Raw genomic sequence first — 144,179 nt, 5'->3', positions numbered from 1 at the left:
CCCCAGACCCCTAAGAAGAGTCTTTGGGATATTCCTTCTTAAACATTTTATCCCAAAGTTAACATTTGTTATAAACAAAGGGTCAGTGTAATAAATTGGAAGAAAGATGAAGAGGTCAGACATAATTAAATCATTTAAACAAAAATAATTACTGAAAACATTTAAGTAATTACTGGAAACATTTAAGAGACCAATTTGAAGGATATCTTGGTTTGTCTGAGACTGAGTGTTTTCCCAGGATGCAGGATTTTCAGTGATAAAACCAGAAATGTCCCAGGCAAAGCAGGATGGTCAGTCACCTAAAATCGGTAAACTAGCTTGAGGAGATAACATGGGAAATGTCATTAAGCAAATTATCTGTTTGAGAAAGTTACTTAATGTCTTTGGGGCTCACTTCACCTGTCTGTAAAATAGGGCTGATAAAGATGGTTACCTTCTATGGTGCTTGTAAAGATTCAACTAACTGATATATGGAAGTGCTTAGAAATAGTATAAATTACTCAATAAGTGCCAGTTCCTATCATTATTATCCTTGCTATTATTTTATGAGGTACTCATGAATGTGTGTTTCATGAAAATGTCATGAGACTACTACAACTAATTCTATGATTTTTTGTTCTAAAAATATATACTCACTGTTAGGTCCCCCAATAATGGGTCCGTGATTAAAGGAGCAAGACTGATACAAAGCGAAGGTCAAGCAAAGCTTTATTTCACACCAAGCATCAAGAATCAGACCAAACGTTCAGGGCTGCACCTCTTACAAGAGAGGGCAACCTCTCTCTGTTTCAAAGACTAGCTTCTAAGGGCAAAGGCCATGTGGTTGGGCCTGGCCACACACAGGTGGCCAATGAAATTGTGGTCAGCATTTGGCACCCAAAAGGTGCCCAGAGAGTGGGGCCCATACTCCTTGGTAACTAGGGAGACAGTATGCATCCCCCCACTGATCGAATGTCTCTACCTGGCCTGACCCACCCTTGTATTTGGGCTTTGTTACCTGGGGCTGGTTTCCAGAACTTGTTTTTTTTTTTTTTTAAAGATTTTATTTATTTATTTGACAGAGAGAGATCACAAGTAGGCAGAGAGGCAGGCAGAGAGAGAGAGAGGAGGAAACAGGCTCCCTGCTGAGCAGAGAGCCCGATATGGGACTCGATCCCAGGACCCTGAGATCATGACCTGAGCTGAAGGCAGAGGCTTAACCCACTGAGCCACCCAGGTGCCCCAGAACTTGTTTTTGAGTAAGTCCCCTGGGGGAAGGGGAGCAGGGACAGTTTAAGAGTTAAACAACAAGGCTATCATTTAACAAATGGATGGAAGTGCTCTGGCTAAATAGGTCCTTACACTCACCATAATTTTCACTATTCATCTTAGCTGTCCATTACTTTCTACTGGACATGGACATACTTTAATGAAAATCTCTTGATTGTGATTATTAAAAATAAAATAAAATCTAACCATTGAAAAATTAAGTACTCTGTGGCCTGTAGACTGTCATTTAATACAGACCCCAACAAAGTCTCTACTGTCAGACTATAAATGTAAAGAATTAAAGGCCCCAATGATAGTCCATCTTAAGATCAAATGAATGGAAAATTAATTGTCCCCAGAAAGAGACTTTGAGGTAGAAATAAATTACCTAATACCAATTTGGAAATCATCAAAAGGCCAGCATCCTGCTACTGCATGAGTCTAGAAAATGCCATTCCTTTTTGGTAATTCCTACACAGTGACTCTGAGCATAGATAGCATGACAGATCATGTCTGATCATATTTATGTACTGATTGATTATTATCAATCCCCTATAATATAAAATATAAGTCAGGGGCCCCGTCTATCTTATTCTCCACTGTGTTACAGTGCCTATATTCATGCCTACCGCATAGTAAGTACTCAATTAAAGAAGATACCAATGTAAGCTTGGTTTAACACCAGATTTTTTTTTTCAAAGCCACATATTAAAAAGTATAATATCAGCCAAAAAGAAGACATTAAACAAACTTTTATATCGTCTCTACCACAGATGCCAGGTTTTAACATCACTTTCTCATTTTATTTATTTTTTTTTTAAGATTTTATTTATTTATCAGAGAGAGAGAGCGAGCACAGGCAGACAGAGGCAGAGGGAGAAGCAGGCTCCCCGCCGAGCAAGGAGCCCGATGCGGGACTCGATCCCAGGATGCTGGGACCATGACCCGCGCCGAAGGCAGCTGCCCAACCAACTGAGCCACCCAGGCGTCCCCACTTTCTCATTTTAATAAGCCATTTTTTAAATAGTGCTTCAAATGCCCTAAAGGCAAGTTCAAAACAAGCAAAATTCAAGCATTTTCTTCTCAAAACAATTTTAACTTCAGAAGTATATTTTGGATTTATTCAACAGCTGAGCTCTTCCTCTTCAACATTGTCCCTCTATGCTTAATTGGGAATATTTTTCCAGTGTGTAGATATAAGCACTAGCAGGAATCTAGATTTACATACAGATGGAATCATCTTATACTACTGATCTATAATTTTTTTCTTTATGCTTATAATGATATATATCATGAACATTCTTCACTTTCAGTACATGTTGATCTTTCTTGTCTTATTTTTGTCCAAGCATTTTCTGAGTAAGGGAAATTACAGATCATAGACAGATCATGACATTGTTGACTAAAATTTGAGAACTCTCTTCACAACTACCCAACCTCTCATGCCCAACCCTCTACAAAAAGGAAAAGATATACCAATCTAGAGACAATAAATATCAATTTTGCTAGACTCTCCCATTCTATCTCAAAGCAGCCATTTGAGACCTTATATTAATTTGGTAGGAACACCATAGCAAGTACCACAAACTGTGTGGCTTAAACAATAATAATTTGTTTTATACAGTTCTGGAGTCTACAAATTCAAGACCACAGTGTTAGCAGAGTTGTTTCTTCTGATACCTCTTTCCCTGGCTTACAGATGGACATCTTTTCAGTGTAATTTCACATCATTTTTGCTCTGTGCATATCCACGTCCTAATCATCTTTTCTTCTTTTTTTAAGTCTTTTTTTTTTTTTAGAGGGGTAGAGAGAGAGAAAGAGAAAGAGAGAGAGAGAGGCAGAGGGAGAATCCCAAGCACGCTCCACCCTCCCAGCACAGCGCTCAATGCAGGACCCAGTCCCACAACCCTGAGGTCAGTGACCTGAGCAGAAATCAAGAATCAGATACCTAACCAACTGAGCCACCCAGGTTCCTCCTAATCTCCTCTTCTTATAATGATACAGTCATATTGGATCAGGGCCCACCTTAATGACCTCATTTTACCATTTTAAAGATCCTTTTTTCAAGGGCCCATCAGTGGCTCAGTCAGTTATGCATCTGCCTTCGGCTCAGGTCATGATCCTAGGGTCCTGGAATCCAGCCAGCATCAGGCTCCCGCATCAGGCTCCCTGCTCAGCAGGGAGTCTGCTTGTCTCTCTTTCTCTGAGCCACCTCCCCCATGTTCTGTTGCACTCACTCTTTCTTTCAAATAAATAAAATCTTTTTAAAAAAAAATCCTATATTCAAATACAGTCACATCGAAGGAACTGGAGGTCAAGACTTTAATACATGAATTTTGGGGGACACAGTTCAGCCTGTAACAGACCTGTGTCTAAGAATATATTCATGTTTCCATAACATATACATTCAAACATTAATTTTAACAATAGGAACTATGAGACTACAGTATTTTTTTTTAAGATTTTATTTATTTATTTGACAGAGAGAGATCACAAGTAGGCAGAGAGGTAGGCAGAGAGCGGAGGAAGCAGGCTCCCTGCTGTGCAGAGAGCCCGATGCGGGACTCGATCCCAGGACCCTGAGATCATGACCTGAGCAGAAGGCAGCGGCCTAACCTACCGAGCCACCCAGGCGCCCCAAGACTACAGTATTTTATCAAAATTCTAAATTAAGTAGTATGTACAAGGGAACTACAACTTTGATTACAGATTCCAATTATTGGCAGGAATAGAGATGGTTTTGTTAATTATCATTTATCATTTTTTTAATTTGGATTTGCTGCCCATCTATGCTTGTATTTATCAGAACAGATGCTTACTGGAAAACTTATCTTTCTTTTTTTTTTAAGATTTTATTTATTTGACAGAGAAAGACACAGCAAGAGAGGGAATACATACAGGGGAGTGGGAGAGAGAGAAGCAGGCTTCCCACTAAGCAGAGACCCAGGTGCAGGGCTCTATCCCAGGACCCTGGGATCATGACCTGAGCCCAAGGCCGATGCTTAATAGCTAAGCCACCCAAGCACCCCCAAAAAACTTATCTTACATGTGAAATCTTCGTCAGAAAACAATGGTATCAATGGCAGCCAGTTGCAGTTGAGGAGACATTGTCTAGCTTACTGCTCTTGGTAAAAATGAAGTATTTAAAATGCTTAATCTAATCACTTATCATTCTGTCATCCAGGCATTTCCATTTCCCAGTGAGACCTAAGCCTCAATTTCATCTTAAATTTATGCAGTATCTATTACCAATGCCATGTGATATGGCACAACCTTTTCACAAAGTACCTTCTGGGGAATAATTTCTTCTTGCATAATTTCTACATTGATTTCCAAGACACCAATGGCCTGAATAAAAATCAAGGTGCATATTAATCTCCTGCTTACTTGAATCCTTTTATTCAGGAATTATTTTCCTATATTAGCCTTGGTGTGAATAATTTTCAGCACCTAACCTACAAAAAAGCAATTACAGAGCCAGAGCTCACAGGCAGGTTTGAGCTAGTAGGAACCTCACTCATTTAAGGTCACAATGGGGTCAATGGACCACTTGTTTCAGCCTTTTCATGTGAGCTCAAAGAAAAAGTGGAGATTCTCTACTTATTCTAGCTTAGAAATAGACTCTCATCCTTGATAAGGGAGATACAACCCTCTAGTCTACAGTAGTTGTTTTTTAATTTCCTGTGTGTATGTGTGATAAACATAATTGAGGCTTAGAGTAAAGAACATAGTGGAAGAAAAAGTCCTGAGAAAATTTCTTTTTCATATGAGAAGTGGTAGTCTGGTGGTGCCTGGGTGGCTCAGTGAGTTAAAGCCTCTGCCTTCAGCTCAGGTCATGATCCCAGGGTCCTGGAATCGAGCCCCGCATCGGGCTGTCTGCTCTGCAGGGAGCCTGCTTCCTCCCCTGTCTCTCTCTGCTTGCTTCTCTGCCTACTTGTGATTTCTCTCTCTCTGTCAAATAAATAAAATCTTTAAAAACAAAAAAAGAAGAAAAAGTGGTAGTCTGCACAGAGAAAGATTTCATTTCTTCATTTATTTTAGAGAAAAAGAGCGCACAAAAGACAGTTGGGGTAGGGGGGAGGGAGAGGGACAAGCAGATCTTTCACACTAAGCAAACCTGAGATGATGACCTGAGCTGAAATCAGGAGTTGGACGCTAACCACCTCAGCCACCCGGGCATCCACCATCTGTCTTAACACATTGATTCAAGATCTCCAGTCCTTGAACCTGGGATTAGAGTAAAAAAGACTTTTCCTCCCTGCAATATCCAGACACACACATATACATGCTGTTATAAACACACACACACACACACACACACCCTACTCAAGTAGACACAAATATTTATATAAGCAGACATACACACACAAACACAGGTGAACAGACCCAGACTTACACAAAGACGCATGCATATGCAATAAAATCCTTACAAACACACTTAACCACATTTTTTCAATCTATACAAAATGCCTACACACTATATTCTCTCTTAGAGATGTATAACTTGCTTTAAGGGATTTTATATAAAGAAACTAGCTCAAATTTGTTTTCCAAAGCACCTTACAAAATTATTTGAACAGAACTGTCTTAAAGTACAGTCTTCTGTGGGACGCCAGCTTGGGAAATACTGAGCAGATCTTCCCATGAAGTAAGTACATCAGATTATTTTAGCCCAGAGGGTATCCATATCACTTGGAGAGACTTTTCAAAATTCAGAATCTCAGAATCCATCCCAGATGTATTAAATTGAATATATGCTCTAACCCATTGTGTGTTGATCTCAGCACTAAAATTTCAGAAAACTATGCACTTCTCTAATTCCCATTTCTCAGCTGGCCTCTCACTATTAATTCCACACACATACAAAACTCTGGAATGTCTTTTATGCGATGCTCAACTATCTGTTTCTTTTTTCTTTCTTTTTTTCTTTTTTTTTTTTAGATTTTATTTATTTATTTGGCAGACAGAGATCACAAGTAGACAGAGAGGCAGAGAGCGGAGCAGAGAGCCCGATGCGGGGCTCAATCCCAGGACTCTGGGATCATGACCCGAGCGGAAGGCAGAGGCTTTAACCCACTGAGCCACCCAGGCGCCCCTCAACTATCTGTTTCTGAGTTCAAATGTCACCATCCCTCTGAAGCCCTACACCTGCCTATACAGTTGGTCAATCTGATTCTTTTTTCCTATGATGTGGTGTCACTTTACCTTGTAATTTTTTTTTCTATTCCTATGTCTGCTATCCTTCATCATAATTATTTGTTTACATGTTTCTTTTATCAGACTGCTGTTCTTTGCAGATAAGCTGTCAAATTTATATCTATATATTCCTAGTGACTTTCAGTGTGTTTAACAAAATATTAAGTAATTTTGTTGTTGGCTTTGGTTTGTTTAAATTAAAATGAATTGAAATCTACTCATCTTATTTGATTTTGAGGTATTTTCTCAGTTATTTACACCTTACATCCACCTAAATTGAATCCTCTATGTAGCACATATCACACTTAACATATTTATATGTCTCATAGAAATCAGCTCATGCCTATGTTAGGAACACATTGTTATGGCCCATCCTACACAATTGTGTCAAAATGTATACAGGTATATGACCACAAAGATAATGTTGAATAAGATGTCCACAGTAAGTAAGCATTCAGAACACTATGTTAGTATTTGAATCAGATCTTTGACTCCCAGCTCACTGATCTGCCAATGGCTACCCCCTCCTGACTGAGATATATTAGCCATTAGAGAGTTAAGAAGAGTCCAGGTACCAAAAAGGCAACACCAAAGGTTAAAATAATACTAATGCAATAATATAAAAAGACTAAAATAATAATAATAATAATAATAATTATCACTTATCAACTCTTACTACTTGGTTGAATGCTCTCTATATATTAATCTCTCCTTAATCCCTACAATAATCTTACAAGGTAGTTATTAGTGTCAGGGCAGAAGAATTCCCTCTGCCATTCCAAGGTCCTTCAAGCTGGAAGAAGATTCAAATTGGCATGAGACAGAGTAATTGGAGGAAATAAAATTTAATAGCATAAGTATGGGGAATCCACACAAACATGGAAATTCCAAAGATAGTTAGGCAAGCTGATGCTTATATGAGCTAAGGAGAAAGGGTCTGAGAATACAATGGGGAGAGAGACCCATTGTCTCTAGCAGGAAGGTGAAAGGAGATGTTTGGAAAACAAAGGTTTTCCTATTAAGTTTCCCAGGTAAAGAATCTCTGTTAATAGCTCTCTTCCTCATACAATCAGGCAGTTGACAGGGAAGTGAAGAGTTCTTCCTGAATCTGCTGAGTATCGATTACTTATAACTCAAAATAATGTTTATCCCAGGGAACCTGGATGGCTCAGTCAGTTAAGCATCCAACTCTTGATTTCAGCTGAGGTCAGGATCCCAGAGTCCTGAGATCAAGCCCTGTGTCAAGCTTCGTGCTCTGCATGGAGTCTGCTTGAGATTCTCTCTCTCCCTCTCCTTCTGTTCCTCCCCCTGTTCACATTACCCCTCTCTAAAATAAATAAATAAAATCTTTAAAAAATAATAATAATACTCTTCATGCCATAGTGGCCCATGTTGGGGTGGCCTGCCCTTGGCCCCTACATTAGATTCCTCTTTTTACAGATGAGAAAATCAAAGCCTAAAGAGTGCTATGGACTGAATGTTTCCATTCTTCAAATTTCATATGTTGAAGCCCTAGCCTCTGTTGTGAAGGTATTTGGAGGTAGGGCCTTTGGAAGGTAATTAAGCTTGGGTGAACTCTTGAAAGTGGGGCCCACTGATGGGATTACTATCCCTGTAAGAAGATTCCTTAAAATGCATTTCATCCTGACCTTTGTCCTCCTGGCCTCTGACTTTCCTTACCCTTATCACATATGCTACATTTTACAATGAGCACCATCATTTTTGCAATATTTAATAAGTATTTATTGTGATCTTCCATTCCAGATGTTGGCCAGATTTGGGGGGCATTCTCTGTATCTCCTTACTCTTAGCCCCCAATAATTATTCTTTCTCAGATGTACTATTTACACTTTCCTTAGCAAACAATCTCTCTGAATTAATTCAGCTTTAGAACTTTCTCCTACCTAGCTACACTGTCTTCACAGTCAGGGCTTCTGTCAGACCTTCTACTAGGATACTTTCAGATACAAGTATGAACAACAACAACAAAAAAACTGATTAATGGAGGCTTAAAACAAAAAGATATAACTCATAGTCAAGAAAAAGTCTAAGTGTAAGTGGAACCAAGCAGTTTAGTGACTCAAAGCTGTCAGTGTTCTAGGTTAAAATCTGAGATTCTCTTGGCTTTTATGGTAAAGTAACAAAATGGCTATTATTATTTCCATTAGTACTTCTTCCCACTGGTCTGCTGAGCAAAATAGACCCTAGTACCTTCTCACCAAGTAGTCTCTCTGTTAACAAGGAAGAACATATTTCTCACATATTTTCAGATTGTTTTCCTTATATTCCTTTACCATATGTAGAACTAAGCTCATCTTCCCACCAGCAAAGAAGAGTGATTGGCTTAGTGAGTTATGAGTCACCTCTCTCAGCAATGGGTGGGCCCCACTTCCCTGAGCCCATTGCTACCTGTCCAATACCACAACAAAAGCAAGGTTCAATCAGCAGGAAGGAAGAGAGACAATGATTGTTGGGGAGATAAACAGTTGCATTGGCCACAAAACCACTCAAGCCTCCAGGAGCAGGAACCAACAACAGGGCAGCCAGACTGTATCTACATCACATTTTATCTATCACTTCAGCCCCTTAGGTACTTAGGAATGTTTTGAGTGGATGAAAGCCTTACGATTGACTTGAAGAGGATGGCAAAAAACAAAAATAGTATTTTATTTCCTGTACATGTGGAGTGTGTCTTTATGTAGCAAGAGGTATTAGGATTGGATACAAGAAATATGAGTTACACTGATTTCTGAAAGACTAAATTTTTTAAAATTGAACAAAAACATGTAATACATGCAAAAGTATATAACAATGCTTATAACTTTTAAAAGTCACATATGAGTATGGAGTGGTACATTATGTGATGATTATTTTTAGGAAAAGCTTCCTAAAGAAAATGAATTTTCTAAGGGAGTCCAGAGGAAGGAAAAAACAGAAAGGAAATGAGTGAGAAGAGCACCCAGGGAAGAGACTGAACAAGAATCAGAAATGCCAGTAAAGACTGTTTTTACCCCCTTTATTTTTTCCTTAATGTTGTTATTTTCCTCTCCTAGCAACCTCTTGTCATTCTCTGCCAAACTTCTTTTATAAAGAATCAACCCACGCTGCTCCACACTCACCTCCTAGTAACTGCTCAACTCTGGGCAATTCAGCTTTTAGCATTATCGCTGTGGTACGCAAGCATAGAAAGGAAATACTCTTGTTACCTAGTCTAACACCATCTCTCCTCCTCTTGCTCATCTACCCCAAGACCTCAAATCTTAGGCCAGTGATAAGATGCACAGAGGAGTCCTCCTTTGGATGAAAGTAGGTACTGGAAGAAATTTTGGGTTTTCCTTTAAAAAATGTAGAAAATCCTTAGTCTAGCCCATGCTGTCAGTAATAGTTTTCATCCCCAGTGCCAGTTTTACTTACCAAAATTTGCCCATTAGCCTTTCACATTTCCTAAATTGAAGTAATTAGGAGGGGCACCTGGGTGACTCAGTCATTAAGCATCTGTTTTCAGCTCAGATCATGATCCCGGGCTTCTGGGACCGAGCCCCGCACTGGGGCTCTCTGCTCAGTTGGAAAACTGTTTCTCCCTTTCCCACTCCTCCTGCTTCTGTTTCCTGCTCCTGCTGTCTCTCTCTCTGTCAAGTAAATAAATAAGATCTTTTAAAAAAAATTTTTTTAATGAAGTAATTAGGAAAGAGTATTAGCTCAGCATATTTTTAATGGAAAACAATCATGAAGATAGAAAAATACAAGTCACAAGCCCAAGACCAAAAGAAGTATAGAGTATTAAATAGCATTCCAACAGAATGAATGAGACCCTCAAATTCTTGGTCTCAGTTTTCCCGTATTTAAAACAGGAAGGAAAAAGGAGTTAAAAAATATCTCTATAGGATTTTTCAGCCCAAAGGTTTCTAATTGTATCAAAGTTCTGTCTCAATATATTACCAATAACTCTTCTAACTGTTACATCTAGTATTCTTTGATCTTTTCTGGTTTTGCTTTGCCTCTGCAGCAGTTGGTACTCTTGACCACATTTTCTTCTTTCCCTTGATGTAAGTGAAATGTTGTGATTTCCTTAAGAACAAGCAACACTTCAGAGCACTGCATATGGTGGTGTATGGTGGGTATTTCCCAACCCACTACATCCAAAGGGCATTATTCCAATCAAAGACATTGCATCTATGCATATATTATAAAATGTTTCCACTGATGACAGTAAATGTTCTTGTCAAAAAAAATACAAGTGTATTATGATGATTTTCTTTAAAGATAACCTTTTCTAATTCATGTGAAGGGTCTTGTAGGCTGGCAGGACATGGGTAGCAATGTTGATGGAACAGAATGAGTTCAGTCTCAGCCCAGCTATTCGGACTTGAAACTTTACTGTCATCTCTGACTATTTCCTTTCCTCAACAAATGACCAGCATATATTCAATTAACTTTTTTGAGCATTCACACGTTCTAAATTTTAAAAATAAATAAATAAATAAAAGCAGTAGATCACACAAGCCAACTCTATTAATTCTACCTTCCTCTTCATCTCTCCAGCCACAGTATTTTTCTGTCTCCCTGCCTTTGGTCTCGTCTTCCATGCATATGTCTTCCATACCACTACCAGTTATATCTCCCCAAGACATAGACCTGATCATGTCTTTATTTTCTTGACAACAACCACTTATTGCTGAAGAAATGGTAAGAGTCATCCATGATCTGGCCCCACTCTACTCTTCCAGCTTTATTTCATGCTTAGTGGATCCTTAATATATCCTTATCAGCAGAAAGAAGTATGGAATGACTTGGGAAAAGGACAATTATTATTGATGTATTGATGTATTAATGTATTAATGTAAATGTTTATGGCCTAAACAGACAGAGTTTTGCTCAAGCCATTTTAAGATCCAATTAGGTAAAATAAGTGAAAACTCAATCTTCCTATTTGGAGTCTTTAGATAATTTCACAGAGATTTATAAAGTTTCCAGTATTTCAACCCAGGGACATGTTCTGTTTAAGGCAAAGCAACCTATTAGTTCTCATTTTGGAATTATTTATTACTGAGAGACTGAAGAAAACTACTCATCAAACTCTCCCTATTATTCACCTATGAATGGGAAATGTAGAGAATGCCTCATCACTTAGTCATTCACAGATTTTAGAACATTTAACTCAAAAATAGATCCTAACTCATATAAGTTCTCTCCCTGTTATTTCTGATCATTAAATTGTCTGTGGCAATAAATCCGTGACCCACCATATCAGCTGACAGCTGTATTTAGTTTTCATATAAATTTTCCTTCTGCCAATTGTCTAAATATATCAGGTTTCTACTTATGACTTAAAATGAGTAAGCATTAAGGAGCTAAACTGAGGACTGGTTCTTGTCCCTCCTTAGAAGGTAGCTAAATCTAGAATTTGAAAATGCAATATATTCCTTTTTGTTTTCAGAATTTAAAAGCCTAGGATAGACATAATGAATAAAAAATAAGAAAATAACATCTGAGAGACACTGGAAGATAAGTAAAGAGCACTTCCCTGCGAGTGGTGGTTTTGTTGTGTGGTTTTCACCTCAGCATGGGTAGCCCGAGAACAGTGGCTAATAGAGAGGTGCACGCAGATGGTCTTCAACCACAGCAGCTGGTTTCCCATTCAGAATGATGGTCCCTGGGACCAAAGATAATCCTATTTTTTTTCTATTTTTCTTTTTTTACAATTGGGTGTTCTTTCTCTTCCAGTCTGTTGAAGCACCACAGTCCAAGTAACTAAATACACTTCTCTTGTCCACTTGCCAATTAGTTGCCCAACTTCCTCTTCTTTTGTTTGTAATTTGGGTGTGTCGCATTCTGCTTAGCAAATCCATTTCTTTAAACTGTGTGTATCAAATTTTTATAAACCCAGTCATAGTATAAATATACTGGTAAGGCCACCATTTAAAGAAAACCTTTGATGAATGCTATTATTCAGTAAAAATCCCAAAAGCCACCGCTTAATTCCCTTTACTATAAAATCCGATTTCCACTTACTGAGTTGCATGAAGCAGGGTAGATCAATAAACATTTTTGGTCGTTGGAGTAAGAAAGCTTTCAAATCTACTTTTACTTTGTTTTTAATCAAGACTTTTTGAAAGTTCTTATCCTTTAGATAGATACCTAAGTGTCAGCTCACTACAGATGTTTATGAAAAGGAGCGTTCACCTTCCTCTTGGTCTCATGAGTTTACCTGGCACGCACCCAAGGTATTCTCATTTCAGTCAAGTTTATAGTGGTTCCTCGTTTCATGAGTCATATTGTTTTAAGACATTCAGTCTTTGCTTTTGTTTTTCTTTAAGATTTCATTTATTTAGAGAAAGAGAGAGAGAGAAAGCAGGAACAGAGGAGGAGGGGCAAAGGGAAAACACACTCTCCACTGAGCAGGGAGCCCTACTGGGGACTTGATCCCAGGGTGCTGGGATCATGACCTGAGAGGAAGGCAGATGCCCAACCAGCTGGGCCACCCAGGCGCCCTGAGTCACATTGTTTTAAATATACGGATAGTTTCATCAGCATTATCATAGTTTCTGCATGTAGAGTTGAGTTTAGACTTTTTTTACTTCATGGAAACCACCTGGTTCTAGCAATAACTAAGCAAAGGTGTATGTATTGGATAGCACTCAAAGGATTACATGTCAGGATCAAGTTTTATTTGTTGTTTTTTCATTCTTTCAGCATTTCTGGTGAATGAGGTATGCAGAAACTAAAGAACAAATTGTCTAACTGGTGAGGTGGCGGGGAGGGAGTAAGAAAACAACCCCGTTTAAGTTAATTCATTTAAATATCAAAGTCCCAAATAAAAAGGAAGATACCCTATAACAACCACATGATGTCACTGCTGTATCTTATCTCCAGCTTCAGAGGCGGCTAGAAGTTGGCTCCTCTGTAAGTAACCAGAAAAGAAAAAGGAGACAAATGGACTTTTAATCTTTTTTCATGGACATTTTTTAAAAGCTGATGTTTGTTTCAGTTTTTTTTTTTTAAAGATTTTATTTATTTATTGGACAGACAGAGATCACAGTAGGCAGAGAGGCAGGTAGAGAGAGAGGAGGAAGCAGGCTCCCTGCTGAGCAGAGAGCCCAAGGTGGTGCTCGATCCCAGGACCCTGGGATCATGACCTGAGCCGAAGGCAGAGGCTTTAACCTCTGAGCCACCCAGGTGCCCCTGTTTCAGTTTTAAATTGGGTTATTCCACCATGCTTTTTTCTTTTCTTGCTCTGCAGAGAAAAGGGAATTCTGTGTAGGGACTGAGCAGATACTAATGGACAAAGACAAATACGTCATTCTCATGTCTACTGTTCTCAAATTAACCATGTATCAAAATTCATCTAGAGATCTTTGTAAAAACACAGCTCACTGGACTCTACCCAACAATTATAAAATCAGAATCTTTGGAGCAAAGCATAGGCATTTACATTTTTATAAGTCTCTAAAGTAATCCGAATATCAGCGAGGTTTGGGAATTTCTGTTCCACTTTGTGCTACACTTCTGATTTATAATATTAGGGAATGTAAGCTGACCTGGTTTTCTATATAACTAAAACAGTTCACATTTTCACATCCTTATATGCCACTTAGAACCAACTTTTGGGATATACCCTATCCCTCATTCAAACCTCTCTTTCATCTCTTTACCTTGATATCACCTCTTTATATTTCTCTTCCTTAAGTGTTACACAGTATATATTCTCATAATTGCAATAATTATATATTTTGCTTTACTTACATGTCTGTTTTTCAACTGAAGGAAAGCTGAGCTATGTTCCTTTGCTGTTTTATCCTCCCTTTTATGACAAGCGCTATACTAGTTCCAGCATTATTCTTAAAAATAAAAACAAACTCCATTATTACATTTATACGTTATTACATGTCAAATGTATTTTTTAGAAAAATAACTCCCTTTTCTGGCCAGTTTTATGCTTGATCCTATGTAAAAATTTCACACATATTTGTACATTCTCTCATAAAACCCTATGTGACTAGTGCCATTAACAGATCTTTACAAATGAAGAAATTGAGGCCAGAATTTTGTCTCCCACCCACACACCCCAAGCTTAAAGTCAGAAATTCTAACGCAAATACCTTCTTTGGGTTTTGCTCTCTTTTATTTATTTATTTTTTAGATATTTGTTTGTTTGTTTGTTTATGTGTGAGGCAGACAGAAAGAGCACAAGCAGGGGCCACAGCAGAGGCAGAGGGAGAAGCAGGCTCCCCTCTGCACAGGGAGCTGCACGTGGGGCTCCATCCCAGGACCCTGAGATCATGACCTGAGCCAAAGGCAGACACTTAACCGACTGAGCCACCCAGGCGCTTCGATCTGTTTTGTCTTATCAGATATATGTTCACCGTACTGCTGCCCGATTTATTAAATACTTACTTTGCCAACTTCAAGGAAAATTAGACTACAAGTTAAATATAAGAGCCCTGCATAATGATGTAATATGTAATCTTCTTGATGAGACATATCATTTCTGGTTAGTAGAAAAGACGAGTCAATGACAACCTCCAGAACTGTGAGTCAACTGCTGTATGACAATCCAACACATTTAGGACATTTCCTAAAATTTTGCAGAGTGAGGGACAGAAAAACCCATACCTTGGACAAAGAACCCAGTTAGTGGCCCTGCCATGAGCTGATAAATTGAAGATTGTGATGCCTTCTCGTGTTCTTTCAACAACTCAGTGGCCTTTCAACTCTTCTGTAGAACACTTCAACAATCTCAAGTTTTTTCTTTGCTTCTAGACTTCAAAGGATATTTGTGACTGAAAACAGATCATTTATGTAAGTAATACTGATTCAATTTTAGCATACTGCCTAATTCTGCCTTTTTCCTGACATAACAACTGGGAAGAATATCAAAGCAAAAATTGCATTGCTAAGTCTGCGAATAGCCAAAACAATGATTATACTAGTACCAGATACTTGAAGCACTGCCAACAGAAAGAAAACAGATATCATTCATTTTGCTAACTAGACTAAAATTGAAAAAGAAATTCTGAATCTATGCTAGATACCAGGTCCTGTATCTGGTAATCACCCAGCTATGATTTTTTTTTTTTTTAAGTTTAAGTGAAATTCATGTAACATAAAACTGATTTAAAGTGAGTAATTCAGTTGCAAAAGTTACATTCATTCACAATACTGTACAATCACCATTTCTAACTAAATTTCAATTTTTTTTTCCAGTTTCAACATTTTTATCACTCCAAAGAGAAACTTTGTACTCATTAATAAAATTCTCCTCTTACCCATCTCCCAGCTCCTGGCAACAAACAATCTGCTTTCTGTCTCTACATATTGACATATTTCCGATATTTCATACAAATGGAATCATACAATATGTGACATTTTGTGTCTGACTTCTTTCAGGTAGCAGGCTGTTTCAAGGTCCATCCATGTTGTAGCATATATCTGTGCTTCATGCCTCTTTATGGCCGAATAACATTTTATTCTATGTGTACAAAATGACTTGTTTTTCGTTCATCTGTTGATGAGCATTTGGGGTGTTTCCATCTTTGGCTAATTTGATTAGTGCAGCTATGAACATATATGTATTTGTTTGAATAGCAGGGTTTCCTTTTTTTTTTTTTTTGAAGTATAGTTGACACACAATGTTATATTAGTTTCAGGTGTACAACATAGTGATTGAACAGCAGTATACATTATGCTATATTCATAACAAGTGGAGCTACTACCTGCGTTGTACGACAATAATACAATGACATTGACTATATTCTCCATGCTGTATGATTAATCCCCATGATTGATTCATTCCCAGGCCATTCCAGAGATTATAAAGAGATCAGAATCTCAGATTCATACCTCAGAGCACAAAACTTTCTAGGGACGACTCTTCACTGACTTCTACAGTTTTCTCATAGGGTCCCCAGAGACACTTTTCCTTAAAAAAAAAATACATTATTTAAGTTTGAGATGTGGTGTTTGTTGTATAAGGCACAAAATCTACTCCCAACATTAAGGCCTTTGTGAATTCAGACCTCAACTAAATTTCTCAGTTTATGGTCTGCTAATCCTCTTTATCTGTGGTTTCCAAACTTTGCTGTTGGTCAGAATCTCCTTGAAAGCTCTTTCATGCCCACAGATTCTGATTTAATTGGTCTGCACTGGAGCTCAGGAATATGTACAATTTTTTTTTAAAGATTTTATTTATTTATTTGACAGAGAGAGAGCAAACATGAGCAGGGGGAGAAAGAGAAGCAGGCTCCCCGCTGTGAGGCTTAATCCCAGAATCCCAGGATCCTGACCTGAGCCAAAGGCAGACATTCAACCCACTGAGCCACCTAGGCACCCCAATCCATACAATATTGAAATTTCCTCCTTGAGAATGTCCAATGGAAAAAAGACAGTCTCTTCAACAAATGGTATTGAGAAAACTGGTCAGGAACATGCAGAAGAATGAAACCGGACCATTTCCTTACACCACACACAAAAATAGACTCAAAATGGATGAAAGACCTCAGTGTGAGACAGGAATCCATCAAAATCCTTGAGGAGAACACAGGCAACAACCTCTTCGACCTCACCCACAGAAACTTCTTCCTAGAAACATCACCAAAGGCAAGGGAAAGCAAGGGCAAAAATGAACTATTGGGACTTCTTCAAGATCAAAAGCTTTTGCACAGCAAAGGGAACAGTCAACAAAACCAATAGACAACTGAGAGAATGTGAGAAGATATTTGCAAATGACATATCAGATAAAGGGCTAGTATCCAAAATCTATAAAGAACTTATCAAGCTCAATACCCAAAGAATAAATAATCCACTCAAGAAATGGGCAGAAGACAGGAAGACATTTCTGCAAAGAAAACATCCAAATGGCCAACAGACACATGAAAAAGTGCTTCACATCACTCGGCATCAGGGAAATACAAATCAAAACCACAATGAGATAACCACCTCACACCAGTCAGAATGGCTAAAATTAACAAGTCAGGAAACAAGTGTTGGTGAGGATGCAGAAAAAGGGGAACCCTACTACACTGTTGCTGGGAATTCAAGCTAGTGTTCCCACTCTGGAAAACAGCATGGAGGTTCCTCAAAAAGTTGAGAATAGAACTATCCTACAACTCAGCAATTGCATTACTGGATATGTACCCTAAAGATACAAATGTAGTAATCCAAAGGGGCAAGTGCACCCGAATGTTTATAGCAACAATGTTCACAATAGCCAAACTATGGAAAGAGCCTAGATGTCCATCAACAGATGATTGGATAAAGAAGATGTGGTTTATATATACAATGGAATATTATACAGCCATCGAAAACCATAAAGTCTTGCCATTTGCAACAACGTGGATGAAACTAGAGGCTGTTATGCTAAGCGAAATAAGTCAAACAGAAAAAGACAATTATCATATGATCTCACTGATATGAAGAATTTGAGAAACAAGACAGAGGATCATAGGGGAAGAGAGGGGAAAATGAAACAAAATAAAACCAGAGAGGCAAGCCATGAAAGACTCTTAATCTCAGGAAACAAACTGAGGGTTGCTAGAGGGAAGGGGATGGTTGGGATGGGGTAGCTGAGTGATGGACATTGGGGAGGGTATGTGCTATGGTGAGTACTGTGAATTGTGTTTAAGACTGATCAATCACAGACCTGTATACCTGAAACAAATAATACATTATATGCTAATAAAAAAAGTTTCCTCTTTGATTCTATTTTTTTAGATTATATTTTTATTATTTATTTACTTGAGAAAGAGAGAGTGAGTGAGAGAAAAAGAAGGAGCTGGGGAAGAGGGGGAAAGAGTTGGGGAGAAGCAGACTCCCCACTGAGCAGGGAGCCAAACTGGCGGCTTGATCCCAGGACTCCAGGATCATGAACTAAGTGGAAGATAGACACTTAACTGCTTACCCAACTGAGCAACTCAGGCACCCCTTCTCTTTGATTCTAACGTTCAACTGGTTTGGGAACACTAGCCAGATTTATTCTAGTCAGACTAGTTTATCAGTCTTCCAACAATCACACTTTTCCATCTCCACACTTCTGCCCACCTTCTTAAAACGCTCTGCCGCTTTCCACGTAATTAAACCCTACCTACCCTTAAGATCCAGCTCAATGAATACCTTACCATAATCTCTATACTTCTTGCACAAACTAGGAAGCAATCTCTTATGCCTGGGACTTCAGGAATACTGTTTATCTTTCCAATTTATTTGGCAGACCATCCTTTACCACCTACTTTATTGTTGCTTTGAGTAATTTTTGACATGCTATTCATGCTATTGTTATTTAACTTTTAACATGGTTTTGTTTTATCTCCCTATCTATGATGGAAGGGCCTCTAGGGCAAGAATGTGCCTTATTCTTTTTGCATACCAAGTTCCTAGCTACTATCTTGCATACTGCTGGTTTTACAAAACAATGTTACTTTGATGGCATGTATCTAATAGTTCTAAAATATGCAAGATAATATTTAATATTCACATAGTGCTTTACAGTTTATAAAGAATTCTCCTGTTCCTTCGCTTGTCACATTAACCCTAATAAATATGGTAATATTTATTACCCCCTTCTTCAAGGCAGAAACTAAGGCTTAGAGAAGTCTAGTAACCTAACTAAGGTTAAATAAATATTTATTTCTAATTTAATTCTCATGAGGTAAAACCAAATGATTCTAAGGAGTCTGGGAGGTGAGGCATAGGAAAACCCATAAGAGATGAAGTCAGCCTTGTTATAGAGAGGTAACATTAATTGGACCTTAAAAGACAGGATAGACATAAACTACACAGTCACTGAAGATAGGAGGAAATGAACACCAACAACTTAGGGAGTGAAAAGAATTTTAGCCTGCCTGCTTTAGAATGTTTGTTCTAGAGTTCCATACTGTCAGATAAAGTCAACTTGGTAGTGTGAGGCTGATGAGAAAGATCTTGAATGCCAGGATAATTAATGCTGGCTTGATTCTTCATGCAACTGATTGCTGATGGGGTCACTTTCCCACTTAAGTACTTTCCTGATAATGTCTTTAAAATTTGACTTACTGAGTCAATAATTGCATTGTTATTTGTGGTCTCAAAGCTTGATGTTTCTGCTGAAATATATGACATTAAAATATCAGCAAGGCCATTCAAAATACAGAGCAAAACATTCTAAACATTTTCATGGAAGCTCTTACGCGGTCATTATTTTAAAGGGACTTGCTTTCTTACCTCCTCTTCTGTAACACAGGACAATCACTAGGATTACTAGTTGACTTTGGTTCTATGTCCAGAATATTTCTTCAAAAAGTTTCCTGCTATCTGAGCTATAACACTTTAAGCTTAAAAAGAGCAGAACTATGGGGCGCGTGGGTGGTTCAGCCAGGTAAGTGACGGACTCTTGATTTTCGTCTGGTCTGGGGTATGATCTCACAGTTGTGAAATTGAGCCCCCAGTCAGGCTCCACACCGAGCATGGAACTGGCTTAAAATTCTCTTTCTCTCTCTCTCTCCCTCTGCCCCTATCCACCTCCCCACCCCAGTGGTCCCATGCTGTCTATTAAAAAAAAAAAAAAAAAAAAAAAAAGAGCAGAACTGGACAGGTTCCAAATTTGAACTAGTTTAGTTCAACTAAGTAGATGATATTAAGGAATTTTAGTTGCTGCAAGAAACCTTGGGTTGTAAAAATGAAACAAGGGACCTCAGACATGCAGAAGTATGTGTTCTGTCTAGACCTGTTCCTGAAACCATGGAAATCCAGAGCTTTCCAAAAGGCCTTTGCCCTTTACAAAATTGCCACATGATCCCTCACCAAAAGGGGGTAGCTCTAGGAGATTTGCAGTAAGCTCTGGGTTTCAGGTTCCAGGAGCAAAACAAATTGTGAAAACAGATGATTGCTTAATCTTACCTTCATTTAACACATCATTACTCAAACTTTAAGTTAAAAAAAAAAAAAAATGAATGGCGATTCACAGACCTGTACCCCTGGGGCTAATAATACATTATATGTTTATTAAAAAAATACAAAAGTTTTTTTAAAAATGAAATAAATAAATCAGATTCCCATCTTTCATTATAAGCTTTTTTTTTTTTCACAAAAAAAAGATAAAGAATTTGTCCTCACAACTAAACTATATTAAAGGGGGTGCCTGGGTGGCTCAGTCAGTTAAGTATCTGCCTTCAGCTCAGGTCAAGATACCAGGGTCCTGAAATCGAGTCCAGAGGCAGGCTCCCTGCTCAGTGGGGAGCCCGCTTCTACCTCTCCTGCTGCCACTCCCCCTTCTGTGCTCTCTCTTTCTCTGTCAAATAAATAAATAAATAAATTTTTTAAAAAATAAATAAATAAACTGTATTTAAGAAAACTAAAATTAAAATGTATTTCTATTATGCATTCATTTAACAAATCCTGTGAGCTTACTATACATATAGATTCTCAGAATTACAGAAGAATTGGTGAACAAAAAGTTTATAAACCTATAGAACTCTCAAGTCAACTACCAGATCATGAGAAAGAAATCATTGTTGTTTTAAACTCTAAAATATTGGATTTGCAGCTGTGGATAACTGAACTGAGTGTGGACTAGGAGATCTAAGTGTTTTATATTTAGTATCTTGATGAATCTTCTTAACAACCCTGAGAGACCAATACTATTAATGACAGGACATCCCAGATAAATAACCTGAAGCTCAGTGAATTTAAGTAATTTGCCTAAGGTCTCCCAGTAAAGCAACAAATCAAATCCAGTACTGTCTGGCCTCAAGAACACATTACATTCCCCTACTGTTCTATGAGGATGTTTAAAATGTCATTCTATGATGATGTTTGCAAAAGAAAAATAGTAGAGGGGAGATGGGCTTTCAAAATCCAAGCCAAATTATTAGTATTATTTTTTAACACAGAATGTAATATTTCCATTTATAGAATTTCAAGGAAATAATAACATATATGGAAAAAGGACACAAATTAAAAATGAAGATAATTTATGAATGAAAATAAACATGTATGAATCAATATCTTATAGTCAAATAATTTCCAAAGAATCCAAAAAATATATAATGCGGTAATTTTTAAAAATTTAAATAATGCATGACATTGTTAGATCCATGTGATGTTAGATCTTCTACAAAGTTATAGAAAATCATTTTTTCTGAATTTATCTGATACCTTCATAAAGTTAAAAGTCACTAAATGTGGGGACGCCTGGGTGGCTCAGTGGGTTAAAGCCTCTGCCTTCAGCTCAGGTCATGATCCCAGGGTCCTGTGATGGAGCCCCGCATGCGGCTCTCTACTCGGCGGGGATCCTGCTTCCCCTTCTCTCTCTGCCTCTCTGCCTACTTACTACCTCTATCTGTCAGATAAATAAATAAAATCTTAAAAAAAAAAAAATCACTAAATGTTGTTCCCGACAATCCCAGTTACAACTGCACCCAAAACCATAAGACACCTAGGAATAAACCTAAGCAAAGAGGTAAAAGAAATCTATACTCTGAAAACTATAAAACACTTATGAAAGAAATTGAAGAGGACACAAAGAAATGGAAAAACATTCTATGCTCGGCCTCTCTGGCCATCAGATGAAAGTAGTGACAGCCATTAATGTAGCAGCTGTAGTCATCCCCCCATGAGGCACTGAGCTCATACATGTCCATGAGTCATGATTTAAAGAAACTGTTTCTTTTTTTAGGTAAACTCTACATCCAGTGTGGCACTTGAGCTCACAACCTTCAGATCAAGAGTCTCAAGCTCTACTGACTGAACCCACCAATCGGCCCTAAACAAACGGTCTTGAAAGCCTCAATAACTACGAACAAATCACTCGTTGCCAGCCCTTATGGTTGCTCACCTGATTTCCACCTCTCACATCACATTTGGGGTCTTTAAAAAGGATAATTTCAGCCTACATACTGACAATGTACCCCAAATAGCAGACAAGATGAACATCTGCATTAAAGATAAACATCTTAACCCTCACTGGCATTAAAAGTCTCCATCCCAGAGTGGTGTTCCACATGTACATGTTCAGAGCTTCCTTTTACACTCCTAATTCAGGTTCATTGTATGTGGCTAATGAGAAAACTGTTACCCATTGCCTTGGCAACATATCTGTTTGCTGAAAGGAGAAATAAAACCTGAGGTTTATTTTAAATTTTCTATCTGTCAGGTCGCTTACAATAAATTAGGAAATATTTTTTTAAAAACAGTAGATATGGGGCGCCTGGGTGGCTCAGTGGGTTAAGCCGCTGCCTTCGGCTCAGGTCATGATCTCAGGGTCCTGGGATCGAGTCCCACATCAGGCTCTCTGCTCAGCAGGGAGCCTGCTTCCCGCTCTCTCTCTCTCTCTGCCAGTCTCTCTACCTACCTGTGATCTCTCTCTGTCAAATAAATAAATAAAATCTTAAAAAAAAAATAAAAAATAAAAACAGTAGATATTAGGGCACCTGGGTGGCTCAGTCAGTTGAGCATCTGACCTGACTCAGGTCATGATCTTGGAGTCCTGGGATCAAGCTATGAGTCAGGCTCCACACTCAGCAACGAGTTTGCTTCTCCCTCTGCCCCTGCCCTTGCTCTCTCTCTCAAATAAATAAATAAATAAAATCTTTAAAAATAAATAAATAAAATAATAGATATTAATAGGCTACAAATAGTAACAGGAAATTGTTTCATTCATGAAAATGTGTTAAAGCTTTTTTTAAAAAAATATGAATCAAAGAGTTTTGATGCCATTAATATTTTAATGAAGAACATTAAAGAATATTTCTGTTCTAAAATTTATACTATAGTCTTCTAGTAACTTCCAGAATTTTACAGGGAATATTACAGGGAATTTTACAGGGAATATTACACAGCTAATTGGTAGGATACCTAGAATATATAATGATATCTAAGTCACTTTTTAAAAGATAACAAGTTACCAAAAGAGTTTGAAAGCCTAAATAATTATTGGTGACTAACAGTTGTGGCGTACTCATTACATACCGTGAATATTGGAATTTCCCATATTGGAATTTATAAATGGTAAAAGAAAATAAAGGTTACTGTGAGGACACCCTAACTGTAGATTTGAAAACAATAAAAGATTAGTGCTTTAAGGCTATAATGTATAAATCAGATAAAAATACAAATTTAAACTCAAGAATTCTTTGAGTCCTTATTGCAGATTTTTCAACAGAAGTAACCTAATAATTCAGTTATCTATTAGTTATAATCCACTTAACATCTCTATGGTTTTACTTTTTTTCCCTTTGATTAATAAGTTTCTATTGATAAATGAAAAACAACAGAAATGGAAGCATTTTCAAAACAACCAAAATACTAAAAAGTAGCAGATTGCAGATCCCGAGCCAAATACCACAAAAATATTCACAGGACTTTATTTCCATGCCATAATTTGTTGGCCAGAAGCCATCCTTAGCATTTAATCTTAGGGCTTACTCTCAATTTAGGAAGTCAAGTAGGCAGTATTCCCAAAGAATATGACAGGACTTGCACTCTGTTGGAGAAGAAACACATCTATTCTGTGTTTTGGGGGCACAATATCACTTCCTTACCCTGTAGTTAACTATTGCTATTACAATAGGATTCTCACGTCCAAAGAGATCCTTTTAGTGAGTTTATATATTTATCTTAATTTCAAAGAGGTTGTTATACTGAACCATTGAATTATGAAAGTATTCTAAAATTATTTCAATTTAGTTTGTTTTTTATTTACAGGGAATATTACACAGCTAATTGGTAGGATACCTAGAATATATAATGATATCTAAGTGACTTTTTAAAAAATAACAAGTTACCAAAAGAGTTTGAAAGCCTAAATAATTATTGCTGAGTAACAGTTGTGGCGTACTCATTACATACCGTGTAAAATACTAAGTGCTTTTAGGCAAGATTCATTCATTCATTCACTCAACATATATCTGTTGTCTCTTGTGTGCATTATTCTAGGCCTGGAGAACAGCAGTGAACAAAACAACATTCCTGCTTTCCTGAAGTTTATATTCTAGTAGGAAAAAATCAACAATTAGGTAAGTAAGACATAAAGCATGTTCAATGGAATAAGTACTATGGGAAAATAAGCAGCAAAGGGAGACAGTGAGTGATTCTGTGTGTTTGTGTGTATAATCTCATTGAGATAAGTTGACATATGAGCAAAGACCTGAAGGAGGTGAGGAAATCCAAATGTGGATCCCAAAAGATATTTGTTAAAGAACATTAAATAAATACTTATTAAGTACTCTTATGAACCTCTTATTTAATCCTCACAGCTGCACTTCATGGTAGGTACTTTTATTGCTCCCATTTTATAGGTAAGAGAATTGAGGCTCAATAAATATAAGGAAACCTGTTGAAGGCTGCACTATTCACAAAGGCAAGATCAGATCTGAACCCAGATCTGCCTCCCCCACAAAGAGTGAGTGAGGCTTTTTAGCCGTCTTCCTCCTGTCGAATCACCTGTGTATCCCATAACAAGATTTCTACAAGTTCAATATCGGTACCTACCTAAGAAGATAGTGAATTACAACATCAACTTAAAAAAGAAAAAAACCAACTTGAGAGGAAAAAAGTAAATGAAGTTTGGTTCAGTCAAATAAATAAATTTTTAAAAATTCCTCTCTAGTCCCCTGGTGAGGGGTCTAGATAAAGTGGGTACATTATGGCTCTCCAGGCACAAAATCAAGGATACCTCAGTGGGTCTTATGAAGGCTGGTACTGAAATGTCTTTCAGTGCAGCACTATCAGGGCTGCAAGAAGAGGCCATGAGTAGGGAGAGGGGGAGAAAAAAAGGAGAGGACAGGAACTGAGTCTGATGTTGGAAGTTTCTATCACCACTTTCCCTTCAGTTCACTGGTCTTTTCAATTGAATCTCAGCACCAGGGTTGAATGTTTACATCTGGCTGTGGAACTGAGCCCTTCACAAGGTATCATCTACTTCAGGGCGGTCCTGCTGTGAGGAATTGAGATCATCCACAGGACTTCACTAAAGCATTACATTGCCCAAGGCCTTAGACTTGTGGCCAGCTGAGAAAGACAGACAGAACTATCATCACTCTACTGTCTAGTCTTTGGGCCCCTTGATTCCCTCTTCACTCCCTGGAAGCACGTGTACCTATGCATGAAGTGTGTGTGTAAGGGTAGAAATGTATGCACAGGAGAAGGGGGAGGCTGTGTTCTCCAACCACTCCAGACCTGAACAAATGGAGTTTTGCAGTAATTGAGTGATTTGAGGGAAAGTGAACATACAAACCCAAGCAATTAAAGGGAAGATTATCTTACTTAATACCAGGGATAGATGTTTTTCTTTCTGCCTCTCAAGTCCAAAGAGGAAAATCAGGACGAGTGACTTGCTGTAAACTTTAAGGTCAAGGACCCTTTCTGTTGAGCTTGGCTCTCAAGTTCTCAGTAGCCAACCGCGCGTGAAACATAATTAATAGCAAGATAAATATAAGTTGTGGAAGATACAATGGAAAGTCAGAGGCCACTTCCATGGGCCCTCTACAAAAACCCCATCATAAACAGACTTAATCAACGTTAGCAGGGCTGTGAAACAGTATCACCTTCTAAAAGCATGCTCTTCTCTAGAGCTCTTATTGGAGTTTCTCTCTGTGGGCGTGTTCGTAAGGGAGTGGGTGAGCAAGAGTGTACTGGGTACAATTTGTGTATTTACAAGAGAAAACAGAAGCTCTGAATGAGGAAGAACATATGTTTCTGGGACTGCATCTGTGCAAAAAGTACAGAGCCCCTGAAGTTGTACGGAGGGGGAAAAAAACCTTTAAAACGTCTTTTATTTCACACACATCATCTTCTTGGCACCTTTCCCTCCTACTGCCCTTCCTGCCTGACCTTTCTCACCCTCAGGTCCAGGAAAACCATGAAATGTTGAACAGTCTGGCAGAGGCTGCCTAACCAGATAAACTGCTCACTTGGGGATCCCACAAGCAAATCTTAGCCCAGGATCATAAGTGACTCTCCAGGGCGCACCTGCCTAGAGGGCGGCTGCTTCTGCAATTAAGCGGAAATCACATCCTCTGCCAGAGCGGCGCGGACGCGGAGTGCTGCAACCAGAGCCGGGCGCGGCCCCGGCGGGCGGAATCCGAGGTGACTCGGTGGGTTTGCGCGGCCCCGGGCGGACCGCGCCTCGCACCCATCTTCCCCGCAGGGCGTCCAACCCGCCAGGTGTCTGCGCGCGGCCGGCCTCGCCTCCGCTCCCAGGCCGAGTGCGCGTGCCTGGCCGGAGCCGCGCCCCCTGCCCGGGTGGGTAGAGGTGAGGTTGGGGGGAAATCTGGGCCTCTGCTCTCGAGGCCGCGCTCTCCCCGGCCCGGGCCTCTTACCAAGCGTGGGGGAGGCGGGGCTGGAGGCGGGGCCTGGGCGGCGGGGCGGGGCTCGCGCCAGTGCCCCGGGCTCCGCGGCAGCTTCGTCCGCAGGTCTCCCAGCAGGCAGGCGGCTTCGTCGCCCCCTCCGGCCCCATGGCAGCCCCCGGCTCCCCGGCTGAGTGCGGCTACATCCGGACAGTCCTGGGCCAGCAGATCCTGGGGCAGCTGGACAGCTCCAGCCTGGCTCTGCCCTCTGAGGCCAAGCTGAAGCTGGCGGGGAGCAGCAGCCGCAGCGGCCAGGCGGCCAAGAGCCTGCGGATCCAGGAGCAGGTGCAGCAGACCCTGGCCCGGAAGGGCCGCAGCTTGGTGGGCAACGGTGAGTAGAGCCCAGCCACACCCCGCAACGCCCCATCCCACCCTTATCCCTTCCCCTTCCTCGTTCTCAGCGCCCTGTTGCTTCGACTCGCTGCTTTCTGAGGGCGCGGGACCTGGTGTTCTGCCCACCTGTTGCTCGCAGTCCCTTTGTATGACCTGCCGCGCCTCCAGACTCAGACCCACTTACTTCGGGAAAGCACTCTTCTAAAATAACCTCTTTCTCAGCTTCTTCGTATACGCATCTACATATATTTATATAAATATGAAAGATTTCAATACAAGATTTTCACCCCCTCCTTAACACTCTCCTTCCCCAACCCCCACCACTAGAGTCGTGGACTTAATCTGGAGGCTCTGGGAGTCTATAAACACTTTGAGATTCTGTGCAGAAAACTGGTGTGCTCATTTTTTTTTTTTCTGGAGGAGAATGCTCCTAGCTTTTATTAGATTTTTAAGAATCCATACCTCTCTATGAATTTTTTGAAAGAGAAAACCTGAAAGTACTGGCCCTCCCTTTTACAACCTGTAAATTGCGATTGTGGTGCCTCGCCCAGGTATTTCAGGGCGCTCCACCCTGTGTACGGAGAGAGTGGTTGGTCTAGGAAGTGAAAAAAATTGAGAGGAGGCTCTGGGCCAGGGAACAACTACACCATCCTGCGGAGGAGGAAGGGGACTTTGACCACGCCAGCAGCAGCCTTGGCCGCCTTGCTAAGGCGAGCGACGTCCTCTTGGGCACAGCCCTGGTCTCTCCAAAAAAATTAAACTTGGAAGTAAAAGGGGTTCAAAAAACAATAGCACTATATTAGTCATTTATAGGGGAGGTGGAAGGGAAGATGGTAAACCAGCTGCGAAAATTAGAGAACATGATATTATCACTTTCTCCATTGCTAAAAGTCAGATAATCAAAGTAGTAACTCTTTTATTAGTAGTTTGATTTATTTTCTTTATTATAAAAACATTATAGGCTTATTACAGAAAAGAGAAGAGAAAACTAATTGAACGATTAAGTTGGGATATCTGTTTCTTGCCTTGTTGAACTCTTTCTTGAGGACCTAACTTGGGCAATGGCAAATGTAGAACCCATTAGGGAAAAAACCCAGCATACCCTGGGAGGCTATATTGTTTTCAGTTTGTGAAAGAATCAGGCAGTCAATATTTACATACTTGAAAGGTAAAGAGAAGATATTTAGTAATCGCAGTTAATACAATCACTACTGCGTGCCAAGAATTGGACTATGTAGTTTGCATTCATTGTATCAGTAAGTTCTCAAAAAAAAAAAAAAAAACTTTTGTCTTAGGTGTTTTAATCTCCATTTTACAGACGGGGAAACTAAGCAGTTAACACTCAAGTAAGTAGAAGAATTGGTATTAAAACCACCGAGCCTGAGTTTTTAAACCACTTATCAGTTATATTGTTAAGCTTTTTGGTTATTAATACAAAGTGGGATTATTATTACACCCTGAGGTCTCCCTGGTCTCTTCTCACTTTCCTCTAAGTAAAATTGAGGTAGTTCTGTGAGTAGGGAGGTCTAGACAACACCACACTGCCACAGTACAAGGAAAAAAAAGAACCTAAATTTGCATTTGAGAGTGTGACAACTGAGGCTAATTTTTGATGAGTGGCGTCATTGCACCCTGTTAATCTTTGCAGATTCAGTGTTAAGCTGAAATCAAACGAGGGCGTTGTGCTTGGGGGACACGGGATGCACATTAAATGTTATTTCTTACCCTCTGAAAATGGCTAACCAGAAGAGCAACTGGACAGCCACTATTCAATGAGTGGGGAAAATCAACAAAAGGATAGGGATCATCTTGCTGAACATCCACTGTGTGCTTAACACTGTTCTAAAATCTTCATATGTTTGCATTTCATTAAATCCTTAAAACAGTTGCATAAAAAGAAGGCATCACTCTCTCAGTATTTATTGGTTTCTTTGCCCCAGACACACCATGATCTGTCCTCCCTATTACATGGCAAATTCATATTACTTGATGACTTCAAGAAATATCCAATGAGTCTGGTCTTCATGTAGGGCACTGTGCAGGGGCTGCATTAAAGACTTGTACTTGCTTGTAGGCAAGAAGTTTAAAGTCTAAGAAGGAAATCTCTAAAAAACAGTGTTCTCACATAAAAAATAGCAAGCAACCCAAAGACGAGCAGCTAACACATTATGGAGTTTAGAAGTACGAGTTAGACTACTAGCGGAAGGGAATTTTGAAAAGCTTCTTAGAGGAACTGGATTTTAAATCTCGAAAATTCAGTAGGACTGGAGAGGGGTTGGTGGCTGAAGGAAGACCGACCATTCTAGGAAGAGAGCAGCGGGAATATTCCCTAGTTCAGAGAATGGTGTGGTAGGGACAAACGATGTCTTGGTGCTTCTGCTCGAATGTTTAGGGCAACTTCTTGAATGGTTTTGCCTACTAAGAAACAAAGTGTTTGAAATATTTTGATTACAGCAGGAGCTTCCCGCAAGCCGAAATACACTCAGCAGCCTACACAGAAGTGCAAGTCAGGCAGAGAGATAAGGCCTCTAACAACACCTACTTACTCCAAAGCCTCAGCTTTCTGAGACTTAAAAAGGAAATCGGCTTCAAAGGAATTTAACATTAACATGCCATGAAACAATTACCGAGGGTGGTTCGTGTTTGTTAATTAAAGTTCTTTGGAAAGGCCTGGGGGCTTGTGATGGTTGTGAGTATTGTTTTTATTATTTCTGTATTACTATCATTTTTCTAAAGTTGGAACAGACCAGCAGTTGTGGAGTAGGGCTAGTCTGGAAAGAGTCCTGTATCAACACAAGAAAAGTCTGGGAAGAAAGGGCCCCGGTGTTAACTGCTGTTAGTCCCAGAGCCCTGGAGAATTCTGAATTGTTGACATACCTGCAAGATTGGGGCAACAGATAATCTGCTGAAAACAGAGATGTGATAAATGAGGCTGATTTGTTGATAAATATCCTGCTAGGGCCTTGAATGCCTCAGTGTATGGGTGGGTGGTTTTCATTGTAAATCATTCTAACCTTTGTTGCTGTTTTAAACTGTGCAGAGCATTTTAAAGTTGGCTGTAACTCTTGGAAGTGCCTTGTGTGAGGGGGGGTGGGTTAGAGGACAGTGGGGTCAGAGGTATGTAGCAGCATTGTGAAATGAGTGAGTATATTGTAGGTAATTTAAAAAAATTACTTTATAAACAAAACTGAGAGATATTTAAGAACTGCAAGTATTAGCAAATGAAAAAATTTAAAGTGTCCATATCCTATTTATTACACTTACTTTGAAAGTACTACTATACTTAACACACAGTCCCCCCAGGTGCTTGAATGGGGAAGAAAGTTCTGTTTTAAATTGTTTTATGTAATACTTGTAAAACACAGTGAACAATATCCTAATAAAATTTGCAACTTCTTTGGAAATCCACCATAAAAACTTGAAGCACGTCATTTACTTCGTTTCCCTGGCCGAGATGTTTTGAGTATCTGTGAACAGAGGAAATTCTGGAGAAGGAACTGAAAATTGGTTAAGGAAGCAAGAAAGGTTATTGTTAATAGGTGTTATTGGGGAGAGCGGAGTGAGGGGTAGGGAAGCTGTTCGAATCCTGTATGCATTATTTGTTGGCCAAAAAGGAATTCCAGGAATGAAGCAGTTCTGGGAGCAAGGTGGCTAGTCCTTCAGAAAGTGGGAGGGATCAGGAGTCGCCGTGGGGTCGGGGGGGCAAAAGAGCCAGATGGTGGGGTGGCAGAGATGTGCCCAGGCTGCTCTGAATGTAGTTATGAATGTAGTCACTAGCGCTACCTGATTTAATGTACCTCCATGTCTGCCTAATATTGCCCATGGGCTACTTTTTGTTTAATGTCTAGCAGATCAATTACAGTGAGTACAGAAAAAATATAGGTTTTTAGTTTAGTTTTGTGTGTTTTTTTTTTAAAGATTTTATTTATTAATTTGACAGAGAGAGATCATAAGTATGCAGAGAGAGAGGGGGGAAAGCAGCCTCCCCGCTGAGCAGAGAACCCGATGCGGGGCTCTATCCCACCACCCTGAGACCATGACCTGAGCTGACGGCAGAGGCTCAACCCATTGAGCCACCCAGGCGCCCCGATTTTTTTTTTTTTAATAAAGATTTTATTTATTTGAGAGAGAGCGTGAGCATGCACAAGCAGGGGGAGCAGCAGAGGGAGAGGGAGAAGCAGGCTCTCCACTAAGCAGGGAGCCCCATCCGTCCCAGGACCTTGGGATTATGACCTGAGCCAAAGGCAGAAGCTTAACCAACTAAGCCACCCAGGTGTCCTTTGTTTTGTTTTTTAGAAATTCTTCTGATTATACTTAATAAAAAGAAATAGAGTGTTAGCAAAATATGGTTACAAAAACTATATTCCACACACCCTTAGAAAGAGTGAGAACACATCCTTTATGCATAAGGTCTTGAGTGAGAGTGTAGTAGAAATCTTTCAGAATTAGTGAAACTATAACAATATTTGATTTTGATTATAAAAATTTAATGCTCTGTGTGCCACAAATAAAATGCAAGACATTCCTTTCAAGAGAAGACTGTTATTTAGGTTTTTTAAGAGGCTCCTTTAATGTTATCTATGCCCTGTGCTAGGGGTTCCAGTGATGGGAACAGAGGGGAATTCATCTGACTTACGTATTCGTGGTATTGTTCACATTGGCTCATTCTTCTAAAGTGTTGTTTTGGTTACTGGCTTTAAAACTTATGTTCTCATGTATTAAAATAAGGATATATACATTTATGCATTATTTTATCTTCAGATATAGTTAACTGATTTTATACTAAAATTGAATTTCTGGTCTGGTCAATAAAAGCTTTCTTTTTTCTTCTTTTAAAGATTTTATTTATTTGAGAGGGAGAGATAGAGAGAGAGAGAGAGAGAGACCTGATGAAGTGGAGGGTCAGAGGGAGAAGCAGACTCCCTGCTGACCAGGGTGCCTGATGCGGGACTGGATCCTGGGATTCCAGGATCATGACCTGAGACAAAGGCAATCACTTAACCAACTGAGCCACCCAGGCGCCCTATTTTTTCTTTTCTAAGAAAATAAACATGTTATTGGCAACCTACCTATGACTATAATGAAATATAACAAATATGTTGCTAGAACTTCTGGAGTATATAAACCAGACTTGATTAATAAGTCCCGTAAATGATCATTTGTTTCCATCTCAGATGATATCCAAGAATTTAAAATTATACAGTTCTTAGACACATGCTGGACTCTGACTATTTTGTGCATGTACACAAATGTGTGAAGATGTAAACCATACTTCTCCTAGGGAAATAAACAGTAGAAGGCAGCGTTGCAAGTGGGAGTAAAAAACAAAATGAGGAGAAAATCTTTGTATTAGGGTGAACCATCTTGCTTTCTTGACTTCTTATGGTAGGAATAACAGAATTTCAGATCCTGTTACAATAGAAATATTTAAAAATCTATTTTATAACTTTTGTGTAATGTCATTAGTGGTGATTGGATATTGAACATAAAAAGAGTTGTTATGTTCTTAAGTGCTTAAAATGAGGTAGGGAACCCAATATGTTGACTTAGATAGAAATGCATATTTTGAAGAAAAAAAAGCCTTGAGCATTTGAAAACGCAATTTGCCATTACTATTAGAAGAATCCGCATACTTGGGGCGCCTGGGTGGCTTAGTCATTAAGCATCTGCCTTCCTCTCAAGTCATGATCCCAGGGTTCTGGGATTGAGCCCCATGGGCTGCTTGCTCAGCGGGAAACCTGCTTCTCCCTCTCCCACTCCCCTTGCTTGTGTTCCCTCTCTTGCTGTGTCTGTCTCTGTCAAATAAATATAATTTTAAAAATCTTTAAGGAAAAAAGAAGAGGAATCCATTTACTTATATTCTTAAAATAATCAGATTTAGGCTTAGCACTGTTAATCCCATGATCAAAGTACTGAAATCTCTTGATTTCCAAGAGAAAACATTGCTTATTGGAAGCTTAATGATTTATTCCCACTAAATCTTGAATCTCCCTAATACATCCATAGAGTGGGCATAAGGAGGACCACATCAGAATTATTGTACTGTTACCTTTGTCTCTGATGGAGGAAAACAAATGGGAACTTTTATTGACAGATAATAGGAACTTATAAACCACCAAAATATTACAAGTTCATACTTAAGGCATACAGATAAGAGAATAACAATAAATATTCAGCATCCAGATGTAGAATCAACCTTGCTAAAAGGAACATATCCTGTCTACTCACTCAAGAAGAGAGAGTCTGCCTACATGAGAGGGAAGGAAATTTTTTCTCTATTCCCAGAAATTTTTTCTATATTCCCAGAATGACAGACACAGGAGAAAATATTTGAACACCTTCCAGCCACACCAAGGCAAGAGCAAAGTGTAGGACTGCCGTCCTCCCATTTTGACTCCACTGTGGTGATCCACGGGATGGATGTGGGCCCGAAGCGCTCCATGCACACTGAATTGGTGTAACTGGGTTATTTCAAATGGATAAGGACATATGCCTACTTAACAATAAACTTGTGAAGTGCTGATGCAGGGCTCTGCTAGAAGCAGTAGTACAAATATGATTCTTTATGTCAGGATGCCTAGAAGATAAGACAAACTCTTCCTGCTTGAATCTGGCCTCACTCCGACTCATTCCTCGCCTTACTACTGGAGTCAACTTTCTGAAGTCTCACTGCATCATTTCTTGATTTGAATTCCTTCAGTTCCTTGCTGCTATCGACGTAGCTATTCCACTACGAGTAAAATTCTCATTCAGCATGACATTCCAAGTTCTCCATGGTGTGATGCCTGCAACTTCTCAAACTTCGTCTTATCACCCCTACTCCTACGCCCCCACCAAACAAACATGTGGGACTTATCTTACTTGGTGTTCCTATTCCTGCCACCCTCATTCCTCCCTTCTCCTGGCCTGCTTAACCTCTTCTCCGCCCCCTCAAAACTCAGTAAAGTGGTGTTGGATAGACACTATCTCAGAGGGTAGAGAGAGATCTTGAATGCAAGTTAAAGATTGGAGATTTGCAAGTCGCAGAAGATGTTTTAGTAAGAGAGAAATGTGAAAAATGCAGGGGATTTCTGAAAATACATCTGGAAGACTTGGTGCAAGGAGGATTTTAAAGGAGAAGGGACAGCAGCTCTGAGTGAGTTGGGAGGGAAGAGATTAGTCCTGGTACGTGAGAGGGAGGAGGAGGAAATAATGACTTGAGACTCATTACAAAAACCTGTAGTGAAATTTTAAAAGAAAAATAATTAAGTTTGTGAGTTCTGTAAATTCATCTTTTTTGACCATTGTGAGTATAATGTGATATTTGTCATTGCAGTTCTAAAGTCCTTATCAGATATCTCAGCAAATGAATTGGCAGGAATGCCAAAGTAAGGAGACACGTGGCAGGAATGGATAGATATAGAAATTTCCAGGATGGATCAACATAGGACTTCGTCAGTGTGCTTAAAATCACATATTCTATGACGACATATTCTGGCTACTCAAATGAAATGCATGCTATAGACACCTGCAGTATTTGAGTCCTTTTTAATATGTATTTTTGTGGTTATCTTGAGCAGTAATTTGAGGATTATCTCCCACATGCCATAAACGGATCTATCGGAGGATAACTTGAAGCTGCTTGGGGAGGCTTCTGAAAAATAAGGCCTTCCTTGGGGCACCTGGGTGGCTCAGTGGTTTAATATCTACCTTTGGCTGGGGCCATGATTCTGGGGTCCTGGGATCGAGTCCCACATTGGGCTCCCTGCTCACCTGGGAGCCTGCTTTCTCCCTTTCCTTCTGGTGCTCCCCCTGCTTATGCTCTCTCTGTGTCTGTCTCTCTCTGTGTAAAAAATAAAATCTATTTTAAAAAATTGGGGGAAAAAATGAAAATAAGGCCTTCCAGTAGCTGACTGGTATCTGGTGTGAGGGAGAGTAGCCCCAGACTAGTTGCACAGTGGTACATGGCACGTGTGGCCCATTGTGTGAGGACAGTGGTTCTGTCCCTGGCATATTCACCTTCCCACTATTTCCTCAGTTCCGATTCCTGGAATATCAGCTTTGTAAGAAAGTCCCAGCTCAGCCTTTCCAACCGTATACCCAATATACCACTTGTTTCTCATAGTCAATGACGTAAGTTGTGTTACCTGGTCTCAATAAGCAGCATTGCACAGTTTTTGTTAATTTTTCAATCAGCAGGAGCATGAATAGACTTCGACCTACTTTGAAATTTATCTTTGCCATGGTCTTTAAACCAAATTTCATTCATTTTCCAGCCTCAGCAAGTACCTACCTGAGTTCTACACCTATACATGCTGTAGAATTGTGGTTTCCACAAATATCTGGTCATTTTTCTTAGAAAGTAAGAACAGAAGTTAAAAGATAAAAGAAGTTGTTATTGTTGCTGTTTTTAATGTAAATCCAGGGAAATAAACCTTGTGTCGTAGGCACACACAGGCAAAGAAAAATCCTTCACTCATTCCTGAGTCCTGTTGTACGGTTCTTGATGGGTCCTAACGTACGGTTCTTGATGGGTCCTAATGTAATTCATGTTTTAAGCTCCTACTTTTGTTACTAAATGACTTTAAGGAGCCATTTAAATATGAATTTCCCTATACAGATTTCTTCCAGTAGGTTTCAGGATGCCCTTTCTCACCTGTAATAACATACCCCCAATTTTACTCTTAAGGAAGGAGTTAAATCTTCTTAAGGTATGTGAAGAAAGAGAACTACTATTCCCAGAGGTTGCTGCAGAAAGGCCAAGTAAAAGAAGATGATAGCTCTTAGACTTCTGGGCTCTCTTCCCACAAAAAGACCATTGTCAGCCTACACTGTGAAGGCAACATCTTGTGACCGGCAGCACAATTAAGTGTAGCATTTAAATGAATATCAGCAGTGAATGCCTGCTGATGTCTATGTATACATCTAACCATACCTGTTTTCATGGGAATTTCTTCTCTTTCCAGCTCTACAAATTCTCATCTTAGAGCTTAGGGTGAACCAAATCAGTTTTTTAACCATTCGCAGAAAGTACTAGAAGCTTGAGAGAAATTATGTTTTTTTTCTTTTTTTAATTCGAATGCTATTCTAATAGAAGCAAGTTATATAAAGGTTTTGTTTGCTTGTTTAGCCATTCTCAATCATCTGTTTACTATAAGGGCAGCTGTAGTTGATTTTTTAAAACATGCTCAGATATAGCTAAGAGTCACAGAGGCTTGTCAGTTTGATTTTATAAGTGTATTAAATTTAACCATTTAGGTAATAAATCTGCTCACAAAACGCCCAAACAAAAAACTGATTATGGAAGTCAGTTTATTTTTAATCCTAACAATAATCCATTTTTTTGGACAAGACTGGCATACATAACCAGAAACCAAGATATTTTTCCCCTCACAGCTACTTAGCGAGTCCTATCATTCAGATTCACGTTTGGACCAGGAAAGAGAGAAAATTACATTATCCTGAAAGTTCTACACCTTTGCAGTCTTCTGAGCAGTTTGGAATCCTTCCACCATAACAATCAACCCCCATCACCCCACCCCTACTCTATCATTGCTTTGACCGTAATTGCTTTTTATTTGAGAAGGTGGAGTTTAAAGTTGTTCTGTAAATACAGTCTTCCTTTCTCTTATAAAATGTCTCTAGCATTCTTAGACGGAAAGGTATGGGTAATGTTGCCCAATTAATATTAATTTGAAATAGTTCCTATAAATCATCACCTTCTTTAGGAGACACAAGAAGCACATTTGCACACTGTGTAAATGAAATGAATGGCTGGAAAAACCACAGTACTGCCATTGTGATCCTCAGTAGCTGGGTCAATCACAAATAACCAGAGAAAGTTAAATTCAAGATCACTGGTAAATTTACCAGAATAAAAATTCTGCAGTAAAACACAGTGTAAATTAAAGCATGCGCTCTATCCCTCTTTTTTGAACAGATTACTTCATGAGAAAGGGTAAAAAACGAATTTTCATAACCCAAATTCTAAAAAACAGTATCTCATTTTTGCATATAGCATTACAATTTTGAAAGCATTTGAATATAGGCTTTCTCAGGTAAACCTCTCGCAGCAACTTTGTTAGTAACTAGAATTATGGGAAACTGAGGCATATAAGTGATTTGTCTGGGCACACAGAAAGTAGTGTAGTAGAGGCTCCAGGCCAAGTCCACAGATTTTTTCTGTTTAGGAGGAAACCTGCCTCATTTTGTGATGAGAACAACTTCTTTGAAATATAATGATACCCTAATTTTCCATGTTAGAAAGTCTGAATTTTCATGTTAGTTTATTTAAAGCAGGCTGTGCCTGTAAGTATGCTATGCTTACTTTTGTTTGCTTTCTTTTTCTGTTTTTGAAGAAGGGCATGGCTGAGTTATTACATATGTTTAGTTATTATTTATTTATTCCTCTGAACAGAAAATGACTTGTCTTAAAGATATGTTTCCATCCTGATATATATATAATTTAATTAAGTTAATTATTATTAATTATATAATATATAAAATTATATTATTAAATAGATATATGATTAATATATATGTATATATATATATATATTTTTTTTTTTTTAATTCCACCCAGTTCAAAATTTCTTTAAAATCTTAGAATACAAAGGCACCTGGATGGCTCAGTCAGTTAAGTGTCTCACTTTGGCTTAGGTCATGATCTCAGGGTCCTGGGATCAAGGCCCACATCAGGCTCTCTGCTCAGTGGGGAGTCAGCTTCTCCTTCTCCCTCTGTCCTCTCCCCCTGACCAAATAAATAAAATCTTTAAAAACATAAAATCTTAGAATACAGCTGCTAAGAATAAGCTGCTTAGAATAAACCTGCTAATTCATCTTTAAGCCACTGTACTGATGGCAAATTCATGACTGCCTAGGCAAATCAGTATGCATTGCTTGTTGTTTGAGCCTGGCCTTTTAACCAGTGAAACCTGCAAGCTAAGTACCAGGAGGTACAGGCTTTGCCGCACAGGAAGAGAGTCTGTGATTTAAAGATCCAAGCTTATTTTATTCCTTGTTCCCAACTGTGTTGTAGTTATTTTGGGAACCAGTAAACTGGTCTCAATTCATTCATCTGAAAACTGAGGGATAAATTTCCTTATAAGGACTTATGTCAGCAAATAAAAAATTAATAGTTACAGAGTATTTGGAGTTGCCCAGATGAAGATTCTAGAGGAAAGAGAATGATTGCTTTTGGTTTTCCAATCAAAACCTGTGATAATGATCCCACCAGAGCTTTGGTAAATGGCAGTTCCAGAAAGACTACAATGCAGTCAAACAGCAGAGACCAGTGGAAATGAGGAACCCAGAGTTCAAACGCGATACAAAATTGCTTTGCAATCTAAAGCAAGTAATTAAGTTTCCCTGTTTATAAAGGAGATGATAGGAGCTGGCTCTGCATCACAGAATATTGGAAAGAAACATATAAAATAATTGAACTCCTTAAAGAAAAGTAATATTGAGATACAAGGAGTTCATGTAAGTTGCTTTAAAAAGCCTTACAGCCCCCAGCAACAATGTGAGTTAAACATTTTACTTCAATAAGCCTGATTATAAAACTCACTGATGAGCTATTTTGATAAGATACGTTGTTTAGCTGGATCTTTTCCAAAGATTCTTGCACATTTAGAAAATCCTTGCAGGAATCTCAGCTTCAAAATGGAAGTAGTCCCCTATTAACTGTCCCTGAATGTTTGCGATGAAAGTAGGGGAGGGGTAGTCCTTAATACTGCTGCTGCTGATGCGCTAGAGTGGCCCAGGGAAAAAATTTGCATGGTTTTTAAAACTGTGCCCTTACATCATCAGCCCTGAAACCGGAATTAATAGTTCTAGCTACTGTCCACATATGTTATTAATATTTTCCCATTCTAGATTGTCCCTGACTTATATATTCAGTTTTCATATAATCTAAAATTCTAAAATGACTTTTTTGAGTTACGGTAATTTGATTTCTACACCTCCAGTGCTGAGAGCACCCTAGTCCCCAGACCCTTCAGTATGAGAGCCAGGATGTCCCCTAGCTCTGCCCAGCTGGCCTCATTTTCTCCACCAGGAGGCGTGGCCTGCTGCCCTCTGTTCTGATAGCCTGGGGTGAGGAGTCTGGGTGACGAAAGGATGGGAAGCATGGCTGAGAGCAGAGTTGGGGCCTAGGACAGCCTCAGCCGGCTAAAGGCCGGAGCCCCAGGTGGATATGGAGATTTGAATCTTTAAGGCATTGCAGCCTTTGTTCCGAGGTTGTCAAGAATTCCTTTCCCTCATTCCGTTTGGAGGTTCTCTCTCATTGAGGTTAAAACATAGGGCTACCTGACATTTTTGCCTGCCCTTATGGAGAAATCAGGCCCCTGTTAAAACAGGAGGTACCTGGCTTACCTCAACTTCCCTGGTCTATAGAAAGGTTACAGTTACAAGCCTACCTACCCCCAGGATCCTTTGAGGCCCGAAGCTGTTTACCAGCCATGTTGTTTGGCTTCAGGAAATAAGACACATGTACAAACATAATTTCGGTGGATTCATACTTTTTAGTCCTCTGGCAACAGTCATCCCCCCTCCCCCTCAAAATATGTGATTCTGTAAAAAAAAAATGTGACTCTATTGTTAGCCTTTGAAATTTTGACTTTATAGCAGTCTTGCTGGGAGAGTATGTTGGTATATTCCAATTGTGTTGGAAAGGGACACCTGTGTTGTTCAATTCTCCACATCCTTCACCAGTCTGAAACCTAGGAGAGTTCATTGAGTATTTTTCCCTCTGATTTTTAAGAGAAAAAGAAATTTTGATTAAAATCAGGGAACCAGAAATTACCTAGGTTTTGGAAATCTGTGATTCTTCTTATTATTTTTTTAAGGTTTCATTTATCTACCTGAGAGAGAGAGAGAGAGAGCCTAAGCGGGGATGGGGAGCAGAGGGAGAGGGAAAAGCACACACCCCCCTGAGCAGGGAGCCGGGTGTGCTCAATCCCAAGACTCCAGGATCATGACCTGAGCCAAAGGCAGACACCCAACTGACTAAGCCACCCAGGTACCCTGAGATCTGTGATTATTTTGATTAGGTTTTGTTTTGTTTTTGGTAAGGCGGTGGGAGATTATAAAAGGAGAACAAACAGAAAGCTGAGAGAAGGGTAAAAAAGTCGAAGAGGGTCACAACACTGTCTCCTACCACCCCTCTCCTCAAAAAGGACTGTTTTAAGAGACATGTATCCATTGAGAGTCCCTGTAGACCCACAGAGCTGAGCAGGAAACACTGCCTCCTACTCAGTGTTTGTAGGGGAGTGGGCTGGATTAGACCACCAGAATAAGATCGAGCCTGGTAATTCCACACAAGCACTCATTCGTAGTGGAGAGAATGGTTTCATGCTCTGCCTAACTCACGGTGCCAAGAACCTCAACCCCAGGCTTGGCCCCTTTCAAGTGGATGTTTTCTTTGACTGCACTGAACCACCTTGCTGTTTTTACAGGCTATCTTATCTACTAGTATTGAGTCACGATTCTGTTTGTCCCTATTATATTAATGCACCTACACCCTTCTCAGGAAACTTCAGAATTTCCACCCCAGAAATAGAGTTCTCTTTCCTCCGACTTAAGAAACGGAATGTTTCTTGTTTTTTGCTTTTTTAAGGATTTTTATTTATTTATTTGACAGACAGAGATCACAAGTAGACAGAGAGGCAAGCAGAGAGAGGGGTAAGCAGGCTCCCTGCTGAGCAGAGAGCCGGCCCGCAGACCCTGGGATCACGACCTGAGCAGAAGGCAGAGAGGCTTTAACCCACTGAGCCATCCTGGTGTCCCAAGAAATGGAATGTTTATGCAATGGACCACCTGAGCCAATAAATGACTCCCAAATTCATCAGTTTCATAACAAACATTTTTGGATCTTTGGGGTTTGTTGTTGTTGTTGTTGTTTTTAAAAGATTTTATTTATTTATTTGAGAGAGAGAGAGAGAGACAGAGATAGCCAGAGACGAAAGAGCAGGGAGGAGAGGGAGAACCAGGCTGTCTGCTGAGCAGGGAACTGGGTGTGGGACTCAAGCTCAGAACCCTGGGATCATGACCTGAGCTAAAGGCAGGTGCTTAACCCACTGAGCCACCCAGGTGCCCCCATTTTTGGATCTTTGTGAAAACTGTCTCTCCTCATTCTTCCTTTCTCTTACAAAAAAAATTTAACTAGTATTTTTAAAAATACGTTTTTATTCTTAATTCAACTTTTATTTTGAAATCTCATAAAGAATGTTGTGATAACATTTGGTCCTTTCCCCTATCCAAGGGTGATATTAAGCATTTAAAAACACTAATATAAACCTGATACTTGTTATTGGTCTTAATTACTTAAATCCATTATGTAATCTTTAACTACTGATTGGCCCACTTAATATTTTACTATATGCTTGATTGCAGGAAATCTTCACCGAACCAGCAGTGTTCCTGAGTATGTCTATAACCTACACTTGGTTGAAAGTGACTATGCTGGTGGGCGTTCACCTGGTATTAAAACCTATGACATGCTAAAGGTAGGATACCAAGGAATAACCCTAGTTATCAGATTACCATGAAAACATTTTTTTTTAAAGATTTTATTTATTTTATTTGACAGAGAGAGAGATCACAAGTAGGCAGAGAGGCAGGCGGAGACAGAGGGGGAAGCAGGCTCCCTGCTGAGCAGAGAGCCTGCGGGGCTTGATCCCAGGACACTGAGATGGTGACCTGAGCCGAAGGCAGCGGCCTAATCCACTGAGCCACCCAGGTGCCCCACCATGAAAACATTTTTAAACTTTCATAGTTTTTTAAAAAATTTTGTAGATCTTAATTTTTTTACCTTTTTTTTTTTTTTAAGTAAGCTCTGTGTCAAACGTGGGGCTTGAACTCATGACCCTGAGATCAAGAGTCACGTGCTCCACCAACTGAGTGAGCCAGGCGCCCCTTCCATAGATTATTTTTTAATGTTTACCTTTCTCAAATATTGCCATTCCCTAAACTGATTATATGAAGATTGATGTTGTGTGGACACCAGGGAAAACTTGGCACTTTATTTTTTTAAAATATTCATTTATTGAGAGAGAGATGAAGAGGAAACACAAATATGGGAGGGAAGGAAGAGGGAAAGAGAAGCAGGCTCCTCGATGAGCAAAGATCCTGATGTGGGGCTCAATTCCAGGACCCTGGCATCATGACCTGAGCTGAAGGCAGATGCTTAACTGACTGAACCACCCAGGCACTCCAAAACTGGGAACTTTAAATAGTATCAAATCCTAGTACAAACAACTAGTCAACCCTTTTTTTTTTTTTTTTTTTTTTAAAAAAAAAAGTAGCCAACATCTTCATGTGAGACAGAGAAATGGACACCTTATATAATAGTCCTGGATCCTTGGTCTTTAACAAAGATGAAAACTGACTTATGCCACATTTAAACTTTGTTTCTCTGCAGACAGGCACCCCTGCCACTTACGAAAGTCGCTGGGGGAGAGGAACAGCACAGTACAGTTCACAGAAGTCAGTAGAAGAAAGATCCTTGAGGCAGCCTCTGAGGAGACTTGAGATTTCTCCAGACAGCAGCCCTGAGAGGATTCATTACTCACACAGTGATTACCAGTATGGTCAGAGAAGCCAGGCTGGGCACACTTTGCGGCACCAAGACAGCAGGAGATCCACCCTCCTTCTGCCACCTCGATATGCTCGCTCAGAAATCGTTGGTTTCAATCACTCCGGGGCCATGAGCAGACATCGCCACTATGACACCTACCACAGACAGCACCAGTATGGGTCTGTGAGTGACACCATGTTCGACAATGCCCCTGTCAACTCAGTGATGCTCACGTACCCCAGGCCCGGGACCAGTCACAGCATGGGAAACCTCTTGGAGAAAGAGAACTATCTGACTTCGGGGCCTGTCCCTGGGCACCTCCGGCCACTGGCCCCCCTGCAGGTGGTCAATCAGAACAGGGCCTCTCACTCCTGGCACCAGAGCTCCTTCCGCAGCACCCGCATGGTGAGGGAAGCCGGGCCCAGTGTCACTGTGGATGCAGGCGGGAGGAGGACGCACATGACGGCCGGCCAAGTGGCAGCCGCTGGGAGTGGGAACCTGCTCCTGGACAGAAGCACTTTCACCGACTCCCAGCTCGGGTGAGTCCCCTCGCGGTTGACAGGACGGCCTGTGCCAGCACATTCTGTTCCCACAGCCCTTCAGGGTGAGCTGGCACTTCTGGGGCTGCCGAAAAAGGCTTCCAGAGTGAAGCGATGAAAACAATGACTTCTCAGGCAGCTGCATAATTAACAGATTAGCCTATTTACCTCAGGGACAGGAGCCAAGCTACCTGTTCCTGTGGCAGCTTTGCGGGGAAATGTGACATTGAGTCCATCTGTTCCAAATTAGATCCTGGCTGAAGGCATGGCCACCCCTTGGCTGTGTGAGAATCTGCTCTGAATGAGCGCTTACTCGAATGTAGACCAAGAAATGGTTAATTGCATGCCTTGTCTCAATCATTCCTCGAACTAAAGGAAGGTAAAAAAGAAAAAATGCATATTGCTGGTGCTAAGAGTGAACTTTACTTGCTATTTTGATAACTATTGTAAAACGATGGAGAGCTGGAGACCTAAGTAAGTAAAGGCAGCTTAATCCCCAGGTGTCGCTTTCCTTCCTTTGATGCCTGATGCTTTTACTTTTTGATGCTAGCAGCAGTGATGTGGAGAGAATTTTTTTGGCAGTACTGAATAATTAAAGTAACCAGATTCTTGAAGTCCTTCTTTTGCCTCTCATACTTGACTTTCTGGCACGACCAATCTGATCTTTAGAACCTAAGTTTTACTCAGGTTTTTTGGTTGTTTTTTTTTTTTTTAAGATTTTATTTATTTATTTGACAGAGAGATCACGAGTAGGCAGAGAGAGAGAGAAGGAAGCAGGCTCCCTGCTGAGCAGAGAGCCCAATGCAGGGCTCGAACCCAGGACCCTGAGATCATGACCTGAGCCATAGGCAGAGGCTTTAACCCACTGAGCCACCCAGGTGCCCCAGTCTTACTCAGGTATAATGCTGGAGTACAAATTTCATGAACTGAGGAAGTTACTACGAGAAAGGTTGAGAAATTGATTATTAAATCAGTAACTCCAGAAATAATGATGTAGTATTGTTATGGTAAAACATTAAATACATGACTTCTGTTTTATTTCTAAAGTTGCTTAATGGAAGTTGTTACTGCTTATCATCCCTTTAAGTGACTTTGTGCTGTCTGCTCATTGATTGCTCAGACACTGGTGATAAAAGATGTTAGGATCATCTAATCCTGAAGCAGGAAATTTTTAAAGATTTGTTTATTTGAGAGAGAAAGAGGGGGCATCCAGGCGGTGTGAGGGAGGATGGGGGCAGAGGGAGAGGGAGAGAGAGAATCTCAAACAGACTTCCTGGTGAGCACAGAGCCTGATTGGGATGGGAGGGCGGTGGGATAGGGCTTGACCTCACAAACCTGAGGTCATGACCTGAGCTGATATCAGGAGTCAGCTGCTTAACTGACTGAGCCACTGAGGTACTCCAGGAAATAGTGTTCAATAACAAAACTGAGCCTGAGACTTCTCACATTTCTTACAGAATGCAGATCTTTGTCACTGTGGACATACTTATAAAGAAGAAAATGTATGAGGTCATTATTTATGGAAGAAGGCCTTTAAGTGGATAATTTAAAATTTATTAAACGCCTGCTACATTCTAGGATTTGTGCTTGGCACGATTTTCACAAAGTGATTTTAGGGGGAACGGAACTCCGATGCCACATCCTCTGACAACTGGCATTCTTCTCTTCCTCCATCTCCGTGCCCCCGTGCTTCTTGAGGCACCCTCCCACTCCCCAGTCTCTCATCACTCTGCCATACTTTGGCTTCCATCCCCACCATTTTGTGGAAGTGTTGTCCTCACAAAGGGACCGAAGACTGCCTTTTTGCTACATCCGAAGCAGATATTTATTCCGTCCTCATGTTACTGAGCCTTTGGACAGATTTGACAGCACTCTCTGTGAAGTTCTCCCTTCTCTCGGTTTCCAGGGCACCAGCCTCTTCCGGTTCTCCACTCCCCTCTCAAGCTGTCTCAGTCTTCTCCGTGTGCTCCTTTTCTGCATGCTCAGACAGGTCGCCTTCGGTAACCCTTCTCCAAGCCTGGGCACTCTTTCAAGGAGGCCCGTTTACTACACTCATATCTTCGTGATTCCCCAAGTTTTTTCTTCAGAACTGTCCTCTATCCTGAACTCTATCGAGATCTGCACATATTTCTAGCAACCTCTTGGGCATCCCAAACTCTTCTCAAAACCTAATGTATTAGCTCCCCCCCTACTGTCTACTCCTGACCATCTCCTCGAACCGAAGTCCTGCCCCTTACAAACCTGTAAGTTGTGCTTATTTTCAACCCCCACCCCCGAGTCCCACATTGTATTGCAACTTCCCCAACGGGCCTTAACTTTTTACCCCTCTGTCCGTCTCCATTGCACACATCTCTGTACCTCTGGTCTTGCTCAGTCAGAACTGTCCTCTGACCATTAAAATGATCTTACCAAATCTGATTGTTTCTCTGCCTCGATTGTAACCTTTCCATAATTCCACCAAGTTTTTATACTTTCTAGGATGGCACACATGGCTTAGTCCCGCGTTTTCACCTCTGCTTATCACTCCAATCCTACTCCCCTCCACCCTTTCTCACCACCGTCCCCCCACACCCCTACACAAACAGACCACTTGGAACCTCTTCACTTAATAATAGATATTCATTCGTGTATTTCCTTTCTCCCTTTCTCCCTTCCTTTTTTCCATCTATCTATATCCATCTGTCTCTGTCTGTCTCTCATTATCCCCACTAGCTCTGGTTTTGCCTGGCTCCATGGTTCTGGATGTAACTCAGATCCTGCCTATTTCCTGATCACTCCCCTTGTAATCTGGGTGCCCCAGATAGCAGCACTCTGTGGGTGCGGAATAATACATTGTGGTTATTCATTTCATACAGCTTTTCCTCTAGACTTTGAACTTCTTGAGAATGTCTTATATTTGTATTCTTAGTACCCTAAAACAGAGGCAGACCCATTATAGGCACTATGAAAGAAGGAAGGAATGAAACATAAAATCTGTGTTTTTTTGCCATCTAAGTTCTTTTGTTGCTCAGATTCTAGAAGAAGTATAAACTATGCTATTTTTGGGTTATTGTTTTAATGGACAGGGCAGATTTTATTAGACTAAATTATCAAAGAATAGAAGGAACATCTGAGGGTAAAGAAACTTGCAATAAAGGGTAAGAAATCTATTCTTGACGATTCCCAAAGTTGCTATACTGAAGACCAGAATTCATAAAAATGAACTCTTCTTGAAAATTTTCTGTGTAAAAGGAAAAGAGGGTATATCCAATAATAGGAAAGTAAGTCCTCAAGGTGGCATCTCTGCCTGATGCCTTTGTCTGTGGTGTCTGCGTCTCTTCCTTCTGAGGTGTGCCCCGTGGCAGTTTGGCTCCCAGGGCCATCTCCTGAGAGTCCTGGCTCTAGGACCCCATGTTCTCCTTTGCCCTGCATTCTCTCCCATATCAAACCTTTCAAACCTATCTAGTCCCTGTTTTTGGAATCTTTTTTTTTTTTTTTTTTAATGTCTGGTAAAAGTCCTACATGTAAAGAAGAGTTCTTTCATGTATGTAGAACATTCCTACAGAGTAGGCAGGTACAATTATAAACCTACATAATAACATAGGTATTAAATAATGGATCTTTCTTTCCAAAAGAAGAATGGCTGGTCAGACAGTTACTAAAGCAGCTGAAAACCAAGCCATTGGAGTGAAAAGAGATTCAATATCTGATCTAAATCAGACTGGTGAAAAAGGTTAAGAAATTACCAAGTGAAATGTTCCAGATCTGTTTTTCTAAAAATACGATTTTTGTACCTGTTGGGGAGTGGTGGTTCAGCAAATGCATGTCAGACTCCTCCAGCATACCTAGCACTGCCAGAGATAGAAAATGGAATGGACTATATGAAGGTTTAGGACAGGATCAGTGCAAAAGAAAGTAAGAGACATCATCAGGTGCTAGCTTATGGGAATTCGGAGAACAAAAGAGCATTGTACTCTAAGATTAGTAGATGGAGCCTGTGGAGAGAGGTTGGATCCCTAGTAAGATTACCAGTCAAGTTCATGACATAGAGCAGCACAGAGCAGAAAAAAAACCTTCCATATCCTCTTAATTACCAACGTCTTTAAGTTCTTTGATTCTTCAGGTATCTCTCAACTATATCTTATTTTCCATTTCCATTTTTAATGGCCCAGTTCAAGGCTTTATTGTCTCAGCTAAGACTCTTCTATTCCCCTCAAAACAGTCTCGAGGAACACATACCCACACCAGAGGCACATTCCCAAAGCAGTACTTTCAGCACACTTAAACCTTTGTGATGGGGTGGAATTTGTATTTCCTGAGCATCTGACATCACCCAGGAGCTTTCCATTCATCATGTCATATTGGTTAGGCCCTCTGAGGTGTAGCCCTATTAATGTATGTAATATCTTGGAACCAGCCTGGGGTAGGGCTGCATTGTTAGTCAGCAAGAATGCTGGTTGCTGAAGGATTGCACAGACAAAAAAGTACCATGTTGGTTTTTTTCTTTTCCTATATCATCTCCTATTCTGACCAAAGATATTTTTACACTGCTTCCCCTTGAATTTTTCACTTACATTGAAATCATTTTATATTATCTAAAATGGTTAAAAAAGACTCCGTTCTGGAGAATGTGTTCGGGCAATAATGGGGCCCAGAGCAGAGTCTCCCCCTACTCTCCACCCCCACCCACCTCCCAGCGCCATCTCACAAGCCACATTTCCACAGGCTTCAAGAAGTGTTTTGTGATTGAGTGGAAAGGGAAGTAGGAAAGAGGGAGGAAGAGAAAGAGAGAGGGAAGGAGGGGAGGAATGAGTATTGAGGAGGAAATTCAGAAAAGATTTAGCCGGGGATGGGGACACAGGAAAGATTTCAGAGCTGTGGATATTGGAACTGAGTCATGAAGAATGGATAAGAACGAGGTAGAACGATGGGCTTTCTAGAAAAATCAGAGCAGCTTGTGAGGAGGCACACAGTGTTTAGAGAAGGAAGAAAGCTCGATGTGGTTGCCGGATGGGGTAGGCAGACAGAGCAGGGAAGGGAGGGGTGAAGGTGGCGCGGAGATGGAGCCAGACGGGGATCAGAATGTAGGACGTGTTACAGAGCTGGACTCCACAGACGGCGAACACAGAATCGACACCCTCATGGCTGTAGCGGACCTTCTTAAAGAGGAAGTCTTCCTTCGGTGTGAGAGTTGTTTTTAATGATAAAGTGAAGTAGCACTGGGTTGACGAGCTGTGGATGCAGAGCTCTATTTGAATCATGTTCAGGAGAATAAAGGATTAGGGTAATGGAATTATTTGTGGCCATTACAGTGTTGGGAAATGCAAACTTCCCTGGGGAAATGCAAACTTCCCTGAGACGTGTGTGACTTATGAAGTGGATTAGAGGCTTACTCTTAAAAAAACAAAACAAAACAAACCAAAACTACCTGCATCGAATAGAAGGCTATTATTCTCATAAGTGATACTTCATCAGTTAAAACACGTGTAGCGTTCGAGGGTGTAAACACTTAAAATTCCCACGAGATGGAAAGTGTTAGAGTTTTGACGTTTCTGTAAAGGCATTGGAGTCCATGCATGTAGAATATTTCCATCTCTTTTTTATTTATTTTTTAAAAAACAATTAATATATTTGAGAGAGAGAGAGCACGCGCAAGTGCGGGGGAAGAGGGAGGAGCAGACTCCCTGCTGAACCAGGAGCCCAACACGTGACTTGTGACTTGTCCCAAGAACCTGAGATCATGACCTGAGCTGAAAGCAGACCCTTAACCGCTTAACCGACTGAGCCACCCAGGCACCCCTTCATCTCTTTTAAAAGCTGTGTTTATACTAGATAAAAATAGTAATAGCCTACATTTTTTACCCATTAAGTTGATTCCTGAGGCACAACTTTAAAACAGGAGATCATTATATAATTCTCAGTACAGATGCCCCAACTGTTCTGCTTCATTCTTAATACCTTCATACTCATGAGGGGACACTGGTATGTTTGAACATGTGTATCGGAAGCACTGGGTATTGGTTTTTAGTCCTGGGTCCCATTACTCTTACCTTCTCACCTGTGTCACATCCACCACACACAAACACACCATAAAGCACTACACATACATAAACTCATATCTACACATGGATTAGTGAGTTAGCCTGCTATAAGAGGGAATTTATAAGCATACGTCAAAGGTATGGTGGGTTAGTTTCCAGACGGCCAAGGTAGAATAAATATTGTTGTAAAGTGGGTCCAATATGGATGTTTTGTTTTCCCAGTGGACATAAAAGTTCTGCTTACACTGTAATCTATTAAATATGCAATAGCATTATGTCTAAAACAACAATGTACATACCTTAATTTAAAAATACTTTATTGCTAAAAAATGCTAGCCATCATCTGAGCATTCCGAGAGCGGTTATCTTTGTGGTGGAGGGTCTTACCTTATTGTTCGTGGCTTCTGACTGATCAGAGTGGTGGTTGCTGAAGGTTGGGGTGTGGCAGTTTCTTAAAATAAGACAATGAAGTTTGCCCTTTTGATTAACTTTTCCTTTCATGATTGATTTCAGTTTAGCATGTGACGCTGTTTGATAGCATTTTACTCACAGGAGAACTTCTTTCAGGTTTGGAAGCAATTCTCCCAAACCCTGCGGCTTCTTTATCAACCAAGTTGATACAATATTCCAACCCCTTTGTTGTCATTTTTGCAATCTTCACAGCCTCTTCACCAGCAATAGATTCCATCTCAAGGAACCATTTTCTTTGCTCATCCATATGAAGCAACTGCTCTTGCATTAAAGTTTTATCAGGAGACTGCAGCAATTCAGTCCCAACTTCAGGCTCCCTTTCTAATTCTAGTTCTCTGGCTGTTTCCACCACAGCTGCAGCTGCTTCCTCTACTGAAGTCCTGAATCCCTCAAAGTCACCATGAGGGTTAAAATCAACTTTTTGCTACCTTCTGTTAATGTTGATATTTGACCTCTTCCTGTCAATCAGGATGCTCTTTATTTTATTTTAGTTTAGTTCAGTTTAGTTTAGTTTTATTAATTCACATAATCTCTACACCCAGTGTGAGGCTCAAACTCATGATCCCGAGATCAAGAATCGCTTGCTCTTTCAACTGAGCTAGCCAGGCACGTTGAATCAGGACTGCTATTGTGTGGCACCCAGAATGGTGAATCCTTTCTAGAAGTTTTTCAATTCACTTTGCCCAAATCCATCAGAGGAATTACTATCTAAGGAAGGTATAGCCTTGTGCAATGTATTTTTTTTTTAATTTTTTTAAAATTGACTGTGTGTAGTCGATGCACAATGTTACCTTATTTTCAGGTATATAACATTGATTCCACAAGTTTACACATTATGCTATGCTCATCACAAGTGTAGCTGCCATCTGTCACCAGACAACGCTATTACAGTATCATCGACTATACTTCTGCTGGGCCTTTTATTACCGACTTATAAAAACTGTAAATTGCTTCATGAATTTGCGTGTCGTCCTTGCACAGAGGCCATGCTAATCTCTGTGTGGTTCCAATTTTAGTACATGTACTGCCAAAGCGATGTATTTCTTAAATAGTAAGACTTGAAAGTCAGAATTACTCGTTGATCCATGGGCTGTAGGATGGATATTGTGATAGTAAGCCTAAGAACAACTTTGATTTCGTCGTATGTCTGCGTCTGATTTCTTGGTGACCAGGTGCACTGTCAACAAACAGTAATATTTTGATAGGTATCTTTTTCTTCCGAGGAGTGGGTCTCAACACTGGGCTAAATAATTCTGTAAACCATGTTGCAAACAAATGTGCTGTCATCCAGGGTTTGTTGTTCCCTCGATAGAGCACAGGCAAAGTAGATTTAGCATAATTCTTAAGAGCCCTAGGGTTTTGGAAATGGTCAGTGAGCATTGGCTTCAACTTAGAGTCCCAGCTGCAATAGCCCCTAAAAAAAGAGCTTGTTTTTTGAGGCCAGGCATTGGCTTCTCCTCTCTACTTGTGAGAGTCCTAGATGGCATCTTCTTCTAATATAAAGGGGCTTGGTCTACATTGCAAATCTGTTGTTTAGTGTAGCCACCTTCATTAATGATCTTAGCAAGACCTTCTAGATAACTTGCTGTAGCTTCTACAAAGTACTTCACCTAGGGGTGCGTGGGTGGCTCAGTCGGTTGAGCACCTGACTCCGGATTTTGGCTCATGTCACTATCTCAGGGTCATAAGATCAAACCCTGTATCATGCTTCACGCTAGGTGTGCAGTCTACTTGAGATTCACTCTCTCTCTCTTCCCCCTCCTTCCCAACTTGCATGCACTCTCTCTAATAAAAATAAAACAAATTAAAAAATATATAGATATATATGTATATATGTATATTTCTATAGATAGATGTGTAGATATGTAGATATATAGATAGATATGTAGATCTATCTATAGATATGTAGATATATATCTATAGATATATAGATATCTTTAAAAGTGCTTCACCTTGAGGGACGCCTGAGTGGTGCAGTCAGTTAAACATCCCACTCTTGATTTCGGCTCAGGTCCTGATTGCAGGGTTGGGGGATTAAGCCCACTTGGGCTCTGCCCTCAGTGAGCGGTCTGTTGAAGACTTTCTCTCCCCCTCTTTGCCCTTCCACCCCACCCTGCATGCACTTTCTCTCTCAAATAAATTTTTTTTTTTTTAAAGGTGCTTCACCTTGCACTTCTATGTTATGGAAACAGCTTCTTTCCTTAAACATTATGAACTGCTACTTTCACAATTTTCTTCTGCAGCTTCCTCACTTCTCTCAGACTTCACATGGTTGAGGAGAGTCTGGGCCCTGCTTGGCTTAAGGGAATATTATAGCTGGTTTGATCATCTTTCCAAACCACTGAAACATCCTCCATATCAGTAATAAGGTTGTTTCACTTTTTTTTTTTAAGATTTTATTTATTTACTTGAGAGAGAGAGCAAGCTAGAGATCAAGCACGAGCAGGAGGCGGTGAGGGGGTGGGAGCTGGCTGGGGAGAAGGACAGAGAGCGAGGGAACAGCAGACTCCCCGTTGAGTATGGAGCCCCATTCTGTGGACTCAACCCCAGGACCCCAGGATCATGATCAGACACTTAACCCAGGGAGTCACCCAGGCGTCCTGGCTGTTTCACTCTTACCATTGTGTGTTCACTAGAGTGTACTTTCTATTTCCTTAGAAACTTTTCCTTTGCATTCACAATTGGGCCAACTGTTTGGTGCAAGAGGCCTGGCTATCAGCCTTTCTTGGCTTTTAACGTGCCTCCCTCACTGAACTTAATAATTTCTAGTTTTTGATTTAAAGTGAGAGACGTGCAAATCTTCCTTTCACTCAAACACTTAGAGATCATTGTAGGGTTATTAACTGAAATTACTAACTAATTTCAATCTGTGTATCAGGGAATATGGAGGCCCTAAAGAGAAGGAGAGAGATGGGTAAACAGCCAGTTAGTGGAACAGTCAGAACACACGCATTTATTAGTCAATTTCACCATCTTATGTGGGTGTGGTTCATGGCGTCCCCACCCAAATAAATAAAGTAGTAACATCAAAGATCATTGATCACCAATCATCATAGCAAAAATTTGAAACATTATGAGAATTACAAAATGTGACACAGAGACATCAGGTTAGAAAATGCTGTGGGAAAATGGCACTGATAGGCATGCTTGACGCAGGGTTGCCTTCAAATTTAAAAAAAAAAAAAAGCAGTATTACAAAGCTTCATAGAGTAAGGTACCAGGTACAATAAGACATGGTATGCCTGTACTCTTTGTGCTTGTTAGCAAATCCTGGAAAACGCCCTGCCAAAGCTATCCTTTTGTTCTCTGTTACCAGGAACAAATCAGGTGTAACTCTTTGAAGCCAAAGTCCTAGGATACCTTTAAGGCACGTCTTTAGCTGCAATTCTAAGATGTTGACATCCTGAGTCTGCTTTCTCTGAGTCAGTGCTTGAGGAAGCATTAATGTGTTAACATCCACAATGGTAACAGGTTGCCTAACGTAGTTCCCCTCCAGGCAGAAATAAAAGGGGAGAAAAAACCAGTTTGATGAGGCATTTGGGAATTATTGTTTTACAAACGGCAATTTTATTTGTCCTCTATCAATTATTCTCTCTTGTGTCAAACTACATCAGATTTCATCATCACTATAAATACCTGCAATTAGTAAAGGACAAAAGTATCTTACTAGATAGACATACACCAAATGTCATGGCAATGGCAAAGCAAAGGTGACAGAAATTGTTTTCTTTAAGAAAAAGCACATGATAATTATGTTTAATCATTACTTTTCCTAATGATTCGGTCACATCAGCATGACTTATTTGAACAAAACAGACTCAGTATTCCTGGTACTGTTTACATACTGTTTCATTTGTTAGAAAACTTATTGAATGTTCATTTTAAAACTCATTTTCAGGTAAAATAACTGATTCTGAACAGATCTAAGAAAAATCTAATGATTATTGAGGGAAGGTGTTTCCTCCACAAGTATAACATTACCATGGTAGAAATATTTTTAATTTTTAAGATCAAATTTATTTTAAATTCCATGTGCCTTTATTTTATTAAGTGGCTCCACTGACTGAGCCACCCGGGTACCCCTTATTTTGCCTTTAAAGTGGCCTTTTAACATGCGATTATCATACTACATATTACTTATTTTATTTATTTATTTATTTATTAAAAGATTTTATTTATTTATTTGACAGACAAAGATCACATGTAGGCAGAGAGGCAGGTAGAGAGGGGAGGAAGCAGGCTCCCTGAGGAGTTGAGAGCCTGATGCAGGGCTCGATCCCAGGACCCTGGGATCATGACCCGAGCCGAAGGCAGAGGCTTTAACCCACTGAGCCACCCAGGCGCCCCCATATTGCTTATTTTAAACAGAGTTCAGTTTCTTTCTTTTCAGAGGTTAGTCTGACCGGGAATATTTCTACTGCTAGCTTCTTGTACCTTCTGATCTCAGGTGCTGATCTTTCCTTTGGGTGAAGAGAAGCCAAGGCTCAGATGTTCTATGTGCTTTTGGATATAAGCCAAATCACTTCTGGATATCAGGCTGGAGGCAGGAGGGAGCAGGTCTGGAATTCCGCTGACTCTGTGACTGTTTGTCTAGGAATGCAGACATGGAGATGACTCTGGAGCGAGCAGTGAGTATGCTCGACGCAGACCACACACTGCCACCCAGAATTTCTGCTGCAGCTACTTTCATACAGCACGAGTGCTTCCAGAAATCTGAAGCCCGGAAAAGGGTGAGTGTCATCTTAATTTCAGTTTAAAAGTGCCATGCTTTTATATCTATTACAGGGGCCATGCAAACTGAAACCAATCGTTTATTTAAATTTTAAAAAATCTTGGGACATCTAGTTGGGTCAGTTGGTTAAGTGTCCGCCTGTGGCTCAGAACATGATCACGGAGGTCGTGGGATCGAGCCTCACATTGGGCTCCCTGCTCAGTGGAAGTCTGCGTCTCTCTCTCTCTCTCCCTCCGTGATCTCTTTCACTCTTGCCTTCTCTCAAATAAATAAATAAAATCTTTCAATAAATAAATTTTTAAAAATCTTTACTGAGTTATACATCAATTATAGGTCCATTTTAAGTAATAAATTAATAAAATCAAAGTCTTGGGACTTTTTTAAAGAAGATTTTATTTATTTTAGAGGGAGAAAGAGAGAGTGTATGCATGCGAATGGGGGAAGGGACAGAGGGGAAGGGAGAGGGAAGGAGAGCGAATCTCAGGCAGACTCTGCACTGAGCATGGAGCCCGATACCGGGCTCAGTCTCACCACCTAAGGTCATGACCTGAGCCCAGATCAGAAGCCAGACACTTAACTGACTGAGCCACCCAGGCACCCTGGCTTAAGTGTTCTATAGGACAGAACTCACAAAGATAGAATCAACAGGTCATTTTGTGTTTGTTGAAAAGTGGTACATTTGTGTAGGAAAAAAATCGTAGTTCGAAAAAGTATGTAGTGAAAACTGTTTCCCTTCCACACCAAAGGGAAGCAGTTTTCACTACATACTTTTCTCATCACTTTTTGGGTCTCTTTCCAGAGATATTCTATGCATATAGAAACAATTATTGGATGGGTTGGTTGGGTATCCTTTTTTGTTTAAAACAAAGTTGCAAAAGGTAGCAGATTATGTATAGTACCCTGCACTTTGTTTTTCTTTAACCCTGTATCTTGGAAATGTTTGGCATCTATTAACCCTACTTCGTTCTTTAAGATTTTCGATACATGATTTGAGAATACTTTCTCCCAGTTGTATTTTATTCTTTTCATTCTTTTAACAGTTTTTAATTTTGATGGAGTCTAATTATGACTTTTTTCCTTTATGGATTGTGCTTTCCGTGGTATATCCAAGAGATCTTTCTGGTCACTCTCTCTAAGGTCACAAAGATAGTCTATTCTTCTAGAAGTTTTGTAAGTGTCAGATTTCATAGTTGGTCTAAGATCCATTTGGCATGAATTTTTGTATACATTGCAAGATGTGGACTAAAGTTTCTTTTAAAAGATATAAATATATTTATACATATAAATATACATATGGATATATATATATATATGCACAATTGCGTAGGCACCATTTGTTGAAAAGACTATTATTTTGGGTCCAAGCTGTATTTGTGCCTTTGTTGAAAAGGGATTGATCACATATATGTGAGTCCATTTCTGCGCTGTGTGTTCTATTTCATTGATCTATTATTGGTCTATCTTTTTTTTTTTTTTAAAGATTTTATTTATTTATTTGCCAGAGAGAGAGAGAGAGAGAGAGCGAGCGCACAGGCAGACAGAGTGGCAGCAGAGGCGGAGGGAGAAAGAAGCAGGCTCCCCACCAAGCAAGGAGCCCGATGTGGGACTCGATCCCAGGACGCTGGGATCATGACCTGCGCCGAAGGCAGCTGCTTAACCAACTGAGCCACCCAGGCGTCCCTTATTGGTCTATCTTCATGCTAATCTCATGCTGTCTTGATTACTCTAGTTTTATATATTACTATAGTATTATATAGTAATACAGTTTTATATTGAAGATTGCTAGTGTTAGTCCTCTGACTTTATTCTTTTTCAAGTGATTATGGCTATTCTAGGTCTTTTGCCATTCCATGAATTTTAGAATCTATATATTTTTTTAACATTTTATTTATTTATTTGACAGAGAGAGATCACAAGTGGGCAGAGAGGCAGAAAGAGAGGGGGAAGCAGGCTGTCTGCCAAGCAGAGAACCCAGTGTGGGGCTTGATCCAGGACCCTGAGACCATGACCTGAGCTGAAGACAGAGGCTCAACACACTGAGCCACCCAGGCACCCCTAGAATCTATTTCTTTATGAAAAAAACTGCTGGGATTTGGTTTGAGACTGCATTGAATCCATAGATTAATATATGGAGAATTTTCATCTAAACAATATTGAGTCTTCTGACCCATGACTATGGTATATTTCACCATTTATTTCGGTCTTCTTTAATTGCTGTCAGCTGTATTTTATAGTTTTACTGCAGTATTACTAAATTCACTCTCAGCTGTAGTAGAATATTTGTAGACTCATCAGATTTTCTACATAGAACATGCCATCTGCTAATAAAGAGAGTTTTGTTTCTTCCTTTTCAATCTGGATAACTTATATTTCTTTTTATTTTCTTGTTGTATTGGCTAGAGCCTCTAAAGCTATATTAAAAAAAAAAAAAGGAGTGGATATATCCTGTTCTTGATCATAGGGGGAAGCATTTGGTTGTTCTTTCACTATTCAGTATGGTGCAACCTGTAAGTTTTTTTTTTTGTTTTTGTTTGCGTTTAGGAATTTAATCTGGGGATGTTTATATAGTTCTTTTTGGAAGGAAAGAAGAAGTTTTATATTCTAGTATTTTTAACACCTTTTTCCTGCTTTTTTAGAGTTACAATTGAGTTATATTCATAATAATATAGATAAACCTTATTTTCAAGTGTACAACATGATATTTATATATATATATAATGCAATATATATATATATATAAAATGCAATGATTACAAGTCTAACTACCATCCATACCAGTCATAAATTCTTTTTCTTATTATGAGAACTTTTAAGTTCTACTCTTTTAGCAATTTGAAATATACAGTACAGTATTAATAACTATCATCATGATGAGCATTACATCTTCTTAACTTGTTTTATAACTGGAACTATGTACCTTTTGACGACCCTCATCCATTTCACCAATGCCAAACCCCCCATCTCTGGCAACCACCAGTCTGTTCTCTGTATCTTTGATTTTGGTTTTTGTGGGTTTGTTGTTTTTAGATTCCACATATAAGTGAGATTGTATAGTATTTTCTCACTGTCTTTTTCACTCAGCATAATGCTCTCAAGAGCCATCCATGTTGCTGCAAATAACAGGATTTCCTTCTGATTTATGCCGGCATAGTAGTCTGTTGTGTATATATACCACATTTTACTTATCCATTCATCCATCAGTGGATATTTAGGTTGCTTCCATGTCTTGGGTCTTGTAAATAATGCTGTAGTAAACATGGGAGTTTATCTTTTTGAGTTAGTGTTTTCATTTCCTTCTGATAAATACCCAGAAGTAGAATTACTGAGTCCTAAGGTAGTTCTGTTTTTAACGTTTTGAGGAAGCTCCATAATGTTTTCAGAGTGCTTGTACCAATTTACATTACCACCACCAATACAAAAGAGTTCCCTTTTTGCCACATCCTTGCCAATACTTGTTATTTCTTGTCTTTTTGGTAATAGTCATTCTGACAGGTGTGATATGAGATCTCACTGTGGTTTTGATTTACATTTCCCTGATGATTAGGAATGCTGAACACCTTCTCTGTATGTCAGCCATCTGTATGTCTTCTTTGGAAAAATACCTGTTCAAATCCTTTTCCCACTTTTAATTGGATTGTTGTTGTGTTTGCTATTGAGTCATCTGAGTTCTTTATATATTTTGATTATTAACCCTTTATCATGTATGATTTGCAAATATTTTCTCCCATTCTGTAGGTTCCCCTTTTCATTTTGTGCTAGTTTCCTTTGGTATTTGATCTAATCCCACTTGTTTATTTTTGCTTTTGTTGCCTTTTCTTTTGGTGTCATATCCAAACTCATTGGAAAGACTGCTAGCAAAGAGCTTACTGCCTATGTTTTCTTCTAGGAGTTTTATGGTTTCAGGTCTCATATTAAAGATTTAATCCATTTTGAATTAATTTTTGTGTATGGTGAAAGGTAGTGGTCCAGTTAGTTTCTTTCTTTCTTTCTTTCTTTATTTCTTTTTTTGCATGTGGCTGTCCTGTTTTCCCAACACCATTTGTTGAAGAGACTCTCCTTTCCCCATTGTGTATTCTCAGCTTTTTTGTTCTAAATTAATTGACCATATATGCGTGGGTTTTTTTTTCCTAGAGTGTTTATTCTGTTCCATTGATCTGTGCATCTTTTTATGCCAATATACTCTTTTTTACTACTATGGCTTTTTAATATAGTTTTGAAATCAGGAAACATGATGCCTCCAGTTTTATTCTTCTGATGATCAATTTGGCTAGTCAGGGTCTTTTTGTGGTTCTATATACATTTTAGTATTGTATGTTCTATTTTTGTGAAAAATACCATTGGAATTTTGATACGAATTACATGGAATCTATAGATTGCTTTGGGTAGTGTGGGCATTTTAACTATTAATTTTTCTAATCAATAAGCATGGAATATCTTGCCATATATTTGTGTCTTCAGTTTCTTTCATCAGTATCCTATAATTTTTAGGATACAGATCTTTCTTCTCCTTGGTTAAATTTATTCCTAGGTATTTTTTTATGCAATTGTAAATGGGTTCCTTTTCTGATCCAGAAAAGGATAGTTTATTATTGGTATACAGAAATGTGACGGATTTTTGCATATTGTACCTTACAACTTTACCGGATTCATTGATTAGTTCTAGTAGAGATTTTGGAGCCTTTAAGGCTTTCTGTATAATATGTCATCTGAAAATAGTGACAGTTTTACTTTTTCCTTGCTAATTTGGATGCCGCTTATTTCTTTTTCTTACCTAATTGCACCGGCTAGGACTTCAATACTATTTAGGATAAAAGTGTTCAGAATGGACATCCTTCTTTTGTTCCTGATCTTCAGAAGAAAAGCTTTTAGCTTTTAATCATTGAGTATGATGTTAGCTATAGGGTTTTCATAAATCACCATTTAAGTTGAAGAATACCTTTATCCCTGATTTTACAGAGTTTGTGTTTTAGTTTTTTACTCAGGAATGGTTGGTGGAATTTGTCAAATGTTTTATTTGCCTATTACAATATTTCCGTGTTTTTATCTTAATTTTGCTGCTATTGTAAATTATTTTGATTTTTAAATGTTATCCCATTTCTGGGATAAATCCCACTTGGTCATGATGTACTGTTACTTTTTAAAATTAGATTTGCTAAAATTCTATTAAAGCAATTATGCAGCTATATTTATATTTATTATAAAATGAGATTTGCTAAAATTCTATTAGAGCAATTATGCAGCTATATTATAAAGTTCTGTAATTTTCTTTTCTTGCAATGCCTTAGTCCAGTTTTGGATTGAGAATAATACTAGCTTCACATTGGAAAGTGTTCTCTCCTCTTCAATTTTCTGAAAGTTTGATGGTAATTGGTATTATTTCTATCTTAAGTAGTTGGTAGAATTCACCAGTGAAGCTAGCTGGATCTGAAATTTTCTTGTGAAACATTTCCGACTGTACCCAGGGCCTTCAGGTCATGAGACCAACACACCGCCTACTGCACTAAGGAGGCTAGCTAGATTCTTAACTGTGAGTTCAGATTCTTTATGATACAGGGCCTTTCGGGCTATGTGTTCTTCCTACTGAACTTTGGTGGTTTGTGTCTTTGTCCATTTCATCTAAGTTGTTCCAGTGCTCTTTAATTCTTTGTGCAGACGTTATCTGTTATTTCTCATTGCCCGAAAAATTTTCTTTAACATTTATTCTAGTGCAGGTCTCCTGGTGATTAACTGTTTCAGCTTTTGTAGGTCTGAAAAGGAATTCCGTCTTTGTTTCTGAGAGATTTTCACTAGCAGTAGAATCCTAGGTTGACGGTTTTTTATTCCAGGACTTGAAAGTTGTTGCTTCACTGTCTTCTCACTTGCTGTTGCTTCAGACAAGAAATGATGTGTCCTTTTTATTGTTCCTCTGTACATACTGTCTCTCTCTCCACCCACGCACGACGCTTTTAAGATTTTCTCTTTATCACTACTTTTGAGCAGTTTGGTCATAATATGCTTTGGTGTAGTTTTCCTTAAGTTTCTTGTGCTTGAGAGTTCATGGAGTTTCTTAAATTTGTAGATTTTTACTTTTCGTCCAGTTATGGAGTTTTCGTTGGATTTTTCAACCATTAATACTTGAAACTTCCTTTGGGAACTTGTTACATACTTATTTGGCTGCTCAAAGTTGTCTCATAGCTAATCCATATTCTAGTTTTTTTATCTGAATGTTTCCTTTTAGATAGGTTTAGTTTCTATGCTCTAAAGTCACTAATCATTTCTTCTGCGGTGTTTAATATGCCATTATTTTCACTTGGGTTTGTTTTTTTAATGTACATCTTCTTTCTCTGGATGGAACCTGACATGTTCCATCCTTCCTCGAGATTTCCAAACATACGAAAGACTGTTAAAATAGCTGCTTGAGGGGTACCTGGGTGGCTCAGTGGGTTAAGCCTCTGCCTTTGGCTCAGGTCATGATCTCAGGGTCCTGGGATCGAGCCCCGTATTGGGCTTTCTGCTCCACAGGAAACCTATTTCCTCCTCCCCCTCCCTCTGCCTGCCTCTCTGCCTACTTGTGATCTCTCTCTCTCTCTCTCTCTCTTTCTCTCTCTGTCAAATAAATAAAATAAAATAAAATAAAGCTGCTTGAATGACTTTGTCCGCTAATTCTAATATCTGTGCCCATTTCTTGTTTGCATACCTGGAGATTTTTCATTGAATTCCAGGTATTATGCATTTTACCTTGTTGGATGCTGGGTATTTTTTTATTTCTGTAAATATTCTTGAACCTTGTTCTGGGATGTAGTTATTTGAAAACAGTTTGATCCTTCCACATCTTGCTTTTGAGATTTGTTAGGTGGGACCAGAGCAGCATTTATTCTAGGACTTATTAAACCCCTCTTCTGCACTTTGTCTCAGCTCTGCTTTTTGAATTTCAGTTGGGTTTTCTCTCACCACACTATAGCCTGAGAACTCTCTCAAGACTGATCTGTGATAGCACTGGGGCTGACCTTGCCTGTTTTCCATCCCTGAGGGATCACTGTTCGTCATTGCTTCGTGTCCAGTTCTTGAAATCATTGCATGTTTTATCTGTTTTAAAAATTGTTTCGGGGGGGGGGGCGCCTGGGTGGCTCAATGAGTTGGGGCCTCTGCCTTCAACTCGGGTCATGATCCCAGGGTCCTGGGATCAAGCCCCACATCGGGCTCTCTGCTCAGCAGGGAGCCTGCTTCCTCCTTTCTCTGACTGCCTCTCTGCCTACTTGTGATCTCTGTCTGTCAAATAAATAAATGGAATCTTTAAAAAAAAAAAAAATTTTGTTTCGGTGGGGGCGTCTGGGTGGCTCAGTGGGTTAAAGCCTCTGCCTTCGGCTCAGGTCATGATCTCAGGGTCCTGGGATCGAGCCCCACTTTGGGCTCTCTGCTCAGCAGGGACCCTGCTTCCTCCTCTCTTTCTCTCTCTGTCTGCCTCTCTGCCTACTTGTGATCTCTGTGTGTCAAATAAATAAAAGTCTTAAAAACAAAACAAAACAAAACTGTTAGTATTCATCGAAACTTTAAAAAAAATTAAAAATAAAAATTGTTTCAGGAGGTAGGCAAATCTAGTCCTTTTCACTGTTGAGTCATTATCAGTTTTGATAAATAATCCCTAATAAATTCTCCCTGAAACTGTGTAAACTTACACCCTGGTAACATTGTGTCCCAGTGCCCATTTACATGCACCATCACGAGTTTATACTTTATTGTTTGGTTTTGTTAATCTAATAAGCAAAAAAAAAACCAAAAAAAACTCTTTATGGTAGAAACTTTCCTAATTTTTTGAAATCAAGACTAATAGTCATTTAATCAAAGCTACAGAGAAAAAAAAATTAATTATACACACATACCACACACAGTTACACAGTTTGTCATAATCTTTCATACACTATGCCAGTTATGTATCATCTGCAATTTCTAGTTTTTTAAAGTGAAATGAGAACTTAATGGCCTAATTCATCTGAGTTCAAATCCTTGTGGATTTTTATATTTTCCCTAGTCTTTTACATTAATTTTGTCGAAAAATCATTGCAGAGCTTTTTAAAGCTGTTTACCTTTACCTAGTCTTTCCAAAGTGTAGAGATCAATTTTCAGAGAGACAGAACTCTTTTCACACTTACATTTCATTCATTTTTAGAACAGATAGATAAATTACATGATTGTAGTAATAAGTATAGTTGGCCCAAATACATTGGGAAGCACACCTAAGCTAGCCTTGGAAAATATGTGACTCAACTAATAGAAATAGAAGTACAATGCCCAACATACAGTAACCTACCAGCTTCATTAGTACTCGGGGAATCCATAGGGTTCACAGAGGGAATAATGAGAATGTAGGTAGTCTGGCAGGTCAGTTAAGTAGAGTCAGACAAGAAGGTTCTATTGACTTTTTTTAATAAGATCTGTATTTCCTTAATGATTTGTAGGAGTTCTTTACCTGTTATGCATAATATAATATATAATCCAGTGTTATGCATATCATGGTATCTTTCATCATGCAGGATTTAAAAATTCTTTTGAAGTCAAATCTGTAAATATTTCTATTCATGGCATCTACATTTTAGGTGTTTCTTTAAAAAATCTACCTCCATATCTAGAATATTTTTGGTTTTATCTTTTTTTTTTTTTTTTAAGATTTTGTTTATTTATTTAAGAGAGAGCAATAGCTAGAGAAATCACAGAGGGAGAAGGAGAAGCAACTCTCTGTTGAGCAGGGAGCCTGACATGGGGTTCAATCCCAGAGTCCTGAGATCCTGAGCTGAGCAGAAGGCATACACTTAACTGACTGAGCTACGGTGCCCCAATATTTTGGTTTTAAAAGTCACATAATTATGAGGTATTTCTCACTGCTCTTTTGCGTATATGTTTGTTCCACAGGAAGAATAAGTAAGGATTTTTTTAAAACAATATATTTAAATAGCAATGAACTTTCTTTATACATACAGGTGAAGAGAATTAAAGAGAATTAGGCTAAAAATTAGACCTTTCTATGACTAAATCAGATAAATATTTAAATCTTTATTTCCACTTTTAAAAAGCTGGACATTGTTGGGGCGCCTGGGTGGCTCAGTCATTAAGCTCCTGCCTTTGGCTCAGGTCATGATCCCAGGGTTCTGGGGTCAAGCCCCACATCGGGCTCCCTGCTTAGCGGGAAGCCTGCTTCTCCCTCTCACACTCCTCCCGCTTGTGTTCCCTCTCTCACTGTGTCTTTCTCTGTCAAATAAATAAATAATATCTTTAAAAAAAAAAAAAAAGCTGGACATTGTTATGCATGTTTTCATTTTCTAATATAGAAATACTTGAAATTTTCTTTTGCTACTCAAGTTGGACTAGATTTCCTCTATCTCTTAATTTACTAGTTTGATTATAAATATCATTTCACTTACATACAGGATTAATGCTGTGCTTGCCTTCTTGGCACTTATTCTAAAGCTAGGACAAACACTGGTTTTGAGAATAATGAAACACGAAAATCACACTGAAACCTAAAAATATATATGCATAGTAGAAAAATTTAAGAATTATGTTATAACCCAAGGACATAAACAAAAATTCTGCTAATATTAAGCACAGTGCTGTAGTATTTGAATCTATGTATAAAAGACAATTAGAGGGGCACCTGCCTGGCTCAATTGGTAGAGCATACAACTCTTGATCTCGGGATTGTGGGTTTGAGCCCTATGTTGTGTATAGAAAATCCTAGGGGCACCTGGGTGGCTCAGTTAAGCAACTGACTCTTGGTCTCAGCTCAGATCATGATCTCAAGGATCTTGAGATCAAGCCCCACCTTGGGCTCCGCATGCTTAGCAGGGAATCTGCTTGATAGTCTCCCCTCTGCCCCTCCTCCCATATGCATGTGTGCACATGCTCTCTCTTTCTAAAAAATAAAATAATTCTTAAAAAAATAATTACATTGTGCACATAAAGATCAAAAGTTTTTTTTTAAGATTTTATTTATTTATTTGACAGAGAGAAATCACAAGTAGATGGAGAGGCAGGCAGAGAGAGAGGGAAGCAGGCTCCCTGCTGAGCAGAGAGCCCGACGCGGGACTCGATCCCAGGACCCTGAGATCATGACCCGAGCCGAAGGCAGCGGCTTAACCCACTGAGCCACCCAGGTGCCCCAAAGATCAAAATTTTAAATCATAAATGTTTAAAACCAGTGGCAACTTTTTAATCCTTTTTTTATTTGATTAGGACTCAACCCATTTAGCATGGTTGATCTCTTTCTTCGTTTTGAAACTTTCTTCTTTGGGCCCAGAGTCTTCTGATTCTTTTTCCACATCTGTGGCACCTTTGGGTTTCTTCTGTGAAAAATTTATCTTCAGGGATGCCTGGGTGGCTCAGTTGGTTGGACGACTGCCTTCGGCTCGGGTCATGATCCCGGAGTCCCAGGATCGAGTCCCGCGTCGGGCTCCCAGCTCCATGGGGAGTCTGCTTCTCCCTCTGACCTTCTCCTCGCTCACGCTCTCTCTCACTGTCTCTCTCTCTCAAATAAATAAATAAAATCTTAAAAAAAAAATTTATCTTCAGCCTGTCCCTTAAATGATGCCTTCCTGGGACTTTTCTCCCTCCACACTATCATCTGACCTGTTTCATCCACTCCTGTGACTTCCATTCCCATGTGTTAAAGATCATTTAACCGCATCTTTAGCCTCTGTCTCTACCCCGGTCTCCAAACTATGTGTCCATCATTTGCTGGACATCCCACCGAACTCAACATCAGCATTTTAAGAAATGAACACAGTATCTTCTTTCGCTTTTCTTCTCTAGTATAAAACCCTGCTTTTGAATTTGTTTTTCCTTCTGGGTTGGAAGGCAGGACCCTTGGCGGTTTGAGCGTTAACTCTCAAGAGTCTCCCGGGGCAGGGTGAACCGAGCACCCTAATTACCTCAGTGACCTTGGGCAAGATATTTAACCTCTCCAAGTCTCGGCATTCCTACCTTTAAAGTTGAAATAATAGTCCTGCTAGAAGGAATTGTGAGAATGCAGTCAGTGCAGTCAGATAATAGTACAATGCCTGCCCTGAAGTAATGAATCAGAACATATTATTTCCTATGTAAGTGAGTGGTAATTCACCCAAGTGGTGTGACACAAAAACTTGAACACAGACTTTGAACTCTCTTTTATCCTTACCTCTCAACATTACTCATATTCACGCAGTTTTAAAGACCTATTAGTACTGCTAAAGTGTCTTGAATCTACCCACATCTTTCCCTCCCCGCTCAGTGCTACTGTGCTAATCCCTTTCTGAGATGTTTTCTGTTAATCCAGCTGCTTCATGCTTAATTTCCCTTCCATCCTCCCCCTCCTCCGCCTCCTCCTCCTCCTCCTCCTCCTCCTCTTCTTCTTCTTCTTCTTCTTCTTTTGTTTAAGATTTTATTTATTTAATTGACAGACAGAGATCACAAGTGGGCAGAGAGGCAGGCAGAGAGAGAGGGAGAGAGAGGAGGAAGTAGGCTCCCTGCTAAGCAGAGAGCCCATTGCGGGGCGCAATCCCAAGATCCTGGGATCATGACCTGAGTGGAAGACAGAGGCTTAACCCCTTCTGATACAGTTGCCTCACAGCATGGAGGGAGACATTTCCAATAGCAGCCCCGCTTGCCAGTAGGAGAAAGGACAAACCCTTTAATTTAATCTGCCAGTCCCTTCTAAAACTGGCTCTATTTCCATGCCTGTTTCAGATTTCATCACTAGAGTATTGACTGCCTTAGCTGTCTTGCAGAATCTTATTATAAACTCATAGGAATTCATTACTTAGAATTTGAGAAAGTAAGACACAAAAAAAGAAAAAAAAATACCCACAATTCCCACTCTGGTTATCATTTTGGTTTTGTCCTCTAACTTTTAAAATCTGTATATGTACATAGCTGTGATCAAATTGAATATGTAGCTTTGTTTGTATGGATTTTTTTGGCTTGATTTTTTTTTAATGTGCAAATGTATGCTTGTTTAAAAAAATAAAAAATAATAAGCTGCTTTCATAACTTATACCACCATCATTTCTACCAAACACCCTGATTTCATTTCTTTTTTTATGTATATGTTTAAATGGAAATATATAGATATTGTATGGTTTTTTCAGTAACACTGTATCATAAGCATTTTGTTTTAACATTAGCAGTATTTTGCATACCTCCTATTAATGGTGGCATATTAGTGGTGATAGTAGTAGCTACCATGTGTTGAGTGACTACTGTATACCTAGCATGCAGATTGCTTATCTTAGATAATCTCCCTTTGACTGGTGAGGGAACTGTAATGACTAATAAAATACTGGACAATTCTAACATTGCTCTGCCTCTCCCATGGAAAGCTCAACATAAGGATATGTGACAGTCATTAACCAGTCTTCCCCTGTTGTTGGACATTTATGGTTTCAAATTTTTCACTATTATAAATAATGTAGTTACAACTATGTGTGTATACATTTCAAATTTTTTCCTAGTGAAGGTTATTGGAAGAGAATATTTTTACAGTTTTTGATACATACTTCCAATTGCCTTCCTGAAAGGTTATACCAATTTACAGGGAGTGATTAATGCTAATGGGAAAGAAAATAGAGAAGGGGGGGTGACATTTCACAGAGGTGACATTTGAGCCAGCTCATGCAAAATGAGTAGGGCTTTGCCGGAAGTTAGGCATAGTGGTCAGAGCATTTCAGACAGGAAAGAAAGAGAAAGCAAAGGCACCAGAACACAAGAGAGCCGTTGCCCCAGAGGAGTCAGTCCATTCCCCCCTGCTTATTTGCCACCGGAAATCCTCATCATTTATTTTATAGTTGGCAGGAAAGAGAATCAGAATAGAGTCCTTCCATATATTTAGAAACCATTTCAAATGAAAGCTCTTTTGAAGTTCTGAGACATTCATGTTCATCTGTTTCTTTTTTCCTTTCCCCAAAAGAGAACAAATCCCCTGAGGATTCGGTACAACTGGGAAAGACATGCAGCCTCTCTGGTCCCTTCTGCTTCCCTGAATTTAAAGGGGACAAGGGCAATACATTTGACATTGGCCCTAATGTATATAGGATCCATCACCAACCGTTCTTCTAGTTATGCGCAATAAGGAGAATGTCATCAACTTCCTGCATTTGATACTGATTTTGTATCAATCTGCTTGATAAAATGTATAAAAGTAACTAAAGGCTATTTTTAAGTTTAGGCTAGGTGTTAGACACTAGGGAGTCAAATTCTCCAGTAACTAGAGCTGTTGGAGATTTCAGCCTTTATCTGAGCATGGTGTGTCTGCAATGCCTTCTTTACGGGCTGGAGCAAGCGCTGAAAGCCAAAGGGATAGAGGTGACAGGGTAAGGGAAGCTTACCCTGCCTCCCCTGCCGCCTGGTCAGGGCAATGGACGCTTCCCCATGCCACTTCTCACTAGTTCTATAATCACATCTGGAAGTGAAATATGGCCAGTAAGCCACTTCGCATCATATTTTGAAGAAGGCAACTTAATAAATTATAAATTAGTTAATAGAATATTTCTAAAGTTTGCAAAGTACTTAGGACAAAGAGGATTTTCTTTTCACATCTGATGGTTATACTGCTGGTGTGAAGATTTAGTATAGGTGGCATTTATTAAGTTTACAGAGTGTCAATTCAACCACCTTAAAACCTAACTATGAAATAGGAATTGATGGAATTAGGGAACCATGTGAGTTACAGACTGTTTTAAAATAAATTGTGCCTTTCTGCTTTTAAGGAAGTATAATAATGGGAATAGATGAAGTGATCAAATAGATGATCTGTTGGATGAGAATTAATTGATAGCTAAGAAATCTTTCTCATTCGCATTCTCACACAAATATATTATAATGGCTCTAGACATAGCCCAACAAAACTGCTGTGACCAGTCTACCAGTTGGATCCTGTTTACCAGAAGACGACTTCTCTCCTCTCTCTCTCTCTTAAGACAAGAAGGGGGCAGGAGGTTGGGCAGAAGGAGAAAAAAAGAGAGAATCTTAATCGGGCTCACTGCCCATGTGGAGCTGATGGGGGGCAGGATCCCACAACCCTGAGATCACGACTGAGCCGAAATCAAGATTCGGATGCTTACCTTACTGAGTCACCCAGGTGCCCCAAGAGTACTTAATCTTGTAAGATTCTTAACAAGCTATTAAGTAGATAACATATATGAAATCTAACACTGTGCCAACACCTGGAAGTAGGTGGAGGAGTCATTATCTTTGTTTTATTAATATTATCATGGTTATTATTTTTAAACCTCAACTTTTGTTCGTGCCTTGCCTGTCTTCTTCCCAATCCTAACAAAAGAAGATGTCCAATTGGAAGATTATGTCTTAAATACCATTTATCTATGACAGGGACCCTGGAATTTGATGATACAGAGAAAATATGCAAAGGTGTTATGATGCCCAGAGCATGAACTGTTGTGCAGTGATGAACTTGATGATGGTGATGAACTTGATCTGAAAGGGAAACTCCTGCTGATTCACAACAATAGTTAATATCCTAAAAATTTTTGCATTAAGATGGTGAAAATGACTGGGATCTTTATCAAAAGTTCTTACTAAAAATTTCTGGGGGTGCCTGCGTGGCTCAGTCAGTTAAGCCTCAGACTCTTGATTTGGGCTCAAGTCATGATCTCAGGGTCATACAGTCGAGCCCTGCGTCAGGCTCTATGCTCAGCTTGCTTGGGATTTCTCTTTCTTTCTCCCTCTGTTCCTTCCTGCTCACGCTCTGTCTTGCTCTCTCTAAAACAAACAGATTTTTCTGCATCAGATTTTAGTGGAAGTCTATGAGAAGGAAAACCCTCAGTCTGCAACTTGACATTTTTCTTCAGCAACCCCCTGTCCACCTCTTGATTTTTTTAGTTAATACTTGTAGCCTGAGATACAAAATCACTTTACTCAGATTGCCATTATTTGACCTCTTCTTGGACAACCATCCATTTCAGAATCTAAACTATTTTTCTATTCCTCATTCTGGCCCTGCCTGTAACAGATAGCACATTCTTTCCTGCATATTTGGATTGGAGAAATGTTTTTAAAATAGCATCTCAAGAAGTATAAAATTGCATTATTTACTTAAAATGCTTGCATAATTTTTATATAAACCTTTTTTAAATACCCAAAGCAATTGACCGTAAAAATAGCTGGCATTTAGGATTAGTTTGCATTGCTGCTACCATTGCTGTGGTATGTGAATCTTTATTTCTACCATTAATGAAGATGAGCTGTATTTGTTTATGTTGACCCTAAAATTGTGTCCCAGGAAAAAACCTCATGTGATGTACTGTTCTCCCATAAAGTTCCTCGTCCCCTGCATTCCCATCCTTCTTCATTATGTTCAAGGCTTTTATAACTTAACTCTTTCTATCCATTTCGCTATCACTTACCCAGCTTCTATCACTTTACCTTCCTCTTCAATTATCTCATAGGCTCCAGTCTTCTCAAATTTATTGTTAGCTTCTGGATGAGAGTTACTGCCTTATAGCAGGTATATATTGTATCCTGTGAGTTTCAGATTGTTGCTCCATTGGTGTTTGATGGGAGTTCTCATACACACTAGTGAACTTCATCTGTTGATTCGTATTACAACCAGTGTCTTTAATGCCACATCAGAATAAATACACATCCATTTCCTCCCCAGGTTAATCAGCTTCGTGGCATCCCCAAGCTGCTGCAGCTCCTAAAAGTTCAGAATGAAGATGTTCAGCGAGCCGTGTGTGGGGCCTTGAGAAACTTAGTGTTCGAAGATAATGACAACAAGTTGGAGGTGGCTGAACTCAATGGGGTACCTCGGCTGCTCCAGGTGCTGAAGCAAACCAGAGACTTGGAGACTAAAAAGCAAATAACAGGTAGTGCTTACAGAATATTAAAGGATGTAGAACAGGGTACCCCAGCTGGTTATGTTATGCCATCTGTTTTTTCTTAAGCTTTCTGAAACCAGTGGTTGATGGGCTCATCATTATCCAAGAGGTGGATTTCAAGGGACACTGTCACCCTGCTGAGTTAGACCCCAGATTCAGGTCAGGTTTGAACTCTTTTTTACCTGAAGGGTAAATTATTTTGAGCCTTTTGCTCAATATTTTTCATTAAAAACTGTGACTTTGACTACATGTTTTTAAAACAACTTTGCAAGTCTCACTGCCTGGAAACCTTGCATCAGCTTACTAACGGCCAACTGTGTAGTTTGAGTATGTGTGAGCTTTCAGTATTGTCTTGGGTGCCCAAGGCATTCATTCTGAAGAGAACCAATAGGAACCACACCCAGTTATTTTTATTATATACTCCACAATCCACTCGCTGGATCTATGCAAAGAAAGCACATCAGGGCATGCCCAAGTGTAGAGGGTCAATTTAATCAAAGAGTCAAAATGCAAGAAATATTGTTTCCCAATCCTTCCATTGTCTGGACCCCTCAAAATACCCGCTCCCTAGCCCACCTGTCCCTGCACCCTAAAAAAAAAAAAAGAAAGAAAAAAAAAAGATGAGAGTAGCTGGATGTGTTTTTTTCTAGTTGTCTACTTCATATTTCAGAATACTGATTTGCACAAATATCTTCTTTCTGCCCAAGAGATTAAAAGGATGAAATAATCTGAGAGAATTAAAGCAACAGTTTTAGTAATCCTTGAAACATAGAGAAGAGAGATCTAGTTTCATTTAATGAACAATCCATATGATAGAGGAGAAAATATTTCATTGATGTTCAAGTTCACCCTCCTCACCATTGTCATCAGCTCCCCACCGGCGCTCCCTGCACACACTGCAGACAGCAATTGTCAGTAGGATTGCCCTGGGGAAACTTTAATTAAGTAGCGTCAGTGGCCCAGGTGGTAAACATACATTTTTAATTTAATTATCACGGAAAGGTTTTGAGGTATTTGTAGGTATTATTGGGTGATTAAATCTCACTTTTATAGATGAGAAAAGTAAAGCCCAAAGAAGTTAACCCTTTTTAATATAACCTATAAGAGTCCTTTTAAGTAATAATGCTTGAGAGTGTTATTTATTTTCAAGGGAGGTATTTTACAAATACTATTTTAAATTGAATATATTCTGCACTTCTGCCATGTCCACTTTACCATAGAGCAGTTCTTTTTTTCTGTAGAAATGTTGTCATTCTATCTTCTCTCCCCACTTAGATCTTAAAATAATCACATATTTTTCTATCTTGCTATATTTTAATTTTATAAAACTATATGAAGGGTCATACCATGCTGTCCTTCTGCCAGCATGCTATCATGTCCCATGAAAAATTTCCTTCCATATTTGTGACTTACATTAAAATACCTACCAAAACTAGGAGTGATCTTACTCGTTGGTATTTATAGGGCTGCCTTCCAGGGCCAGGCAATGAGAACCAGTCTAGAGAGGTTGTAGATGTTCTCTTCCCTCTACTAAAAGATGAACAATTATGGGATGATAGGCGCATTAAAAAAACAAAACAAAAGCCATACCTCATAATTAGAACCTAACATTTCCTTCATTAAAATATAGTAATGACAACCATAAGAGAAAATCAAACAGATAAACTGTTCTACGGTCAAAAAAAGAGTTCACAAAGGAGATACGTTTCCTTGTGGACTTTTTAAAAAAGGCTAGGATACCCGTTTACTGGTGTTTTGAAGGAGAAAGAAGTTATTCCCAGCAAAGTGAACATCATTAGCAAAGCAAAAAAGCAAAAAGGAGCTGCTGGTCATTTAGAGGGAGTTGTATAATAGAGTACTGAGGTTAGGGTGGATTGTAGCTCGAGAGCTTGGGAGGATTTGTGGGTGTGTGTCAAGGAAGTAATCCATTAAACCACACTTCCTCTTTTTTGTTCCGCTGATAGAAAACTACCATCAGAGAACATTCTGTGGAATTAATGCCATAGGAACTGTTATCTTTAGATAATTTACAGAGCTGATAAATAGAGGTTTATTGTGCAATTTCTCACGAATTCTAGAACAAGCCAAACACCCCTACCAGAGGGTGCTCATTACATGCTAATTGAATTGAGTTGATATTTGAATGTTTGATACAAATCCTTCCAAATAACTTCCTTTAGTTCTATTAATAGAAACAGCTAAGTAAGTGCTTTCAGGACCTTAGAAATAAATTGTTGACTTAATGTAGACATGTTTATATCTTTGTTTAGAAACACAAAGTGAGCAACCATATATGTGAATCTTTTCTTATCTATTTGGTGAATATCTTTTTATTGAGCCCCTTTTACGTGCTAGTCCCTAAGTTAGTTTTTCCATTTTGCATCTTTGTGCCCCCTGACATCTCCTTAAGGCATTATTGATGGTTGCCACATGATCAGCAGGGGGAAGTAGATTGCCCAGGATTACACAACTGACACAGCACAAGGCCCAGATGTGAACCTAGCTTTATCTGGGTGTTTTGCTCTGTGAAAGTGGCTCCCACCTACTGTTCTGGGGGCAGAGAGTGACTCATTTTTACACTTCTTTGGGAAAGGGTTTGTCTTTAAGAATCTCAGATCAGAGACCTCTTTCCCGCTTCTCTGAGCCTTCCTCTCTCCCCACTTACCACTGGCATGCTCTAGTCGTCTTCACGCCTCTAGACTACTATTGCGGTCACTTCTTACCTGCCCTCTGATTCAGTATTGTGCATTCCCACTCGATTCACCACTCTGAACCTAGTAATTTCTTTCTAATATGAAAATACTGCCCTACTGTGTTCCCCATTAGCTCTAAGACAGGGTGCATGCTGTGGAGTATGCCACACAACAATTTTATAATGTGAGCCTGGTGACCAGGGGCAGCAGTGTCTCCTCTCATACCCTTCCAGCCCAAGTTCTAAAATCCTAGAGGATTAGCTGGTCTGTTCCATGTCTTGGTGTCTTTGTCTCTGCTGTCTCTGGGACTAGAATCCTTTTCCACACCTAGATCACCAGGTAAATCCTCTCATCCTTCGAAAGGCGTCTTTTCCTCTGAAGCATTTTCAGATGCTTTTCAGATGAAGCATTTTCAGATCCTATCACACTTTCCTCCCTGTTTCCCGCCACCCCCCCCCCCAGCGGAGTTTTGAAAGAGGGGGCTCCTAAAGAACTACTTCTGCATCCTTTAATATTAGGATGTCACTTATTTCGTGCCTGTATGTTTATTGCAGTAAAAACAGTGCTACTCTTCTAAGTTTCTCAACAGCTGTGGCTGTATGACTGACTATATAAAAGAGACTTGTGGGGGCTCCCAGATGGTTCAATCCGTTAAGTGTCCGGCTCTCAGTTTCACTCAGGTCACGATCTCAGGGTCCTGAGATAGAGCTCCATGTCAGGCTCTGTGCTTACTGTGGAGTCTGCCTCAGATTCTCCCTCCTACTCACTCTCTCTCAAATAAATAAGTAAAATCTTTGGGGTGCCTGAGTGGCTCGGTTGGTTAAGCGTCTCCCTTCAGCTCAGGTCATGATCTCAGGGTCCTGAGATCCAGCTCTCTGCTCAGTGGGAAGCCGACTTTTTCCTCTCCCTCTGCCCCTCCCCCTCACTCATGCTTGATCTCTCCAGTGCTCCCTCCCTCTCTCTCTCTCAAATAAAAAATCTTTAAAAATAAGTAAATAAAATCTTTTTTAATGAAAAAAGGGAGACTTGTGACCTGGGAATATCTGGATTACACACAAATAAGAGAATCAAGTGTGTTTTTAGATAAGACCCTGTTTTTTCTGGCCAAGATATGAAGCAGTTAACCATCTGATTTCTATACATGCATAAAAGAAGCTGCAGAGCTTTGTTTATTGGGAGAGAAGTCAACTCACTGACCTTCCTGGCATTTTCAGTACCAGCCTAGGGGGAAGCTCTTTCCTTTTCAGATAAAAAGACTTGAGGATCAAAGAGTTTCCCTCTGTGAGATTGTTCTCCCTCCCTTACCAAGTGAGCATGGTAATGTACTTTAATTGAAATGAGAACAGTACATACTGATCTCAGAGGTTCATCTTCAGGGTCACTGAGTGATGAGCACTTTCAGGAGTGAGTAGGGCTCTGCCTTGGTAAGAATAAAGCAGGAGATTCTTGTCCGTCTGCTTGTTACATAAGGAAGGGTCAGGATGATTGTTGATGAAATTTGTTGAAAATGCATATTGACTTCTGCATATTTTATGGAAATATTTAATTGGATTGCTATATTTTAGTAGCAGAAACATTCTACTATAAAATATCCATTATGCACCTTTTAAAAATAATTATATATTTTTTTCTGCATTTGTAATGTGCAACAAGTTACCTTGGGTTCATATATGACTTGGACTAAATGGCCTTTGCAATAGTGTGGTATTTCAGGTAAGATTTGCAAAACTTAGGTGAAAGGAGTATATCCATGCAAGGGAAATTATTTAAAAAAAAAAAAGAGAGAGAGAGAGAATCCTCCTGGGGCACCTGGGTGGCTCAGCGGGTTAAGCCTCTGCCTTCAGCTCGGGTCATGATCCCAGGGTCCTGGGGTTGAGCCCCACATCGGGCTCTCAGCTTAGCAGGGAGCCTGCTTCCCCCTCTCTCTCTCTCTGCCTGCCTCTCTATCTACTTGGGATCTCTGTCTGTCAAATGGATAAATAAAATCTTAAAAAATAATAATCCTCCTGTGACCACTTTGCAAAATGAGGCTAAAACACACCGGTTCTCCTTTTCCTCTTCCTGCTCCTCTTTCTCCTTCTGTACTGATAATAAGGATTCATTTAATCATAATACTTGCAGATTTTGCTATCAAAGTATCATGCAGACTTTGCTAAATAACTATATTTCTAGTCCTAAAGGGCAATATTATAAAACATGGATTTTAATATCTTACAAGATCCCTTTACTAAAGTTAGCTATTTTTTGCAAATATCACAGTTGGGAATAAATTTCTGGATAATGCAGTTATTATTATCTCTGTTGTAAGTGCTAATTATTCAAAGTATATCCCTTACCAGAATCCATTTCTCTTTCTTTTTGGCTCAAGTGAGAACTTAGTGATAGAAAATGACAGGCTTATCAGCTGCAGCAAAGAACTATAATAGAGATCTGGGTGCTATGAATAAATTAACTAGAAGTTAAAGGTGAGACCAGTGAAAACCTAAACCCTAATACTATCTCGGGGCATCTAGAATCAGGTCATTGAAAGGAACCTCTATCAAGGGTCATTTGGTCTGTTTGTTTCTCAATGCCAGAAATGGGAATCATTTTTTTTTTAAGTAATCCCAGTGTGGAACTCAAACTCATGACCCTGCATTTAAAAGTCATGCACTCTACCAACTGAACATGCCAGGTGCCCTGGGAAACTTTTTTTTTTCTTTTGTTAAGATTTATTTATTGACAGAGACACCGTGAGAGAGGGAATACAAGCAGGGGTGGTGGGAAAGGGAGAAGCAGGCTTCCCACCAAGCAGGTAGCTTGAAGCAGGGCTCAATCCCAGGACCCTAGGATCATGATCTGACCCAAAGGCAGACACTTAATTACTGAGCCACCCAGGGGCTCCTATTGGGAATCATTTTTAAAATACAGATTCCTAAGATCCATTCTGAGATTCTGGCTAGTGAATTTGGGATGTGGCCCAGAAATATGTGATTCAGATATGCCACGAGGTTCATTTAAAAACTGCTAGTCTAGTGTAGCATTCTAGCTTTAGGATAAAAAACCCCTTGTCAGTGTTTTCCCAAAGGATGAGCTCATTTTTTTATCAGCTCCAGCGATAGAACTGGATCTTACAAGCAGATCTTTCTCTTTCCTTCAAAGCTCTCTTAGAAGTTTGTATTTCCAGTGAGCTAGAATCTTTTTCCCTAGAATTTCCACTCATTAGTTCTGGTTTTGCCTTCTTATAGTCACACACATTCACAAAGATATCTAGGTGTTAAATCTGCATTTCTTTCATTACTTTGTGTATTAGATTCTAATATTTTTTAGCTTGGATATATTTTTCAAGCAATTGAATCTTTAGTGACTTCTAAGAACTCTCTGTATTAAGGAAATTAACCTTGTGTTGTCATATGTATTTTCCCATTCCGTAGTTGGTCCTTTATTGATTTCGTATGTACATGTAGGAGGAATGTAATCTTGAATCTCAAGTGAACACTTAAGCTCCTTCCTAGCTTCGTGCCATACAAAAATTTGGCAGGCATGACATTTCTATAAGGTACCCTACATTAAAAATTCAAAAATTATACTCACACTCACAAACCGGATTCTTTTATAGAAGTAATACCACATGCCAAGCTATAAAGGACATCCGACTTTTGAAGGAAAATTCCACTCCCTTTGTTTAAAATTAATCCTCTTCTGGTTTTTATTGTAAGGTATACTTTTCCTTTGAGTGCCCTGTGTGGTCCTTTTTAAAAAGGAGGAAATGTCATTATGCTTTACATCTTTAAGCCTCTGGCAAGCAGAGACTGTTAATTTGTTTATTTATTTAAAACAGGAAGCTGTTTTTTTTTCCTTTTCTCTCTTTTCTTCTTAACTTTCTTTAGTGGCTTAGTAACCACGCAACTCAACCTCAGAACTGCCTCTAAATTGTTTTCAACCACCTTTGGAGTTTTATTCTGTCACTCCTCCATCCAGTGCTCCTCAAAACGGAGTGGGAGGACTGAAGTTATTGTGTTACAAAACCTGAGACTGAGAGACACTGCTCCTGACTAACCCCCAGAGCCAGTTGGAGCAGGAGAAGACCTCCTCCTGAGCCAGAATGCTGGGCCTCGCCAGACTCCAGACCCAGTGTCGCTCTATCTGACAGAAGCTCAGCGTAGGCTGCAGTGGAAATTTGGTTATCGTTTCAGAAATTATGTACTGGTACACAGCCAAAGTAAACTGATGAAGGTCAGGAGACTGTGTCTGGCCTCAAGTGTTCTAAATGGTGGGCCAAGTATTAGTACAGTCTAATAATTAGCACACTTTAACTGCGCAGATGATTATTTCAATCATTAAAATCAGGGCTGATGATATCACCACTGAATTCAGCCCCGCCCCCACCCATAAAAGCACCTTTGCTTTTTTCACTGAGTAGACGATCCTGTATACCAGTGCTTCCTCTATCTTTTTTGCAGACAAAGCAGTACATTTTAAAAGTTGGAATTACCGACTGGGTGGTGAGGGGAATGAATAGGGAAAATGAAGATTTCTTCTCTTTCTGCCCCTTCTCTCTCTCTGCCCTCCTGGATGCTAGTGAGTTAGTCATTTACTGAGGTGTGAAGGAAAGTAAGGCAACTTTACCCCTCCTGGGAGTCACTGGAATAGCCAGCAAGAGGAGCATGGTCCTTGCACTGAACCAGAAGTATTTGAATGCCACATTTGTAAGAGAATCAAATCCTCAATGTATGTGCCACTTTGCATTCTTTCTGAGATACCCAGCTTCAGCCTCTGTCTCACAGATGCCCTGGAAGGTACAGTACGCGGTTATCTTCATTTCTTTCAGTATTGGCTAATATAGCCTTTCTCTTTAATGGCAGGTCAGGGGAGAGGTTTCAAGAGGAAAGGGAAGTTGAATGAGGACAGTGGTACCAGCCTTAGACCAAATGCTTTAGGCCATACACGCTGGCAAATTGATCAAATACTCTTGTATCTCCTTCACTGCCAAACTGTAATATAGGAAATACACGAGGTATCTAGCATAAATTCCAGGAGGACAGAAAGTCTATCATTGGGTAGGATTTAATAAATATTAACTGGCGATGTTGATCAGCCTACTGGAGACCGGTGTGGGTATAGGCAAAGGTTTTCTGTGGGCCCTTCCTGCTCTCACTGGGAGGCAAATACCGGGCAGAAGTTGCAGGTAGTGGGGAGCAGGAGGCAGAGGGAAATATTCTCTCCCTGTTTCTCAAGAGAAAAAAATATGACCCTTTAAAAACACTGAAGTCTTGGGATACCTGGCTGACTCAGCCAGTAGAGTGTACAAGTCTTGGTCTCTTGGTTGTAAGTTCGAGCTCCACATTGGGTATAGAGATTTTTTTTTTTTTTTAAGATTTTATTTATTTATTTGACAGACGGAGATAACAAGTAGGCAGAGAGAGAGGAAGGGAAGCACACTCCCTGCCAAGCAGAGAACCCAATCCGCGGGACTCTATCCCAGAACCCTTGGATCATAGCCTGAGCCAAAGGCAGAGGCTTTAACCCACTGAGCCACCCAGGCGCCCCTCGAGATTACTTTAATTTTAAAAAAAAGTTAAATCTTTTTTAAAAAACTAAGTAAATAAAAATAAAAACATTGAAATCTTGGGTCGCCTGGGCGGCTCAATGGATTGAGCCTCTGCCTTCGACTCAGGTCATGATCCCAGGGTCCTGGGATGGAGCCCTGTGTCAGTCTCTCTGCTCAGCAGGGAGCCTCCTCACCCCACCCCCCGCCCCGCCACCTGCCTCTCTGCCTACTTGTATTCTCTTTCTGTCAAATAAATAAAATCTTTAAAAAACAAAACAACAAGAACAACAACAAAAAAAAAACACATTGAAGTCTTTATTAAAATAGGATAATTTTCAGCCTGCATATTGGTTAGACCAGAATTTATTCTCTCAGTGAGGCTAGCCTAATGGTAGGATCTTTTAAGAGAAACAACATAAATGTTAAAGGATTTCTAACTTTCACTCACATTCTGGGTTCATTTAAGCTGGCATAATTTTATATCATAAATCTCTCTCTCTCTCATTACGGATCAGCTTCATTGCCATCTAATAAACTCAAAACCGATTCTTTTGGTTGGAAAAGGTCTGGATCCCTCCCCCTTTTTTTCCCAAGAGCTAGCCACAGCCTGGGTAGTGTGGGCCCTAATGCATCTTTTCAGCAGTCATTTGACTCATCCCTGCACTGTTTTGATAGTACTCTTTGCTTTTCTAGGTTTGCTGTGGAATTTGTCATCTAATGACAAACTTAAGAATCTCATGATAACAGAAGCCTTGCTTATCCTGACTGAGAATATCATCATTCCCTTCTCGGGGTGGCCAGAGGGAGACTACCCCAAAGCAAATGGTTTGCTTGATTTTGATATATTTTACAACGTCACAGGATGCTTAAGGTAATGCCACTCTGCAGATCTTTTTTCTGTATACCTTACATACTGCATCTGGGTTTCTAAAGCTCTACCTCATTACCTGGAGATCCAATAAGAATTATAAAGATCCCTCTAAATACAAGAAGCGTGTCCTTTCCCATTGTTACCAGTGGGGCATGTAGAGACAATGAGAAAGGTAAAGTAAGAACACAATATTGTTTCTAGGCATGTTTGATTTCAGCAGCTACCCACATTAGCTCACAAGAGAGAGGCTATCAGTTCCAATAAAGAAAACAGAGATGTGAACTGAATACCCAGAATCCCAGACAGACGGGCCTCTTCTGTCTCCCAGGGTTTAACATAGGCTCCATGCTATTTTTTAATTTACAAAAATCTAATTGACTGATATGGTTAAAATATAATTTTAAACCTAGTGCTTTTATTCTTTTATCTTATATATTATACTAGTCATAACGATTCAATATTTGTATATATTGCAGTCACCACAGTAAGTTGAGATAACATTCATTGGTATGCACTGTTACAGAATTTCTTTTTTCTTGTGATGAGAGCTTTTAAGACTTTTCTCTCTTAGCAACTTTCAAACACGTAATATAGTATTATTAACTATAGTTGCCATGCTGTACATTACCTCTTCAGGATTGACTAAGTTGTTTGTTTGTTTATGGCATATGAAAAATTTATCTCCTTTATGGTTTATTTGGACTTAGTTATTTTATGACTAGAAATTTGTACCTTATGACAACTTTTACCCATTTTGCCTACCCCTCTTGCTTCTGACAATCCCACCAGTTCTCTGTATCTATGAGCTTGTTTTTGTTGTTAAGTAATCTCTGTACCCAACATGGGGCTCAAGCTCACAACCCTGAGATAAAAGTCACATGCTCCACCAACTGAGCCAGCCAGACACCCCACAACCTTGGTTTTTTGTTTTGTTTTGTTTCTTTTAGATTCCTTTTATAGATGAGATCATACAGTATTTGTCTTTCTCTGTCTGATTTATTTCACTTAGGATAATGCCCTCAAGGTCCATCCATGATGTTGGCAGTGGCAATATTTTTCTTTTGTAAACAACATTCTTTGTTGTTTCTGAATAATATTTTATATATATGTACATACACACACACACACACATTTTGCTTTTGTGTGTGTATATATATATCAGATTTTATCCATTCTCTTGTCAAAAGATACTTAGCTTGATTTCTTTGTTATTATGAATAATGTTTCAGGGAACATGAGGGTGCATATATATTTTCAAGTTAGTGTTTTCCTTTTCTTTGAATAATACCCAGAAGTGGAATTGCTCGATTATATAGTAGTTCTGTGTTCGATTTTTTTGTAATGTTTTCCACAGTGGTTGTGCCAACTTAACATTCCTACAGGCACTGCACAAGGTTCGCCTTTTCTCCATATCCTCACCAACACTTGTTATTTCTTGTCTTTTTGAGGATAGCCATACTAACCGGTGTGAAGTGATATCTCATTGTGGTTTTGATTTGCATTTCCCTGGTGATGTTGAACATTTCTTCCTGTGCCTTTTGGCCATCTCTGTATCTTCTTTGGAAAATGTCTATTCAGATCTTCTGCTTATTTTTTAATCAGATTGTGTTTACTATTGAATTGTATGTTCTTCATATATTTTGGATATTAACCCCTTATCAGATATATGATTTGCAGGTATTTGCTCCCATCCCATAGGTGGACTTCTCATTTTATTGATGGTTTTCTTTGCTGTGCAAAAGCTTTTTTGGTTTGACACCATTCCACTTCATTATTTTTGCTTTTGTTACCTTTTTTCTTTTTGGTGTCAGATCCAAAAAATAATCACCAAGATTGATGTCAAGAAGCTTACTGCCTATGTTTTCTTCTAGCAATTTTATGGTTTCGGGTCTTATAGCCAAGCCTTTAATCCATTCTGAGTTAATTTTTGTGTATGGTGTGAGATAGTGGTCCAGTTTCATTCTTTTGCATGTGGCTACAGTTTTCTCAGCACCATTTATTAAAGAGATTTACCTTTCTCCTTTCTCCACTTTCCCAAAGTATTCTTGACTTCTTTGTTGCAAGTTAATTGACCATATATGCTCAAGTTTATTTCTGGGCTCTTTAGTCTATTACAATGATGTTTGTGTTTGTTTTTATGCCAGTACAACTGCTGTTTTGATTACTAGAGCTCTGTAATATAGTTTGAAATCAGGGAGTGTGATGCCTCTGGCTTTGCTCTTCTTTCTCAAGACTCTTTGGTTATTTGGGGCTCTTTCGTGATTTCATACAAATTGTAGAATTGTCTGTTCGATTTCTGTGAAAAATGCCATTGGAAACTTCATAGGGATTGCATTGACTCTGTAGATTGCCTTGGGTAGAATGGACATTTTAAATATATTGATTCTTCCAATCCATGAGTATGGTATATCTTCCCCTTTATTTATGTCTTCAATTTGTTTCATCAGTGTCTTATTTTTGTTAGTATACAGTTCTTTTGCCTACTTAGTTAAATTTATTCCTAGATGTTTTTAAATAGCTGTAAGGCAACAAAGCCTAAAGAGACAGAAAGTTTTGCCATAAGAATAGCTACCAAAGAAGTTAATTTGATCAGCTTTTCTAAATAGTGGGATGAAAAAGTGCTTGAAATATTTTCTCTCTTGGACTGTCAAATGCCAGCTAAATCAAGAGAAAATAGAAGTACATGCAGGAGGAAGAAAAATGCTAGTCTGAACTTCTCTAAGATCATGCATCTCAAGCTTTCTTTTATTTGAAAATAATCATTGTGCTTTATGTGCAAGGATTAAAAGAAATCAAATGGAAGATATAATCAAGGGGCACCTGGGTGGACTAAGTCGCTTAAGCATCCAACTGTTGACTTCAGCTCAGATCATGATCTCAGAGTTGTGAGATCGAGCCCAGGCTCAGCATTTGTGCTCTCTCTCAAAAGGAAAAAAAAAAAAAAAAAAAAAAAAGATGTGGGACTCCTGGGTGGCTCAGTCGGTTAAGCCGCTGCCTTCGGCTCAGGTCATGATCCCGGGGTCCTGGGACTGAGTCCTGCATCAGGCTCCTTGCTCGGCAGGGAGCCTGCTTCTCTCTCTGCCTCTGCCTGCTTGTGCTTGCGCTCTCTCTTTCTCTCTCTCTCTCTCACAAATAAATAAATAATTAATAAAATCTTTAAAAAAAAAGATGTAATTGAAATTAGGCAGCCCACAAGAGGTTATAATATGTTCCACTTTTGATATTTTCTCTAGTTACAGTTCATTTTTTGAGGGAATCTAGATGGTAAGTAAGAGAATTTATTATGGTAAAATATTTATCTTATCTCCATAGTTAATCAAACACCGTATCAAATACCAATGTTGTGTAGGCTTTTATGTTACTTACGGAGAATTTCACAAAGATGAATAAGAAAATCCTTAGGGAACTGTTAACCTACCAGGGGCTACAGATGAGCAAAGGAAAGAGAACACAGCTTATGATGAAATATGTTAGATCAATGGCTCCTGGAGCATTAGCACCTGCACCACCTGGAACCTGTTAGAATCCTCAGGTTCCACCCCAGACCTTCTGAATCAGAAACTCTAACTGGGGGGAGGGGGCAGCAATCTAGTTTTAACAAGCCATCCAGGTGATTCGGATGCAGCTGAACCATGGTGTCAGAGGTACAAGGGAAGTGCGGCAGGAATACAAAACAAAGGACCATTCATGCTAGCAGAGTGGAATCAGAAAGACACTATAGAAGAGGTGCCAAATGAACTGGGCTTTGGTGGATTATTTCAATAGTCAGAAATTCTCTGAGGACTAGAGACTCAAATCCTTAAACAGCAGAAGAGGTGCCTAAATGGTCTTTTTGACTCCGTCTTCTGTACAGTTTGCTAGATCTGCTTTTTTTATTGCACTTTTGATCTAATAACACATTTTGATCTATTTAAAAACATTTTGCATCTCACAATTTCTCTGTAGCTCCCATTGTCGGACTGTGTTACATCAGAGTTCTTAAAGTATCAGGACTCTTTTAACTCAAAATGAGGTTTTCAAACTTGCTAAAGCCAAGTAAGGATTCATTGGCTCATGTGGGTGAGATGTTGATGGTCACTTGTGGAAGGGAAGGAGGTGCACTAGGAACCATGACCTCCAGGACTAGGACAGAAACTCAACATTCATGGGGCTCACTCTGTTTTTAAATTTCTGTCTCCTCTGCACTTGCTCTTCTTCTTTCATATGTTGGGCTCATTCTCTACAAATGTGAACAAGCCTGTGCTTTCTTTTTACTTTAATCCCTAACACCTAGCAAAGCTTCTGGCATAGAGTAAGCAACTATAAAGTATTGAATGAAAAAATAAAAGAAAGAATGGCCAAATGAAAATACCTGATGAACTGAGTGAATAATCAAGTCTGGCGAGAGCATCCGATTTGTGATGGGAAGTAATCAAACAGAAGTTGGAAACATAGGCTAAGGTCTGATTGTGGGGGCCTTGAAGGTCATGTTAAGGGGTTAATTTTTTTCTTCTGTAAGCAAGATTATCTAGGGTGGGAGGATTCTTCTGTGCGAAGAATAATTATAATATTAACAGGAAAGGCGTACTGAGAAGATGAATAATGTAATAAAGACAAAGATGTTAGTTTCAAATCTTCCTGCCATTTTCCCTTATGAATGAGGAATAAAAGACTTGGATGGTTTGAGTGAAGCATGCCTTAGCTGACACACACATTCCAGAAGATGTAATAGCTGAATACACTCCCACCAATATGACACCATTTTAGTGTTTGCAAAGCCAATTCAAACCACTGATTTGAACTACTTTTAGAAGCAGAATATAACAAAAAGTCTACCAAATTGAATGCCAATAGTACATGCTTAAGTATCTGTTCTTATTTCATTTCTGTATCTAATTTACAATAATAATAGCTGACATTTATTGTATATTATGTTCTAAAAGCTTCTGAATGCTTTATGAGAATTTTCTTAGTTTATTCTTACCGTAGTCCTTGTAAAACAAGATTTCTCCATTTTATAGTTGAGGGGTTCAGATAGGTTAAGTGGTATTTCCAACATCATGCAGCTAGCAAGAGACAGCTGAAATTCAAATCCAGGAAGCCTATCTCCAAAGCCACATATATTCGTATGTTCGTGTTTGTCACATTTCTACAGACTGTGCTGATGTGGATGAAACCTCTACCCTTGGGCCCCTGGGTCGCTCAGTGGGTTAAGCCTCTGCCTTTGGCACAGGTCATGATCTCAGGTCCTGGGATTGAGCTCCACATCGGGCTTTCTGCTTGGCAGGGAGCCTGCTTGCCTCTCTCTCTCTGTGTCAAATAAATAAATAAAATCTTAAAAAAAAAAAAAAAATCTGTCCTTCACAGCCTACCTCACACAGCTGGGTAGACCAATTTATACTCACATTCAAGTCTTCTTAAAGGCATTGCATCTGTGTCTCATTGGTTTTATAAGTTCTATGCAAATAGAACTCTGCATTTCACAGAAGCGAGAAGATACAAAGAATGAAGCCTATGAAGTGGGCAACATTTCCAGGAAAGGAGAAGGCATTGTAGGCAACAAGGTTAGGTTAGATGTTGTCACAATGAGTATAAAAGCCACTAGGAGAAACCCGCAGAATGCAAGAAGAGCCTTCTAGGGAACCTGTGATCAAATAGTCTCAATTTCCATAACAATAGAGGTGTCTGCCCTGTAGTTGTTTATTTATGACCACAGATTCTCTAAACAGATTTTTAAGATGAGTGTTAACTGGTTCTTACAAAAGTGAAACTTGCTGAATAAGAAGATCATGATGTTAGCAAGTATCTTAATTGCTCTAAGTTTATTTGAGGTATTCTCTCCTGCAGTGGGTGCAGAGCCAACAATGAATTGGCAACATGAGCAACATCTTTGGCACTGTGGTTGACTCAGTGCAGCTAAATTTTTTTAATCTCCTCAGAGAAAAACTGCATACACCAGTGACTTTTTTTCTTTACTAATGTGACACTGAGATCAGTTTTGAGAGGGACTTCACTTGGTCTGCCTAGAGCAATGGTTTAGTGAATCTGCTCTGCAGGTAAGATGTTTGCGTTGTTAATGAACTTGCTTTGCAGCAGTGGCTCTGGCTCTGGCCACCTGGAGCTGGTACAGTGAGACTGCATTCCCACAAGAGAACGTGCAAAGTTTATCCTTTGAAAAGACCAACACTGTCAGGTCCAGGATATTTGTCGGATATCAGCCCTATCTACAGGATTAGCATCTGTCCGCAGCAGCATTTTCCATGCATGGGCCTTGGTGCTTTCTTTAGGTCCCTTTGGAATTAACATACTTATAACAACTGAAGTTACTCACTGAAAGGTGATACATATTTTGCAAAGAGGAAACATCTTAAACAATATTATGCTAGCAATAATAAGTAGTAAACTCCAAGCTAGGAGAGGAAAAGTAAAATAGTACATTCCCAATTTGTGCTAGAGCCAGCAAAAGCAATAGTTTGCATCTCTTAGTAACTCCACAGACAGTGACATCATGTTGGTAGTTTGAAATTGGCCACAGTGGGAGTATTTACACCACAGAAATTGGCAAATGCTACAAGTCAGAGGTCTCCTCACTCCCTTGCCCCTAGAAAACTGTTGGGACACCTGAGTGGCTTAGTTGATTAAGCATCTGCCTTCAGCTCAGGTCATGATCCCTGGGTTCTGGGATCGAGCCCCACATCAGGCTTCCTGCTTGGCAGGAAGTGTGCTTCTCACCTTGCCTGCCATTCCCCCTGCCTGTGCTCTCTCTCTTTCTCTCTCTCTGACAAATAAATAAATAAAATCTTAAAAAAAGAAAGAAAAAAGAAAACTGATTCTTCAATAAAAATCTATCAGCACGCCACTGGCACTGAATTTCTGTTCATTAATTAACATCAAAATGTGGGTAATTAGAGTATAAGCATATTTTTTTTTTCTATACACATCCCTTTTCAAAGAAGAAACAGTTCCTTTGTTTTCTTGGAAGGTATCACAAAACTTCAGCATTTTCCTTTGTTTGAGTGGAGAAAACATGTTAAAATGACCCATTCATTTTTTTTTCCAAATTATTTTCATTTACTTAAGGTGAGAAGTGTGCCATTATTTGACAGTTGATAATTTATTGCAATCAATAGGCTACTCTTTCAGATATTTCAGATTCCAAAAGATTTATGTGGCAATCATAGAATTGTAAATTACCAAAAAGCATGAGCTGCCTTCTTTGATTTAACACCCCTCCTACGTGCACACTCACTGTGATGAGCCCCTGTTTTTCTATTTAGTATGGGTAACATCTTGGGAGTTGATGTGACATGACTGTCAAATCTGTGTGTTCCACCTCACGGATTGGGACACCTTTGGAAGACCTTTGGATGTGACAAATAAAACCAATACTTATTATCAGGAGGAAGTTTGAAATTTCTACCAAAGATTTATCATTATTTCTCCATTCCTCCATGTCATTCCCATTGTTTCTTTCTTTCTTTTCTTTCTTTCCTTTCTCCTTTCCTTTCTTCCCTTGTCTTTCCTGATTCTTTGCTCTCTTAAAGAAGAAGGGGCTGAAAGAATCTACAGGTTAGAAATTAAAGTGCCTCCAGAGTTCCGTTTGGACTGAAATGGGCAGGTATAAGACCATGGAGAATGGTGGAAGCTGTCAGAGTAGAGAATGGGAAAAATATCCTTTTTCCAAGAGCAGTGAGGTTCAAAGTTCTGGAAGACACATTAGACTGAACACAAACACATCTCAGCAGTCTCTCTTAGCAGTCTCCTTCTTCATCTTGAAGAAATTGACAGTGACTCTCCCAAATTATAGAACCATTATCAGAAACTTGAGAAAGGAAACTAGTCCAACTTTCTTGATATTTTACCATTTGGTCTGTCTTTCCTCTTCCTCTTATCTAACACTGTATTTGTTCCTTGGACGCCTGCTATATTCAAATCTCTTCCCGCTACAGCAGAGGGACACCCTTATAAAAGGAGATTTCCCTTACAAATTGTAAGGGAATGTAAATGTCTCTCACGAAAGGGTGATTTCCGCTTGGTTTGCAGAACTTCTCCTGTGTTTGCTATTTCTTAAAAATAACCAGCTTAAAATAACATGACAAAGAGGCCTTTTTGGGGTGGCAAAACTTGCTCCCCTATACCATAAATAATGGAATTGGCAATATTTCTAGCAATGTTACACTATCATTCATAATTGTATTTTATATGTTGTGTATTTTAGATATTGTGGGGGCCAAGGATAGGCCACACTGAGATGGGCCCCTTGACATGAAGATTATTTTGAGCTGAAGGCAATCAAGACCCTGTGTGCTCAAGAGAAATTTTTGCCTCTTTGTTAACTACATAGTAAACTCTAAATTGGCGGTCTTTCCCAGAATAAGGGTTATTAGCAGCGATAAATTTTATCTGAGTGTCCCATCTGTGTGGCAGGACAAACATCTAATTACTGAACATCTGCTCTTCTTTTTATCCTGTCAATTGCATTCCTTTCTTCTGAAGTCCCAGGCCCCTACCCCTATGTCCTCAGTTTAGAATAACATATATTAAAAAAAAAAAAAAAGAAAAAAAAGAATAACATATGTACTTCATTTTGCCTGTCTTTAGAATTTCCGTGGCTATGTGGACTCTCTGTACATATGCTATTTGATTTTCTCCTCTTTATCTGTCTCTTTTCAATTTGATTTTTCGTCCAGCTAAGAGGACCCCAATGGGGACAGGAACTCTTGATCCCTAATAAAATACAAACAAATGTCTAGTTTTATGAGATACATTGTGGTGTAATTTTCTCTTCAAGTGAATTTAAAAGATTTAAGTGGTATTTAAATAGGTATATAAAATCCTGAGTTATAAAAAATGATTGTTTATAAGTAAAATCTCAGGGTTTTTAGGTCATCTGTTTGAAATCTCTCAACAGGAATTAGGTTAGTAAACAAACAAATCAAACATCAAACCAAGCAAATACGGCTATGCTAACCTGATCACCCCTCTCTGATCTTCCTGAATCCAGTGCTTTTAAGAGTTTAGGTCGCATTAGAATTGTCCGTCAGCACAACTACAATGCTAGCAAATGTCTCAGTTCTTTAAACTAAATTTTCCACTATCCTGTTCATGCCGTTAGCAGATAGGCTCAGATTAGGAGTTGTACTTCTCAGTAATTATGTGACATTTCTCTTTGCTGAAGAAACTCTTTACTGGTATCCCAGGCTCAGCCTTGGGGTGACTATTAAGAATACATGAATAGAACTAATGTGGAGGTAGAAAAAACAAGGTAACAGAAGAATAATTTTTATTATATCAAGAGGACTGTATTTGCTTGCCTTTCTGTGTATCAGTCAGTATGTGACTTGGGTCCTGAACAACAACAAAAAATTCCCAAGAAGGACTTTGTCAGAGATTTTTAAAAACATCCTATGTTTGTTTGTTTGTTGAGGTATAATTGACACATTAGTTTCATTACAACATAATGAATTTATATTAGTAGACATTGTGAAATGATCACCACAGTTAGTCTGATTAACATCTGTCCCCATGTATAGTTAACAGATTTTTTTTTCTTGTGTTAGACCTTTCAAGATTTACTCTCTTAGCATCCTAGTGTTTAAAAAAAAAAAAAAAATCTGGTATAGCTTAAATTGGAAGTAGTTTATTATTAACTATATCTTAGGTCACTGAAAATCTTTTTTTAAAAAAAACTTGACTTTCATCATAGAACTATTAAAAATTTTGAAATTCATCATGATTAAAAAATGAGCAGGTTGTTATATTTGGATAAAGCAGCTGATGACTTTTTTGCTATCCTGTGGTTAAAAATCTGTGCCTGTACTGGAGGTGCAGTATCATATGCTTTTACTCTAAGTCTTAAGCTTCTTCATCAATCCTTATCTGGCATCCAAGACATCTCCTTTAGGTGCCAAGAATGTCTACTCAAGTTCCAGTGACTCCCAGGCATATTTTTAAAAATTAGTTTGCTGTTTATAATTGATTCAAAATGGAATTTGGCATTCTACCTTGAAGAGCCAACTAAATCCAAAGGAAGTGACTGTTACCTACCAACCAGATGATTACTGGCTACATTGATTATTCAGAATAATTTTAGATGATCTTAAAAATACAGGAAAGCAAAACCAAAGGATTTTTTTTTTTAAAGATTTTATTTATTTATTTGACACAGAGAGAGAGAACACAAGCAGTCAGAGTGGCAGGCAGAGGGAGAGAGAGAAGCAGGCTCTCCGCTGAGCAGGGAGCCCAATGCGGGACTCGATCCCAGGACCCTGGGATCATGACCCGAGCTGAAGGCAGACGCTTAATGAACTGAGCCACCCAGGCGTCCCAAAAACCAAAGGATTTTCAAGGATAGATTTTCTCCTCTACCTTCTAGCTTCTTGAAGTGTAATAGATGCTGACATTTCTTTGTTCGGTTAATGTTCTTGTCCTGGAAGGAACAAGACGTGTAGGTGGGAGAGCTTTGTTCTACCTCCCAATGCTGCTTCTTTTTGCAGACCAAACAGTTGACTTTGACTGCTGTTTGCAGATACCTTCAGGAACTGATGTTGACTTTTAAGGTAACAGACAAGCCCTTTTCTTGGCAAAGAGTTTTTGTCCCTCTGCCAGTTCAAATGAGGTTCCCCTTTTGTTCTGTGCAATAACAAGCTGCCTCTGCTACTTTCTCTGGGTTCATCACAGACAAGGCCCAACTGTTTGATATATATCAGCTGAGAGATAAACAAAAGCCCAGACCTAAATCTCAAATAACAAGAGGAAGAAGGATGCCTCCTTATCCACCAATCTCTTATCAAGTGCCTGTTGGGTCTTAGAATGGACTCTGACCGAGCACTGAGGGGACTGGGGCCTTATTGCACAGTTTACGATACACGATATTGAAATCCTATAGTTGTTGGTGGATATGAAGATGTACCTACAATATTTGTAAAATCATCAAGGTGGTCACTCTCTCAGTATGCTAGCTAGACCATGAAGACTGGTCCCATAGGCAGTAGGTCTTGCATGTGACACACATGTAAACTGTACATTTGTAGGAAATTATACTTATTACCAGTAGATATCACCCCATTGAAAAAAAAAAAAATCCGCCTTTTAGAATTACTTGTTGTTGAAGTGTTTTGAGAAGATTCACTTTAACCATATTATTGTGCTGTCTGCTAATCTCCTATCTCGTGAGTAATTATAGCCTTTAACTTTATTTTTTTTAATTTTTAAAAAATTTTAATTCCTGTATAGTTAACATTCAGTGTTCATTTCCCCAGGCTAGTTGACCATACACCACACACTAAGCTTCGGACTTTCTGTGTCGAAACAAACCTCCTTTTGGTGCTGGCCAACTAGCTGTTAACAGTATGCCTGCACACAGATAACTTCTTATGGAAGGGCCAGTAAAAAGCCTATTAGAGGCAGGTAATTCTGATTTTATTTGTTTTTTTTTTTTTTTAAGAGTTTATTTATTTATTTATTTATTTGAGAGAGAGAGAGAAAATGCCAGAGACAGAGGGGGAGTGGGAAGGGAATGGGCAGAGGGAGTAGGAAAAGCAGACTCCCCGTTGAGCAGGGAGCCTAACGTGGGACTTGATCCCAGGACCCTGAGATCATAACCTAAGCTGAAGGCAGACGCTTAAGCGACTGATTTTAAACAAGAGTCACAGGTCAGGATTCCAAATGAAATTTTAGTATGCCCTAATTTGGAGAATTTTGTGAAATTACAGATAATAGTGTTTATAAAGTACCTACTATAATGTCTATCACACACACTTAAGTTGCGGTTTTCTTTGTCATTTGACATTGTCCATTCTTTGGTTTGCCATATGAATTTAAGGTTTAGTCACCTGTCATCATTAATCTTAACAGAGACATGCCATTCTTCCTTTAATTCTAGCAAAGTCCTGGGTGTTTGGTTTTCTTTTCTCCTTTTCATTAGGACACTCAGGAATGTGTGAGATCAGTGGTCCTAAAGAGAGTCATGAATCATTGATTTGCTTTTAGATAAAAAACACCTGAATCTTCCTAAATCTGTAAAGTTTTGTTCGGAGACATACAGAGGTTCCGATTCTATTTTTTTCCACCATTTACAAGTCCTATTACCAGAAAAATTCTTCCTCATATCAAGCATAAGTAACCAGTCAAGCTGGTGTTCCCCCCATTCTGGCTCATGGAGGGTGAAGAGTTCCAAAACAATTCTGCTTTTGTGCGAGAAGTTTCTGTTCCCCACTTCTCCCTTCTTCTGAGGCCGGGCTCCCAACCTCCAACTTAAGTCCAAGGATCTGGTTCTTCAATTTCAGTGTACCACAGCATACATATTTTAGTTGGCTGGAAGTTGCTGATGTATTTACCCAGACTTTGGCTAGATTATACCAAGAGAAGTAAAACCATCATCTAATTGAGTTGAAATCATAGATACTAAATTAAACATTTCTAATATATTCATTGGTAACTCTGCTAATCAATTTTTATTGAGTAGTGTGTCTGTATGCTCATTCTCTTTTACTTTCAATAACATAATTGTTGCATTGTATAAATACTTGATACTATTTCATTTATAATTGTGGGATATTTTCCATATTAAACCTCTTTTGGGCTACCCATAGGAAATAGTTATAAATAAATATTTCTTAGGATTTGGGAGATAAGTTGTAAAAGCTTCCATTCTGCCTAAGTTTAGCCATAGTAATTCTCTGATTCCCACAAACTTAAGTACTAGCTATTGAAAAAAAAAAATTTAGTACTTTAAGATAGATATATCACTTTCATAATTACTGCTTATTTTCAGAGTGGTACAATAACAAATTCCTTTCTGACTAGGGACTTCTATTCATGGATGTAGTGCTTTAAAATCATCCACCCTTATCGTTCATATTTCTGGGCAGCTGAGTAAGGTAGGAACTATTTTTGATATGCAGGAGCAAATACTGAAGCAGTGGGGTTACACTTTCTGTCAACAAAGGTATCAAGTGCCAGAAAACCCTGATAAGTCCCATTTCAAGCAAGTAGAGTCTGGATAATACCAAACTACAAGACAAGAGTCCGCGCTTGTGAACTGGCAGTCCCGCCAAAGCGAATTACCATTCACACCCAAAATAAACACCCTGAAGTTTAACAAAGCTAGGTCATCCATCTGCAAGGTATGTGGCAGCTTTAGCTAGTGAGAAACCTTTTGGTTTGTCAAAGCCGTTTTAAACTACTGCCATTTCTCCAAGCCAGAGGTTGAAAAGGTCAAGGGGAAGCTTTAAAACATGTGATAACATTGTCTTGGAGTTGGGGGACATCTGATATTTGCTAAGCAAATGGCAGAGTGAATGAACGTTGATGAGGTGTGCTCTCGTCTGGAGCCGCCCCTGAGAACAGGATGAAGAACAGCTCTCCCTTTCTGACTCTCCTGGGAGAAGTGACTTAAACTCTTTGGACCTCTGTTTCTCCATGTGTAAAAGAAGATGACTGGAAAAGACGCCTTTTTTCATTTTCTGTCAGGCTTCTTCAGAGAATAGATACAGGATATTGGTTGAAATTATCATTTCTTGAGAAAAAAGCTATCATAAAAATGGTTTGATTTACAGTTTCTAAACCTACGCATTATCTTTTTTTAATGGATAAAGTGTTGGTTTTTCAGGTACAGTAAAAATTAAGGAGGTAAATCTTTAATTGGAATAGTCAAATGAAAACCAAAGTCACAGAAAGGATTTTGTTAAAATTAAAAATTCATTGTATCAATCCAGAAAACATTAAATTGTTAGTGTAATCCCTGGTTTTATATATATTAGTCTCATCTCTTCAAGTATTACATTGAATCATGAAATTGCATTTCTGTGGGTTAAAAATAGTATTTTTCAGCAAGTTCATCCTATAGATGTGATTTTCATGGGAGCAGGGTACAATGAATGCTGTGTGTTCCTTTTTTCTTCCCATTACTTCTTGATATCATGCTGGGTACATGTGTTCTCTTATTTAGTATGTATTCAAAGCAGTATTTTGGGGCAGAAAGGCTTTTTGAAATCACTTAATACAACTTACTATTTTAAAGATGAAGAAAATAAGACCCGAAAGTTCTCAGAATTGTAGTTCTTTTGCTGTTCAGAATGACAGAGACATTATAAACAAATACTTTGAATACTCTGCCAGCAAAGAAACCAAACAAATAAACTGATCTGATAAATTTTATAGGAATAGTTCTTAGCAATTAAAGTTCACGAAAGGGAATAAGTAAAGGTGGTTCTCAGAATTCTAAAAATCTGAATGTGCTATTCTTTTACCATTTTTGTTGACAAAAGTATTAACATTTTTGGAGGGAAATTTTTTTAATTGTTGATGCTAACAAAACCTTAATCCAAAGGAATATAGTAATAATAATACTAGAATATAAACATCTGAATTTGAAATTTGATCCCCAAATAAATTACTTTGCTGTATTTGATAAGTTTCAATCCTCTATAAGGAAACGACCTCCACTTGTAGATGTAGTTACTGTTTATAGAAAGGTGTCATGGCCTAGCAAAATTAGAAATAGACTAAGTGCAAAGATATTTATAGGTCATGCTTTTGACTTAGGTCTTCTACACTGTGGAACTTCGAAATCTTGTCACATCTCTTTGCCATTTTATAGAGTCATCACATTTTAGAACATCTCGTTTGATATTTGTCAGTGATTGTTTACACTGAAAGCTACAAAACCCCAAAATAATAGAGTCCAACATCATGTCTTTACAAATGAGGAAACAGTCTCAGAGAATTTAAGTCACTTGAAGTTATTTAGCGTTAAGACACAGAACAGGTTTGTACTTGGACATCTAGTATACCGCTATGTCAAATGTGCCGTTTGTTCTTTTAGTTGTGAAGTGTTTGCTTCATATCTACCCTCTCAAAAACCGATTGCAGATTAAGTAAATGATGCTGTGGCCTTGGTGCTTGGAGTGAAGTAGACAGAAAGCTTTTATTGACACACTGACATGTTCCAGGAATATAGTTAGAGGTTGTGTCCAGATTTTATGACCATCAATTGATAGTGAACTGACCCCGTGTCTGCCCCGCTTTTACCAATTTGTCAGTTTTCCAAACACTTGGAAGAAGCATCAATCAAGTAAAACTTTAAAACAAAGGCCTATTAGATACACAGCTTAAATATTATGGTTATTTGTTTTTCCTGATAGAAATATGAGCTCGGCCGGGCCTGACGGGAGGAAGGTGATGAGAAGGTGTGACGGGCTGATCGACTCGCTGGTCCATTATGTCAGAGGAACCATTGCAGACTACCAACCAGACGACAAGGTGATCCGTGTATTAAATATAGCTCGTTTGAATTACTTACTTTGTCTTACTAGGACACTTCAGAAGATTCTCAAAGTATTCTCTTTGGGTTTAAAGATTTATTCATTAGCTCACTTGCTAAGCTTAAGGTTTCCCATCCATACTTAGCAATATTAAGTTTATCTAGCCCCATTTTTCTGTCTACTTTCCAGACCCAAATTTACAACTACCTGTTTAACAACTCTGTGTAGATATTTCAAAGGAGCCCAAGTGCTCCATGTGCAATAATGTCATCTATTCCTTTATTCCCAAACTTGTTCCATGACTGAATAATCCTTTTTAATAATTATCCTCACCCACGAAATGAAAGAAGAAATCTGAGTAATCTCTGACTGCCTTCCTTGCCTCACGTCCTTTAGCCATCAGACAGCAAACCACGTGTATTCCGCCTCAGAAATGGCCCCCAGTCGGTCCGCTCCTCCTCCCTCGCACTGTTCCTGCTGCCCTGGTTTGTGCGTCTTTCATACTTACCATGCAGTAGCCTCCTAACTGGTCCTGCAAACAATATCTTCTGTCTTCCACCTCCGTGTGGCTACTAAGTCACGTATCTTAAAATAGGGAATCGTCTGAACACACTCTTAAAAATAAACTAGAAAGGCTCTCCAGTGGTTTAAGAAATTCAGCCTCTACTCCTTAACATTGTGTTCATGACCATTCGTGATCTAGCCATGCTCTTTCCGCTTCCCCGGACACAATCCAAGCACACCCCACTGCATCCATTAAACTGTGAAAGCTTAATACATCCTGTGGTATCACACCTGCAAAGGGATGTCTGTATGTGTATGATCAAGATTCATGTCCTGTTTTCTCAGGCCACAGAGAACTGTGTGTGCATTCTTCATAACCTCTCCTACCAGCTGGAGACAGAGCTCCCAGACAGATATGCCCAGAGTATCTATATTCAGAACCGGACTATCCAGACTGACAACAACAAAAGTATTGGGTGTTTTGGCAGTCGAAGCAGGAAAATAAAAGAGGTATATTGGGAGGACTTTGAAAGAAAAAGTGTTTATCTGTGTATTTCTGAGTACTTGGTGTATGTCAGGCACTATTTTAAGTTGTTTTAATCCTTCTGTCAATCCTACGAGGTGTGTATTATTAATATCATTTACTGACAAGGAAACAGAAGTACAGAATGGCTTATTAATTTTCCCCCCAGAAATCCAGGAAATTATAAGAGAGGGGATGGAATTCAATCCCAGGCGGTCTGGCTCCAAATTTGCCTCTTTAGCCACTATATCATACTGCTATATGCTTAAAAGTTGGGAAGTAAGCTTAATAGAGCATAGCCAATGGTGTATAAATTGTGCAATCCTGATGTTTGGCTCTTGGTAGCCTAAAAGTATATCCATACGAAGGAATACTGTCCCTACTGGCATTTCATGAAAGCTGTAAGAATGTAACCCCTTGCTATTCCTTAGACTATCATGGTACATACATATTTGTGAACTGGGAGAGCAACTGGTAAATTTAGAATGCTGATGCTATCCCAGACAACTTTCCAAGACTGAGGAAAGAGGCCTGTTTTTCTTATCTCCACAGTGGTTGTGACTAAGTAAGCTTTTACCTTAACAGCAGCCTGAAAACGATTCTAGAACTGTCTATGCTTCATTCTCGAGTTTTCTCTCACTATGAAATGTAAAGTTGGGGTGTTGTTAAGAAGAAACAGACATTATGAGCTAAAAGTTAACTAACTGGAAATCGTATATGTTTGCTTTTTCATTTCCACATCAGAGGCTTGTTATTAGGGAAATTGTCAGTCTCTCCAGACAAGATGGTATTTCTGTTCCCTTAGTTTGGGCATGGAATTGTAGAAATCACTTGAAGGCATTAATTCTGGATTTCACTGTGTATGTGGTTAGCAATATCAGGACATGCCGATGCCAGAAGAAAAGAGCAACCCGAAGGGTGTGGAATGGCTGTGGCATTCCATCGTGATACGGATGTATTTGTCCTTGATTGCAAAGAGTGTCCGAAACTATACTCAGGAAGCGTCTTTGGGAGCTCTGCAGAATCTCACAGCAGGAAGTGGACCAGTGAGTATCACTCCTCTTCTTCTGCTTTTTAAAAATAATGGCATTGTAGGACATACCTACATTAGGTTCAGAGATGAGACAGTGAAGTAAGAACAAGATTTTTCTCTTCTGTCAAGACAGTTCTCAGTAACTGCCAGCAAGGCGTCCAATTTTCTAGGGACTTTCAGTCTCAATTTCTGCAGACCCAAGTAAGGCTGTGAGTGGAAGACTCCTAGGTACTTATATTAGAGCTCTTTCAGTTATGAGTTTCAGAATCCTACCTAAACTGCCCTGGGCAAAAAAAGAGAAATGTCTTCGCTCGCTTAACTGGAAAGTCAAGGTGGGTCTTCTTTCTCTCATGGTGGGTAGGTGCCCAGAAATTGTAATTATAACTCTATCTCTGGGTTCCCTCTTCTGCTTTTTTGTTTTCAAAGGCTCTTCTCATACGATAGCAAAGGCCACCAATGATTTCAGACTTCTATTGTATCCACCCAATGTCCTCACAGTAAAGAAACCACTATTTTCTCAATAGCTCCATTTGGAACTCAAGAAATGAGTCTCACTTGCCTGTATCTGAACCAGTACCTGTGGCTAGTAGCTTGTGATGTTGTGACTAGCCAGGTCTGGGTGATGGGCCCACCTATGAATTTCAGGGGCATGGGTTTGAGCAGGCGGGCTCACTGCCACGGGGACTACATGGACCGAAATGCTAAAGCAGCGACTCATTAGCAGAAGAAGAATGAGTGCTGGCCAGGCAAAAACAACAGATGTCCACCGTGTATAGAGTTGGAAAGGACATCTGTGCTTTTATGTCCCAGAAATTCAACAGAAAATAAAGAGCTGCTTCTCTTCCTGAAGCGCTTACTTTATACCAGCAAAGTCAAAATACATAAAACACTAAAGCCTGTGATGTTGTGATGATGTTGCTTATTCCCCACCCCCGGTATTTTACACCTTATTACACAGTTTAGTTATTTGAACTAAGCTTGTATTCTCTGTCTTGATCATGAAATTATTATACTAAGTCCCCCCCCACGCACAAAACTGTTCATTATATGTCCAGTTTCCAATTATTCATCCCCGCAGAAAGAGTACCCCTGTGGATAACAAAAATATTATTTATTCTTAAGAAACCATATTCATGGGGCACCTGGGTGGCTCAGTCAGTTAAGTGTCTGCCTTAGGCTCAAGCCTTGGGTTAGATCCCAGGGTCCAGGAATCAAGCCCTGCATTGGGCTCCCTTCTTGGTGAGAAGCCTGCTTCTCCCTCTCCCACTCCCCCTGCTTATGTTTCCTCTCTCACTGTCTCTCTCTTTCTGTGTCAAATAAATAAACAAAATCTTGAAAGAAAGAAAGAAAGAAAGAAACCATATTTGTTCTTTAATTTATGTGTTTACACAGAAGCTTGCTCTATTTTGAACAAAATCGTGAAATACTAAAACCAGTATTTTCTTACCTTGGCACTGTGATTAAGAATATGAACAAACTCAGGGCGTCTGCTGACTCATTCAGTAGAGCATGGGACTCTTGATCTCAGACTTGTAAGTTTGAGCCCCATGTTAGGTGTAGAGATTACTTAAAAATAAAATCTTAAAAAAAAAAAAAAAAACCAAACTATAAACTCTTCGATTTTCTGCAAAATTTACTTGTACACAAAAAGGAAAGAACAAGAAACTACCAGGGGGCCCTGAATGATACACAATCATTTTACCTTCCCATCTTCCCATGTGAGGTTTCCATTTCTTTCACTTTCCCAAACTACAGAAGCCCTCTCATTAACTCCCAGCCAACTTTAAAAAAAAATGTTAGGAATTAATGTGGTGTGCACGTGTGTGTGTGCATATCTGAGTTCCTTGTGTTCCTTGTAGGGTTCAGTATGAGCTAAATCTTTAAGCCTGGATTTTAGCCCTCTTTCACTCCAAGATCTCTCATGGAATCCAAGCAGTCCAGAGATATTTCCACATTCCCGAGGATAGATACAGAAATATTGTGCCACACAGGTTCTGAATATATTAGTTTATTACCTAGTTCTTAAGTTCCTTCATTCATTTTTTGGACACCTACTAAATAGCAGGTACTAGCCTAATGCTAAGTATGTAGCAATGAAAAAGACGAAATCCCTGTATTTTATAATAATCCAATGATAAACAAAAAAACAGAACTCTAAGGTACTGGGAGATTCCCAGTCCAAAAGGAATCCAAGCATTGGAGATAGCCTCATAACTGTTCTAATTGCGTCAAGGCATTTTAAATAATACCTAAGTCTGGTCCCCTGAAAGGAGGCCTACTCTGATCTGGTATTAATCTATACTCAGAGTTGTTAAAGTTTAATTTGACTGGAGATCTATAGGAGAAAATCATTAGCACCATGGGACAGTGATATGTTCTTTTTTTTAATTTAACTTTATTTTTTTTTCAGTGACCCAAAATTCATTCTTTATGCACCACACCCAATGCTCCATCCAGTAATTGCCCTCCTTATTACCCACCACCGGGCTCACCCAACACCTTACCCCCCTCTCCTCCAAAACCCTCAGTTTGTTTCTCAGAGTCCACAGTCTCTCATGGTTTGTCTCCCCCTCTGATATGTTCTTTTAAGTAACAAAATTCTTTTTATTAAAATTTTGACTTATATATCCTTTCTAATTATTACTTTTCTTAATTTTGTTATACTTAAATATTATAAAAAATACTTGTTTTTATCATTTTTAAAAAGAACCATGGAATAGGAAAATGTGAAAAGCAAGGCATTTAAAATAGTTTCAGAAAATATCCAGTGATTAACCTCGTGCTCATAACTGAGATATCACTGAGTGATTGATGACCACGTGCCTGAATTGGCAAAAAACCTAAACTTAAATGAACAGCTTCCTAAAACATAGGTTTTAGGGCGCCTGGGTGGCTCAGTGGGTTAAGCCGCTGCCTTCGGCTCAGGTCATGATCTCAGGGTCCTGGGATCGAGTCCCGCATCGGGCTCTCTGCTCAGCAGGGGGCCTGCTTCCTCCTCTCTCTCTCTGCCTACTTGTGATCTCTCTCTCTGTCGAATAAATAAATAAAATCTTAAAAAAAAAACACACACACATAGGTTTTATAATTATAAACCTATAGCATATAGGTTTATATAACCTAAAGTATAAAATTATGACAGTAATTTCTAGTTAGTAAAAGTGTATTTGTAAACTTTATTGGTTCAGATATAGTTCAGATAATAAATAAAGAAAGAGAAAGGATTAATTAAATTTACCCATTTGGCAAACTCTAAGTACAGTATAAATTAAAAGTACATTATAAATTAAAAGATTAAGGTACAGAAAAAAGAAAGAAATGGTTAAGGTACAAGCTTTCAATTATAAGATAAGTCCCGAGGATGTAAGGCACAGCAGGTGACTATAGTTAGCAATACTGTGTTGTATATTTAAAAGTTGCTGAGAGAATATATCTTAAAAGTTCTCATCACAAGAAGAAAAATTACAATCATGTGTAGTGATGGATATTAACTAAATTTATTGTGGTAATTATTTGGCAGTATATAGTTATATCAAATCATTATATTTTACTCCTAAAACTAATACAGTTTTATGTATCAATTATGTATCAATAGAAATAAGTTAAAACACCACATAGTCAAAGTTAAAAGTCATTGAAATAAGTAGTTTTCAAATTTCTAAAACACTTTAAAAGCATTTAATACCTGCTTGGAAAATATATATCCCTTAGCCTCAGACGTTACTAGAAAGCAATTTCTAGCATCAGTGAGATTTAAATATGAAAGACAAGACAGTAAAGCTCGTTTCTGGTATTCGAAGAATATCCTCATAACCTGGAAGGGGAAGATTTTTAAAAACAAATGCAAAAAGTACTACTCTCAAGTATGTATTTTATAAATTGACTGCCTTAAAATTAACAACTTATGCTGTTATGCTATCAAAAAACATTAAGACAGTAAGAAGGCAAAACCACAGAGTAGAAAAAGATTTTTGCAAGATACGTAAGTAACAATGGTTGGTGTCTAGGAAACATAAGAAAACTCAACAAGTTAACAGTCAAAAGCTAAGCTAAGAGAAAAGCGGACAAGAGACTTGAACGGGCCCTTCACAAAGAATAATATAGAAATGGCCAATAAACACTTGAAGAGATGCTTAAAAACCTCATTAGTAATCAGGACAATATGGACTAGAAATACTGTTTGCAAGTAGCTGACCAACTAATTAATAGTCATTGTCACATATTCCCTAGAGCTGGAATATAAAAAAATCTCTATTTGGTAGATCTGTTTACTTTCCTTTTTGAGCAGATTGTAAAAACCGTATCACTTTGGACTTTATCATTTCCCTCAGTGAATCAGAATCAATAAGACTAATACGCTGTGCTTTCAATCCTGGTTGATTAAACATCATTTGAGGTTCCAGACTTCATTGGGTCTTATATGTTCAATGATCTTTTTTATATCCTAACATCAAAGTACTTTATTATATATAAGAATATATCATTAGGTGGTATAGATGGTATAGAAAGCAAGATTTTAATTTTAAAAGCATCTTATGTCTTAAAAATTTTAAGAAATCAATATCTTGTGACTTTTTAATCCATCTCGATCTCCTGAGATGAAAGTAAATCTTTGGGAAAACTTGATAACGTATTGTTCATATAGTTGAATTCAGTAAACATTTACATAGGATCTCTCATGTTCTAGGTACCATACAAGGCCCTGAAGGGGAAAAAAGAGCAGATAAGATCCATATCCTCCTTCAAAGGAGCTTATGTTCTAATAAGAGAGATTGCAATTTAGTATAGTTGTAACCCAGAGAATTAGGGAGTAATGATAAGGAAAGAAAGGAAAGTGCACGCCAGGCCATCTGAAGACAACTGCACATCATTCTGGAGACAATGGAGAGTCATTACAGGGCTTAATCCTGAGGTAGAATATAATAAGATTGAATTTTAGGAGGATCATTCTGGTGTAAGGCTTTGAAGCCCCAACAGGCATTTTAAAAAGTTGACTGGCAACATTTGGTTCCTAGTGAAGACTAGAGACCATAAATTTGCAGAAATACCATTCCACAACTGCACTATTTACTCTGTTTGGTCGCCCGGTGTAAAATCAGTTTTGTAGTTTTAATGGATGGGTGGAAATAAGCTGGAATGACAGAGAGTGAAGGGTATTGAAAGATAGTTTTTGATGTGTTGGTTCATATACCTTAGTCTAAATAAGAAAGAAAGGTAAGGCAGAGAGGATTGACAACTTTAGGTGTGGGGAGTAAGGGTTGACATAAAGGCACTGGAGTTCTTGATGCGGCTGAGGAAGAAATATGGTAGGAGTGAGGGAGAGAGAGAAAAAAAGTACAGGAAGTTGCATTCAGAGTCTAACACTGGAGTTTATGTTTTCAGACTCAAGATATTTTGGGGTGAATACAGGTTCTGTATGACTGTGGAAGTGATTGGCTCATGTGTAGGAGAGATGGAGGTCAGTGACATTTAGGAAGTCTAGGAACTATGATGTAATTAATGTCCTCATCTACAGTGAACAAGAGATGGAGAAGTCTCCCACCCAGGCTCTGAAGCCTCCAGTAGATGTTGGGAAAGGACCAGTAGGCCTTGAGATGACAAAGAAAACCCTACAGGACTCAGAAGAGCAGAGCATTTGCATGTTTGGGAAGACATTATCTAGACAGGACACTGGGAAGAGAAAGGAATGCCAACCTACCTCTGTACCCAAGTCACAGGAGTGGTAGAGAATAAGTAGCCTCCTCTCCGGATGGCTACAGAGGAAAGATTCATCTCAGATTGGAGCAAATACTTCAATGGAATGTTCAACAAATTAGTGAAAAACAAAGTGTAACTGGTTTCCAACAAAACATTCTAAAATAATGAGTGTTAAACTTATTTGGAGTTCTGGATACTTTGAGTACCTAATAAAAGTTATATATCCTTTCCCTGAGAAAGTTTATTATAAACACAAAAATAGACTTCCTTTTTTTATGATTTTTTTTTTTATTTTTAACTACTCTCTGTACCCAGCGTGGGGCTTGAACTCACAGCCCCAAGATCAAGAGCTGCAGGTCCACCAACTGAGCCAACCAGGTGCCCCAATACAAAAATAGTTTTAAGGACCTCCTGTTCCCTCCCTGAAACCTATCCTAGGCCCTATATTAAGAACCCCTGTTCTACAAAGTAGAGTGGTGAACGTAAGGAGAGCATCTGCAGGAGGTGGGGGAAATAAGCAGTGTTTAGATAAGATAAACAGAGAAGATAGTCACCCTTAACAATGGTCAAGAATTATAGGAATTTCTGGCAGGTGGTCTGAAGTTAGCTTCAGATACAAAACTATAAAGTTGCAGACACAAACCCCCCAATATTAGAGGTTTACTGATGCTCGGAAGGTTCTGGTCAGTATTTAGACCCCCTGAAAGTAGGTGGCCAGCTTGATTCCAAATAAGATTTGCACATACAGCCTCTGATTGAGAACGTAGAATTAGGGTAATCTAACTAGCCATGCATTCTTTAAAAGCCCTACATCTCTTTTCAGAGTAAGTTGGCTCCATAGAAATGAATAAGTTTATTAAAAATACAAAAAGTGCCAAAATGTGAGCAAGAAGGTGACCAAGGCAACAACCGACAAATAAATGCACTGAAATATTAATTAAACAAATAGTTCAAGAAAATAGAGAAAGGGAAAACATTATGCAACTAGTTTCTTGACACTCATGTTTGATTCTAAAACATCGTCCTTATATCCTTTTCATGATGCTGAGCTGAAAATGTGAATAAAGAGGAAGGAAAGGAAAAGACAGGTTTTATTTATAAACGTACAAAAATATAGCAACTTGCCAAATCCAATATTCTATTTAAAAATACCAAATAAACTTGGGCGCCTGGGTGGCTCAGTGGGTTAAGCCGCTGCCTTCGGCTCAGGTCATGATCTCAGAGTCCTGGGATCGAGTCCCGCATCGGGCTCTCTGCTCAGCGGAGAGCCTGCTTCCCTCTCTCTCTCTCTCTGGCTGCCTCTCCGTCTACTTGTGATTTCTCTCTGTCAAATAAATAAATAAATAAATAAATCTTAAAAAAAAAAAAAATACCAAATAAACTGTTTTTTTAAATCCTGTAACAAAATTGAAAACATAGTAAGAGTTTTGATTTTATTTTATTTATTTATTTGAGAGAGAGAGCATGAGCAGGAAAGAGAAGGAGAGGGAAAAGCAGATTCCCCACTGAGCAGGGAGCCCCACACAGGACTCGATTCCAGTACCCCGGGATTATGATCTGAGCTGAACGCAGACACATAATGGACTGAGCCACCCAGTCACCCCTGAAAGTGTAATAAGAATTTAAAGGAAGTATCTTCAGACTAGTTTCACCACAGCCCTAGTTTTCAAAACATCTTGCTCAGTCTCAAGTAATCTATAGAAACTTGATGTTATCGTGTGATGTTAATGCAATAGTATTAATAAGACATGCCTCATGCAACAGATGCCGACGTCAGTAGCTCAGACAGTTGTCCAGAAGGAAAATGGCCTTCAGCACACCCGCAAGATGCTGCATATCGGTGATCCAAGTGTGAAAAAGACGGCGGTCTCCCTGCTGAGAAATTTGTCTCGGAATCTTTCTCTACAGAATGAAATTGGTGAGTCAGCAAACGTGTCTGGATGTTGTGAATACATATTGAAAATACAAATGCAGTGAACCATTGTCTTTATCATTTTCTACTGAAATGTGATAGACCTGGCTTTTGCACCCAAGCATCAAGGTAGGCTTTCTCCCTGGGTCTCAAATAGGGATTTTTTTAATTGTTCTAATTACTATGGAAGAGAAATTAACAAGGTAGGTTACATGTCTGATGTTTTTCAAAAGCCTTCGGCTCAGCAGTCAATGGAGCCTTTTTAACCTGCGCAGTTAGTTCAGACTGCTTAAGCACTGCTCTTCTAAAACGTGGAAAATAAACACACAGTGGTCTTCCCTTTAGAAGTTTGGTCCCTGTTGCACTAGAAAAAAAAATGGATGGTTGTGCAAAAAAGGCAGAAAGGTGGAGTCATTGAATATATACCGAATTGGCATACATTTGCAACAGTGTGATGGAACTAGAGGGGATTATGCTAAGCGAAGTAAGTCAATCAGAGAAAGACAATTTTCATACGATCTCTCTGATAAGAGGAATTTGAGAAATAAGACAGAGGATCAAGGGGAAGGAAAAGAAAAATAAGATAAAAACAGAGAAGGAAGCAAACCTAATAAGACACTAAAGCTGATAATACACTATATGTTAGTTAAGTTGAATTTAAATTTTAAAATTTTTTAAAAGATTATTTATTTATTTATTTGACAGATCCTAAGTAGGCAGAGAGGCAGGCAGAGAGAGGGAGGGGGAAGCAGGCTCCCTGCTAAGCAGAGAGCCCGATGGGGGGCTTGATCCCAGGACTCTGAGATCATGACCTGAGCCTAAGGCAGAGGCTTTAGCCCACTGAGCCACCCAGGAGCCACAAAATTTTTTAGATTAAAATAAAAAAATTGGCATGGACAGTTTTAAAATGAATACAATAAAGTATTTGCTCCTTTTTTGAGAGTCTGTATTATTGACAAAGATAACTATGTTACACTATCAAATAATAAAATGTTTTGTTCCTTTGCTTTCTACACAGAAATGTCTGATGAATGTTTGAATTAAGTCAAATACTATAAAATGAGATAATAGGAAGATAACGCCAAAATCAATCATGTTTCCTAATGCTCCATAAATCAGTCATTCCTGACAACTCAGAATTCAGTTTTTCACAATCTTCCACTAAAATTTTAAACAAATTCTTTTTTGGTTTTAGTGGATTGGATTAGTAGTTTGGAATACACACACAGACACACAGCACCAGAGATACTGAAGTCTGTGGTTATGTTTTACTAATGTCATTTCCAAAGCCAGCCAGCAGCACGATATTGGACAGGCAGTTTCATAAATGGTTTCCTGCCCATTATAAATACAGAGAGAGCCTGGAAACTTTGCATGAATCTAAAAGAAACCTTGCCCTAGGCACTCTGAAAAATATGAAAGTGTTCTCCTCATTGTCCTTTGTGGACTTTTGTGCTGCACTTTAATCAGGTATATTATCCTTTGACATTTTTCCCCCCCAAAGGATAGGTGGCTCCATCTTTAAACAGTGCTGATGGAGGTAACTTGCACTCAACCCATTATACACGTGCCTTCAGGGCAAAATACTGTTGTTCCGGTGTTCTACCATCCTCTAAACTGTTGGAAAGATACAAATGTAGCCCCACACTTCACCTTTTTTTTTTTTTTTTTTAATAAATAAACACTATTTAATTCTTCAGTTGAGCAGGAAATGGTCTTGGCAGAGTCAAGGTTTTTTTGCATTACACTATACTTAATGTTTATTTATTTTCTTTGTTAGTCTCCTTTGAGTGAGTTCTGGCTTTGATACATTGCATCTCAAATTTTGTTGGCTCCCCTGGATAATTATAATATTTATACTTTTTCTCCTCTTAATATTTAATGGTTTAACAATGTGACTTCTCTTCCTGTATTTGTCACTTTCAACCAGAAGCTAGATAAATGGAAAATCATTGTTTTGGATGGTTTTATTAAAGAACAACAACTTTAATTTTTTTAAAGATATATGCTCATTTTAAAAATTCAAGCAATTAAGAAAAGCACCACAAATAAAGCAAAAATACTTCCTCTTATCACTCAGAAAACAACTCTTGTTAACCTTAGGTGAATATCTTTCCAGACATCTCTCTATGCCTATAAACAGATGAAAGTTTAGACAGAAAAATGAATAAATGATATTAAAATTGGGTCGTACAACATCTAGTGGCCAAGAATTCATTAGAATTAGTTTTCACAAAAGCAAACTGAATGACATAGAATCAGAATCACTGAACTTTGGATACATTTTTCACTACATTTCAGACATGTTTTAGAAACTGTGGGAACGTGTACTCAAGTTTGTCTCGGTCCTGATTTCTAACTCTTGGCCAAACCTAGAGGAATGTCTTGATTGCACACGCAGCAGTATTAGTCTCCTCGATCTCTAAGAGTTCCTCCTTTGTAACTTGTGTATGACGTGCGTGTAACACCGCCTGTAGAAACATAAAATGGAAGGACACAAAGGAAAGAAGAAAAGGAAGGAAGGGAGAGAGGAAAGTTTCTTTTCCAATGTCTGTATTCCAGTTGATCATTTTAGTGGTCCTCTTAGCTAAAGTGCCCTGTATACTGTAGGTGATGCCCACCGAACATTATCGAGAGGACCAGTGTTTTGTTAAACAGGTCTGGCCATGTCCTGTATTATGGAATAGCTGCAAAGGACCATTATCAGACAGTCACATCAGAATTTATTATGACCGGCCTCATCCACATCCTCTCACTAATGAGGTAGTTTGCACCAAAAGTCTAGTTTTGTTCAATTTATTTTATGGAGTCTGTTATTGTAGTGAGGCTCGTATTCATAAAATTCCAATGAGATCATCTTTATTGGATTCTTTGTAATTTTTAAAATTTTAATTCTAGTGTAGTTAACATGCAGTGTCATTTGTTTCAGGTGTACAGTGCAGTGATTCATCAAGTCTATACGTTACTCAGGGCTCATCACAGTTATCTGTACTCTTTTTTTTTTAAAGATTTTGTTTATTTATTTGACAGAGATCACAAGTAGGCAGAAGGGCAGGCGGGGGTGGGGGGCGGGGGGAAGCAGGCTCCCCGCTGAGCAGAGAGCCCAATGTGGGGCTCAATCCCAGGACCCTGGGATCATGACCTGAGCCGAAGGCAGAGGCTTTAACCCACTGAGCCACCCAGGTGCCCAGTATCTGTACTCTTAATCCCCTTCGCATATTTCATGCATTCCCCCCACCAACTACCCCTCTGGTAACCATCAGTTTGTTCTCTGCAGATAAGAGTCTGTTTTTTTAACTGCCTTTTTTTTGCCCTTTGTTTATTTTGTTTCTTAAATTCTATTTATGAGGGGTACCTGTGTGGCTCAGTCAGTTAAGCATCTGCCTTTGCCTCAGGTCGTGATCCTGGGGTCCTGGGGTTGAGCCCCATATCAGGTTCCCTATTCAGCACAGAGACTGCTCTTCCTCACCCTCTGCTGTTCCCCCTGCTTGTGCGTTCTCTCTCTCTCTCTCTCGCTCTCAAATAAATAAAATCTTTAAAAAAAAAGAATTCCACATATGAGTGAAATCATACGGTATTTGTCTTTCCTTGAGTGACTTATTTCACTTAGTTCCAATCATGTTTTTGCAAATAACAAGATTTCATTCTTTTTTTATGGCTGAATGATATTCCATATAATACACACTTGGGCTGCTTCTATAATTTGGTTATTGTAAATAATGCTGCAGTAAACATAGGGGTGCATGTATCCCTTTGAATTAGTGTTTTCATATTCTTTGGGTAAATACTCAGTAGTGCAATTACTGGATGGTAGGGTAGTCCTATTTTTAAGTTTTTGAGGAATTTCCATGCTGTCCTCTACAGTGGTGCACCAGTTTGCATTCCCACCAACAGTGTACAAGGATTCCTTTTTCTCCATATTATTGCCAACACTTGGTTCTTGAGTTTTTTCTTTTTTTTTATTTTAGCCATCTGACAGGTGTGAGGTGATATCTCATAGTGGTTTTGATTTGCATTTTCTTGATGATAAGTGATGATGAGCATCTTTTCATGTGTCTGTTGGCCATCTGTTTTCTTTGGAGAAACATCTGTTCTTGTCTTCTGCCCATTTTTTAATTGGATTATTTGGTTTTTGGTGTTGAGTTGTATAAGTTGTTCATATATTTTGGATAATAACCCTTTATCAGATATGTCATTTGCAACTATCTCCTTCTATTCAATAGGTTGTCTTTTAGTTTTATTTGTTGATTTTTGCTGAACAGAAGCTTTCTCGTTTGATGTAGTCCCAACAGTTTACTTTTGCTGTGTTTCCCTTGCTGCAGGAAAGAGATCTAGAAAAATGCTGCTACGGTCAATGTCAGAGAAATTACTACCTGTCCTCTCTTTAAGTAATTTTACGGATATTTAATCGATCTTATTTTTGTGTATGGTGTAAGGAAGTGGTCCACTTTCACTTTCATTTTTTGCATGTTGCTGTCCAGTTTTCCTAACACCATTTGTTTAAGAGACTGGTATTTTCCCATGGCATATTCTTACCTCCTTTATCGAAGATTAATTGGTCATATATTTGTAGCTTTATTTCTATATAGCCCCTTGCTTTCATAAGATGACCCACCAATAAAACTCTACTTATTTCAAGGACAATATCGAGAAGAGGGTTCTGCAAGATAAATGCAATTTTTAAGTTCCAAGTCAGCTTTATGTCAGATAAATAATTTGAGTGACAGGACCCATCTTGATTCAGAGTAGTCATAGCCAGGAATAAATGAAAATCAGTTTAAAATACATGAATCGTGTTTCTCTTGAGAGACTTCTAGACTAAAACATTCCATATGATGACCTGGAATGAAATCCTCACGTATTACTTAGATTTACAGAAATAAACTTAAAACTTTTATTTTCTTGGGGTGCCTGGGTGGCTCAGTTGGTCAAGCATCTGCCTTCAGCTTAGGTCATGATCCCAGGGTGCAGGGATCGAGCCCCACAGGCAGCTCTCTGCTCATCCGGGAGCCTGCTTCTCCTTCTCCTTCTGCACCCCCCCCAGCTCAGGCATGCACTCTCTCTCAAATAAACAAATAAAATTTTTTTTAAAAATATATTTTCTGGGGCGCCTGGGTGGCTCAGCGGGTTAAAGCCTCTGCCTTTGGCTCAGGTCATGATCCCAGGGTCCTGGGATCGAGCCCCACGTCGGGCTCTCTGCTCAGCAAGGAGCCTGCTTCCTCCTCTCTCTCTGCCTGCTTCTCTGCCTACTTGTGATCTCTGCCTGTCAAATAAATAAATAAAATCTTTAAAAAAAAAAAAAAATATATATATATATATATATATATTTTCTTACAAATTTAAAGATAGGCACACTTGGTATGGTGACAGAGTATTAGAGCTCATGCAGAAGACACGGATCTGCGTCCTACAAGGCCACTTTGTCACTTAGACCACCTTGGCTAGTCATTGAACTGCTCTAACCAGAATGAGATTAATAATCACTACTTCAAGGATCAGATAAAATAATGTATTTATAAGGAAGTATTTGGACACATCTTGAGATTCTCAATTCCCATTTACTCATATTTACAGATGTTTTCTGACATCCAACTAATGCCTTGGCTTTTTTTTTTTTTTCTTTAAAGATTTTATTTATTTATTTATTTGACAGAGAGAAATCACAAGTAGACGGAGAGGCAGGCAGAGAGAGAGAGAGAGGGAAGCAGGCTCCCTGCTGAGCAGAGAGCCCGATGTGGGACTCAATCCCAGGACCCTGAGATCATGACCTGAGCCGAAGGCAGCGGCTTAACCCACTGAGCCACCCAGGCGCCCTGCCTTGGCTTTTTTAAGACATTGAGTTTAAGGATTAAATAAAATCTCCCTCAACAATAAGACATTGAGCTGTAACTCTCCCAATAACATGAGAAGGCCTTTAATTTTATATTTCATTATTAAAGATCCCATTTTAATTGTCCCAAAATATATTTATTTAGGCCCAGTCATGTGTGTACGTACATATGCATACATACATATGCTCTTTCTTTTCAGGTTTCTTTTGCTTATTTTCTTTCCTAATGTTACGTGTATGCAGTTATGTATGTATGTATATTACCAACCCTGTGAAGTAGATACTATTATTCCCCCATTTTACAGATTGAGGAAACGCAGCATGGAGAGGTTAAGTAGCTTGCCCAGACCACACAGCCACGGAGGGGAGAGACAGGACTGAAACAGAAAAGTCTGACTTTAGAGGCTGAGCTCTGAGCTCTGAACACTGTGCCTCGATGCTTCAACAACAGTGAAGACCAGAGCTCAGGTCTTTGAGCAGAAGGTGTGTCCTTCCTGTCAGTCAGATCCACGTATTATCAAAGGATGACAAGTTGCTCAGTCCTTTTATTGGATCTGTCTCTGTTTTAGACATAGCGCTCAAACCTGGAAGTCCAGAGTAAATGTGATGATTGTCTTCAGGAACCCATAGCCCCCTTTGGAACTCAGACAGCACATGACTGATTACAATGCAGTGCCCTAGAGAAAGGAGTGCGCTTCATCATGACACATAAACTCAGATGAAGAAACAACAAAACAAAGCAGAAGTATTTGTTATACAACCATGATAAACACAACACCGTATTAAAGAGCTGTGAAGAACAACAGGCGCGTGCTCTCTATCATTGAAGAAGGGTCCCAAGTAGTAAGAGAAAAAGAAGAAAATACACATGAAAAGAATCATTGCAAAAAATCAAGTATATATCTATCTTGCCCAAAATATATACCAATATATTTGACAAGTTATAGTCAAATCATCAAATAGTAATACCTCTTTTGTTACCACCAAAAAACCACAAATTAAAACCCTACAACCTAGAACTTACATATAGAGTGAAAACGTAAATTTAAAAGTGTTGCTTTTTTTTTTCTTAAATAATAGTATTATTTGTGCACTGAAGAAACTAAGCAATACAAATAATTTTTTTGAAAAAAATTTTTAGGTCACCATCAATACTGTTGTCAAAAAACAAGTCTTGTTAATATTTTAATGTATTTCTTCTCAGGTTTCTTTTGAATATTTTCTTTCCAAATGTTATTATATATTCTTTTTTTAATATTTTATATTATATATTCTTCATAAATAACTGTACTTAACTTTCACACAGAATAGTAATATAAATATTTTATTATACATGTTTCACAAATATTTTTGAGATACATAATCTTTGCAGATGTGTTTTAGAAAATCATATTCCTATTATTAAGTTATGTAAGCTTTTTATAATTTTTCACTTATATATAATACTATAATAAAAACCTCTGCATACGGCTTTTTCTGTTTTTAAAGTAAATGTCTTTAGGATTAATTTCTAGAAGTGGAATTACTGAATCAAAGAATGTGAAAAAATTTTAAATTCTTGACACTTCTGTCAAATTATCATTGTCATTTCTGCCAAAAGATTTCCAATGTACTGAGAAGAGAATACCATCTTTTGGGGGGCATTTGGGTGGCTAATTTGTTTGAGCATCCACCTCTTGATTTCAGCTTAAGTCACTCTCAGGGTCATGGGATCGAGCCCCACATTGGACTCCCTGCTCAGCAGAGAGTATGCTGGGGAGTCTCCCTCCCCCCCACTCACAGGTCCCTTTGCCCACATGCACTCTCTCTCTCTCTCTCTCTCTCTCAAATAAATGTTTTTTAAAAATGACCTTTTAAGAATCTTTTTAAGGGGCGCCTGGATGGCTCAGTGGGTTAAGGCCTCTGCCTTCAGCTTGGGTCATGATCTCAGGGTCCTGGGATCGAGCCCCACATCCGGCTCTCTACTCAGCAGGGAGCCTGCTTCCCCCTCTCTCTCTGCCTCTCTCACTGCTTGCTTATGATCTCTCTCTGTCAAATAAACAGAAAAACAATCTTAAAAAAAAAAAAAAGTAAGAAAGATCTTTTTAAAATTTGAGTATCAAAGATTACGTCTTTCCATATGTTCATTAACTAGTTCTGTTTCTTTTAAAAATGTTTTTTACCCAAACTGTGTTGGGATCTTGAGATTAAGGAATAATCCTTCTAATCAAATGTTGATTTTTTTTTTCTTTTTGTAGCCAAAGAAACTTTGCCTGATTTGGTTTCCATAATTCCTGACACAGCCCCGAGTACTGATCTTCTCATTGAGACTACAGCCTCTGCCTGCTACACTCTGAACAATATAATCCAAAATAGTTACCAGAATGCACGGGATCTTCTGAACACTGGAGGCCTGCAGAAAATCATGACCATCAGCTCAGGCGATGTGTAAGTCTTACAGTATCTGCCTGTTGGCTATCTCCCCATTCCTCACCATCCCTCCCATATGACATCTAGTTTTGAATGTCCACACATTGAGAACCATGGGTATTATGGCCCAAAAAACAAGATTGTAAAGTTGAGCCAGATGGTCTGGTTCAATTCTTGATAATCAAGCAAGTGAAAAACTGAATTCTCCAAGCCAAATAGTTGCCCATTCACTTCTAAAATATCCAGATAGTCAAACTCCATAGTTTCTCTGGGTAGTACGTGGCAACCTTTTATTGACCTAATGAATTAATTTGTTTCCTAGAGCCACAGCTGTGATTTAAAACCAGGAAAATATAAGCAAAGTGGGAGTCCTTCCCACCAAAGTGGGCAGCAAAGGGACTGCTCCTTTCCTCACTTAGATCTAGAGCTAGTGTCACGCCAGGTACCTTAGAAAAAGCAGTGATAACACAAGAAGTAGGAGGCAACGTAATCAGAAATTCCTGCTTTCTCAGTTTTCTCTATCACATCTCTTCCATCTCTCATTCCCTTCTGAGAATAGGAGATCTAATTACAGTAGACATCCCACATCCCTGTTCCTGTGTCTTTTAATTTTTTCCATTAAAAAAAAAAAGTGATAAAGAGAATGAAAAACGTTGTGTAATGAAATTAATTACTATTAGTTAATTTACAGGCATGGAATCCAAAGAGCGCATCTTTTTCTCTATTTATACAATTCTGAATTGTTTGAGTTGTTAAATAGAAGTTACTTTTGTAAGTAACTAAGAAAGAGATGAAGTGTTATACCCCAATTCTAATGAGTGGTAAAGCACATGAACTTCACCCCTGCTAGACAAATATGTGCCTGGCCCCATGGGGAAGCACAGGGGTCTGTGGGGTCCTGGAGTCAACACACATCTCCTTCCCCACTCACATAGGCCCCGGTACGCTGCAGTCCCATTCCCAAACCTCATGGGGAAGGAAGACCATATTCAGAGTCAAAGGATTAAAAGGAGCGCTGGTTAGAATTCCCCAAGTCAGAATATTCACCTGTCCCCAGAGTCTGGTAGAGAGCAGTTGCTCAGTCTTTATGGAAAGATCGAATGATTGCTATAAAACAGAAATGACTTTCAAGTAGTCATCCATGCTTCTAAGCAAATCTCCATAAGACCATATGATTTTTATTATTTGAGTAATCGGGCATAAGAAGTGCATGAGAATATACCCTCACTTTTAGTATAGCTTAGCAATATATGGGGATGTGCTACTCCGTTCTTTTTTGCCCTGAGTGTCCATTTGCCCTGGCTCAAAAAATATATATATCAACATGGAGCTTCTACCAGTTGTGCCTGCTGTTCCTTCCTTGCTAAGTGTTGTATAGCTGACCCGTAATTTAGGGGCTAGCCTGGAAATTAGTTGCCATTTATAACATTTTTTTCTTTGAATAAATGATTTCCAAGTGCCAAACAACCAACTTATAAAGAAGCTGTGATATCAAACCCTTGCTATTCAAAAAACATTTTCCAGTTTTAAATATTAGAGACCCATAGTTTTCATGGATTTATTAGTATTTCAGTATTAGCAAGTGACTCTGAAAAGTCCATGAAGTACTAAAAAAAAATCTGTAAAGTGCTGATTTGATTTTCCCTTAATGCAAGACTGGCATGGAAGAGAAAGGCTTTTAGCTAATGAATGAACTCAAGATGTGCTTTTCCATACCGTATTGCATTATCTGTTCATGGTTGCCTGTTTGTAAACTCCTATGACATGAAAAATTAAACGTTTGTTTCTTTGTTAAAAGAAAAAACTCAGCTGTGTGCTTGTTCAGTTGATGGAAGAGAAAGAGCTCTAAGGAAGCATAGATCTTTAGCCAGAAACAGGATGTTTAGGACAAATGTTTTGTTTTGTTTTGTTTTTATTTAAATTCAATTTAATTAACACATAGTGTATTGTTAGTTTCAGCGGTAGAATGTAGTGATTCATCGGTTGCATATAACACCCAAGTGTTCATTACTTCAAGTGCCTTCCTTAATGCCCATCACCCAGTTACCTCACCCCCCAACTCACCTCATTTTAGGGCAAACTTAAAAGCAAAACATCAAAAACTAAGTATATTGTCAGGGTACCTGGCTAGCTCAGTGGGTGGAACATGTGACTTCCGAGATCAGGGTTGTGAGTTTGAGCCCCATGTTGGGTGTAGAGATTACTTAAAAAATAAAGAAGAGGGACGTCTGGGAGGCTCAGTCGGTTAAGCATCTGCCTTTGGCCCAGGTCTTGTTCCCAGGGTCCTGGGATCCAGCCCCATGCTGGGCTCCCTTCTCCACCAGGAGTCTCCTTCTCCCTCTGCCTCTCCCCCTCCTCATTCTCTCTCTTTCTCACTTTCTCTCTCAAATAAATAAAGTCTTTTTCTTAAATTGAAGGAAAAAAACTTAAGTACAGTGTCCAGTATTGTAGTGACTTGGATTTATAACGGAAGTACATTTTCCATTCACTCCATACAAAAACAAAGAAATTTGGAAGCTATTGTAACAAATATTTCAATAAGAATTTATTATATTAGCTTAAAAATATTACTCTTACTCTCGTAGAATCACTAAGTCTAGAAGGTAGATATATTTTTTCAGTCATGCTTTCCCGAATTTGTATTCTATGTATATGCATTATAAAGGTACAAATATATTTCTATTCTATAAATAGCATATATATGATATTTAATATAAGTATATTTGATTTATTTATTAATGTAATATAAATAAATGTAAATAATGTATATAAATATATAAATTATATTCTATAAGCCAAGGATTTATGAAATCTAAATCTGATATATTTCTTGTAAATATCAGGAATATGCTCTATAAAAACTATTTGCTGGCCTGTACTAGTGGTTTTAAGATTTTTTTTTAATAATTTTTTTTTTTTTTTTAAACCCAATGTGGCCCCTGGCCCTCAACACTCACCATCTAATTCTCTTGTTATGGTGAGTGTCCTGACTTAACGGATGGCTGCCGAGCAGCAGCAGTTAAAGATTTACGGAACACCCACAGACAGCATCCTGATCTCAGAATGCCTTTTTCCTCTTTTCAGTTATGGCTCCAACAAAGCAAGTAAAGCTGCTTCTGTTCTCCTATATTCCCTGTGGACGCACACAGAGCTCCATAATGCCTACAAGAAGGTAAGAACACTAAAAAGGTCTGGGTTGCAGTTAACGGCCACATCGTAATGGCCCGTTTGTCTGCCCCTGGCGACACAGCACTAAAAACTCCATTTTCTTGTATGACAATGTTGTTACCTTTCACATTTCTGTTTGTTTATTCCAAAGGCTCAGTTTAAGAAGACAGATTTTGTCAACAGCCGGACTGCCAAAGCCTACCACTCCCTTAAAGACTGAGGAAAAGGAAAAAGTGCTCTCAGAAATCTCAACCTCACCATTCTCAGCCACAAAAAAAAGCCTCAAAGGAAAACACCTATTTTTCTACTTCCCAGCCCAAGAAACCTCAAAAGAGCATGCCCTGTTTCTTAGCCTTTTCTATTTCCAAGGTCCCCAGAATCCAGAAGACATATAGGCAAAATATAATTTTATTAGTCTTCCAGAAAACTTTTTCAAGTTTGCTACCAGTAGACACTGGCAACAGCCTCCCTTTTACCCTCCACAGACTGTGGTCCTTGTGATCGGGATTCACGGTGCAGGGCCTCCCGGAACCGAAATGCGAATTCATGTGGAATGAGCATTAACAACAAACAAGGAAAGAAGGAGACGGTTCTATTACCAGGATTTTAACAGTTTGGTTTACGCGTATAGTCCTTTCCTGGTTTCTATATTTTGTCTCTCATATGCACATTGCTTCGCCATTGGCCATGAGTGTATTGTTCTGCAGTGTTGAAACAGAATGAAAACAACGAGAAATATTTGCAGGAGAAAATTTAATGGCAAAATTATATGTTTGTTTACTTTGTGCTTGTTTTTATCCTCTTGAATTTTTTTCTCTGATTTGAAGTGAACTGAAGAAATTTAGGTCACATTGAGTGTGCATGACTCTAAGAAAACGAAATTGAAATGAAGTGATCATAGCAAATTTAAAAATCTTCTCACAGAGAACAGCTACTATGGTTATGAAATTCCGTGCTCCCTCTAACACTTAAATATAGTCTTGCTCAAGGAAATACCTACCCTATGACAACACCATGAAATGCAAATCTCTCCAGAATAGTAGGATTCAATATGATCTATTACCTGGACTTTTTCAGCAACTTCAGTGGTCTGGTAGAAAACAGACTCTATACTCTTCAACTACAAAAGGAAATGAAAACCTCTCAAACTGCTGCATGAGCCCAGGGCACTGAAAACAGCTCATTTAATAAATTACATTATCAATCAGCCCAACTTTGCCCAACATTTAAAAAATATCACCTTAGAGAGCCTCTAAATCTCATGTGATCTTCCTCAAACCATTATTTTAAGTCAAGGAAATTACAGAGCAAAAAAATGAAGACACTGTGTTGAGGAAAAATATGTCAAGGCCATGCAGAAATGATATGGGATATACTAGTGTTGAAAAATTGACATCATCTGTTGAAGTGAATCTGTTACAAGTGTTCTTTTAACTGAGCGATGATTAGTACCATTTACGTAAAATTAGTCTTCTCAACTACAGTTCTGTTATATTTTCCTTTTTAAAAAAAAAAAAAATCTGACAGTGTTTTCTATAAGAAAGTAAGAAGGAAAAAAATCCTTCAGCTCCCTTTGGCCAGAGATGTATAATAGAAAAATAAATGCCCATTTTCAAATTGAATGTGTACTTAAGTCTTTATTATACTGAGAAGACAAAATTCTTTTAATTTTAAGAGCTTGATGGAGAAGACTCAGAATACTAACCTAGTTCAAAATGAAATTGTTAGATACCAATTTTTAAATACTGAAGAGAAAAACCATTTCTTTTTCTAGAGCTTTGATGAATAATGTTTGGAACATTTTTTATTCCTCCACATAACTGATGGATGTTCAAAAGTTTCTGTGTTTTTTAATGCATTAGTAGAGCCTTCAATATTAAACACAAAAGGAGGTCAAAATAATGTTGCCTGCATTGGTATCTGTGTACATCTGATTTATTTGTGTATCACAGTATATGTGCTATGACTGACACGGCATTTGAAGATTTGACCTTATAAACTTATATTGCTAAGGGTTTAATACTTTGTAATTGTTTCTATTTCTTCCCTACTTAAAAGCCTAGGTTCTTTACAAAGAAACACTTCCTGCAAGAAAACTGGAATTAGCTAATGACTAAAGCATGCCTCAATGGAGAGACATACTAATGTGGTAGATTTTAGTAAATTGAGTGTGTCTGTGACCTGACAAGATAGACTGGTTTGATCCGCATGTCCTGCTTTGTTCACTCTGCTTACCAAAAACCTCACTATTCTACTATCTTTGGATACCTCTGGGGGAGGTCCTTGTGTGCTGAATATCAGTTTTGATCTCAGGTCCATACAAAAAGCTTTTTTTTTTTAAATATGTGTCCCATCCTTCCCCATGTCATCAGGAGATTTGACAAGCTGAGTGGAGCCTTTTTGTCTATTTCTGCTAAGAGTTCCAAAGGACTGCTTCCTTGTCAAGAATTCTTAATGATGGTGTGGCATATGGGAGGTCACTGCCCTGGCTTTCTGTCACTGGAAACATTTGTTTATACCTGATGGAAATAACCAACGGGTTATCTGGCAAGATAGGGGATTAACATGTCAAATGGGGAAATACGCAGCGTGAGTAGATAAACCACTTTAAAATGAATTTAATCACCCTCTGAAGAAGCAATTTCTCAGAATAAAGAAAGGAAATAGGAAATAAACATATTTCAATATCTTTATATACCTATAACTTATTTGTACTATAGTTATAAATGAAATTTCCTCTAAATAAAACGTGTCATGAACTTATTGTGCTTTGGAATGAGGTCAACTTCAGTATGTTTGTACTTCCAACAAAATTGCAGAAGCCTCGAATCGTGGGATCTGAGGATTAGGGGGGAATTTAGAGGACATCTGGTCAAGTCCTTCTTAAAGTATTGAATGCATCAGAAAAGATGCAGTTCTTATCAAAGTAACAGGAGAAAAATTTTCAGTCATTCGTTCAGCTAATGCTCGCATGACCCTGTGATGCACCCATTTTAAGACTCAGTAACTGTTACATTAAATTATTTGTTGTGGAAGAGAAAATAAATAAAAAAGAAACAAACTTTTCAAAATAAAATCCTGCATTACATTTAATGTTTTAGTTTGTAGTGGTACTGACAACTTCATCTCTTAGGAAATAAACTTCAACCTTTTAAGGACAGTAAGAGGAAAACTCTTTTTATGATATATTCAGGAAAGAAAGATCAAAATGCTGTATGTTGGTAAAAGAGCTGTTTTTAAAGTATGAGAGGAAGGGAAAGCATTCTGAAGCCATCTGGGAGACACACGTAAAGAATCCAGCAATAGTTAGCCTGGAAGAAAGGTGCCATGTTACCTGTCTTCAAATATCTGAAGGACCTTTGTATAAAAGATGACAGTCTTACTCTGAGTAGAGAAGAGACCAGGCCAATAGGTAGAGGCTTGTGAGACTAGCTCTGACTGAACAATAGTGGACGTATATTTGAGTACTCCTCACAGCCTCCTCATGAGGGATACAGTTTTTCCTTTTTCTTCCTTTTTTTACATTTTACACATGAAAATAATGTGAAGTAGAAAGAGGTCGCCTTCCGAAGGAGTACAGCCAGAAAGTTCAGGGAGGCCATAGAAAGTCAGGTGGAATAGCTCCTCACAGGCTCTACTCCGAGACCAAAGAATGGAAGGTGTGTCTCCATGCTGGAGCAATGTGGGGGATCTGTTTGGCTTATCTCTCTTTGGAGAGTTATAAGGGCAGTCTGGCATAATGGTGAAGAGGACTGATTCTAGAACCAACCAGTCTGAGCTCAAAGTGGGATTTCTCCTGTTTAATAGCTGGAGTGAGTTTCTTAGTTACTCTGAGTCTCAAGCCTTCTTTAACTGTTAGGTGGGAACAATAGTAGTAGTTACTTCTACTGTTGGGTTGTTTGAGGATTAAATGTCTTCTTAATTGTAAAGCACTAAAAACAGTCCCTGACAGTATGCACCGAACAAATGCTAACTACATTACTTGGAGTTCCCTGGTTTGAGGGTTCTTTGCTCTTTTTTTCTACTCCATCTCTTGAGTTTCTCTTTTCAGATATGGTTGATTTAGTTAAAAGCCCCAGCCCCTTCCCCCAGCTACCCATTTTACACACACACCATCCCTTAGAAGGCCAGGCAAAAAAAGAGGAAAACAAATATGGCCCAGTCAAGTGATCCTGAATGTCTCTTCCTCAGGAAACGAGTCTTTTGGGAGGTATTTGTAAGTGTTAAATGAAAAGAAATATCCCCAAATCAAATAAGTTTGAGAAGGGCTGGATTATACAAAGATTGATTACAAGGCTTCTCAGAGTCTCTAATGTGCACTGTGCATTGTGAAATCTCCCAAGAACGGGAGACTTTTGTTTGAATCAGTACAACCTTTTTCCTTAGATGACTCTTGAAGCTGTGCTTCTATTGTGGGCGCTGTGATCTGGGCCAGAGGCAGGAGGACGAGAGGCATTCCTCTGCTTGGCAGCCTTGTCCAGTTCATCTCCTGAGGCCTGGACTACTCAGAAACCATACCTGGGCTTAGTCATGATTTAGTGAAATCAGAAAATCAATGATTTCAATAGATTAAGGACTAGTTCCTAAGTATTTTGTTTCTTTACCACCTGGAGTGTGCTCGTCTACAGGCAAGAAAGCAACTCAGAAGGCAGTTATTAGCCCAGAGGAGCATGTTGAGGCAGCAACAGACATTCCAACATCCAGCTGATCAAACCCTGTCCTAAATCTCACATCAAGAAGCAGTTAAATCTCTCAGAGGCCTGACTTTCACCGTAAGCTACTAACATACAATCCATCTGGTAAGGAACAAAAAACAAGTTAAAACTTGCAGATTTTCCTACAGCTATAATATAAGATGTTCTTCCCAGGAATAAGCAATTTTTTGGAGTTTTGTTTTAGAAAAAAAGGAGGAGTTCCACTTTTAATTCTCTTTCAGCGTACATGTATTGAACGTTTATTCCTGGAGCTGACAACCAGTGAGATGCAGATTTAAGAGAAAGTGCCCACACGTCTGAGCAAAACAGATGTCTCTGTGATGGAAACTTGTACAGTTTACAGTATCCTTTGCGGTATCTGAGAAATGAAAAGTCATCATCTCGTTTCCTGGGAATTAAACGTCATCATTCTACAGGGTGAGAGTTGGGGAGCTCTAGAGCCACACAGACCTTCTGGAATAGGTCTCCTAGAATAATGGTTAGCCCGAGAGACAAAGGACTAAGAAGAACATACCTGCATTTTTAGCCGGGAGGAGTTGTCAGAATTGATATCCTTTACTAAGAATGTGTGAAAAATTTAATATTTAGAAAATTAACAAAAATTTTTTTCTCCAATTTGTTTTACCTCTTGCTCTAATTGGAGGTTTTTGCAGTTCCTAATTGAAAAAATTGAAGTAATCTATTTTTGTGGTATTGCTGAACAGCTCTTTATAAGAATTATGTGTGAACATACTAAGTAGCACATTTCCACTTCTTCTGGTTGCTCATACCTAAAGTGACCCACTTCCTCATCTCATGGTTCTATTTCTCCTGCATTAGTTTATCACTTAAGATGCTTCATTTGCATTCAGGTAATAAAAAAGTTCAGCTCAAGTGGCTTAAACAATAAATGTATTTATTTTGTGTAACAGGAAGACCAGGTTTAGGCTCAGGCTTGGTTATTCCAGCAACTCATTGAAGTCATCAAGAATCTAGATTACTGGGGATCCCTGGGTGGTTCAGTTGGTTAAGCATCTGCCTTTGCCTTCGGTTAAGGTCGTGACCCTGAGATCAGGGATAAAGCCCTGCTTCAGGCTCCCTGCTCAGCTCTCTTGCTCTCTTGCTCACTTTCTCTCAAATAAATTTCAAATAAATAAAATAAAATAAATAAGATCTTTCTCTCAAACAAATAAATTTTTAAAAAATATTTTATTAATTTATTTTACAAAGACAGTAAGAGAGGGAACACAAGTAGGGGCAGCAGCAGAGCGGGAGGGAGAAGCAGGCTTCTTGCTGAGCAGGGAGCCCAGTGTGGGGCTCAATCCCAGGACCTGAGATCATGACCTGAACCAAAAGCAGACGCTTAACGACTGAGCCAACCATTGCCCCTAAATAAAATCTTTTTTGAAACAACATTTCAGAACATTTCAAGGTTCCTTCAGTCTTTCTGCTCTGCCATCCTCGGCATTTTTGCTTTTGTCCCCTGGTTGATTTCTCCATTTTGACAAGATGGTGGCAGCAGCTCCAAACGTGTCACCTTTACAGGCCATGTCTAAAGGCCAGAAGAGGGGCGCCTGGGTGGCTCAGTGGGTTAAGCTGCTGCCTTCGGCTCAGGTCATGATCTCAGGGTCCTGGGATCGAGTCCCACATCGGGCTCTCTGCTCAGCCGGGAGCCTGCTTCCTCCTCTCTCTCTCTGCCTGCCTCTCTGTCTACTTGTGATCCCTCTCTGTCAAATAAATAAATAAAATCTTAAAAAAAATAAAAAATAAAGGCCAGAAGATTAAGCAATCCTTCCTTGCATCCTTTTTTTTTTTAAAGTATTATTTTGGTTTTTGGTTTCTTTTTGATTTTGTTTTTTTATTTTTTGAAGATTTTATTTATTTATTTGAGAGAGAGAAAGTGAGAGAGAGTGCATGAGAGGGAGAAGCAGACTCCCCACTGAGTAGGGAGCCCGATGTGGGTGGGACTCGATCCCCAGACTCCAGGATCATGACCTGAGTCACAGGCAGACATGTAATCAACTGAGCCACCCCCGTGCCCCACGTGCATGCTTTTTTTTAATAAGTAAAGAAAAATTTCCCAGAAGCCTCCATCAGATATCCTCATTTTATATTGCCCGGAATTCTTTCACCTGTCCCTTCTTAAATCAATTCCTGGTGAGAAAAATGAAACTACTGTTCCTTTCTCAAACCGATCACATTTCACACAAGGCTGGGCCTACCTCCACTGAGAGGCAAGGGTGGGGAACACTTGAACAAAGCCGGGGTTTTATTGAACAAGAACAAAAGGGGCGGCAGAGTAGTCAACCAACCACTGCCTGCCCTCGGTGAGGACATCTGAAGAAGAAAGAATTTACCTTTTTTTTTTCTTTTTTTTTAAGAATTCAACCTTTTTTAGCAATCTGACTTCATCTGGCCCATAGGAGAAGTGTTGTCTCAAATGCCACAGGAGAAAGGACAAGCGTGGCTGTTGCATTGCATTTAGGACAAAGTCCATGAGGGCTTGTTGATGAAGAATGACGGAAGAGTTGGGAACTGCAATTAAACCAAGAATCATGATTTCAAGGAGAAAAATGAAGATGATGCTCGACTAACAGTGAGGTGGAATAAAATCATTTCGGAAGTTCTGTGCCTCTTTTTAATTTTCTTGACATCTACCATTCCTCACCTGTAACTGGTAATTATGGACCCCAAATTATGGACTCCATTACCTTCATGGACCACATCATCTTAGAACATCTGGTCTGAACCCGAGGTGTCTGATAATCTCATTTCCTCAGTGAGACATCAGTTTAGCCAGTAGACACAGCGTGGACTGGAATTCTGACTTTACCCCTCCCTGGCTGTGTGACTCTGGGGAGCTACTTTAACTTTCTGAGTCACTGGGAGAATGGAGTTGACAATTACCGCTTCACTGGATGGTTCAGGGAATAAGATGAGGTGATGTTTTCATCATGCTTGGCTCTTGGGCACACGATACAAGGTAGCCTTGATGACCTCCTATAGACTGGTCTGTCACCCAGGGGTTCCCCAGACTTCAGCTTCTCCAGTCTAATTCCCCTGCTTTTCACAGTGGCCCAGGAATCATCTTAGAGCAGAAATCAAATTCCATAGTGATGAAACAGGAAATGGGAAGAGAGAGGGAAAACTTCCCTGCTGAATCCCTCCAGCCCCTCCTCCTGCTTCCTGGTTCTGCTCACTTCACTTCTGCTAATCCGTTAATCCACACCAAACTCTATCCTGAAGAACTCAAATCAGGGAAAACTCGCAGGGGCACAAAATGAAAGGACTCCCTTTACTACTAGGGTTGCAGTGGGAGATAGTATGTTCTTGCTAACCCAGGAGGAAATATTGAATAAGCTTTTCTATTAAAGAAATGCATTTGTGGGGCGCCTGGGTGGCTCCGTGGGTTAAGCCGCTGCCTTCGGCTCAGGTCATGATCTCAGGGTCCTGGGATCGAGTCCCGCATGGGGCTCTCTGCTCAGCAGGGAACCTGCTTCTCTCTCTCTCTCTCTCTGCCTGCCTCTCTGTCTACTTGTGATCTCTCTGTCAAATAAATAAATAAATAAATCTTTAAAAAGAAAAAAAAGAAATGCATTTGTGCTACTTAGGGTAAATAATGCATCTGGTCAAGGAGTAGCACTTAGCTTCCTTTTCTGAAAAAAAAAAAAAAGATTTTTTTTTTCTTAAAGTATTCTGATACTTTTCTGAAGTTAATGTTTTATGTGTGCATGAAAGTATGGGTGTGACATAGACTGTTCATTACCCTCACGACGTCCTTTCTCTCCTCCCATCACAAGAGAATTTTTGACAGGACACGCAGTGCCCAGTGTAAAGACTATATTTCCCTGACTCACGTGGCAGCTGAGTTGAAGGCATGTGAGTAAATGCTAGCTTGCAGCACGGAAGTAAAGTATAATCCTACAGCCTCTCAAAACCTTCCTTAACACAGTGGGCACATCCCTCCTTTGCCCTCATTTATCCCCTTTCTCCATTCTGCCTGGAAGGCTGACATTACCTGCCTGACCACAAGGAGGAAGGCCACACTCTGGTGTGGTGGGACAGTGATCTCAGTGGAACCCGGTCATACCAGTTCAGGGCCACTTACCTTCAGACACTGCACACATGAGAGAGAAACAAAATTTTATTGGGTGTAAGCTATTATTATTTTAGTTTTTATATCTCACAATCAAACTTAATTCTAACCATCACTTCTTAACACTACTATAGAGAGCAAAATGTTTTAGTTTTTGTATCTCACAATCAAAATTCTAACTATCACTTCTTAACACTATTATATAGAGCAAAACCAAATCAAGAAAATTTCCAAACCAGAAGATACAGTGTTTCTGTCCTAGATCAAAATGCCAACTAGAAGATTAAACTGCTTGTGAGAATACAGAAAAAGAGAAGTAAATTTGGTGAGTTAATTTTGGACTTCAGATTTATTTATTCTGTTGATAAGCCTTTTTACAAAGCAGTCTTCAGCCACATTGTGAAATTATTTCTACTCAATAAAAAAAGACATACATTTCCGAGAGGGAACTGGAAGACACAGTTTTGACCTAATGGTGTCATATTTCCTCTGGAAAGCACACTCTGGGGCATATTGCCCCAGAAAATCGTAGTGCTGAAATATAAACCTTGTAAAACCATGTGAGAAAGAAACCTGTTTTATACGATGTATTTGCTGACAAATGTCAAGAGGAAATAATTTCTACAAAATGAAAAGAACCATTAAGTAGTCTAAATTAGGTCACAAACATTTTTAAAACTTCTGCTGGAAAACCACCTATGGTTGACTAATACTCTGTATCCCCCAGATGCTCTATATGATAAAAGGCATCCAATTTCTGACTTGCATTCTGTAATATTGAAAAATAATGCTATGTCATAAAAACTAGGCCTATATGGATTTGTGGCCGTTTTGCTTCACAGATCTTGCCTTTGGACACTCAGCACCCACTCCTACCTCTTCTAAATTCCCTCCTGTGTCCTAGGTGCTAGGAGGCAAGAAGCTACCTTTCTCACTCTCTCACTGTTAGAGTTTAGAATACAGGTTGGGTTCTGCCAGTATGATGCAGGCGGGGAGGAAATGGAGGCTGCTACTGCGTCTGGCAAGCAAGTCCCAATGGATGTAAGTGTACCAATGTCCGGTCACCAGCTCCATGCACGTTGGTAGCCGTGATAGTGACTGCTGTGATGGTAGGACCAGCAGCAGCTGACCTTCTGACTTCCGCTCGCCCAGCTCTTGCAGGAGTGTGTGAACACCAAAGTCCTTTCTACTTATACACTGTTGTAGGGGTAGAAATTCTACTCTGTTGGAGTGAGTTCTGTTTTCTGTGCCGAACCCTGAGAGAGTATTCTAGTCACTCATATATTTGCCAAGAATTGGGGAAATTAGTTTCCCAGAAGAGCGTAATCATTTGTTAACTGAGTTCTTTAATGTTAAAAGAGGATCTTTGATACATCATAAAGATTGGTGTTTCTTAAGCATTGAGCTCAACTTAAATATTTAGTTTTCAATACACCTATAATTTTTCTATAAAGTTTTTACTTGATCTTTGATTACTATTTCAATAAGTAATAAGTTTAGCAGTAATTTATCCCAAATAATTAACCTTTAATTAATTATATGTTGGTTAAGCATGATAAACAATAATCACAGAAATTCAGTGTATCTTAAGGCCTTCATACACCCAACATGTTAGATCCAAATATTTAATTAAACTTGACTAAGTTAAATGTTGCTAAGAAACCTGAAACAGGGACGCCTGGGTGGCTCAGTTGGTTAAGCAGCTGCCTTCGGCTCAGGTCATGATCCCAGTGTTCTGGGATCGAGTCCCACATCGGGATCCTTGCTCGGCAGGGAGCCTGCTTCTCCCTCTGCCTCTAGCCTGCCACTCTGTCTGCCTGTGCTTGCGCTCTGTATCTCTCTCTCTAACAAATAAATAAAATCTTTAAAAAAAAAAAAAAAAAGAAACCTGAAACATACAGACTTGAAATATCCAATTCCTTTAGACAGTCAAATACTATTTTCAAACTATATCAAAAACCTTCCTCATAAAAATCTTAAGACTAATATTAATTAAACATATCAAATTAAAATCACAAGTACAGGGGGATCTGGCTGGCCTAGTTGGAAGAGCATGGGATTCTTTTTTGTTTTGTTTTGTTTTAAAGATTTTGTTTATTTATTTGACAGAGGTCACAAGTAGGCAGAGAGGCTGGCAGAGAGGGCAGGGGGGTGGGGAGCAGGCTCCCCACTGAGCAGAGAGCCTGATGTGGGGCTCCATCCCAGGACCCTGAGATCATGACTTGAGCTGAAGGCAGAGGCTTTAACCCACTGAGCCACCCAGGCGCCCCGAGCATGGGATTCTTGATCTCAATTTTGGGGTCATGAGTTCGAGCCCCACATTGGGTGAGAGATTACTAAAAAATAAATAAAACTTAAAAAAATAAATAAAATCACAAGCACAAAATGCCAGATCTCCTTAATTGTATTAAATATGTTAAATAACAAATACAAGCAGATTAAAACTTCATCTCTGGGTGTATATAGAAGTATTAATATTATTTTGATTCATGTCATCATTTCTATGATGGCTAGAGCCTTTGCAAGGTTACAAAGTCACCTGTATAACTAAAGAAAGCAGTACACCTGAAACTAATATAACACTGTATTAAACTATACTGGATAATAAAATTGGTTATATAGGAATGCCTGGGTGGCTTAGTTGGCTAAGCATCTGCTTTCTGCTCAGGTCATGATCCCAGAGTCCTGGGATGTAGCCCTACCTCATCTCCTCAGGGGCCGCTGCTCCGTGTGGAGTCCGCTTCTCCCTCTGCCTCTCCCCCTGCTCGTGATTGCATATGCGTGCATGCTCTCTCTCTCTCAAATAAATAAAATCTTTAAAATAAATTACATAAATAAATAAAAATAAAGAAAGCAGATGGTAGTCTAAGTTCATTGGTATGAAATCCAGGACCAAAATGCTATCTCAGGTGTGATTATAGGCAGAGATTCCAGATGTGAACAAGAGGTCTAGATGCTGGTCCCATTTGATTCTACCTGAGCCACTCAAACCGCAGATGATCTCCCTCTGCCCTTTCTCACAGATTATCCTTCTTACAGTAATAGGACTTTGGAAGCACATGCTTTGTCTGCTACCTGGTCCCCTTCCCCAATCTCTAACAACATTTTATTGTCTTGCTTGGGTGGGGTGAACGACTTACTCATAGACACACACACACAGTCTCACACACGAAGCTAGATGGTGGCAAGTTTCTCCTGCTGGATTAGTTAACGGAGTCCTGCAAGCACACACAGAGTAATTAATGTTTTTATGCGTTACTTTATTACCTTTAAAGCCATCATTCTGTAAACATCGTTAAAGACAGCTCTAACTTTGGGCCCTGATACAAAAAGTCTACAATAAATAAAAATTAGTAAACAACACTCCTTTGAGGGAAACACACACACACACACACACACACACACACACACACACACACCTTCTTCCTTTTTCCCTCCTGGGGGAAAAAACCATTGCTCCTGACAGCTCAGTGGATTTAAACTCATGGGAAATGAAAGGCACTTCCAGATCTTGAATTTATATCCTTCAAAGAAATTTTTCTGAATCAAGAATACTAAGCCATTTTAGATGTTTTAAAATCATTTTTGAACAAACCCCTGTGGGGGCATTTGCTTTAAAAAGTTTTAGCTTAATTTTGGCAAGCAGATAATTAAAGCCATTGATTTGTTCGGTCGTTAGCTCCTTGAAATTATACTGAGGGCCAAATTGTCTTGTAGGAATTGCTTCTTCATCAGGAAAACCATTAGAGAAAGGTTATTTCCAGCAATGCTATATTTAGCAAATTAATCTTTTTTGAAAAACTATTCACATTAGTGTACTGTAAAATCCCAAGCAACTAGTCAAATTCCTTATTGTTAGAGTTGTCGGCTGAAGTTCAGCATCTTGTAATTCACTACCTATGATTCATCATCTTGAATAGGCATGTTCGGGGCTGAGGTCCCATGTTTGATAATTGCAGCAATAAAACTCAAAGGATCAGAGTTATTCGTGAGATACTCATACACAAAATTTGTTTTTATATACCACAATTATTATTGATTTTGCTGATTCTTTTAACATCATTATTTTTTATTAACACACAATGTAGTATTTGCCCCAGGGGTACAGGTCTGTGAATCATCGGGGTTACACATTTCACAGCACTCACATACCATACACAGAGCACATGCCCTTCCCAGTGTCCATCACCCAGCCACCCTCTCCCTACCCTCCCACCCCCCAGCAATCCTCAGTTTGTTTCCTGAGATTAAGAGTCTCTTACGTTTCCTCTCCCTCTCTGGTCCCATCTTGTTTTGTTTTTTCCCTCCCTACCCTCCATGATCTTCTGCCCTGCCTCTCAAATTCCTCATATCAGAGAGATCATGTGATAATTGTCTTTAAAGACAGGATTCCTTCATATATGTTTCTAATGTAGAATCACAGTTTATCAATTATAAAACATTGATTTTATTTCATTTTTGAAAAATTTTTATGTTAAGTATGCTTTAACTAAAACCAACCATTATAGGTTAACAGACTCTAATGATTAAGTGGAAGGCACTTCTATCAAAACAAAAAGTTCCTCTGTGAAAAGGATATTTCTATCTGTTTTGTGCCTTTGCATGGAAGTCAACAACTAGAGATTAAGGCTTTGGTCAAATATAAAACCTCTTTTAAAAAACAAACTCTCATAGACAAGTTAGTACCCAAAGTTCCAACCAACAACATCAGACAATGTCAAAGAAATCAATGGCTTCGCTCATCATATAATGAAATAATATACAGTAAGAGAAAAGAACAAGCTGCCGCTATAATCACCAGTAAAAAGGAAAACTAAATTAGATCATGTTAAGCAGGAAGAGACTGAAGTAGGATGAGTCCATTTAAACTAAACTAAAAAATATTTTTAGGAGTACTTATGTGTCTTTTAAAAGCCATAAAGGAACGCATGAGAGAAGTGTTTTTAAGAACACATGTAAAGAAGATCTTTGTAGGGGTGCTCCCTGCCTGCCATGTCGAGAACAGTGTCATATCCATGAATGTAATGTCGTATCCATTCTGTAGTGTGTGTAGAGAAGTGTTTAAGCACATGTGAAATAAGATGGTTGTAAGGGAAAAAATCATGTTGTTGGTTGAATGGTTTCCTTTTGCCCAATCTCACTGGTATCTTAATTTTTTAAAAAGGGGCAGCTATTAAGAGTAACCAGTAAATGATTAATATCAAATGTGGCCTAGCAGTTACTTCTGTAGAGGATACAATTAAGGAGATTTATGTGAGGGTTTCCAAGGTATTGGAAATGCTCTATATAGTAGACAATATTGTAAATTCTCTAGTGTGATATATATCATGATTAAAAGTTTAAAACTAATTTAAAAGTTAAAGATGATCTCAGGACACCTGTATGGCTCAGTCGGTTAAGCCTCCGCCTTCCACTCAGGTCCTGATCCCAGAGTCCGGGGATCTAGTCCCACATCCGGTTTCTTGCTCAGCAGGGAGTCTGCTTCTCCCTCTGCCTGCGGCTCCTCCTGCTTGTGCTCTCTGTCTCTCTATCTGACAAATAAACAAAATCTTAAAAAAAAAAAAATTTAAAGATGATCTGCCATGATTTAAAAGTGAATAGGGCCAGAACACTGAGCGGAGTCCCACTTCCGTCTCTCCTTAAAGGCCAAAGTATACCACCAGGATACCCTACCTCAGGTTTGGAGCACACCCTTCCAGCTTCTGGGAGTGTTAGCAATCACTGTCTGAGCTGAGACCTTCTCTGGGACTTGCCTTTGACTGAAGATGGCCATAACCCTGAGATGATGCCCCTTTCCCTGGAAAAGCCCGTATCTGCAGACCGGTTAAGTTGAGATTACAGGAATTCTTCTCTTTTGCACTTTGCTTTATTGCACTTTCCAGATACCGTGCTTTTTACAAGTTGAAGGTTTTGGCAACCCTGCAACAAGCAAGTCAATTGGCACCTTTTTGTCAATACCATTCTCTTCATTTCATACCTCTGTGCCATATTTTGATAATTCTCACACTATTTCAGAGTTTTTATTATGCTTGTTATGGTTGATCTGTGATCAGTCATCTTTGATGTTACTATTGTCATTGTTGGAGGGTCCTGTGAACCGAACCCACTAAGACAGCAAATTTAATTGATAAATGTGTGAGTTCTGACTGCTCCACCAATTGGCTATTCCCCATCTCTCTGTCTCACCTCGGGGGCCCCCTATTTCCCGAGGCACAGATTGAAATTAGGCGAGTGAGTAACCCTAACAATGGCCTTCAAACGTTCAAGTGGAAGGAAGAGTTGCACGTCTCTCACTTTAAATCAAAAGCTAGAAATGATTGAGCTCAGTGAGGAAGGCACGTTGAAAGCCAAGACTGGCTGAAAGCCAGGCCACTTGCACCAGTTAACCAAGTTGTGAACGCAAAGGAGAAGGTTTTGAAGGAAATTGAAAGTTCACTCCAGTGAAACATGAATGATAAGAAAAGCAAAACAGCCTTATTGCTGATAGGGAGAAAGTTTCAGTGGTCTGGATAGAAGATCAAACCAGCCACAACATTCCCTTAAGCCAGAGCCTACTCCACAGGAAGTCCCTAAATTTTTTCCATTCTGTGAAATCTGAGAAAGGTGGGGAACCTGCAGAAAGGAAGTTGGAAGTTAGCAGAGTTTCCTTCATGAGGTTTAAGGAAAGAAGCTATCTCCATAACATAATAGTGAAAGGTGAAGCAGCAAGTTATCAAGATCTAACTAACGGTCACCTGGGTGACTCAGTCGGCTAAATAAGTGTCTGACTTTGGCTGGGTTCATGATGTGGGGTCCCTGGGACTGAACCCTGTGTCAGGCTCCCTGCTCAGCGGGGAGTCTGCTTCTCTCTCTCCCCTGCCCCCGCTCATGCTCTCGCACGCGCGCTCTCTCTCTCTCTCAAATAAATAAAATTTTTTAAAAATCTTGCTAAGATATTTAATGAAAGTAGCTACACTAAACAACAGATTTTCAATGTAGACCAAGCAGCTTTATACTAGAAGAAGATGCCATCTAGGACTTCCAGAGCCAGAGAGGAGAAGCCAATGCCAGGCTTCAAAAAACAGGTTGACTCTTTTGTTAGGGGCTATTGCAGCTGGGACTCTAAGTTGAAGCCAATGCTCACTGGCCATTTCTAAAACCCTCGGGCTCTTAAGAATTATGCTAAATCTACTTTGCCTGTGCTCTATCAAGGGAACATAAACCCTGGGTAGTAGCACATTTGTTTACAACATAGTTTACTGAATATTTTAAGCTCACTGTTGAGATGTACTCAGAAAAAAAAAAAAAAAGATTCCTTTCAAAATATTACTGTTCATTGACAGTGTGCCTGATCACCCAACAGAACTGATGGAGACCTCCAAGATGAACATTGTTTTTATACCTGCTGACGCAACATGCATTCTGCAGCCCATGGGCCAAAGAGTAATTTTGATTTCCCAGTCTTCTTATTTAAAAATTACATTCTGTATGGGTATAGCTGCTATTGATAGTGATTCCTCTGAAGGATTGGGGCAAAGTAAACTGTAAGCCTTCGGAAAAGGATTCACCATTCTAGAGGTCATTAAGAACATTCATGACTCATGGGAAGAGATCAGAATATCGACATGAACAAGTGTTGGGAAGAAGTTGATTCCAACCCTCATGGATGACTTGGAGGGGTTCAGGACTTCAGTAGAGGAAGCAGCTGCTGATGCGGTGGAAACAGCCAGAGAACTAGAATTAGAAGGGGAGCCTGAAGCTCAGACTGAATTGCTGCAGTCTCCTGATAAAACTAATGCAAGAGCAGTTGCTTCTTATGAATGAGCAAAGAAAGTGGTTTCTTGAGAAGGAATCTACTCCTGGTGAAGATACTATGAGCATTGTTGAAATGACAACGAAGGATTTAGAATATTACATCAACTAGCTGATGAAGCAGCAGCAGGGTTTGAGAGGAGTGATTCTAATTTTGAAAGAAGTTCTGCTGGGGGTGAAATATTATCAAACAGCATCACGTGCTGCAAAGAAATCATATGTGAAAGGAATTGGTCAATTGATGGGGCAGACTTCATTGTTGTTTTATTTTAAGAAATTGCCACAGCTACCCCAGCCTTCAGCGGCCATCACTTATCGGTCAGCAGCCATGAATGTTGAGGCAAGACCCTCGACCAGGAAGATGACCACTCTCAATGCTCAGATGATGGTTAGTGCTTTCTTTACCAATGAAGTAGGTGTAAATTAAGGTATGTACACTGGGCGTTTTTTAGACATAATGCTGTTGCACACTTAATACACTAAACCTAACTTTTGTATGCATTGAGAAACCAAAAAGTTCATTGCAATACTCACTTTACTGTGGTTGTCTGGCACTAAACCACAGTGTCTCTGAGGTTTGCTTATGTAAAGGCCGAGTCCCTTTGCCCTTTATAGGATTTAACTGTGACCACATGAGCATGTTTTAAATAACTGTGAAAAATATTAGAAGTCATTTAGGAAAATAGAGGAAAAAAAGCCAGTTAGAGGGGCGCCTGGGTGGCTCAGTCATTAAGCATCTGCCTTCGGCTCAGGTCATGATCCCAGAGTCCTGGGATGGACCCTGCATCAGGCTCCCTGCTCAGCAGGAAGCCTGCTTCTCCCTCTCCCACTCCCCCTGCTTGTATTCCCTCTCTATCTCTGCCAAATAAATAAACTTAAAAAAATTTTTTTAAAAGCTAGTTAGATATTGAAAACAGATATCACTCTATAAAGTGGCATATTGTCAAAATTACAGACTGTCCTGAACCTCTTCACTTTGTGAGGTGTGGGTTGTTTTTTGTTTGTTTGCTAGCTTATTTGTTTAGAGAATTTTTTTTCTTATCAGGGACATTTACTTACTTATTTATTTATTTATTTTTAATTTTTTTCTTTAAAGATTTTATATACTTGAGAGAGAGGGCATGAGAAGGGAGAAGGTCAGAGGGAGAATCAGACTCCCTGCTGACCAGGGAGCCTGATGCAGGACGCGATCCTGATACTCCAAGATCATGACCTGAGCTGAAGGCAGTTGCTTAACCAACTGACCCACACAGGTGCTCTTATCAGGAACTTTTTAAAGGAACAAAGATACTCTAACATTTTGAATTTGAACTTCCAAGTTGGAATTTCCAGGTTTGTTTATGTAGATGTGAGGCATTGTTTCTCAAATATAATGAAAACAAAATACAAAAGCCTAAATCTTGCCTTCTAAAGAAATAATAGCAATTTCAATGATCCCATGTCAGCGATGGGACCTCTTAAACAGGCTGGTGTTTAGGAGCTGATATTTAGAGGCGAGAAAGTAAAAGTCAAAGGTACCAGTATCTGGTGCATGATCCCAGCATTTGTTTTTCAGTGCTATTTGAGAATTAGTGGTAACTTCCAAGCTCTGCCTTAAATAGAAAATATCACTCTTCTGTCAGTTCTGCTTAACAGCAAGGGAAGCTCTGCAGGGACATCCTAGATTATGCAATAATGGGAAAGTTTGAGAGAGGCACAAAGGATCTATTTTGGCTGAAAACGGAAAAGAGTACAGAAATCATCTGAAGGCTGCTGGGTTTCATGTTAAAGGAGGAATGTAAAACTGCACCATCATTTGGGTTCCTTCAGTCTTTCTGGTAACAATGTCCATTCAGATGTGAGCTCTATGAACCTACCCATCTGGAATTTCTAAGAACTTCACCTGTTCAAGGAATTATCCAGTGACTGTTTCTTTCTGAAAATGGTGCTAAGGAATATTTTTTAAGATGTTATTTATTTATTTCTTTGTTTATTTTTAGAGAGAGAGAGCACAGGCCAAGGAGGAAGGAGAGGGAGTGGGAAAAAAAATCTCGAGCAGACTCTACTGAACATGGAGCCTGATGCAGGGCTCGATATCACGACTCTGATACCTCGGCCCAAGCCGAAACCAAGAGTCAGGTACTCAACTGACTGAGCCACCCAGGCACCCCTGTACTAAGGAATATTTAGTGGGAAAGCATGACAGTTGATCATCTCACTGTCAACATAAAGAAGCTGATGTATCCCCCAAATGCTTATCAACTTGCCCTTGGATTATGTTAAGGTTATACCATCTTTGAGCATGCCCAAACCTTTTCAATACCATTCCTTTCTTTCTTCTTTCATTTAACAGATAGTTATTTGGTACCTGCTATGTGTCAGATACAGTGCTCAGCACTAGGAATATGTTGAATAACATAAAGATGACCCTAGAGCCATCTACCCTTGTAGAACTTAGGTTTTGTAAGTCAACGGCTTCATTGAGAGTTGACAGTTTCTGTATAACATTGACTGGCAAAAAGCTTTATGTAGTTATCTGTCACCCACTGCATAAAGTGGCATTTTTTTTCTTTGTTCTGAAACTATTTCAAAACCTGCTCACCTCTCCATAGACATACCACCACCACATACAACCCTCCCACACGGATGGTTCATCCAACATAGCTTATTTCAAAGGAGTTTCTCTAGAGTTGTTCTGAAGAAGGCACTAAATTCTATTACATGTTCAAAGCAAGCCCCCTGAGATCACAGCAAGGTTAACTCTCACGATGGGGGTTCACACTGGGTGCCAGGTATCCTGCTAGACTTTTCACTCCAGCGTCTCCACGAGGCACCTCTCCGTGCCTCCATTTTCCACAGGAGGTAGTTAAGACTCTGGAGGTTACGTTGTTCCTTGCCACATAATGAGCAAAATGGCGGAGCCAGAATTCAAACCTCAGACTCTGAGACTCCGATTGCCATACTCTCTTCTCTAGACGTGTTCTCTGAAAGGAAATCCAAGAGGATTGCATAGATTCTTCTGTTGATTCATTCTGTTTGTTCTACAGTGTTTTGCTCAGTTTCATCTGGACTTCAAGAAAGCTCTTACCACTGCTGTCTCAGGGTGAAGTGGTCCGCTTGATTATCTCTTTGTTGTCAAGACTTCCTTAAACTCTGGAAATGATAAGCTTGGTTATATTGTCCATCTTTCAGCTATGAAGTTGTTTTTTATCTTATCTTTAATAATCTCTGTCATATACAGAAACTTTCACTCTCTCAGACCCAGCCTTGCTCAACTTGCTTTCCAGTCTGGCATTAGTGTACATGGAATGAACTTGCTATAATAACTATTAACACTTTCATTGTAACTAGCTGGTATAACACAGCTGACCCTTGAACAATAAGGGTTTGAACTGCTTGTCTTCTCTCCATGTAGTTTTTTTCCCATATGTACAGTATAGTACTATAAATGTATTTTCTCTTCCTTGTGACTTTCTTAACATTTTCTTTTGCCTGGCTTTATGGTAAGAACAGATATAATATATACAACATACAAAATATGTGTTAATTGCCTGTTTATGTTACTGGTAAGGTTTCTGGTCAATAGTGGGTTATTAGTAGTTAAGTTTTTTTTTTTTTAAAGATTTTATTTATTTATTTGACAAAGAGAAATCACAAGTAGGCAGAGAGGCAGGCAGAGAGAGAGAAAGAGAGGGAAGCAGGCTCCCCGCCAAGCAGAGAGCCCGATGTGGGACTCGATCCCAGAACCCTGAGATCATAACCTGAGCTGAAGGCAATGGCTTAACCCACTGAGCCACCCAGGCGCCCCTAGTTAAGTTTTTAAGGAGCCAAAATTTAGATGCAGATTTTCAGCTGCACAGGGGGACATCACCCCTCACCCCTGCATTGTTCAAGGTCCAACTATAATAGCCACTACCCTCAGTCCTCTAGCTAGAGCCATGCTAACTTTGCACAGTTCTCCAGACCCTCTATGCGTGTGCTTGCATAATTCTGTGTCTTTGCTCATGCAGTGCCATTCACCTGCAATATCTTCTGCTCTTTGTTTTCATCAGGCACACCTCCACTCCTCTCGTTCTAAAAGTTCCTACAACTCAAGGAATTGTTGTGATTATATCCCAGATACCCCAAGCTGAGTTGCTTGTTCAAACTATTGTATTAAGGTTTTATGGTCCTATTACCTGTCCATTATATTGTAGACATCTGTGTACTGTCTCCCCTGCCAGGCAGTTAATTGATTGAGCTCAGGAGTGATGTCTTATCTATGGATATGTAACATCTCATGCAAGGCTTGGCACAGAACAGGTGTTCAATAACTTTTAATTATTGAACAGGTGAAGTGGTACAGATTTAATACTTATATTTTGAAATAAATATGTCTTTTGCTGTATCTTATGTGGGGACCTGCTACTTTCCTTTCTCCTCCTCTCTACTTACCATGTAAAAATACATGAGGGGCTCCTGGGTGGCTCAATTGATTAAGCCACTGCCTTCATGACTGAGGTCATCCCAGAGCCCTGGGATTGAGTCCCATATTGGGCTTCCCCTGCTCTGCAGGGTGTCTGCTTCTCCCTCTCCTTCTGCCTGCCACTCCCCCTGCTTGTGCTCGCTCTCTTTCTCTCTGTCAAATAAATAAGTAAAATCTTAAAAAAAAAAAAAAAGAAGAAGAAGAAGATATATGAAATGATAAAACTTCAAGCCAGGCTGTGGGAAAATAGTGAGTTGATTTTTTTTTCCCCACAGAGATATCCTTTTGACTCAGCCCCTCAATTTGACTTACCTCCTTTATCAACATCATTTTCCAATTTTAAAGCATGACCAGTATTGTTTTCAGTATTGTAATTTGCTGTGTCCTTTGGTCATTACTCCACACATCTTATCCCCAGTTTTTTGTTTGATCATTTTGTTTGTTTGTAGGATCCTCAGGTTGGCCTTTCTGTGCCCTTCCCTGACTCCCTGGCCCTTTTCCCCCTGCCAGTTTGATCTCCTGGGATATCGTGGAGGTTATAAACACTCCAGAGGGGAAAAACTCAAGCGATAATCCAAGTCTTTTGCACATAAGAGAATGTCTTTTCCTTGCACTAAAACCATCTAAATCCTTTAAGGAATATAAGCAAAATGCAATGGGGCAAATGCAGTCATTCATTATAAGCAAACACAAGTGAATCAATGCAAGAAAATGCCTCATAGATCTATGTGTATGAGGTAGCACAGAGGCTGAAATTTTGGCTCCAAAGCCAACCAAATCTAGGTCCAAATTCCAAGTCTACACTTACTGAGTTTCCTCAATTTCATCATCCATAAGATTGGTGCCGCTCTCGCCAGCAAGAACGACCAGGAGACCTCAGCGAAGCAAGCTTTATTTCTGTGTAGCTGTTGGGATCTCTCTCTCCCCCGCCCATGCATGTCTATATATACCAAGGTTGCACAACCAATCACTCACAGCCACGTAGATACAAAATCCTAAGTTCCGCCTACTGGCTCGCATCCAGCCGCCATCTTAATGGCGTGTTTACTTTCGGGCACCGAAAAAGTCGTGCAGCGCCCGGGCCCGCCCCCCACCGCGGGCCCAGCCGGAGCAGCTCCGCACCGTCGCCACCCAGCGGCGGCGACGGCTTGAGGCAGCGGCGGCTGAGGCAACGAGCGGGCACGGCAGAGCCCAGAAGCATCACCGCACATGCGCTACAAGCCACTCAGGCACCGACAGATTGGTATCAAAATTAAACTTATGTCAATTTCTAGCATCGTGGTCTTGGGTCATCACCTGTTGAGTAAAGCATTTAAACCAGAAGAACAAGTTTCTTCCAAGTCTAAACTACCCTTGTAAGGGCCTGTTTAGCCAGAGTGGCCCCACATCGGTTGAACAGCCATTTTGTTGTTTATGCAGTAAAACTTAAATTAACCCTGTCCCCGGCCCAGGGGAACTTATTTAAAAGCAAGTCTGGGAAACCAGTCCCAGGTAACAAAGCCCAAATGCAAGGGTGGGTCAGGTCAGGTAGAGATAACAGCCCGAATGCACAGATGAGTCGGGTCAGGTTGAGACATCCAATCAGTAAAGTGCGCATTCTGTCTCCCTAGCTACCAAGGAGTGTGGGCCCCACCTTTTTGGGCACCAATTCTGACCAAAGGGATAGGCTCATTCAAATGTCTACTATAGGGTAAATTGTAATTCAATTGGTCACTTATGTGTGACCTAGCAGGACTGTGCAGCCTTCTCTGTATGTTACAATCTCTTTCGCCACCTCTGTGTGGCTGGATCCAACCACATATTCTTTGCTCTATAAAAGTCTGTGAGGCAGGAAGGGGTCGCACTCTCTGTAAGAGGCGTGGCCCTGGCCTGTCGGTTTGATTCTCGATGCTTCGAGCGGAAATAAAGCTTTGCTTGACCTTCACTTTGTATCAGTCTCACTCCTTTAATCACAGACCCATTATTAGGGGACCCAACATTGGGGACCCAACACCCTGTGATTTTGTTGCATCATGCATTTCTGTATTTCTTCTCTCGGTTTCTTCCTCAGATTTATAAGAGAAAAGGAGCTACTTTATTGCCAGCCTTTTAGGCTTGTCACCAATTGACATTTCCCTGTCTTCCCAAACTCCAAATCCCCACAGGCATATACACAAGAACTAGTTACAGACTTCCGACAACTCTCAAAGCAGCTAAACAGCTTTCTCTTGGGCAGGGGGATTCCTAGATCCAAGTTTAAATTGGAGATTGTTTTTCGTATATCAGAAACATGGGTGATAAAGCATCAGACAAGATAACTACAGCTATAAAGAACAGTGGTTTAAATCTCACTGGAAAACTGATCACTAGGTTATTTTACTTAAAAATAAGGAGATATTTAAGAAGAATTCAAAGAACTATGTGCTATGTGCTAGGGTGAGTGTTGTGAATTGTGTAAGACTGATGAATCACAGACCTGTAGCCCTGAAACAAATAATATATTATATGTTAATAAAAAATAAATAAAAGTGGGAATCTTTTTTTAAAAAAGGAAGAATTCAAGATGCCCTTCAACGGACGAATGGATAAGGAAGATATGATCCATATATACAATGGAGTATTATGCCTGATGAATACCCAACTTTTGTATTGAAATGGACAGGATTGGAGGAGATTATGCTGAGTGAATTAAGTCAAGAAGAGAAAGTCAAGTATCATATGATTTCACTTAATTGTGAAGCATAAGGAATAGCACGGAGGACATTAGGAGATGGAGAAAAGAAGTGAGTTGGGGGAAATCAGAGGGGGAGACAAACCATGAAAGGCTGCGGACTCTGAGAAACAAACGAAGGGTTTTGGAGGGGAGGGGAGTGGGGGGCTGGGAGGGCCTGGTGATGGGTACTATGGAGGGGACGTATGGCATGGAGCACTGGCTGTGGTGCATAAACAATGAATGCTGGAACACTGAAAAGAAATAAAATAAAATGAAAGAAAACTAAAACAAAAAAAAGGAAGAATTCAAAGTAGCATCAAGCCACTGAAAAACAGAATATCCAAAAACCTTTCTAAAAATTAGAATCTTTTAACTTGGTAAGAAGTGCCAGAAGACAAACTCGGTAATGATCATCAGACTGGAAAGGCTTTTGCTGAGTAGCAACTAACAATCCTGCATCTCTCTTCAGCACAGAGCAAGAAAACACGCCTCTTGAGTGCTTGGTGTCGACAGTTGCACTTGTTACTTTTCCTCATGACCTTGTGCACGAAATAGTCTGATTTCCTTATTTGCAGTTTTGTTGTCTGTACATTAACTAACATTTATTGGCCTTCTCAAGGTAAGGATATTCATAATGAAAGACTAATTTCTTTTTTTTATGATTTTATTTATTTATTTGACAGAGAGACCACAAGAGAGAGTGGCAGAGAGGCAGGCAGAGAGAGAAGGGGAAGCAGGCTCCCCGCTGAACAGAGAGCCCGACGCGGGGCTCGATCCCAGGGCCCTGAGATCATGACCTGAGCTGAAGGCAGAGGCTTAACCCACTGAGCCACCCAGGCACCCCGAAAGAGTAATTTCTAATATGCTTTCCTCTTATGCTATTATTAAGTCCCAAGATAATAGGACTGTGGTTATGTGAGCTCTGTGCTCAAAGCGTACATTTTCAAAGCCAGCAAGACCCCTGTGAAAGACCATTTCTTTTTTTTCTTTTCTTTTCTTTTTTGACATAGAGATCACAAGCAGAGAGGCAGGCAGAGAGAGAGGGGGAAGCAGGCTCCCCACCAAGCAGAGAGCACGATGAAGGGCTCAATCCCAGGAACCTGAGATCATGACCCAAGCCGAAAGCAGAGACTTAACCCACTGAGCCACCCAAGCGCCCCTGAAAGACCATTTCTAGCACTGAAAAAAAGAGTTCAATCTGAGACCACCCATAGGAGATCTTCCCCTTTGACTGAGGAGAAGGTTACTTGGGCCATACTCCAACAGCAGGCTTAAGAACACGTCTGTCTTTTACTCAGGATCACTAAGAGGAATAATTTATCTACCTGTAACACAGGAAGAGAAGAAAAAGGAATATTTCCCTCTCATGTCTTTAATATACAAGTCATCAACGCTGCCACAGTCCTCACAGATTGGAGGGGAAAAGGCTCCGGTTAAAGGTGGCTGCAGGATAGAGCAATAAAAATAAAGTGTATAGAACCTGTCAGGCTTTGCCAAAAATGTTACGCACATTATTTCTTCCACTCTTAGCAATAAAACCTCATGATGCTAACACTGCTGTCACCATGTTACAGATGAGATTGCTGGAACAAAATGGCTAAGGGGCTTGGTCAAGGTGACCGCCGGAAAGAACCAAGCTGTGATTCAAGACTATATTTGTCTTGCTCCAAAGCCTGTATTTTTCCTGCACTCTGTGGCTCCGCAGACTCCGAGAGAACCCTCCTCAGGACCCCAGAAGGCCAGTAAAGCTGCAAGAGCCAGACTAAGGCTCTGGGGGTCAACACTCACCAGCTGTCAGAGAGAAGACACGCGTGGCTATCGTCACTTGTAACAGCAAAACGATACCGAGATGCAGGTGTTGAGCTGCCCCTCACCTGAGGCCCCCTGCAAAATTCAGATTGTGGGCCAGCAGGTCAACATGAGGAATGAAGCCTGTAGGACTAAGACCACAGATAAGATGTCAGTGTTCAGTGTGGCCTGAGCTAAGCATTGTGGAGGGCACGGTTGAGGCTGATTTAAGGCTTAAGTCACATGTGGAAAAACAGGAGTAAAACTGAGTTTAGACCTGTTGGGATTGGGTCAGCATCACAGAATCACAGAGCAATAATTGCCAATACCTATTAAACCTAAAACTACTCTGACCAGCGATTGAATTCTAAGAATTCATATTACAGACATATTAGTATGTACATAAAATGGCATGTGTAAAATTATTCCTGCAGCAATATTTGTAATAGCTAAATACTGGTGCTGTTGATCATCAATATTGGCTAAATAAATGATTGACTAGATAAATTATCTTACAGCTGTTGATGAAACTATAAAAAAGAATGAGGGTCTTCTTCCTTTACTGACTAGAAACTTTGTTAAGATATAATTTTAAATCAAAACAAGAATGATTCAGGATGGTCTATGTAGTACATTTTTAATGGCATTATATATGATGGATTTGAAAAGATGCAAAAGAACTGGTAACAGAGGTTGTCTTATAAAAAAAACTATGTGTCCTTAAATGTCTCAAATTTGACTCATAAGGTGTTTTTTTTTTTTTTTTAACAACATACTGCCTTTTACTGGTTAGCCTGTAGGCTTTTGACATCGATCCAGGATATGAAGGCCAAATTGCTGAGATCATAGCTCTTATTATTTATTAGATAGTTATTTCTAGTGAAAAGTAGTACAGGTTTTATTTCTATTCATGTTCCTTTTATATATTTTTATATGTGGAAAATCCCAATGTCCTTTACAGTTTTTCATCCAATTGTCAGTTTATCCCATCTCTGAAAGGCTTCCAGGTCCTTTCCATCTTGGGCCGAATCCAAACAGAATCTAAAGGAAATTCCCTCCCTCCTTGTTTGCGTGTGTATCCCATCAGCATTGCTGGAAACAGCATTTTGTAAAGTCAGTGTAAATTTATATGCTTTAAGTGTTAAAATATGTTGGAAACAGATTGCTTGAGAGAAAACAAGACTGCAAATACAGAGAGTAAGCAAAGGAAAAGAAATACGGTAAGTCAGAAAAGAACAAGAAAAATCAAGGGTTAAGTTAGTTCTGGCTTGATATAAAAACTACTCATGGGTGTTAAGAAAATAAAAAGCCATTAAAAACTAGTCTTAAAATATTCCTATGGGGGGAGCCAGAGAAGATTTATCACTGCAGGAGGTCAGCTCCTTTGAACTTTGTTCTGAACTTCAAGGCATTTATCTTAGAATGTCGTGTGTGTACCCCAGTGGAGGGTGCATATTCACACAATGGGATACAAGATTTTTAAAAAGCAGAATTTTTATTTGTATTTTTAACTCAATTTGTGGGTGTTTTATGAGGTACATAATATTTTAGTAGTGTTGTGTGTACAACATGTGTGTACACATGTTGCAAACATGTGTACACACACACACACACACACACACACACACACACACTGAGATACTGGCTGCTCAAACTTTCTTAGTTAGGGAATGCATGACCACAACGATTTGGAGACCACCGGACCACTGCTCCAGGCTAAGAATGAGAGAAACTGGATGGGAAGAATCTTTGTTTATTGGTGTCCCAGGATTCCTGACTGAAGGCAGAAAAAGATTTTTTTTTAAGATGGTATTTATTTATTTATTTGAGAGAAAGAGAGTGCACGTGAGAACACCAGCAGAAGGAGCGGCAGAGGGAGAGGAAGAAGCAGGCTCCCCCCGAAGCAGGGAGCTGAACCCCAGGACCCTGGGATCATGAGCTGAACTGAAGGCGATGCTTATCCCACTGGCTACTCAAGTGCCCCATATGTGGAATCACTCCAAAAAGGTCAAACTTGTACAAACAGTAGAAAAGTGGTTGCCAGGGCTCAGAAGTTGGGGAAATAAGAAGAGATTGGTAAAAGGGTACAGATTTTCAGCTAAAAGATGAGTAAGTTCTAAGGAACTATATTTATTTACTTACTTACTTACTTACTTTTTATTGTAAAGGAGAGAGAGAGTGTGTGAGGGTAAACCCCCATGTGGGACTCGATCTCATGACACGGAGATCATGACCTGAGCTGAAGTCAAGAGTCAGCTGCTTAACCAGCCACCCAGGTGCCCCCTATTAAAAACTCTTAACTCTGAAAAAGGTTTTGATTAACTGGATTTTGAGTAGAAACTTTAGGTAGAATGACCATATAATTTATTGTCAAAGTAGGACAATTTTGAGAGTAAAAATGGGCATATTAAGAATTCGGCTGAGACAAGAGGCATCTAAACCAGGGCTCATGGTCACCTACTAACAGGATACAGTCTCAAATGTGTAGTGTCAAATGCTATCGGCAGTCATAGGGAAAGTGTCCCAATTGACTATATGTGCTGTGTATTTGGTCACAACCCGACATGAACTGAAGTGTCCCTGATTCCTACTCCTTAGACCTTCCTTAAACTCTATGCTTGAAGAAGAGTTATGTGTGATGCATAATGGAAAGAGGGGCACAGGTATGTAAGATTTTTTTTCTGGTTTCTAGGAAAACAGCTATGAGCAGAGGAACTTTTCTCATCTGTTTTTTTTTTTTTTTTTTTTTTTTAGTTAGACCCTTCCAGTTTGGTCTTCACCCATGGACGAATGTTAATAAAATTAGTGGGTACCAAAACTGCTTGAATTTGAACACAGCTACTTAGGTCCTGATCAAATATTTCTGCAAACAGGATCTATGTTTCATTGATTAGTGGTTCTTTTCCAAGTCTTTTTTTTTTTAATTATTATTAAGTAAACTCTTACACCCAAACATAAGGCTCGAACTCACAACGCTTAGATCAAGAGTCACAGTCTCTATCCACTGAGCCAG

The 144,179-nt window shown here is 39.3% G+C and overlaps 1 protein-coding gene and 1 non-coding gene across 2 annotated transcripts; one reads left to right on the top strand and one right to left on the bottom strand.

Moving 5' to 3' along the window:
* The first annotated feature begins 26,422 nt into the window (after positions 1-26,422).
* PKP2 (plakophilin 2) lies at positions 26,423-118,424 on the top strand. The gene is made up of 13 exons (XM_032349957.1): positions 26,423-27,090; positions 41,463-41,575; positions 42,490-43,184; positions 54,270-54,405; positions 70,030-70,237; positions 79,166-79,343; positions 94,469-94,586; positions 95,438-95,602; positions 96,488-96,661; positions 104,107-104,260; positions 112,322-112,511; positions 115,578-115,665; positions 115,813-118,424. Exons 1-13 carry the CDS (start codon positions 26,868-26,870, stop codon positions 115,879-115,881), a joined length of 2,511 nt encoding a protein of 836 aa, XP_032205848.1. The 5' UTR covers positions 26,423-26,867; the 3' UTR covers positions 115,882-118,424.
* Positions 50,612-50,716, bottom strand: LOC116594594. The gene has a single exon (XR_004287306.1). It is a non-coding gene; the product is annotated as a U6 spliceosomal RNA (small nuclear RNA).
* Positions 118,425-144,179: the final 25,755 nt, after the last annotated feature.

Source organism: Mustela erminea, chromosome 6 (genome assembly GCF_009829155.1).
Source record: "Mustela erminea isolate mMusErm1 chromosome 6, mMusErm1.Pri, whole genome shotgun sequence".
Classification (NCBI taxonomy): domain Eukaryota; kingdom Metazoa; phylum Chordata; class Mammalia; order Carnivora; family Mustelidae; genus Mustela; species Mustela erminea.
This window is presented reverse-complemented; position numbering and strand designations above follow the sequence as displayed.

Coding starts and splice junctions, on each gene's coding strand:
- PKP2 (XM_032349957.1), top strand. CDS start 26,868: ATGGCAGCCCCCGGCTCCCCGGCTGAGTGCGGCTACATCCGGACAGTC. Junction 43,185..54,269: donor TTCACCGACTCCCAGCTCGG/GTGAGTCCCCTC, acceptor CTGTTTGTCTAG/GAATGCAGACATGGAGATGA. Junction 112,512..115,577: donor ACCATCAGCTCAGGCGATGT/GTAAGTCTTACA, acceptor TCCTCTTTTCAG/TTATGGCTCCAACAAAGCAA.